General features: G+C 34.9%; 6 protein-coding genes across 6 annotated transcripts; 3 read left to right on the forward strand and 3 right to left on the reverse strand.

Moving 5' to 3' along the window:
* The first annotated feature begins 7752 nt into the window (after positions 1–7752).
* Positions 7753–9612, forward strand: LOC131641709 (uncharacterized). The gene has a single exon (XM_058912008.1). It carries the CDS (start codon positions 7753–7755, stop codon positions 9610–9612), a length of 1860 nt encoding a protein of 619 aa, XP_058767991.1.
* Positions 9613–18142: 8530 nt separating this feature from the next.
* On the reverse strand, positions 18143–19539 carry LOC131641701 (protein LPA2-like). Its single transcript, XM_058912000.1, has 2 exons — positions 19124–19539; positions 18143–18762 (listed from the first exon to the last, which is right to left on the reverse strand). Exons 1-2 carry the CDS (start codon positions 19473–19475, stop codon positions 18617–18619), a joined length of 498 nt encoding a protein of 165 aa, XP_058767983.1. The 5' UTR covers positions 19476–19539; the 3' UTR covers positions 18143–18616.
* Positions 19540–51135: 31596 nt separating this feature from the next.
* LOC131641702 (probable serine/threonine protein kinase IRE) lies at positions 51136–62253 on the forward strand. The gene is made up of 17 exons (XM_058912001.1): positions 51136–51835; positions 52016–52086; positions 52227–52400; positions 52885–54216; positions 54563–54735; positions 54941–55190; positions 55464–55556; positions 55652–55792; positions 55881–55973; positions 56151–56352; positions 56517–56602; positions 56702–56790; positions 57524–57575; positions 57668–57724; positions 57813–57968; positions 61623–61712; positions 61928–62253. The coding sequence occupies exons 1-17, from the start codon at positions 51400–51402 to the stop codon at positions 62012–62014; spliced, it is 3582 nt and encodes a 1193-aa protein (XP_058767984.1). The 5' UTR covers positions 51136–51399; the 3' UTR covers positions 62015–62253.
* Positions 62254–83682: 21429 nt separating this feature from the next.
* LOC131641707 (signal recognition particle 14 kDa protein-like) lies at positions 83683–86704 on the reverse strand. The gene is made up of 4 exons (XM_058912006.1): positions 86567–86704; positions 86219–86312; positions 86005–86114; positions 83683–84142 (listed from the first exon to the last, which is right to left on the reverse strand). The coding sequence occupies exons 1-4, from the start codon at positions 86567–86569 to the stop codon at positions 83987–83989; spliced, it is 363 nt and encodes a 120-aa protein (XP_058767989.1). The 5' UTR covers positions 86570–86704; the 3' UTR covers positions 83683–83986.
* An 11842-nt stretch (positions 86705–98546) lies between these two features.
* On the forward strand, positions 98547–103998 carry LOC131641705 (UMP-CMP kinase-like). Its single transcript, XM_058912004.1, has 9 exons — positions 98547–98839; positions 98915–98980; positions 100413–100467; positions 101823–101940; positions 102020–102176; positions 102485–102565; positions 102646–102753; positions 103320–103384; positions 103544–103998. The coding sequence occupies exons 1-9, from the start codon at positions 98783–98785 to the stop codon at positions 103554–103556; spliced, it is 720 nt and encodes a 239-aa protein (XP_058767987.1). The 5' UTR covers positions 98547–98782; the 3' UTR covers positions 103557–103998.
* A 1070-nt stretch (positions 103999–105068) lies between these two features.
* On the reverse strand, positions 105069–105948 carry LOC131641706 (pectinesterase inhibitor 4-like). The gene has a single exon (XM_058912005.1). The coding sequence runs from the start codon at positions 105934–105936 to the stop codon at positions 105325–105327; it is 612 nt and encodes a 203-aa protein (XP_058767988.1). The 5' UTR covers positions 105937–105948; the 3' UTR covers positions 105069–105324.
* Between the last annotated feature and the right edge of the window lie 38231 nt (positions 105949–144179).

Raw genomic sequence — 144179 nt, forward strand, 5'->3', positions numbered from 1 at the left:
GGATTTCGAGAGTAAAAATGATAAAGCGAAATGTAAATTCGACTGGAAACTAAATGATGATAAAATAATGTAAAGCAACTTGTGTTTATATAAAAATAAATTAACTTCGAATAAAATAAACAAGATGTTCTTGCACATACATTTGTTCAACAAAGACTCGTTTCTCTAACGCTGGTACTTTGAGTATTTTTAGTGAATTTATGTATATATGTTTGAACACACCAAATCTAAACATTAAAACTCCTATTTATACTAGTTCGACCATAACGGTCTCTACATAGATTACTGCCACGTTCAATATTTCAAACGTTGCTTCACTTCAGATACTTCCACGCGTTCGCCAAGCAGAGCTGTTCCATTTGAATTTTAAATCTTCCCGCTCAAAGCTTCGACTCTGCCAACGCTACTGTCGAAGAGAACTTGTGAAGATTACAGAATCTCTTCAGTCATAACCTTCGATAGAAACAAATCTTCTCCTTCAAGGAAAAGATTCAAAATAGCTTCACAAAAGCCATTTCTTCTTCATAACACAAGACTTCAAAGCATTATGATCCTTTGGTCGAAATCTCCAGCTAACAAATTTCCCCCAATAAATGTCTATTTCGAATCCATGCAGAGATAGGCATTTTTTTGTAATTATTAGATTTCGAACAAAAACTTTTCATAGACCTAAAGGTCTAATAACTGTCAGTCAATCACGACTTGATTTCCCAAAAACATCTCATCAAGACGTGTGTGCAGTTATTGTCATCATAACCTCCCACTCCCGAGGAAAATGAACAGCAGTTTTACAACTTCCTTCCGAAACTGCTGGCACGTGACCCATTACTCCTGCCAGGTGTACCCTATTACCTCATGGATTAACCCTATAAAAGCCAATTACCACCTTTCTTTCTTCCTTTTTACGCAAATCTTTGTCTTCAACCTTTTTTTCCAACTTCAAACTCTCCGAAATTTCTCTCTTCCGAAAAACCCTTTTTCCACAACTCAAAGATTTACAATGTCTTCTGATAATCAACAGAAGAAACCTAAGAAGGTCAAAGATGCCGGATCTTCAAAGAGTTCCTCTCCTTATGATACTCCAACAAGCAAGATCATCACAGTTGAGAATCGGGGGTACATTACAGCCCCAAAGCTTATTAAAGAACAAAAAGCCATTTTTGCTTCCTAGGTAATGATCATATCTCTTCTTTAGTAGTTCGACTAAATTGCTCTTCAACTTGGGGTCCAGTTTGGTGCTGCTGTACGTAACTCTCTTTGTTGTTCCATCTCCGAGATCAACCTCTTCGAGTGGGTCCTACGCTAACATCTTTGCACTGACGATGTTGGATCTTTCTCAAATCCCAAAGGCTCTTCATCGTAGATAGCGTATAGCCTCTGGTTTAACATATCTCCAGGTACATGTTCGTCAGGGGGTTCTGGTATGACGTTTGCCCCCTGCCCTGCATTATTTAACAATATTTTTGGCTTCGACCTCCATGTGAATCATCTCGGCTTCGAGAGCTGCTTTCCATTTGTTCTCGGCCATATAGGCCGAAATCTTTTCGAAGAACGAGGACTCCTCAGGCATAATCAGGGTCTTCGCCCCAGCCCGAAGGTCGTATTCCTGCTGATTCTCCCTCTTCTGGGTCTCCCATTATCTCACGATCCCATGAAAACCATTGGGATGGAGAGTTAAGAAATATAAAGCATTTTTGTTTGGGGAGTAAGCATCCCCAGCTGGGTGACATGGGCCTATATTTTCCAGATTTCTATCGAAGTTCGCCTTGTCCACTAGATTCACTTTGCTCATGAAGTAGCTTTAATCAGCTTCTATATTCTCCACCATGCCATCTTCTCTCCAAATGGACACCCTCTGGTGCATGGTCGAAGGCATTGCTCCAATTCCATGGATCCATTCTCTTCCAAGAAGCAAGTTGTAGTTGGCCTTCGCCGGTATCACCATAAACATGGTTAGTCTAGTGATGGAACCAACAGTTAAGTCTACCTGAATGACCCCACGAGTCTTTCCAATCTTCCCCTCGTAGTTCGACAAGACCATATTGTGGGGCTTTACATCTGTATCGAACATGCCCAGCTTTTTCAGCATAAACTAGGGCATGAAGTTCACAGCAGCCCCTCTATCTACCAGTACTTTATTTACTCCAACTTGTTCGACTTTAACCCTTATGTAGAGAGGTTTGAGATGGCTCTGCATCCCTTAATGTGGTCGCTCGAATTGGGCATTTTGTTATTCGAAAGCACCATTACTAAGCACATAATAACACACAGGCTTGTGCTTTGCCATCTCTGTTGCGTCAGCCTCGTCGTCATCTTCAATTTATGTCTCCTGGTTATATTCATATGGTAAAATGGACACCACATTGCAATTCATTTTCAAAGATGAGACTCCGTCAGAATCGAAGTCGTCTGTTAGCATATCTTCTTCTTTTGTTTGTTTCTTCTGGACTTTTTGATTTTCTTTCTTATCTTCAGAAGGAATTAACTTCCTTCCCACAGGAGGTTTTGTTGAGTGTGTTATGCTTGGAAGAGCTTTAGTGTTGCTGGATTCTCCAACTTCAATTGAAGCTGTCTCTCTTTCTGCTTTCCTTAATCTCTGGTGTCTCCTTCATTGGGATCTCGACATAGGGTTCTTACCTTTGTAATTTCCCAATCTGACAGTCTCCCTTTCTGATGCTTGGAATTGCCTCCTATAAGCCCAAGATTTCCTCCCTCCATCGTCGAAACTCTTCCATTTACCCTTCTTCGACCCCGCCTGAGTCCACTTGTCCTCTTGGATTTCTGCTGGCAGTTAGGTGACTCTCCTCGCCTTTGGATGGGGGCTATCTTGTTTTCTTGGGACCCCTCTTTTGTCGAATATGTACATGTATAGATTGCCCCTGTGTGCATCCCAACTCTGATTCGATGGAACTCTTTCAAAAGCCTCTGACAGCTTTATATGGTAAACTGCCCCGCATCTGGGACACATCAAGCATTCAGTTTCATCCTTGTGGCAGCGTACAAGAAAACCCAGCAGACTTTCTCCTGGTTTGGGATATGCCCCCATCAATTGAATCTCTTTTCTCTAGTTTCTCTTAGTCTTAGTGAGTTGCCACCTTTCGTAGTCTTCTGCTACCCTTCAATTTACCTGTATGCTTGTCATTCCCTAAAATTTGCCCATCATATTTCAAATAATTTGACTCAAGTACTGAGGAATAAGCTCACTTACCAACAACCCCCACAACTAGGGTTTTGCTTCTCTCAAGGTAAAATCAGGTTCTGAATACCTCAAGTGGGTTTCTTGGCTTCTCATATTCCTCAAAGAATCCTCATGCCAAGTTTCAAGCTTTGATTCATAAGATTTGTTCAGTCAACAGTCGACCGGTTTGACCTAAAAGCCAACTATGGTCAAATCACAGTCAAAACTCCTGATTTTTGGTCAACATCAACATTTTGAAGTAACATCCATCATTTGATCAAGTATTGATCATGATTCATCAAGGAAAGCTTCAAAATCATCAAAAGTCAAAGTTTCTAAATTAGGGTTTTTGACCTAAAAGTCAACTAAATTTTGACCAGCCATAACTTTCACATGGAACATCAAAAATTTCCCAACCAAAGCTCATTTTGAAGGAAATTGAATTCTCTACCACTCTGTCTCTCTAAAGCTAAGGCCAAAAATGATTAATTTGAGAGATATGATCCAAAATATTACAGGTCCTTCTGGAAGCTCGCAAAAAGTAGGTTTTTGTCAGGAGCCATATCTTCAAGATAAAATCCTCAAATGCAAAAAAGGTTCCATAGTGGATTGAAGAGGACATCTTGGGCTTTCTAAAAAGTCCTATATCACCTCCATATGATAAATATGGAATGAGTTATGGCTTGCACAAGTTGGGCAAGTTGGTCTAGGACTAGTTTAGTCTTAGAGGTTTCTAGATCAATAAACGTTATATCTCGTGGAGATCCCTGAACGGTTTATTATCTAGTGTTAGTCACAAGCAGTTGATTTATGCAAGGTTGTTAGTCACAAGCAGTTGGTTTGTGCAAGGTTGTTAGTCACAAGCAGTTGGTTTATGCAAGGTTGTTAGTCACACGCAGTTGGTTTGTGCAAGGATGTTAGTCACCAGCAGTTGGCTTGTGCATTTATAATCAAGTTTGATTATAGTGGATTAAGTCCTCAAAGGAGGGAGGCAAAATCACCTTGGCGGGTGGACTGTAGTAGTTGAGTTATAACGAATCAGGATAAAAATACTGTATCGTTTTGTGTGTTGTTGTAAATGAAAAAGGAAACCACTTATTCAAACCCCCTCCTTTCTAAGTGTTTTCATCACCTTAAAATTCCTCTCATTTATGTTTTACACTTTCATATCTTTTAATCGTACTTGTTTCTCTATCTTCGTCTACATACAGACTCTCTCCTCTCGTCTCTCTTTCCCTCTCCCTAACCCTAACCGCCGCAGCTCTTTTCTCTACCCTACACGCGACCATTACCACCTCCGATTGAAAAATCAATCCCATATTCGTTCTCCCCATCTCAATACCTTCCTAATGAACCAAATCGATTTTGTTTCGGCAAACATTGTCGCCGACCACCACTTCTCATTCTCTGACCGTCATAGCTCGAAATGAAAAAAGAAAACATTTTTCTTTCTCTTCTCCCCATGCTCTCTTTAGAGAACCAAACATCTTTCATTTAGGAGAATATGTTTGCAAAGTGAAAGGTATCTTCTTTGATTTACTAATTTTTGTTGATTTACCGCTTTTTTCCTAGTTTGCAAAGTGAATGGGTTATGTTATCATGTTCTGATGAACTTTGAAGTGTTTGACTTATTAGTTCTAGCAGATATAATGACTATAAGGGTGAGTTATTTGGGAATTATTACTAAGCAAAAAAGTTTAGCAAAACGTCCTATATGTGTATGTGATAAATATTTAGGTTTCTACTAATGTATGTGATTTATCAAACTAGGGTAGAGTCCTCGGAATGACAAGACATGGAATTCAGAAGATGGGCAGAAGTGCATTGCTGCTCGCACCATTCGAGAGTTCAACGAACTATCTTTTTGAAACTGCCTTACGTGGGAAGGGTGACCCAATTGATGGAGTGAGTGATTGCATAATAATGGGTAAACCAATTTATATAGGCACAAGAAAGATCGAGGTCGAATAAAGGTTAGAATAAAATACAATCTATGTTTTTATGGTTGAACCATTTGTTTAACATGCATCATACACCAATAGCCTTTTACCTTTGTTCTTTGCTTATTATGTTTTTATTACATCATACTTAAGTTAACCCCTCTCTTTCATAGGCTGGACATGAAGGATTGCATTGAATGCTTTGAGTTTGAGGTTGTTAAATTTACTCTTAGATCTGACTTTATTATTAACATTTGCAGTGGTATTATATTTAGCCACCTATGTCGTATTCAGTTTTTTGACAAAAAAGAACTTGATCATTATTTTTCACCTTTAGTACATAAATTATGAATAAGTCAACTATGGATAGAGGTTGTGTTGCCGAAACAAATTAAGAATGACACAAAACATGTGCTTTTAATGTATATTTCACTTGAGTTCCTAAACATATGTTTTGTATATTTTTTTCTATTGATTTTAGGATGAATTTTCTCTTCTACATAGTAAAAAGTGGTTCTTATTTGAGTTATTTTTGTTTTTACATGTTAACAAGGTGATGATGGGTGTGATATTGTTGGTATTTGAGGGTAGTAGTGATAGTTTAGAATGTAGTTGGATAGTGTGAAGAGTTTGGGTTGATAGTTGAAAGATAGTAGCAAGTAGTGTGTGAGCTAGTATTGGAGCATGGTAACACATAAGTAATCAATTTATTGTAGGAGGAGAGTAATAGTCGAATGAAGCCTCCAATTATATTGATATTGAACCTTAAAGGCTTAAAGGCTTAAATACAATTACACATATGCTTGTCTATTTATAGGTGCTTGAGGATGTTTCTAGAATAGAACTATCTAGGCTTTTGTGGTCTTTTCTACATTACATTGACATAGAACTTTCTAGACTATAAGTAAATCTAAGAATTATTGACACAATCTAGAAACATGTAGCAACTTTAGACTATTCTAGTTTTCTCTAAACATTGTCATATATTTTTCCTAGAATATTCTAGAAATGTGCATCAATTTCAACACTCCCCCTTGATGCATATTTCGGTAACTTCAAGTGTAGTCCATAGTTGTCCAAATGAGAATTTGTGAAACTATCTCCTCCTCCATTGATACTCTTGTGTAATATATTCTATTTTGAAAAGCATTATCTTCACCGTGATTCAATTTTGTCACACTACTTGTCACAATGATTGTTATTAAACTATATCTCATCATTTTCACTCCTTAGTTGTGTTTGTGATATTCCTTTTTTGTCTTGTTAAAGACTTCTAACAAGGACCGCTTTTGTTGTCTAGTTGCGTGTGAATCTCCTTGTCATCACTCTTGCTTCTTAGTTACTATGAGTCTCCTTGTCGTTCTTGTAAAAGAATTTTGACAGGGACTCATTCTTGCTCTAGTAGTTGCATTTGTCTTCTTAGGCTTGTACTCAAGTTGAGCCTCAGAGGCCACAGGTCTCAATTTTTTTATCGCCTGGACTTGTGCTCTATCTGAACTCGAGCCTTATTTGCCATTGGTTTACTACATTAGTTGAACTTGAAATTGAGAGGGTCAGAATGTTAGGTTACCTGAACTCCTCTCTCTTTCATTTTTAGTTTTGGGTTTTAACTCAAACAGAGTCGGGCCGTGTAGCTACCTGTACTCCTTTGTGTTTGAGTCAAAGACCTCATTTTCTAGTTTTAACAGAACGGTTGGTGACAAGAAGAAATAGTTTGCTACGCCCTATGAATGATCGAACGTAGCTCTAATACCACTGTTAGAGGTTGATTAGTTGATAAAAGATAGTTTTAGAGAGTTGTTTAGAAAGAAGGCTATGTCATTGATTTCTTGGATGATTGTTTACAATGTAGCAATTGCCTATTTATAGGCTTCAAGTCACCAACCTCTCAATGGTGGTGAATGTTTCTACATTACATTAGTTCTTTCTAGAGTTTTCATGATATGTTATTATCATGATAAATCTAGATTCTTCTATATTTGCCATACACTTATATATCTAGATTGTTCTACCATATTCATACAACTTATAGTTCTAGGATGTTCTATATTTTCATACATATTATATTTAAGAATACTCTAGAAATTTGTAGCAACTTCAATAGATATAATTGCTGCACCATCAGGCTGAAGAGATGGCAGAGAGTGCCGAAGACCCTCTGTTAACTCCCCAATTACTATCACCACCAGCAACACAGTGGGAGCTAATAACAATGAGAAGCCCAAAGCAGATTTACTCAATGGGCCCAGTAATAAGAGAATGACCAAGAGACCCAAGCACCTTAAGGATTACGTGTAACAGAATCACAGCTGGAGAATAAGAGCATCACAATGCAAGGTTCTAGAAGATATACAGCTCACCAAATACAGCTCATCAAATATACCCGTTTCCTTAAAATTCTGTTAGGATCTTTTGTTAGAATATTTGCAAATCCCTGTAATCTAGGAGATCCCTTAGATTGATTATGCTGAATATTGTGAGATTGTAAGGAACTGCTATAAATAGCCTAACAATTGATGAATAAAATAAGAAATCTTTTCCTTGTTCATTGCTCTTGTAAGGAGGTCCCTTGTCCTATAACTCAAGGAGAATTAAACACCTAACATTTGGTGCTTCCATTGATCCTCCCTCACCATGGCAGCTCGTCCCACAAACGCCGAACGACTTGACGATCTTTCTGAAAAAGTAGATCTCATTCTCGCTCAACTCGCCACCCTCCACACACAACCACCCACACCACCACCCTTACCACCACCACCACCACGCCCTCATATCAAACTTGAAGTTCCCTATTTCAATGGCACCGACGCCATGGGATGGATCTTCAAAATAAATCAGTTCTTCGACTACCACCGTACACCGGAGGAGGAACGACTTACTGTCGCTTCGTTCTACATGAAAGGTCCAGCTCTGAGCTGTTATCAGTGGATGTACCGTAACAACCTCATCACCACATGGTTCGATCTTTTGCAGGCCCTCGAAACACGTTTTGCACCCAGCTATTATGATGACCCCAGCCAAGCCCTCTTTAAACTCACTCAACGCGGCTCCCTCAACCAATATCTCACCGATTTTGAACGTCATGCCAACCGTATCATTGGCTTGCCTCAACCTTTCCTCCTCAGCTGCTTTATCTCCGGCTTGTCACCAGAAATACGCCGCGAAGTTCAAGCACTCCAACCTGCATCACTGTCCCAAGCAACTGCCCTGGCCAAGATCCAAGAAGACAAAATCGACGAACGCCGTCGCGGATTCAAAAAGCCTGCGCCTCCTACATCCCCAACAATTACCAACACCCACACACCACAATCCCAAAACAACACCCCCCGCCTTCAATTCCGTAAGCTTTCACCGGAGGAAATGTCTTCACGCAGAGAAAAAGGCCTCTGCTATAACTGTGAAGAAACCTTTATCCCTGGCCATAAATGTAAAGGCCGTTTCTTTCTTCTTGTCTCCGATGACCCAGATCCGGACCCAAACTCTCAAGAACCCCCACCCATTTTCCAACCTGAGACAGACACCGCTATTGAATCCGATCATTTAGACGGACAAATCAGCTTCCATGCCCTCTCCGGTTCAGCCGCAACCGACACCATACGCATCATCAGACAAATTGCCAACCATCCTGTTACAGTGCTTATAGATGGAGGTAGCACACATAATTTCATCCAGAGTCGCATGGCACAATTTTTAAATCTAAAATCCACTCCGGTGACCACTCTTAAAGTCATGATGGGCAACGGTCACCTACTAGAATGTCAGAGCCTATGCAGTGACGTGGCCTTGACCCTACAATCACACCCATTTACCGTAGATTTTTACTCTTTACCACTTAGTGGAGCAGATATAGTACTTGGAGCCCCATGGCTTAAATCCCTAGGCCCAGTACTAATGGACTATTCTTCCCTCACCCTCTCTTTTACTTACCACAACCAACCCATTACCCTCAAAGCTGACGCCCCAAAAGGCCCAACACCCATTTCAGCCCAACAACTTAAAAGGTGCGTCCAAACCCACTCTGCCTCTGAACTTTTCCATATCCAAATGATTCAATCAAATCCCCTAACGGTTCCATCAGAAATTCCACCCATTCAGAACATTATTCTCAAATACGCCTCCATCTTCAACCCTAATCCAGAACTCCCTCCTCCACGAAACTCAGACCATCGTATACCACTCCTTCCCTCATCTTCCCCAGTTTCAGTCAGACCATACAGATACCCTTTCTCACAAAAGAATGAAATTGAACAACAAGTCAAAGAGATGCTCCAACAAGAACTTATACGTCCTAGTCGAAGCCCTTTTTCTTCACCAGTTTTACTTGTTAAAAAAAAGGACGGAACATGGAGATTCTGCGTCGACTATAGAGCACTTAACGCAATCACTGTCCGAGATCGTTTTCCCATGCCCACCATCGATGAATTGCTGGACAAACTTGGTGGTGCCTCTTGGTTCTCCAAACTCGATCTACGCCAAGGATTTCACCAAATCTGAATGAATGAAGATGATATCGGCAAAAACGCTTTCCGAACCCACCAAGGTCACTATGAATACCGTGTTATGCCCTTTGGGCTCTGCAACGCTCCATCAACCTTTCAGTCAGCAATGAACGACCTGCTACAACCTTTCCTCCGCCGTCTCGTCGCAGTTTTCTTTGACGACATTCTCGTATACAGCCTATCAATATCCCTTCACCAACAACACCTTGAACAAGTTTTCTCAACGCTCCTTGAAGGAAAATTTTTCCTCAAACATTCCAAATGCTCCTTTGCTCAGCGCCAATTGGTTTATCTTGGCCATATCATATCCGAAACCGGCGTCCAACCAGAACCATCCAAAATTCAAGCCATGCTCGACTGGCCACCACCCTCTTCCATCAAAGCCCTTAGAGGATTCCTTGGTTTAACAGGTTTCTATAGGAAATTTGTCAAGGGATATGCATCCATTGCCGCTCCTCTCACTGCTCTCTTACGCAAGGATGCATCCGTATGGTCACCCGAAGCCCAAGCCTCATTCGACAAACTCAAAATAGCCATGACACAAACACCCACCCTAGCCTTGCCCGATTTTTCCATTCCCTTTGATATTGAAACTGACGCCTCAGGCACTGCCACGGGAGCAGTCCTAATGCAGAACTCCCACCCTATTGCATTCTTCAGCCAACCCTTTTTCAAGAAACTGCAACAATCTTCCACTTATGTTCGAGAACTTCACGCTATTACATCCGCGGTTAAGAAATGGCGACAATATTTGTTGGGACACCACTTCACTATCTTCACTGACCATAAAAGCCTCAAGGACCTCCTTTATCAGGTCATTCAAACCCCAAAACAGCATACATACCTTTCCAAACTCCTCGGCTACGATTACTCAATTCAATACAAAACAGGGAAAAGTAACGTAGTCGCCGATGCTCTTTCACGTTCTCCAGAAGGCCCAGGTACGCATCTTTCTTTCTCTATCCCTCATTTTCTCTTTCTCGACCACCTCCGCCAATCTCTACAAAATAGCCAGACATTCCACAAATTATTTCACCAAATTCAGAACAACCCTTCATCTTTTCCCAACTATAAAATTCACCAAGGCCTTATACTCTACAAAAACCGCATTTGGATAGATCACCAAAGTCCTTTCTGTACACAGTTATTAGAGGAATTTCACTCTACACCTTTAGGGGGTCACATGGGTATCACCAAAACCTTGTCTCGACTCAAATCTAACTTCTTTTGGAAAGGACTTCGAAACAGTGTCCAAGATTTTGTCAACAAATGCACCATATGCCAACAAACCAAACACATCACAAAAAAACCAGCAGGACTTCTTCAGCCCCTTTCCATTCCCACAGCTATATGGGAAGATTTATCCCTTGACTTCATCACTGGCTTACCAAATTCGCACGGTTTTTCTGTCATTTTGGTAGCTGTGGATAGGTTCTCCAAGGGTGTTCATTTAGGCGCACAACCTGCTCAATTCACAGCCTTCAAAGTAGCGTCACTTTTCATGGACATGGTTTGTAAACACCATGGATTTCCTCGCAGCCTGGTTTCTGATCGTGACCCGATCTTCGTAAGTCGCTTTTGGCGCGAATTGTTTAAGCTTTGTGGCACAACACTCAGAATGAGCACCGCTTACCACCCCGAAACAGATGGCCAAACAGAGGTTTTCAACAGAGTCCTAGAACAATACCTGCGATCATTTGTCCATAAACATCCTCACCAATGGTACACCTACTTGACACTGGCTGAATGGTCCTATAATACTTCAGTACACTCTTCAACAGGTTACAACCCTTTGAAGTTACATTTGGAAAACCTCCCCCAAACGTTCCATATTACTTACTGGGCTCCTCATCCATTGAAGCAGTTGATTCGCTCCTAACCTCACGCCAGCAATTCATTACCAAACTCCAACAAATTCTGTCTAAAGCTCAAACCCGTATGAAGGATTTTGCAGACACCAAACGTCGCGACGTCTCATTCGCAGTAGACTCATAGGTCTATGTTAAACTACGACCATATCGACAGAAATCTGCCAATACATCTTCATATACCAAATTGTCCCAACGGTACTTTGGTCCCTTCAAAATTCTAGAACGTATTGGTCCGGTAGCTTATCGATTGGACCTACCACCTACATCCAAAATCCACCCCGTATTTCACTGCTCCCTCCTAAAACCTCACCACGGCCCTCCTACTGTCACCGATCCATTCCTTCCCCTTTCTTCTATTAACAACCACCCACTCATTACACCACTGTCCATTTTGGATTCCAAGTGGGACGAATCAACTGACCCCCCTACACGTATGGTACTCGTATAGTGGTTAGACCTCAATCCAGAAGATACAAGCTGGGAATCATGGCCCTACATTGCCTCAACTTATCACCTTGAGGACAAGGTGTCTTTCCCTGCACCCGGCGATGTTAACTCCCCAATTACTATCACCACCAGCAACACAGTGGGAGCTAATAACAATGAGAAGCCCAAAGCAGATTTACTCAATGGGCCCAGTAATAAGAGAATGACCAAGAGACCCAAGCACCTTAAGGATTACGTGTAACAGAATCACAACTGGAGAATAAGAGCATCACAATGCAAGGTTCTAGAAGATATACAGCTCATCAAATATATCCGTTTCCTTAAAATTCTGTTAGGATCTTTTGTTAGAATATTTGCAAATTCCTGTAATCTAGGAGAGCCCTTAGATTGATTATGCTGAATATTGTGAGATTGTAAGGAACTGCTATAAATAGCCTAACAATTGATGAATAAAATAAGAAATCTTTTCCCTGTTCATTGCTCTTGTAAGGAGGTCCCTTGTCCTATAACTTAAGGAGAATTAAACACCTAACACCCTCTAATCACACTCAAGCCTAATATAAAAAAAATAGCAGGGTCACAAAAGGTTAGAGGTCATTTCTCACTATTCAGACTTGGAAAAAAGGTTAACCACGCAAAATGGTGATATGAGGTCACAAACATTTCGGTTTATCCATTCATAACAAACTTCATCAGTCATGAATTTACCAATTAGAAATGTTCAAATTGATTAAGTTTGGAACTGAACGGATAGGGAGAAGGAAAGTGATTGTCCCCTGCTTTATGTTCTTCAATTAAAATATATTAACATGCATGTTTTATGCTCTCCCTAATGATTGAGTGTTTTCATTGATTTTAATTGGTTCTTACATTAGTATATGGTTCTTACATATATTTATTCAATGCTTTGGACAGAGTAATATTTATTTATTAGTTCTTACAAATATTTTTTTTATATTCAACTTGAGTGTGAGAATTTATTGTTGAACAATTGACTCATTCAGAATCTATTCATATTTTCAATCATCTCACCACCGATTAAATTAGACCACAAAGCATAATCATGTGTTCATATTTTTATTTGTGTTGATACATTGCATCTTAATTTCAACTCACCCTTGACACAACAACCAACATAACTTTTTGAACTGAATGTCTCATGGAATCATTCATTGGTTTCTTATGAGAGTTATGTGATATTTAGTGGGGGAGAAGTATCACTATGATATGATCTTTATAAACAAATGTTATCACCAATGACATATTAGATCATAGCATTAACTGCATCATTATCATTTTTATTAAGTGTCATTGGATAGATCTGCAAGATTTCCTCTAAATATTTTATTTTGTTTTATGTGTATGTGAAATCAATATATAATTCATGATTCCCAATGTGTGTGTAAACTCAGGCTTATTTTTATCTAAATTTTAACTTTATCTTTGTTCTTTTCCTATTTGTCTCTCCTTTTTTTAGGTTCATGATTTTTTGTCTTTTTTTGTAACTAGTTGTCTCCATTGTTAGATGTTAATCTTGGGAACTTAATGTTTTATATTGTCCTTAAATGAAACTATCATAGTAGAGCATGTACTGGATAAGTTATGAGAATTATAGATTTGTTTTTATAAAATTAGAACATATTCCTTTTGAAGAGTATTTCTTATTTGAGAAAATTGTACTTCATTAGTTTGTATATCTTTTGATAGTAGTGGTGTCAGTTTTTTTTACGAAATTAGTTGATTTATTATCTATCAAATCACTTTTTCCCTACATACTAAATATGAAGGGTTTTATCATATGTAGTTGTGTTGATATGATCCATCATGCAGTTTCATTTCCTTAAATATTATACTCTTTTCAGTAAAGATGTTTGTTTTCATAATTTTAAGTTACAACTTTAGTCTTATCTTATGCAGGAAGTGAAAGCTCTGGAGAACATGTCAGAATGACTCATTGAGTTTTAGGTTTAGAAACTTGGATAAGTCGATTCAACGTTAACTCGCGGCGGCTGGTTGGGAATTTAGATAAGTTTGTTTCAATGATTGGGAAGGCATATCTTGAAATAAATACTATGTTTTTTATAATATGTTCTAAACCTTATTTAGCTATAGGTGAGAAGTATGATGTGGGAGTGGTTTGCAGTTGCTCTTAGTTTGTTTTGCTTCTGATAGATTCAGGTGTTTTGGATTGTTTCCTTGTGGTTTAGTTTTTCTTCTAGATAACATGTTGTAAATAGCATGCTTAGCACAATTGACAAGGTTTGTAGAGTATAAAGCATTGTCAATCCCCCCATTTTCAATATTTGTATTTGGGGTTTCATATGTTGACTGCATTTGAGTCTGTTTGTAGGTTCAATCCTTCAAATTTATACCATTAGTATACCAATTTGCTTCTAGAATGGGTAGCACAAATGATGGTCAAGGACCTTTTAATTTGCATGTTATGGTTTCCCTACACTTTAAATGTTTTCCATATTTTGTTTCCCTTATGTGATGTATCATAAACATGTACCACGCAGTTTGTTTTGGTTTTTCTTGTGAAGAAAATGACTATCGATCATCCATACTATACAATACTTCAAGTATGTGCCAATTATCTAACATCAAGAAAATATTTTAAATACCTTTATTTACTAATATATTTTTTCCACAACTAAAATTACCAACTATCCTAAAACGTAAAACAAATTTTATTTTTTGGATCATATAATGATTTTCTAATTTAAAATTATATTTTCACTTTTTTTTAATTTTATATATATATATATATATATATATATATATATATATATATATATATATATATATATATATATATATATATATATATATATATATATATATATATATATATATATATATATATATATATATATTTGTGCTATTTTTAAAAAAAAATAGTAATATATTAATGTCATATTTGGCTTAACAAACTTGACTAAATATAGTGGTAGTTGGTATTGAAAATAATTTTAAAAAATGGTGTTTAATTATATTGTTGTCATAACAAATTTCATGATTCATCATTTTTTTAATATTAAACTTACATAAATTAAAATTTCTTTTTATTATCATAATCGTTTTATACATTCATCTTTGATCAATATGCTTATTTGTAGTTATTAGACACGTTGGGTTTATCATGTTGGTAATTTGCTACATATTTATTTTTAAATATTTTTAATTATTAGTAATTTTATAATAACAATTATATATAAGCAACAATCAAACCTTATTGAATGGTCTAAGATATGAATGAACGTACTCGTGCGGACGCACGGATCTTCTACTAGTTCACAATAAAATCACACTCTTAAATAAAGGCAGTTAATTACAACGCCAATTTCAACACGGTTCTCACAAGAGCCTTTTAGTCTTGTAACACTATTATAATTTTTGTGAAAAAGTTAATTCAGAAATAACAAAAGTAGAAGAAAGATAGAGATTTGTATTTAAAGTTTTTGGTGCAAAAAGAAATGAGGAGAACCCTATATTATATAGAAAACATTTAGGTTAAAAAAGAAAATGATATATGGGTCAATTCATTGATGTAATCAATTAACCCTTGCTAGTAATTGCTTAAAACACCTTCAAAACCAATAATCTTAATTCAGAAAAGAAAATCCTAAAACGATTGATTAAGAAATCTTTCACCTTGATCGGATCGATTGAACTTAGTCCTTAATTGATTACGCAAATTATAAACTTCCTTAATTGATTAGAAAACACTTTTTAATCAATTTCATACAAGTCTTTATAGGTTTTCAAAAGGTTTTACAAAATTATATAGGATTTGAAAAAGATTTTTTGTGTGTGTGATTGTCTCAGTACTTCAAGACTTACTCTTGACCTTTTAGAATTTAACTTATCACTCTAAGACGTTGAACGCAGGACGAAGCGAGCTTTCACACATTCTCTCTCTTTCAGACTTCAAGATCGTAAACTTGATTCATTAACTTGATTAGCACTTCAATCGGATTCTTTAATTGTCAAAGTGTACTTGAGATATCTTCTTGATCACACTCAATCATCAAAAACTTTACTTGATATTTGATATCAACTCCTCTGTCACAAAAACTCTCAACATCTAAAAGTCATTTGACTTATGAAATTGTAATCTTTAAAGTTTCTTCACTCTTTATCATCATCAAAACCTAATGACAATTATATTAACAAGCACATACTTCCACAATGGAGACTTACATTTCTTGAGCTTTCTGAAACCTATATAATTTGTATTCTTAAGAATCCATAATTTGAAGAAATAGTTGATATTTTGGTGACTGCATAAGTATGAGTTTCATTCACGCTCGGAGAACATAAAGATGGAGTACTATGTGATATTGTTCCTTCCAAAACAAGAGATTTGTTATTATGATTTCAATGACAACAACAACAACAACAACGTGATCAAAGCATGATCATTTCATCAATTGATACTTATTATTATTTGAAAACCGTCAAAATTGCTTTTATTTAAGAAAAAAGGATAATATCAAATTCTATAAATAGAATGTAAGGACAAAATAAGTAATGAAAAAATTTATTAATTAAAAAAATAAAGAGGAGTGATTAAAAAAGTATAAATGATAAGGAAGTGCGAATAAAAGATAAATAGAGAAAAGAAAGTCACGAAGAAGTAAAAATGAAGAAAAATTGTGAGAGAAAGAAAATGCAAACGCAAAAGAAAACAAAGAAAGAAAAGAAGAAAAAGTACATTAAAGAAAAGTAGAAAAGAAGAAAAATAATAATAATTTTGGTTGAAATAAATTATTTTCGTGAGTGATGTTATGTTTGTCTTCTTTTGGCCAGGGGCAGAGCTAAGGTCCAGCTAGTCCGGGCAGGCGCCCGGGCTCAACCCCTATTTTCTTTATACTCTCCCCAATTTAATAGTCGATTTTTAGACAAACTTAGGGGCAAAATTAGGGACAAAATTAGTAAAAATAGGGTGTGAAAATTAAAACAGATAAATAATCAATGGCGTAAAGTTTTTGCCTAGGCTACCTAAAATTTCTGGGTCCGCCACTGCTTTTGGCCATATATGGAATTTTAGATATTTCATTGATGTGATCTTAAAGAATTATCTATAATTTTTCTTTTAGACTCATAGGCAAAATATGATTATTTCGTATGAGAAAATAAATTGGAAATGGATGAGGTGTTGTATAAGGCAAATTATTACATAATTCTTAGGACCCAAAGTGTTTCACCGTTAAATCATACACAGGAATCCGAATTGAGGAGGATTATAATGGGCAACAAAATTCTTCAAAAGAATTTAACATTGTTGTATGTCTAGAGTTGAGTTTGAACTCAAGACCTCTGATTAAACTGAAAAAGATATGTTACCATCTTCCAATTGTTGATGGATAAATCATTTTGGGTGATTTATTTTAAAGTAGGTTCTACTAATTTATTAGAAATATGCTTAAATTTAATTTAATTTATTAATTCAAATCAAAAAATAATATTAAGTATTATTTACTTATTTTTAATTATTAGACTATTGAGTTCATTGTTCCAAGAACTTAAAAATTGTAATTTGCTTATACATAGATAGATTTGGATTGATTAAAAAAAAGTAAAGTTTATTCTTTTGGTTCTTTGAACCTTATTTTATCTTATCAATTTGTAGTGGCGCTAAACTCCGACATTTCAATCAAAACCTCTATAACCCTGTGTGATATCTTCTTCAGGATTTATATGTTAGATATTCATTCTGATTGTGGCGTTTTTACAAATTAATTCTCGCAACTCCTAATTTTGTCCCAAAGGCTCCGAGATTCTCCTCAAGTTCCGTCATCAACAACCATGTCTGGCCTTTTGAACCACCAGAAGAGTGCATCATCGCCTTGATCTCAAGATTTTGTAGTAATTGACAGCGCCTCATATTTTGGATATCTTTGGGCGAAGAAACAAGAAAGCATTCAAAGCATTCGGAAACGATATGGATGAGCAATCAAGTAGAAAGGCTCCTCGAAGGCGCTAAACCACCTTCTGCAAATTGATCACACCACGCCATTGATTCTCTACGTTGAGTCAAGAAAGGATGTTGATGAGGCAATCTCTAGTCAACAATTGTTTGGTTGTTTCAGCTCCTACACAGAGGCTATTACATAATGTTATTGTTGGAATTGTTTAGTTGGTTAGCTTAGTCAATTAAAAAGTTAGAAATTATGTTTACTACAATTGACTCTACAAATAGAATCATTCATTCTATAATTCACACATTATCAACTACAAAGTTATCTTTAGAGTCCTGTGCTCTCTATCTCTCAGATGAATATTATTTGAAACCATGAAATCATCACACAAACATGTAGTTTACACAGTAATCATTGCAAGATATTTTAAGAGCAAAGGATTAAATAAGAGTTCAGTACATAATATAATAAAAAGAAGTTCCATACCTAAAAACGAAGTGATCAAATTAATTATAAAAAAAATGAATCCCTTTCAAAAACCTCAACTACTTGGCCATATGATGCATTCGGAGAAGTTGCTTAGGACCCAACAGAAATTGTTCACAGTGAGAGTCTTCCAGAGTTCACACATCATTTCTGTTACCTTTGTCATCTTCGACTCTAATAAATTGAAGCCATAATAGGATTACAATCATCGTCACGCATAGTACTTATGCCGACATCAAAAGTTTCTAACACTACTACTACACTAAACGCGCTATTTCCGCTCCGTGAGTTTCTCATTCTGCTTATATTTAACCACTCCAAATGCTATTGCTCCAGCAACAAACAAGAAAACTGTAGGAGTGAAGGATGGATAAAGATACTTGACAAAGATCTTGTCCCACTCTTCAGGAAAGATGCCTGCAATAACACATCAAAATATCAGCCACAATATCGATGTAAGAAGACACTAAGCCTTTGGTTATGAGCTTGAGCCTAGCACAAATTACTGATTAGGATACAATTGCTTGAAGTAAATACCCAAAATTGGTCTGGAAGAAAATGCAGAGTTGTCTGAGAAATGAAAATATTAATTTGGTCCTCAAAAGTTTTAAATTTGTCAAAATAATCATCCTGAAATATTAACTCATTTGAATTTAAAATTTTATTTTGAAATATAAGGATCGTTAGCAGAGCTAGAGCTATTGGCAGTTTGTGTTGGGCCAATAGCTCTGCTAACAATCTTAGGCTTTCAATTTAAGAGAGAGAAAAAAAAACGAACCTGAAGCTGCAAGAGCAAGACCCTCAACAAGAATAACAGAACCAAACCCAAGCCATGCAAGAATAAAAGCATTCTCATAAGCCCCCTGTTCCTCTTCCTGTTGAACCGGTTCTTGTTCCTTCACCAACGCTGGTTTTTCAACTGGATTACGACGAATTATCGAAGCTCTTTCTCTTTTTCCCTTCTGCTTCCTTTTAGTGTTCACTTTAGACGAGCCAAAACCCACCCCGGAGTTTTTGGGAACTGAATCGGACGGTTCAGATGGCTTTTCAGATCTGATTATGAGGATTGGAGAGAACGAGTGATGTGTTTTGGTGGTGAAGTAAGTTGAGAATTGTGTTTGAAGCGCCATTTTTGTTGTTGTTGGAGTTTGGAGCTCGGTTTCACCACATAGTTTCTTTTTCTATGATGATGATAATGATATCCATTTAGAATCTTTTCTTTTGTATTTAGATGATTTTTTTTTTTAATTTAGGTTTGGTTTTAAAAAATGGTTTTTTATTTATGTTTGGTTTAATTCTTTAATATTTGGCTAATTGTTATTTTTTATTTTAAAAATTAAGTGAATATAAATTTATTTATTTATTTTTCTTATGCGATTTTTTTTATACGGAGTAAAAATAATACACATTATAGGCTATTATCCTTTTCAATTTGGGCATTGAGACATTAAGGATAATCTTCGATCCAAACCGGCCGCCTTAGTGTCCAGTTTGTCTAACAAGGATGGTCGTCTTAGTGTCCAGCTTGTCTAACAAGGATGTGAACCGTCACATTTTTCTCTCTTCCCTTGTGAGAAATTCTATCCCACAAAAAATCTTTCATCTTCTTCCTAATCTCCTTCATAATTTTGCCAATTTTTGTTCGGTGGTCTTCATTGTTGTTAGCTAAAGTAGTTATTCCTTCATTGTCTGTTTTGAAATTCACCTCCATAAAACAATAATCTATGGCCAAATCTACTCCTTTGCGTAGCACCGTCGCTTCCGATGTCATGGAGTTATCATCGCCTTTCATCCATATGGTCCTAGCCACCATAGTTTCACCATCTTTATTCCTAAAAAGAATCCTTAATCCTTGGATTCCTTTGTTAACAAGCGAAGCATCAACGTAGCACTTTATCCGATCTTTTTTCGGAGGCTTCCATCATTGGGTGTTGGTTATATCGTGGGTTGTTGTTGTTCATGTTTGTGTTATTTTCTTTCAATTTATTCATTTGATTACGTTTATCATAGATTTGATGCACATTTAGTAGGTTTCATATCCCAATTTTTGACCCTAAGATCCCATTTCATTTGTATTGTGTTTACCAGTGATTTCTGACAAACAGCCGCTAGTCTTCCAAACAATATATCTTTGGTAACTCACAGGATCGACTAGATTGACCCTAGGACATGTGTCTCGAATGCTAGAATTCTTATAATCTGACTCATTGTTTTGATCTTATATTTAAATGATTAAGTTTTTTGTATGATGATGAAGGATTTTACAATGACAAGGATTCGACAATGAATCAGAAAATAAAGTATAAAGACTTTGACAAAATCTATAAATTTCCTGTGAAAGTAAAGGATTTCGAGAGTAAAAATGATAAAGCGAAATGTAAATTCGACTGGAAACTAAATGATGATAAAATAATGTAAAGCAACTTGTGTTTATATAAAAATAAATTAACTTCGAATAAAATAAACAAGATGTTCTTGCACATACATTTGTTCAACAAAGACTCGTTTCTCTAACGCTGGTACTTTGAGTATTTTTAGTGAATTTATGTATATCTGTTTGAACACACCAAATCTAAACATTAAAACTCCTATTTATACTAGTTCGACCATAACGGTCTCTACATAGATTACTGCCACGTTCAATATTTCAAACGTTGCTTCGCTTCAGATACTTCCACGCGTTCGCCAAGCAGAGCTGTTCCATTTGAATTTTAAATCTTCCCGCTCAAAGCTTCGACTCTGCCAACGCTACTGTCGAAGAGAACTTGTGAAGATTACAGAATCTCTTCAGTCATAACCTTCGATAGAAACAAATCTTCTCCTTCAAGGAAAAGATTCAGAATAGCTTCACAAAAGCCATTTCTTCTTCATAACACAAGACTTCAAAGCATTATGATCCTTTGGTCGAAATCTCCAGCTAACAAATTTCCCTCAATAAATGTCTATTTCGAATCCATGCAGAGATAGGCATTTTTTTGTAATTATTAGATTTCGAACAAAAACTTTTCATAGACCCAAAGGTCTAATAACTGTCAGTCAATCACGACTTGATTTCCCAAAAACATCTCATCAAGACGTGCGTGCAGTTATTGTCATCATAACCTCCCACTCCCAAGGAAAATGAACAGCAGTTTTACAACTTCCTTCCGAAATTGCTGGCACGTGACCCATTACTCCTGCCAGGTGTACCCTATTACCTCATGGATTAACCCTATAAAAGCCAATTACCACCTTTCTTTCTTCCTTTTTACGCAAATCTTTGTCTTCAACCTTTTTTTCCAACTTCAAACTCTCCGAAATTTCTCTCTTCCGAAAAACCCTTTTCCACAACTCAAAGATTTACAATGTCTTCTGATAATCAACAGAAGAAACCTAAGAAGGTCTAAGATGCCGGATCTTCAAAGAGTTCCTCTCCTTATGATACTCCAACAAGCAAGATCATCACAGTTGAGAATCGGGGGTACATTACAGCCCCAAAGCTTATTAAAGAACAAAAATCCATTTTTGCTTCCTAGGTAATGATCATATCTCTTCTTTAGTAGTTCGACTAAATTGCTCTTCAACTTGGGGTCCAGTTTGGTGCTGCTGTACGTAATTATCTTTGTTGTTCCATCTCCGAGATCAACCTCTTCGAGTGGGTCCTACGCTAACATCTTTGCATTGACGATGCTGGATCTTTCTCAAATCCCAAAGGCTCTTCATCGTAGATAGCGTATAGCCTCTGGTTTAACATATCTCCAGGTACATGTTCGTCAGGGGGTTCTGGTATGACGTTTGCCCCCTGCCCTGCATTATTTAACAATATTTTTGGCTTCGACCGCCATGTGAATCATCTCGGCTTCGAGAGCTGCTTTCCATTTGTTCTCGGCCATATAGGCCGAAATCTTTTCGAAGAACGAGGACTCCTCAGGCATAATCAGGGTCTTCGCCCCAGCCCGAAGGTCGTATTCCTGCTGATTCTCCCTCTTCTGGGTCTCCCATTATCTCACGATCCCATGAAAACCATTGGGATGGAGAGTTAAGAAATATAAAGCATTTTTGTTTGGGGAGTAAGCATCCCCAGCTGGGTGACATGGGCCTATATTTTCCAGATTTCTATCGAAGTTCGCCTTGTCCACTAGATTCACTTTGCTCATGAAGTAGCTTTAATCAGCTTCTATATTCTCCACCATGCCATCTTCTCTCCAAATGGACACCCTCTGGTGCATGGTCGAAGGCATTGCTCCAATTCCATGGATCCATTCTCTTCCAAGAAGCAAGTTGTAGTTGGCCTTCGCCGGTATCACCATAAACATGGTTAGTCTAGTGATGGAACCAACAGTTAAGTCTACCTGAATGACCCCACGAGTCTTTCCAATCTTCCCCTCGTAGTTCGACAAGACCATATTGTGGGGCTTTACATCTGTATCGAACATGCCCAGCTTTTTCAGCATAAACTAGGGCATGAAGTTCACAGCAGCCCCTCTATCTACCAGTACTTTATTTACTCCAACTTGTTCGACTTTAACCCTTATGTAGAGAGGTTTGAGATGGCTCTGCATCCCTTGATGTGGTCGCTCGAATTGGGCATTTTGTTATTCGATAGCACCATTACTAAGCACATAATAACACACAGGCTTGTGCTTTGCCATCTCTGTTGCGTCAGCCTCGTCGTCATCTTCAATTTATGTCTCCTGGTTATATTCATATGGTAAAACGGACACCACATTGCAATTCATTTTCAAAGATGAGACTCCGTCAGAATCGAAGTCGTCTGTTAGCATATCTTCTTCTTTTGTTTGTTCCTTCTGGACTTTTTGATTTTCTTTCTTATCTTTAGAAGGAATTAACTTCCTTCCCACAGGAGGTTTTGTTGAGTGTGTTATGCTTGGAAGAGCTTTAGTGTTGCTGGATTCTCCAACTTCAATTGAAGCTGTCTCTCTTTCTGCTTTCCTTAATCTCTGGTGTCTCCTTAATTGGGATCTCGACATAGGGTTCTTACCTTTGTAATTTCCCAATTTGACAGTCTCCCTTTCTGATGCTTGGAATTGCCTCCTATAAGCCCAAGATGTCCTCCCTCCATCGTCGAAACTCTTCCATTTACCCTTCTTCGACCCCGCCTGAGTCCACTTGTCCTCTTGGATTTCTGCTGGCAGTTAGGTGACTCTCCTCGCCTTTGGATGGGGGCTATCTTGTTTTCTTGGGACCCCTCTTTTGTCGAATATGTACATGTATAGATTGCCCCTGTGTGCATCCCAACTCTGATTCGATGGAACTCTTTCAAAAGCCTCCAACAGCTTTATATGGTAAACTGCCCCGCATCTGGGACACATCAAGCATTCAGTTTCATCCTTGTGGCAGCGTACAAGAAAACCCAGCAGACTTTCTCCTAGTTTGGGATATGCCCCCATCAATTGAATCTCTTTTCTCTAGTTTCTTTTAGTCTTAGTGAGTTGCCACCTTTCGTAGTCTTCTGCTACCCTTCAATTTACCTGTATGCTTGTCATTCCCTAAAATTTGCCCATCATATTTCAAATAATTTGACTCAAGTACTGAGGAATAAGCTCACTTACCAACAACCCCCACAACTAGGGTTTTGCTTCTCTCAAGGTAAAATCAGGTTCTGAATACCTCAAGTGGGTTTCTTGGCTTCTCATATTCCTCAAAGAATCCTCATGCCAAGTTTCAAGCTTTGATTCATAAGATTTGTTCAGTCAACAGTCGACCGGTTTGACCTAAAAGCCAACTATGGTCAAATCACAGTCAAAACTCCTGATTTTTGGTCAACATCAACATTTTGAAGTTTGTAATAACAAGCATACACTCACAAATGAGTTTTTGATTCATGGCAAACATCACAAGCAACCAAATACAAAAGCATAAATGAATGACTCAAGACAATGGAAGATTATGAAGCTCAAATCACTCAGAAAATGGTATTGCATCTGTTAGGTCGACCAAGCAAAGCCCTAGGTCGACTCAAAACCAGAGCAAACTCAGCAAAACTGACAAGGTCACTGTTAGGTCGACCTACCCACACTCCCAGGTCGACCTAAACTGAAGGGATTTACACATGTCACTGTTAGGTCGACCTACCCACACTCCTAGGTCGACCTAAACTGAAGAAAAGTCACAAAAATGCATTTCAACTGACTTTAGGTCGACCTAAACCTTCAACAGGTCGACCTAACTGGAAACAACTGACTTTAGGTCGACCTAAACCTTCAACAGGTCAACCTAACTGACTTTAGGTCGACCTAAACCTTCAGCAGGTCAACCTAACAGATTTTAGGCCAACCTAACAGGTCAACCTAACTGGGACAATTTCAACTCTGCTTCTGTTAGGTCGACCTAAGCACTAAAGTAGGTCAACCTATTTGCTGAAAACTTCCCAAATTATGTGTTTTCTCTGCTCCAACATACCAGCAACTATATATATCATTCCATGTTAATTATTCACAACACAAAAGACTGAAAGATACACAAAGGCTTCTCATCTTCGTTCTTCGTCATCTCCAACACAATTACACATAATCATTCTTGCGTTGAGGGTTAGTGATCGAGTTCGATAACGTCCATGGAACGGAATTGAAGATTCCTAGTGGGTGAAGATTTGTGGGGTTTTTTGGTGAATAAAATCTGCGGGTTTTGTCCTCCAAGATAGGTGTTTCTTGGGGGTTTTTATCAAGAGGTTTCATAGAGGATCCATCTGAGTGTGAAGATTGAAGAACAAGGGTTCAAGGCAATTCAAGACACTGCAGAAAAGGGATCGAGTGAAGCTCTTGGATAAACTTGATCTGACTCAAGATTAAGGGGGAAGAAGATTCAAAGGATCGACATAATTGGTTTATGGTTTATCGCTTTGTTATTTTCTTTGTATATACTACTTTCAACATTAATGAAAGATTTCCCAATTTCAGTTTGGAATTGGGGGCAGACGTAGTCGTAGCGAGGACGATCGACGAACTGCCTAAACAAATATCGTGTTCTTGTCGCTTTTACCTTTTCATTTATGTTCTGTTCATGTTTGGTTATAATAGCAAATTGATCAACAATTCGAGTGTTAAGATTGTGAATTAAGAACTTATATAAACATCACAATCCATCACACATTGAATCACCATCAATTTGATCATTATCACCAAGTGTTTGTGTTTTTGCTTATCTCACTATTGCTGCATTGCAAACGTCGTTCATCATATAAGAAGTTAATTGATTTTCAATAGAGCGACGTATTGATTCTATAGTGTATTCTCTTATCGTTTATCTCAAGCTGGTTAGTGGTTTTAACACATATACAATCGTTTCAATAGTGGTTCGGAATAGACGCGAGTCGATTCAGAATCACTTCCGCTTAAAGTTCAATTAATTCCGCAAAACTGTGTAAGATCTATTCACCCCCCCCCCCCCTCTAGATCCTAAGGCCAGCGTCTAACAAGTGGCATCAAGAGCTCTGGTTTATTCCGTGCTACGTGAAACACTTATTGGAAAGATGGCTTCCGGACCTAAAGGGGCTCACAATAGAGCTCCAGTTTTCAACGGTGAAAACTATGGCTATTGGAAGGATTGTATGTGTGTCCACATCAATGCAATTGATAGGAACATCTGGACAGCTATTGTCAATGGTCCCTTTCAGATCACCATGACAAATGCAGCTGGTGCAGTTGTTCCAAAACCAGAAAATACTTGGGATGCTGAAGATGAAAAGAGATATGCATACGATTGGAAAGCGAGAAACATTCTAATCTCAGCTCTAGGAGTTGATGAATACTATCGCGTTTCCCATTGTAGATCCGCTAAAGCTATGTGGGACACATTGCAAGTTGCCCACGAGGGAACGGATGATGTCAAACTAGCTAGGATCAATACGTTAACTCAAGAGTTCGAACTCTTCCACATGGAAGATGGTGAATCCATCGAAAACATGCAGAAGAGATTCGTTCACCTGAAAAATCGGTTAAATTCTCTTGATAGACCTGTTTCCAATGCAGTTGCTACTAACAAAATCTTAAGATGCTTGAACAGGGAATGGCAACCCAAGGTTACATTAATAAAGGAAGCAAATGATCTAAACACCTTAGACATTACCACTCTCTTTGGTAAACTAGAGGAACATGAACAACACCTTAAATGCCTTGACATGCATGAGAAAAGGGCAAAGAAAGAGAAGAACATGGAGAAAGAGGTAGAGAAGAAGTCAATAGCTCTAAAAGCTTCAAGCTCCAAGACCTCAAGACAAGAGCTAGAGGATAGTGATACTAGTGATGAGGAAGACTCCGATGATGAGGAAATGAGACTGTTTGTGCGAAGATACAACAAGTACATAAAGAAAAATAGAGCAAAACTCTCCGGAAAAAGCTTGATTAATCATAGGAAGCAATTAGACAAGTCCAAACAAGATGATAACAATAAAAGAAAATCCAAAGGCCCTTGTTTCAATTGCGGCAAAGATGGTCATTACAAACCGGATTGTCCATATCTCAAAAAGGAGAAAGACAAGAATCAAAGCAAAAGTCACAACAAGTCTAGAAGAGCCTACATAGCATGGGAAAGTGATTCCTCAAGTGAAGACTCATCAAGCGATGAAGAAGATTCGGCAAACCTATGTCTTACGGCTCATCAACACAAGAAAAAGAAATGTGTAAGTCATCTTAAACCTGAACTTGTAGATAAGGTATCTCATGCTCAATTAAAATTAGCCTTTGAAGAACTACATAGAGATGCAATTGAAGCTTTCAAACTTTTGGCCTCAAATAAGAAATTTTTTTCGTATCTTGAATCAAAAGTTGAGAAGACCGAAAAGGACATGGAAGCTTTGAAACAATCTATGCTAGATATTCAAAAGGATAAAATTGAGGAAGATCCTACATCATGGTTTGGTTGTGAGACATGTCATATTTGGCAAAAAGAAGTAAGAGATCTAAAGGCCAAATTAGATAAGGCTCTACAACCAAAAGTGACTTTTGCGGTTGATCCAAATAAGTTCAAAAGATCGTATACTCCTTTATATAGTAAATACACTTTTGTACCAAAAGTATCAACTAGCAAAATAGCATACTCTCATCATATTACTTGTCACTATTGTTGCAAAAAGGGACATACCATTGAAAAATGCAAATTTAGGAGGATTTTAGTTCCTAAAGGAGTATTTCAATGGTTGCCTAAGTGCAACAATTTCTGTACTCACCACCTAGGACCCAATGAAGATTGGGGACCTTCCATTCTAAATTAATTTTGCAGGAAAAGTGTCTTGACATCGCCGAAAGGTGGTGGTCCCTTGATAGCTGATGCTCAAGACACATAAAGGGAGACATATCACTTTTGGTATGTCATCTATGAAGACAACAATTGAAGAACTTCCTAAGGCCTGGACAAATGTAAAAGATCATCCAATCGACAACGTAATAAGGGACATCTCAAAGGGCGTGACAACACGCTCCAAGATAAGTAACTTTTGTCATCATTTCGCTTTTGTTTCACAAGTTGAGCCGAAAAACGCTAAGGATGCATTACTTGATGAGCATTGGCTAATGGCCATGCAAGAAGAATTAAACCAATTTAAACGGAATGATGTTTGGGACTTAGTCCCTCATCCGGGAGATCATCAAGTAATAGGCACTAGATGGGTTTTTCGTAACAAACTTGATGAAAACGGCGTTATTACTAGAAACAAAGCTAGATTAGTTGCCCAAGGTTATAATCAAGAGGAAGGTATTGATTATGAAGAGACATACGCTCCTGTAGCACGTCTCGAAGCTATTCGTCTCTTACTTGCTTATGCTTGTTCTAAAGACTTCAAACTATTCCAAATGGATGTTAAAAGTGCCTTTCTAAATGGCTATATAAATGAAGAAGTCTATGTTGCTCAGCCACCCGGCTTTGAGAATTACATGTATCCAACTCATGTCTATAAGCTGAAACGTGCTCTATACGGTCTTAAACAAGCCCCTCGGGCTTGGTACGAACGTTTGAGCAAATTTCTCCTTAGTCAAGGGTACTCTAGGGGTAAAGTTGACACTACTCTCTTTATTAAAAGAAAAGATAAAGATATTCTCTTAGTCCAAATTTATGTAGATGATATTATATTTGGGTCGACTAATGCAAAACTTGTCAAAGAATTTTCGAAGCTTATGCAGAGTGAATTTGAGATGAGTCTCATGGAGCTGCTCAAAAGATTTGGAATGAGTGAAGCGAAGGAGATTGACACACCTATGGCAACAAATACTAACCTAGACAAAGATGAGAAAGATATCAATCTTGTCCAAAGGAATCTCACTTAAAAGTTGTCAAAAGAATTTTGCGACATCTACGTGGAACTCCTACATATGGCCTATGGTATCCGAAGGGAAATGAGTGTTATTTGGTAGGATTCTCCGACTCAGATTTTGCTGGCTGCAAATCCGATAGAAAGAGCACCAGTGGAACATGTCATCTATTCTCAAATCCATTGATAAGTTGGCATAGCAAGAAACAAGTATCAGTTGCATTATCTACTGCTGAGGCAGAATATGTAGCTGCCGGAAGCTGCTGTGCGCAGATATTATGGCTCAAGCAACAACTTCTTGACTTTGGTATTAAGCTTGATCGTATACCTATCATGTGCGACAACACAAGTGCCATAAACTTGAAGAGCAAGAAGCAACTAGCTGACATCTTCACCAAACCTCTTGCAACGGAGCAGTTCTTCAACATTCATAGGGAATTAGGGATATTAGATATCTCTAATTTTGAGCTAAATGCGTTTGTTTTCTTAATTTTATTCCTTTACTTTATATATATTGATTATGCTCAAGCTAACATCTCTCTTAGTATGAAGGTAGTTCATCATCAAATCAAGCATCATTCCACATTGACTAGAGGAATATACTTCATTCTACGAAATGATGACGAGATACCTACAATTGAGAAAGTGGTAACATGTTTGTTGTTCACTTCCAAAAATATCATTGATGCTATAATATGCTATCAATTAACATGTTTATAGTGACTTCTTATATGCTTCTCCACCTATCTCATTTACATGTATATGTTGTTCATCATTACTCATAACATATCATGTTTGGACATAAAAATAGTAGAATAAGCATACATCTAACATGTTTGGGCAAACGTTAGCGAGCATTGCATTAGTTCATTTCATTGCATTGCATCTCATTTCTGTCATGTTATTATGTCTTTTATTACTTGAACTTAAGCTTGGTTTGTACCTTTAAATATGTTTGGATATTATGCTCTATTTCTTTACTATTGTGTTATGTAAGACATTGTTTTGTTTAGATTATTTTGTTATTCTCTTCTACTATTCTCCTGGTTTCTTTCTTTTTGATGTTGACAAAGGGGGAGATGAGTTGAGAGTACGGGGGAGCTTAGTACGGGGGAGCTTAGTACGGGGGAGCTTACGCATACAAGACCGTGTGAGCTTTCATCATTTAATCAAATGTTTGCCATCATCAAAAAGGGGGAGTTTGTAATAACAAGCATACACTCACAAATGAGTTTTTGATTCATGGCAAACATCACAAGCAACCAAATACAAAAGCATAAATGAATGACTCAAGACAATGGAAGATTATGAAGCTCAAATCACTCAGAAAATGGTATTGCATCTGTTAGGTCGACCAAGCAAAGCCCTAGGTCGACTCAAAACCAGAGCAAACTCAGCAAAACTGACAAGGTCACTGTTAGGTCGACCTACCCACACTCCCAGGTCGACCTAAACTGAAGGGATTTACACATGTCACTGTTAGGTCGACCTACCCACACTCCTAGGTCGACCTAAACTGAAGAAAAGTCACAAAAATGCATTTCAACTGACTTTAGGTCGACCTAAACCTTCAACAGGTCGACCTAACTAGAAACAACTGACTTTAGGTCGACCTAAACCTTCAACAGGTCAACCTAACTGACTTTAGGTCGACCTAAACCTTCAGCAGGTCAACCTAACAGATTTTAGGCCAACCTAACAGGTCAACCTAACTGGGACAATTTCAACTCTGCTTCTGTTAGGTCGACCTAAGCACTAAAGTAGGTCAACCTATTTGCTGAAAACTTCCCAAATTATGTGTTTTCTCTGCTCCAACATACCAGCAACTATATATATCATTCCATGTTAATTATTCACAACACAAAAGACTGAAAGATACACAAAGGCTTCTCATCTTCGTTCTTCGTCATCTCCAACACAATTACACATAATCATTCTTGCGTTGAGGGTTAGTGATCGAGTTCGATAACGTCCATGGAACGGAATTGAAGATTCCTAGTGGGTGAAGATTTGTGGGGTTTTTTGGTGAATAAAATCTGCGGGTTTTGTCCTCCAAGATAGGTGTTTCTTGGGGGTTTTTATCAAGAGGTTTCATAGAGGATCCATCTGAGTTTGAAGATTGAAGAACAAGGGTTCAAGGCAATTCAAGACACTGCAGAAAAGGGATCGAGTGAAGCTCTTGGATAACCTTGATCTGACTCAAGATTAAGGGGGAAGAAGATTCAAAGGATCGACATAATTGGTTTATGGTTTATCGCTTTGTTATTTTCTTTGTATATACTACTTTCAACATTAATGAAAGATTTCCCAATTTCAGTTTGGAATTGGGGGCAGACGTAGTCGTAGCGAGGACGATCGACGAACTGCCTAAACAAATATCGTGTTCTTGTCGCTTTTACCTTTTCATTTACGTTCTGTTCATGTTTGGTTATAATATCAAATTGATCAACGATTCGAGTGTTAAGATTGTGAATTAAGAACTTATATAAACATCACAATCCATCACACATTGAATCACCATCAATTTGATCATTATCACCAAGTGTTTGTGTTTTTGCTTATCTCACTATTGCTGCATTGCAAACGTCGTTCATCATATAAGAAGTTAATTGATTTTCAATAGAGCGACGTATTGATTCTATAGTGTATTCTCTTATCGTTTATCTCAAGCTGGTTAGTGGTTTTAACACATATACAATCGTTTCAATAGTGGTTCGGAATAGACGCGAGTCGATTCAGAATCACTTCCGCTTAAAGTTCAATTAATTCCGCAAAACTGTGTAAGATCTATTCACCCCCCCTCTAGATCCTAAGGCCAGCGTCTAACAGAAGTAAAATCCATCATTTGATCAAGTATTGATCATGATTCATCAAGGAAAGCTTCAAAATCATCAAAAGTCAAAGTTTCTAAATTAGGGTTTTTGACTTAAAAGTCAACTAAATTTTGACCAGCCATAACTTTCACATGGAACATCAGAAATTTCCCAACCAAAGCTCATTTTGAAGGAAATTGAATTCTCTACAACTCTGTCTCTCTAAAGCTAAGGCCAAAAATGATTAATTTGAGAGATATGATCCAAAATATTACAGGTCCTTCTAGAAGCTTGCAAAAAGTAGGTTTTTGTCAGGAGCCATATCTTCAAGATAAAATCCTCAAATGCAAAAAAGGTTCCAAAGTGGATTGAAGAGGACATCTTGGGCTTTCTAAAAAGTCCTATATCACCTCCATATGATAAATATGGAATGAGTTATGGCTTGCACAAGTTGGGTAATTTTGAGGAAATGCATAAAATACAAAGTGGCCAATATTGGATTTTTGAATTAATGGGCCTAATATTTTCATCTCAAACATGATCCTAAGCCTAATAGGGACCTCTAAGGCCATCCTCATATTTTTGTGCTTTTTATTCATATTTATTTAGATTTTATTCAAATAAAAGCTAAATAAATTAAGTAAAATGCTAAAATAAATGGATCAATTCTCATGGCTTGGTTACTAATCATATGGAGGCCCAAGAATCACCTAGGAGACCAATGAATTTCGTTGGTGCATGGTTTGGATTTATAATTTTATTTATTTTTGATTTTATGCAAATTAAATCAAGATAAAATAAAATAAATGTCAAAACTGGTGCATGATTTGATTTTTCAATCAAAGATCATTCTTGGAGCTCAAGTCAATCATACAAATTTGATTGGAAAAAGATTGAATAAAAATAGAAATATTTACACACAATTTTCAATCAAATTTTTTTCATATTTCCAAATCACCAATCTCATGATTTCTTTCCCAAGTAATTGACCTAATTTCTTCTCTTATATATAGCTAACACACTCAGCCTCAAAGGACACGAAAAATAGAGGAAAAATACAAGGGTTCATGTTGCCAAAAACATTAGAAAGCTAGGGCGAGGGAGATTTTTCGTGGCAGCCATTATTGAATAATCCCAAGCGTGGAATCATCTTCCTAAAGGATCCAGGGGTCCATTCTAATCATTGGTGAAGCTCAGGTGGCTCCAGAACGTCCTTTCACGGACACGCCATTCGTAAGATTTTCTTTGATCTTAAGATTTCTATCCATGCCATTTAAATTGTTTCTATGCATACATACATGTTTATCACATTGTTTAGAGCGGTTTTAACCCTTAATCCGTGAGTTTTAACGCATGAATCAATACATGCCATAGTTAGGGCAAGAAGATCATGTTGTTTCGTTTTCCTATCTAGAGTGCTTATTCTTGGAAACTAATTGTGCCATTGAGTTCAAAACACCTTAATTAGGTGATCTGAGCAAGTTTGCTTTGTGTATGGATCGGATTCGCAAGTTTCAAAAGTGGCAGCCATGGCCACGACGTCCCTAGCAAAATTCACAGGAAAAAGCATGGATATTTCCACAACAAATTCCACAGGTAAGGAGGAAGAAAATGATGAGGTGGACGGCTGACTTTGTCGACCACGCGTGGAGTGGTGCTACTGGTTGGTCAACGAAACCACTCCCTCTCTCTCCAGTGATTGGCTCATCCAGGATCATGTGAGCCCAGGTTTGAGTATTTTTTGACTTTTCATTTAATTCACTTAGTTTTATATTTATTTCATTTTGAATAATCCATTAACAGCTAAAAGATACAGCTCACTTGGCCAGTAAAGCACGCCTGCCACCCTTAAAACCTGGGTTCGATCACCAGGCCATCCAATATCAGATCTAACGCCCCTGGAGAAGTAGTCCACCATACACCCTCAAGGAAGAGCCTCGCTGGATCGCACGCATCACTCTTTATTTGGTTTTTCCTTCTTTTCTTTTGCTGTTTGTTTTATGTTTTTTTTGCTTATTTAGTCTTCTTTTTTTATTTAGTTACTAATTAATAAATTAGGTTAATAATTAAATAGGTTAATAATTAATTAGGTCAAATAATTAGAATTAGGAAATTCTACTTTTTATATATTTTTTTCTTAACTTACTTAATTAATTTAGTTTAGATTAATTAGTGTATTAATTTAATTTAACTTCTTTAATTTTTAATTTTTTTGCCTAAGGTTTTTTTTACCCTTTAATTTTTGCCTTGTCATCCTAATACCTCGATTGCTATCAAACATTGAATTTCTTCATTACCGCAAATTTCTCTTCTCATCCCATACTCCATTGATTGTCGAATGTCCTCTATTTAATTTTTCCCTCTTATTTTCTGCTTTTATTTAATTTGCCTTTATTTAACTTTTTGCGTTTTATTCAATTATTTAATTTTCTGTCATTTAAAATTCTAGAAGGTGTATAGGTTGCCCAATCATTTTAAATGTAATAGTAATTAGGATTTACTTTTCTGCCTTTACTTTCCGCACCTTATAACTATAACTGTGGTTTATATTTTCTGCTGATATTTTAACTGCGTGGTTATTAACAATAGGGAGTGACAACAATTTAATAAATTTAGTTTGCCTAATACAAGATAAATATATGAATATAATCACGTGATTGTTGCACCCACACACCTTTAATGGTAACCCTTCTTATGTTGCCTTCGATATAAAATAGTCAAGTCCCTCGGATACGAGGATGCCTTAGCAATGTTGCCCTCAGTTCATTATCATCATCAAAGATCATAAGTCCCTTCGATGTTGCCTTCGGTTTATATGATCTTGTCCCTCGAGGTTGCCTGCGATAAAATGATGATTGTCCCTTCGAATGCTAAGGTATCCTCATTGGTTGCCTAAAAATACTATTATATCCTTCCCTAAAGACTACATGCCCTCTTTATGGTAGGGACAGTCTTATGGTGAACGATAATCCTCGATGACCCTTTTCAAATCCAATGAAAGGACTACCTGCCCTTTTTATGGTATGGATAGCTCTTTCAAACAAAAGTCTTAAAGAACAGAAAAATTTAAACTTAGGGTAGGTGCTCTTAAATGCTTGCTCAATTCAAATTCAAATCAAAAATACTTTTCCCACTCCTTTTCAAATTACTTTCAAAAAGGCTACGCTTATTTTACAAGCTAAAGTCCTTATTCAAATCCTTTTCCTGTTCACACACTACACTTTAAACATTTTGAAAACAAAAGTGAGCTAAGCAATTAAGAGCCCATGGATAACCATGGATACAAAGGGTTCTTACACCTTCCCTTTGTATACCCTACCCCCCGAACTCAAAGTCTTTTTTTAAAAGGTCTTTTCCTGTTCTTTTATCCTTTCCAATTGGATAAAATAAAAGTCGGTGGCGACTCTTGGTATCCGCACATTTTTAAAAATCAGTTCTCCCACCGTGTTACAATGCTGCATCTTGGACACAACAGCATATCATAACTTCGCGTGTGACATCTCCAAAGGTACTCCTTCAGAGTCTCATCAGCTTTGGGATAGTGAGACTGCATTCCTTTTTCTTTTTTCAAACAGCTTTCAACTTCCTCCATTTCTGTGGTCGAATGGCCTAGATTGACCATGTTGACGTCTAAGTTGGCGCCCTCAGCAATTGACATCTCTTCGAATCTCTTTCTTAGGCCTTCGATAGCCATAGTTGCCTTCCCAACAAGATCTTCAGTAGTCCTTGGTTCGACACTGGTAACCTATTTACCTTCGACAAAAATTCCAAAGGTAACATCTTCGTTTAGGCTATAAGTAGCCTGCTTTCTAGTTATGACATATCCTTCATTTCCTGTGATCTCCTCCGCTTCAACTTCGACCACGTCAACCATATTAATTTCAACAGGCTCATCATAATTCGTATCAGCAATGTTAAGGGGATCAACATCCACTTTCATCTGGTTTCTTCCCTTGTTTGTGAACTTCAAACGGCCCTCCTTGATTGCATTCTGAATGTGATCCCTGAAAAGAAAACATTGTGAGGTTCGGTGGCCCAAAAAATTATGGTATTTACAGTAGCCTCTTTTCTTCCATTGTTCTAACGAAAGAACTTTAGTATTAGGAGGCACCACCATTTGTCCATCTTTTACAAGTAAATCAAATATTTCGTCACACTTAGTTACGTCGAATGTGTATGTCTTCTTAGGAAACTTATCATTCTTTTCAGTTTCGGCAGGATTTTTGTCGTTCGATGGTGTAAGCATTTTACAGGAATAAGGGGCTACTTATTTTAATTAATCCAAATCTACTTCGAAATCCTCAAAACCATATTGGTCCTCGAAGATTTCATGTTCCCCTTTGTTGGCTTCGACATAGGCAACTCTTTATTTTTTATAATTTTTATTCGCCCTAGCCTTCTCAGCTTTTAAACGTTCAACTTGCCAAACTCTGTCGGCCAATTTGGCCATGTCTCGCAAATTATGAGTGTCTAATTTTTTCCTAATGGAGTAATCTAAACCTCTAGCGGCCATTTCGACTAGTTCGTGTTCAGGCACCACTGTGAAGCACCTAGACATTAACAAATGGAACCTGTTCAAATAGTCGTCTATAGGTTCAGTAAATTTCCTTTTAATACTGGCCAATTCCTTAAGACTTATCTTGGCTTGGCCCATATAGAATTGCTCATAGAATAATCTCTCTAAATGAGACAAAGTATCTATAGAACTTGGTGGCAGAGTTGTAAACCATGTGAAAGCATTCTTGGTTAATGAACTGGGGAAATATTTCATACTTAGGTCCTCATTGTTCGCCAAATCTCCAGCCTCAATCATGTACCTGGCTATGTGTTCCGTAGTGAATTCACTAGTATCTCCTGAGAATTTGGTGAATTTAGGGACTTTGCAACCCCTTGGTAGTTCAGTCTGTAAGACATAATCTGACAAAGGGGAGGTATAATTTGGCCTTCGAAGTCTGGTGTTCAAACCCTTCTGGGCCATGATCCTTTCTATCATAGTGGTCAAATTAGTCTCCATCTGGTTGTTTTGCCGAACCCTATGGATTACTTCATATGCATCTCGGTTTCTATTAACCATCATGACTCTCCTAGGTTATTCATCAGGAACTTCCTATCGAGTGGTGGCAATTCCCTGGGCTTGTTGTTCTATTCCCGCCCCTAAGATTCTTTCGTCAGGCCCTTGTCTAGGTGGTCAACTTTGGTTTATAGTTGGTTCTTCCTCCTGGGTTATAGCCTGGTTTGTCCTAAGTCGAGCAGAAGTTTGAGGGGCTCCTAGAAATCTACTATACGTCCCATTTGTGCAGATAGTTGTTGGTATGTTTGGGCATTGTCTTGGTTAGTCCTATTAACATTTTGTATTAAGGCAGAGAAAATAGTATTCAATTCTCTGGAAAGCACTTCTACCATATCATGGTTACTAGCATCCATTTGTTGTCAAAAGGCTACCTGACTATTTGTGGCTAATGAGGGAATGAAACCTGGATTTTGGATACTCTGTCCTAAGTTGTTCATCCTAGATCCTGAATTATGTATTGGCGAAAAATTGGACATATTGGGATGAGTGTATGTGGACATAGTATTGTGTAATCCAGACCTAAAAGATGTTGGCATCCCATATGGTTGTTCTCTCCAAGCTCTCTGTTGTTCGAATCCAAATGGCCCGGGTTTCGAAACATTCTAGACGTTTTGGCTTCCTAGATGTGTCAAAATAATGCCATTTTGGGTATTCGATGGACCTCCGGCTATACTAGTAAATGGAGGAACTGCGTCGAACTATTAATAGGCATAAAACCTGTGATAGCAAAGGTCGAATTATTAGTGGTCATGGGTCCAGTGGACGCTTGAGTGGCCTGGGAAGTTGGGATCGAATTTGCTGCATTTGTCGAAGTTGCGGTGACTGTTCTCGTTCCTTATGGAGGATTTTGATCCCCCGCATTGCTGGCATTATTAACCATCTTTTTGTTATATTTTCTTTTGGGTATTGGTTAATTATTGGTGGTTATCTTTCCACTTCTAAGGTTCATACAACAATGGTAAAGACAAACTCGCGCCCTTAACAACCAGATAATCCTAAATCGAAAGATTATAAACCGAAAGTAATACGAATGCACTCTTTGACAGTGTCCCACTGGGCATGCCAATTTGTTTACTAGTGATTTCTGACAAACAACCGCTAGTCTTCCAAATAATATATCTTTGGTAACTCACAGGATCGACTAGATTGATTCTAGGACATGTGTCTCGAATGCTAGAATTCTTATAATCTGACTCATTATTTTGATCTTATATTTAAATGATTAAGTTTTCAGTATGATGATGAAGGACTTTACAATGACTAGGATTCGACAATGAACCAGAAAATAAAGTATAAAGTCTTTGACAAAATCTATAAATTTCCTATGAAAGTAAAGGATTTCGAGAGTAAAAAATGATAAAGCGAAATGTAAATTCGACTGGAAACTAAATGATGATAAAATAATGTAAAGAAACTTGTGTTTATATAAAGACAATAAATTGACTTCGAATAAAATAAACAAGGTGTTCTTGCACATACATTTGTTCAACAAAGACTCGTTTCTCTAACGCTGGTGCTTTGAGTATTTTTAGTGATTTTTTGTATATCTGTTTGAACACACCAAATATAAACATTAAAACTCCTATTTATACTAGTTTGACCCTAACGGTCTCTACATAGATTACTGCCACGTTTAATATTTCAAACGTTGCTTCGCTTCAGATACTTCCACGCGTTCGCCAAGCAGAGCTGTTCCATTTGAATTTTAAATCTTCCCGCTCAAAGCTTCGACTCTGCCAACGCTTCTGTCGAAGAGCACTTGTGATGATTACAGAATCTCTTCAGTCGCAACCTTCGATAGAAACAAATCTTCTCCTTCAAGGAAAAGATTCAGAATAGCTTCACAAAAGTCATTTCTTCTTCATAACACAACACTTCAAAGCATTATGATCCTTTGGTCAAAATCTCCAGCTAACATATTGAATCTAAAACAATTTGATCATCATCATCATTCATCACATCTAAATATCATCATGCATCATCACTAACCTCAAGATACAAGAGATATGTGTTTGTTTGTTTACTTCTTTCATAAGATAGGTATGATGGATCAAGGAGCTAAAGTAATCAGGATTTTGTGACTCTCAAGGTGACTCAAGCTTCTCATATGATCAAGTGATTCCCCTCATTAATACTCAAGTCTAAGTGTGCCTCAATTTAAGATCATTAAATTTCAAATTCATTTGATGCACCAAATTAGGGTTTTGACCTAATTAGTTGAAATGTTGACTTTTGGTCAAAGCATGATATAAAGATTTGGAACATGATTCAAAGTTCTCATATGCTTCCATAAAAGTCCACCCCTATGATTCAATTGGCCAAAGAAGCTTGGTTCATTGATCTTGAGAATTAGGACTCATTTGATACAAAAGTCAACTGCTCAAGACTCGAGTTTGACCTTTGAGACTTTTGGTCAAATATGAACTTCTCAAGTCAAATTCGATGAAAACATGTTTAATCCTTGAATTTGATCAATTGTAATCAAGAAATTTGAGGTTACCTGCAAAAGGACAATGATGAAAAAGGTGAAAATTTCACTAAGTCCACAAATTTCATGTTCAAGTAGCCAACTTTGCAAGCTTATAACTTTTTCCTCAAGTCATCATTTTTCATGCCCAGGGTCTCTACTAAAAAATGATGCCTCATAATTCAATATTGTAAAAATAATTGATCAGAAACATCATAAGGATTGGAAGTTATGGATTGATCAAAATGATATTTCAATGTTGTAAAAGTTTCAACATTTAGAAAATTTCTAAGCGTCAAAACAGCTTATTTTTTCCAAAGTTAATGGACAATTATATTCATGATCCAAGTTGAATTTTTTCAAGTGACAAACATGAAAGTTGAAGTACGTGATCTCATATTTCTAAAAAGTCCAAGAGCATGAATTTATCCTACTTGAGCTAGGAGAATCGAATTAAAGAAGATGGCACCATGAAGTTGTTCTTGAGGTCCATTTTCATGTTTCAACCAAGTTGCAAATCTACAAGATCCCTTGATTACATGCCACATTGGTTCTAAATCTTGACTTAATCAGTGATTTACATAAATCCAAAGAGCATTATCCTATTGGTTTTATCATTATTAAAAGTTTCCCTCCATATTTGCAGTAAAGGCATCACTTCCATTTTGGAAAAGTCCACTTTAAACATGAACATTGCTTTAAGCTTTGTACAAGGAGATTATGGCCTGATTACACTCCACCTCAAGGATATCCTGGCATCAAGGAATACGACATTCCATACAGGGGATCTGCAGTTCCAAAACAAGGTATGATAGACCTGAAAGTTGTAGCCATCGTTGACCCTGAACTTCCTGATGGAGGCAAAGGGATAGATGTTACCACTGCGCCCGTACTCAACGTCGGTGTAGATGCACTTGTTAATAGAGGCAAAGTTTCAACCTCCGAAACTACTGTATCTGTGGAAGTTAGTGTTCCTTGTAGTACTACATCCACGTTAGGATTCGACATCCTTAAAGTTTCTTGTGGTATACTATATTGTTTTCCACTTCTAAGTTTCATATACTTACGCAACTACATCAGCACAGTCCCACCGGGTGTGCCATTTTGTTTACTGTGGAAATTGGTAAACAACCGCTAGTCCTCCCAGAGCCTACAAACTAAGTGTTACTTGCAGAATCGACTAGTTGATCCTAAGGCACGTGCTAATGTAACTAAGGTTAGTGTCATACCCCAAAATTTGCCCATCACATTTTTATACCCAAGCTCAATTGAATGTCAGAAGCTCAAGACTCGACTGACTGTACACTCTCCTAAACAATAGCCTTCCAACTAGGGTTTGGATCTTCTCAAGGTAAAATCAGTTTCTGATACCTCAAGTGGATCCCATGGTCTCTCATATGCTTAGAGAATCCTCACATCAAGTTTCAAGCCCCGATTCACAAGGTTGCTCGGCTAAAAGCTCAGAAAGACAACAGTCGACTAGTTTGATCTAAAAGTCAACTGTGGTTAAAGTATAGTCAAAATTTCTGATTTTTGGTCAACATCAACATTTTAAATGTTAGATTCATCATTTGATCAAGGGTTGATCATGATTCATCAAGAAAAGGTCAAAAATTCACAAAAGTACAAAGTTGCTAAAGTAGGGTTTCTAGGTAAAAGTCAATCGAACTTTGACCAGCCATAACTCTCTCATACTTTCTCAGAAGTTCATCAACCAAAGCTCATTCTAAAGGAAATTTGATTCTCTACAACTTTGATGTTGGGCCCAAGGTCAAGAAATGCTTCCGCATAAGAGATATGAGCCAAAACATTATAGGTCCTTCTAAAAGCTCGCAAAAAGCTATTTTTGCCAGGAGCCATATCATCAAGATAAAATCTTCAAATGAGAAATATGTTCCAAATTGGCTTGTAAAGGACATCTTGGGCTTTCCAAAAAGTACTAGAACATGTTCATATGATGAAAATTGAATGAGTTATGGCTTGCAGAAGTTGGGCGATTTTGAGAAAATGCACAAAATGCAAAATGAAGAAGTTTGGATTTTTGAACCTTTGGGCCTAACTTTTGGATTTCAAACATGTCCATGGGCCTTATAATTACCTTTTAATTAATTATTTTATTTTTATAATATTTATCTTGTTTATTTGAATTTTTAATGCATTTAAATATGAAAAATCATTATAAATATGAAGAATTAATTTTTAAAACCAAAGATTTGATTTCCAATCATCCAAAAGGCCAAATATATGATCATATTTCGTGAAAGGTAAGATTGGAGGGATTTTGGACAAAAATAGTATGATTTCATATAAATTTCCATCAAATCTTTTTAAATTTTATTCTCTCCAATTAACTTGATTTTCAAGAGATCTCTTGCCCTAATTCTGAGCCTTATAAATACCTAATGCCATGCAAATAAGGGGAGGACGAAAATTGATTTTAAAAATAGGGTTTCAAGTTCCAAATTTTCAAAGAAAGGAGGAAATCTCGTAGTCTTTCCCTCTGCCGTTTTCACTTGATTCTGAGGTTCGATTCATCCCTTTGAGAGTTCCAGAAGTTCATCCAGGTCCATAGCCAAGCAAAAACGCATCCAGAAGCACTCGTTTGAGGTATATCATTGGTGAGATCTTCTTGAAATTCAAACCTTTGTTTTACAACATATGAATGATTCATAAACACATATTATTGTTCATGTTGATATTTGGCACGTTTTAGAACGTTCGGTCGTGAGTTTAGATGCAGATTCTGATTGGTGCCATTGTTAGGGCACATCGGTTTGAAAGTTCGGATCCCGTTGATATAGAGACTTTCAGGCCAAACTAATGTCACTAATGGATTCGCTGGCCTTGAATTAGGGGGTAGGGTCTCTTTGGCGCTTTTATTTTCGTTATTTTGCAGGTTAGCAAAACACACCATCGAAGAAGATGGTGGTTTCCGCCGCTCTGGGCGGCGCTGACTGGTCCTCAGATGGCGTGGCATGTAACACCCCAAATTCTACCCGAAAAATATAATAAAATCAGAGTATAAATTTCAAACAAGTCCATTTGAGGCATCACATATTCGTCATCTCAAAAACATTTACGACTTACTTGCCTTCATATAGATACATAGCACAGGAATTTAAAACAATAATCAAATCATTACTAAAAATCACTTTATTCAAATTCAATAATTAACTCGCAGCGGAATTATCAAACTTCATAAATATTCAAATCAAGTCGTAGCATCTTTGCACGGTAACTTTAAGTTACAATTTAAATCAAAACTAAATAAAATTCAGCAATTAAAACAATAATAAAAACGATCGTTTTATCCCCCCGAGTGCTACGTATCAGAGCGACAACCGACTCAACTCACAGCAGCTAAAGACTTCGTAAAATCACTTCAAACTTCCACCGCTATCTTGAGTACCTGTCAATTTCCCATGGTAGGGAAACATCATTCAGAAAGGGTGAGATATCTACCAATATAAACAAACGCATGATAAACAATATATTAGAATTTAATCATACGAAATTATCACGTTACAGCTTTCAGACTACATTTATAATAACAATTAACCTGAACAGTTATATTAACAAAAATCAATAACAACAACATATTAATAGTTATAAAAACTATTTCTCATCTTCCAGACAATACCTGTCACAACACATCATTAGTATAACAATTTATAATTACAACTCCATATTATCACAATTTAACAACAACTCAAGTCACATCACGTCACAATTAAATCACACTCATGCCACATACAATGAGACTCTACAACTGCACATGCATGTGGTACCCAGGGCTTCAGCCCCCATCGCCAATTGCCAGTTAAACAGAGGCATCAAGGCATAAGCCTTCGTCACTAATTTGCCAATCCAGGCCGTCGCCAAAAATGCATATGTATATGAATGCAACAAACACACACAACAAACAACATCATCGTCACAAGGCATAAGCCTATATCGTCGCTATACTAATAAATAGAGGTATACATCGTCACTGAAACATCCTTCAACTTCGCATAAAACAACAACAATTATCACCACAACAATAACTAATTTCATCGAATCAACACGACAGAATCACAACAAATAATCAGGAATAATTTCCTACGAATTTAACCCCCACATATCATTCATCATGAGTCCGGTTATAGAGTTAGAACCCCACCCCTTACCTTGTATTCGGAGTCCGTTCTACAATTCTACCGATCGAAGCCATCTAGCCTTAGCTCCCAACCATTGCCTCTTTTAATCAGAATCAAAAGCTGAAAATTTTCCCAAATATGCAGCTACAGTGCGATGATCATATCTCACAACTCAGACCTTATTTTGAAGATCCCAACGGTCAAAAGTTAGCTATAGGTGTTGCGGACCTACCCACAAAATTTGGCGACGATCCAACGGTTAACGAATCGGGGATCTTCGATTTAGTGAGATTGCTGCAAGAAAAACGGGAATGAATTTCTCTCCTATTTTCTCTCTTCTCTACAACTTCCCATGATCAATTCCCCAAGACTTTTTCTCTTCTAATTAGCCTAATCCTTATCTTAACTTAATTTCATTAAACCTATTGGGCCTAACATTCACACCCCACCTTTTACTACCACCATCACTTAATTAAGTCCATATAATAAATCTAGTATTTCTTCAATACTATTTCTACAACTTAATCAATTAATTAATCAACTAATTAATCATAAAACCCATGTCAACAATTCTCAACACTCCACAAATTCAATAATTAAATTCGAAATAATTTGAAAGTATTTAATTAAATAATTAATTAAATACCGGGTGTTACAACTCTCCCCCACTTAGAATATTTTCGTCCTCGAAAATTTATCCGATACACCCATCTTCAACTTCACTTCCACGTCCAACCATCCAACATAACAAACCATTAACACATCTTAAATCGATTACACATATGTCGATCATTCCGGTACTTCTTCAACATAACCGTTACTAACTTGTAAACTATTCCAACGCTATTCGAAAGTGCGAACATCGACGCCATGCCGCGACACTCTTTATGGTATCTCCAAAACTTCTCAAATGGGAAACTTAATTCTTAAAATTTCTTCTAAACAAACCCTTTAATTACTCCTTCAATTAACTCAACTCTGACACTAACGTCCAGCGCGACACCAACGCACAAGTCTGGTCCCAAGGACAAGCGTAACCGCAAACTTCATCTCTTTTCAACATCATCTTGTTACAAATAATTCTATTAAAGCTGATGGAACCATTTTTAAAATAAATTTCATCTCGTTAGCTTTCCAACGCTTCAAACGGGACTCAAATCGGATGTCCAGAACTCAAGTTATGAATTTTTGAAGTTTCACAAAACATTCAGCAATTTCCTGCGTTTTGCTTACGGAATTTCCACTCCAAAACTCATTTTTCTTCAACTTAAACATATTCCAAACAACTCTTAACATATCTCCTCACTCCCAAACTTTTTATAACTCGAGAGACACATTCTTTTGCCGAAATTCAGTTTCCGAAACACCAAGACAACAATCCTCTTTGCGAACTTGCAACTGAACCACATCCGAGAAGCAAAGCTTCTCCTCCACTTCGCTCAAACTAATTCCTGCAACAACCAGAAAGCAACAAGTACCGACAGTGTTTCACACACTTGTCGCGTATAGAGGAATAAACAACATTAGACAACTTGGCCGGACGGACCGACCTGCTCTGATACCACTAATGTAACACCCCAAATTCTACCCGAAAAATATAATAAAATCAGAGTATAAATTTCAAACAAGTCCATTTGAGGCATCACATATTCGTCATCTCAAAAACATTTACGACTTACTTGCCTTCATATAGATACATAGCACAGGAATTTAAAACAATAATCAAATCATTACTAAAAATCACTTTATTCAAATTCAATAATTAACTCGCAGCGGAATTATCAAACTTCATAAATATTCAAATCAAGTCGTAGCATCTTGCACGGTAACTTTAAGTTACAATTTAAATCAAAACTAAATAAAATTCAGCAATTAAAACAATAATAAAAACGATCGTTTTATCCCCCCGAGTGCTACGTATCAGAGCGACAACCGACTCAACTCACAGCAGCTAAAGACTTCGTAAAATCACTTCAAACTTCCACCGCTATCTTGAGTACCTGTCAATTTCCCATGGTAGGGAAACATCATTCAGAAAGGGTGAGATATCTACCAATATAAACAAACGCATGATAAACAATATATTAGAATTTAATCATACGAAATTATCACGTTACAGCTTTCAGACTACATTTATAATAACAATTAACCTGAACAGTTATATTAACAAAAATCAATAACAACAACATATTAATAGTTATAAAAACTATTTCTCATCTTCCAGACAATACCTGTCACAACACATCATTAGTATAACAATTTATAATTACAACTCCATATTATCACAATTTAACAACAACTCAAGTCACATCACGTCACAATTAAATCACACTCATGCCACATACAATGAGACTCTACAACTGCACATGCATGTGGTACCCAGGGCTTCAGCCCCCATCGCCAATTGCCAGTTAAACAGAGGCATCAAGGCATAAGCCTTCGTCACTAATTTGCCAATCCAGGCCGTCGCCAAAAATGCATATGTATATGAATGCAACAAACACACACAACAAACAACATCATCGTCACAAGGCATAAGCCTATATCGTCGCTATACTAATAAATAGAGATATACATCGTCACTGAAACATCCTTCAACTTCGCATAAAACAACAACAATTATCACCACAACAATAACTAATTTCATCGAATCAACACGACAGAATCACAACAAATAATCAGGAATAATTTCCTACGAATTTAACCCCCACATATCATTCATCATGAGTCCGGTTATAGAGTTAGAACCCCACCCCTTACCTTGTATTCGGAGTCCGTTCTACAATTCTACCGATCGAAGCCATCTAGCCTTAGCTCCCAACCATTGCCTCTTTTAATCAGAATCAAAAGCTGAAAATTTTCCCAAATATGCAGCTACAGTGCGATGATCATATCTCACAACTCAGACCTTATTTTGAAGATCCCAACGGTCAAAAGTTAGCTATAGGTGTTGCGAACCTACCCACAAAATTTGGCGACGATCCAACGGTTAACGAATCGGGGATCTTCGATTTAGTGAGATTGCTGCAAGAAAAACGGGAATGAATTTCTCTCCTATTTTCTCTCTTCTCTACAACTTCCCATGACCAATTCCCCAAGACTTTTTCTCTTCTAATTAGCCTAATCCTTATCTTAACTTAATTTCATTAAACCTATTGGGCCTAACATTCACACCCCACCTTTTACTACCACCATCACTTAATTAAGTCCATATAATAAATCTAGTATTTCTTCAATACTATTTCTACAACTTAATCAATTAATTAATCAACTAATTAATCATAAAACCCATGTCAACAATTCTCAACACTCCACAAATTCAATAATTAAATTCGAAATAATTTGAAAGTATTTAATTAAATAATTAATTAAATACCGGGTGTTACATGGCACAAGGAAGGCATGTGGTTGGTCCATTTGAAATCCAAGGGATTTGTGAAACGCGTGCGCAGGAACCTGATTGGCTGGTCCATGAATTCAGACACTCTCTCCTCTTCCTATTGGTCTATGCCATTATCACGGGTCCCACGTTTCAATTATTTTGACTTTTCCACTCACCAATAATTTATTGTATATGTTTTATCCAATGCGTGTAATTAAGGAATAACATTTACAGCGCAATTGGCAAGGGACGGAGGCTACGAGGCGAAGATTCCTGGGTTCGATTCCCAGGTCCTGCAATATTATTTTTTTCAGTGTTTGATTTCAGATCCCATGCATATAACGCGCGCATCTACGCCATAGACCCTCACCCATCAGCCATGTGATCGTTATCACACCAGATCCAACGCATGAAAGCTGCAGGCACATCATAGGGACCTCCAGGCTCACCACACAAGATCATAGCAGCTAAGTTTTTTTTTTTTTTAATTTTTATTTATGAAACCTTTTATATATTTATTTTCTTTTCTCCATTTGTTTTTTTACTATTTTAAAAATTAGTTTTTTTAACATGCTATTTATTAATATTTTTCACCATTATCTTCTTTTAAATCGAAAACCTGATAATTGTTTTTCTATATATATTAAAATTCGAATACACTTTTAATTAATTAATAATTAGGATTAACCTTATGTTGTTTTAATCATTTGTTATGTTTAGTCAAACTTTCGATCTCATTAACCTTTTAGGGTTTGCTCAACCCCATTTGTTTGCCTTTTGGGGATAATATAGGGTTTGTACCATAGTTAAAGAATGTTAAATGCACTAACGCTTCTCTTCTTCATGTCAATTCTTTTTAGGGTTAATCAGAAATCCCCTGCCTACGCGTCCCACCAATCGAAAGCTAAGTTTTTTTAATTCTTTCTTTTTATTTAAATATTATTTTAATTCTAATTTTTCCCTTTTGCCCAAAATAGGGTTTACTTCATCTGTTAATGAATTTCTCCTACACTCACCCCCATTATTTTCTGTTAATTCTCAGATGATCAGAGTCAATCCAGGGTTCGAGGAAGATCAAGGCTGAAGATGTGCAAATTAATTTTATGTTTAATTTTTTCCCCCATCCCCGCATGTGTTTATTGTAATAGCGTAGGGTTTTAATTCTGCCTTTATTTTTCTGCTGTGGTTAGTAATCCTAGGGAGTGCAAGCTTCGTTAAATTAATTAGATCACTAACAATACAAGATAAATATAATCGAATTGAATCACGTGATTGTTGCACCCACGCACCTTTAGGGTAATTCCTCTTGTTGCCTTATATTGTTGCCTGTTGCCTGTTGCCTCTAAATATACTAAATAGTCAAAGTCCCTCGATTCCGAGGATACCTAAAGCAATGTTGCCTGTTGCCTTCAAAGTTATTGAAACTCCCTCGAAGTTGCCTCATACAGAATAATTGTCCCAATTGCTAAGGTATCCTCGCATGATGCCTTAAATGACTATTATATCCTTCCCTTAGACTACCTGCCCTCTTTATGGCAAGGGACAGTCTTGTGGCGAACGATAAACCTCGATGACCCTTAACATCCAATTGAAAGACTTCCTGCCCTCTCATGGTATGGATAGATCCTTTCGCCCGAAAAGCTAAAAGAACGATTTTTCAAACTTAGGGTAGTTGCTACTAATTGCTTGCTCTAAAGATCAAATTACTTTTCACACCTCTCTTTTCAAATACTTTCAAAACAAGGCTACGCTTATTTACAAGCTAAAGTCCTTAAACGAAGTTTTTCTATTCACACACGACACTTCAAACTTTTCAAACAAGCAAGTGAGCTAAGCAATTAAGAGCCCATGGATAACCATGGATACAAAGGGTGCCTTACACCTTCCCTTTGTATAACTTATCCCCCGAACTCAAAATCTTTTCAAAAGGTCTTTTTCTGTTCTTTTAGCCTTTCCAATTGGATAAAATAAAAGTCGGTGGCGACTCTTGCTATCCGCAACATTTTCAAATAAAGTCAGTTCACCGTATTACAGTTAGACTTGTTCAATTCGACATAATATTTGACTCTAAGAGAAACGACTTCCTGCAAATAGTTTGAACAAGTAAGGTTTTCCATAAAAAGGTGTTAATGTTATCAACTAAGGGTGACTCGTGACCGACAAAATACTATAACATTCAGAAAAGATACATAACGAATGTGCCTATGGTGAATTCTATTATCGTAACAGAACCATTGTCGACAACGTAGACAATGACATAAAAAGATAGTTCAAATGTAAATGAAATTAAAACAAAGTGTTCAAAAGGAATAATTAAAAATAGGGGAATTGCATTGAAGTAAAATGGTGATTCACGTACATTAGCACTCTTGAAAACTCTTTGTTTCCTCGCGTTGGGAATGTGAAGTTTTTTACAAGTGATTTTAGTACATGTGAACACCCGGAGCCCTTTGTTGGGTCTCCTATTTATAATGACATAAAACAATAGTCTACGAGCTAGAGTAACTGCAAGATAACCGTCTACAGGCTAAATGACCGGCTACACGATTTAAACAACTGCTCCCCACATTTTTGGCGCTCGTTCTGGGAGCTACTCTTTTGCTAACCTCTGGCATTTGAATTTGAAATTTATCCCGCTCAAGTCTTCTCTTCGAAGCTACCCTTTAGCGTATAATGAAACCAAAACTTTCCTAAGTCTCAACTTTTAATATGGTCGACAGAGGAGTTTGACCAATTTTGTAGATTGCGTCGACTTTTCCTTTTTTTCCAGCTTATCACTTCTTGGGCTTTTCTCCATCTTCGACCCAGCTTCTCTTACAAATAAGGCCCAATCCTTTAATCTATAGGGCTCTTCTATTAACTACACCATCACCATACCTCTAATAATTTTCTGCAGTAACAGCGTGTCAACCTCCAGAGGTAGCATGGCGTTCACTCTATAACCAATGGAAAACAAGGTTTCTTTAGTGGTGGAATGAGGAGTGATGTGGTATGAACATAATATCTCGGGGATTAGTTCCTTCCATAAGCCATTGACACCGTCAAACTTCTTCTTGAGTCCCTTCATAATTACTTTGTTTACTGACTCGGCTTGACTGTTGGCTTGAAGGTGTACAACGGACACAAATTTTGTTTGTACTCCCAAGTCTTTTCAAAAGTCGATGACCATACTACTGAAAAATTAAGTCTTATTGTCGAAGAAAATGGCTCCACAAAGTCCATATCTGCACATTATATTTTGCCAATAGAAACGACGCACTCTCCCCGCCATGATTTTGGAGACAATTCTCTGAACCAGTTAAGACAAATACATCAGTATATCTTGTGTTCCACTATTTTGTTTGTACGTGTTTAGACTTTTCTAAAATACTTTCAAGTTATATTAGATTACTTTTTTTTCTATCTATTTGTGATTATAAATCATACAAATAATATACTATTTCATTACAGATTGTATAAATTAAAAGGAAAAAAATGTATTTTACTTTTATTTATAGACAAGAGCCATTCAAGCTCAAAAAGCTTCTACAACATATAGGTTGAGGATTGCCTAAATCTCCAAACAAAGACATGACACAAAAAAAATATATTTTAAGTTGTCTTTCATGCCTCCAATGAATTTAGAAGACTTTTCGATTGGAAACTAATTTGAAGTTTTTATCTTATCATTAAAATGTTCACATTTCTTTCATATTATTGTTGCCAACGTCACTACTAGTGTTCACATTATATTGTAAATGTCATAGTTACTTATAATTTTCACATTATTGCATAGAGATGTTGGAAGATGTAAAGAGCACCATTAGGTGATTTTAGCACTTAAGGATTATGATAGGATAAGATCAACTTCAGCTTAGTGATACTATGAACTACTTTGATCCTTTTTATATAATACTTCATAATTTGATACTAAGATTGATGTTTTTTTAATTTCGAGATTTTGCTGGTGAAGATTATAAGTGAAAGAAAAGAAATTAATGTTGTCTATTCACCACCATTTACTGTGGATTAATCTTGCAATTTTGTAGACAATACTTCAAATACATAAAATTCTCATCTTACAACCGCATGGCAATCATACACATTTCATGCCTCTTCATCAATATAATACACAAGAAATAAAATGTAATACTATACTTAGTTTTGCTCAAGGTTTTAGTTTCTCCGACTTTCAACTCTTTTTCTTTCTTTAACTTTTTCTCCATTTCACTTTTAATTTATTTTCCCTCACATCTTTTTTGTTTCAAATAAATATTATCTTCTTTGTTTTATTCCATTTTTTAGCTAATATGTACTCTACATTTCCTTCTCAAAAGATAGAGGATGATTTCCCCCTCTATTTACCGCATCACTAGTGACAAAACTTAAATATTATCTATAGACATCATCACCTCAAACAACTAGAACCTGAGTCATAAAACATGGTTAGCAAGGTTCACTCCATATATTAAATTCCAACTTTCAAAAATCAAAACAATCATTTACTCTCATGCTAAAGTATATAATTTTATATAAAATATATTTATTTACTTATATAACTATTTTGATCGTAGGGACATTGAAACTTTGGAAAGCACCAAAAGACTTGGTAAAATTCACAAGAAAAAATCGATTGGATCCATGCTAATTCATAATTCACCCAAGAGTTTAGACTCATTCACACGCGCAGACACGTACTCTAACTTATATAACAGTAATAATAATGAAATAAATATTGAATAACCAACTTGTTTCGCGGGAAGCTCGTCCCTTCCCAAACAGAAAATCAAATCCCGCTTTTCTGTCTCCATTTTCTTGCCTCCGCCACCCGAAAAACTCTCTCTCTATCTCTTTCTCTCTCTTTCTTTCATTTTTTTCTCGATTCAAATCTTCTCTCTCTTCCTTCCACTCTCAATCACCCACACAATGCTATGAAGAATCCCAACCTCATCATCGATCCATGTCGTCGAACCCTCCGCCGCCAGAAAATGATCCACCTCCCGCGACACCGTCTCCGGTATCCTCTAGAGCCAACAAGCTTCAAAAAACCCCTCACATTCTGAGCCGACGCACGGCGGCTTCATCCATCGATGAAGTCGCCGATGAAGTCACGGATTTCGCCGAATTCGAAGACGAAGAGAATAAAATACTCGAAGAAGAATGCGTTGTTCCTCAACGTCATTTCGAACGCGGCGAATCATCATCGTCTTCTTCTTCTTCCTCCATTTTGCTCGCGTCTTCTTTAGGTCTCAATAGCATCCGAACGCGATTATCGCCTCTTCGTCATTCTTCGTCTGCCGGTGCTCCTGCCTTCGCCATAAAAGAAGCGGCTATTCCGGTCAGTATCAACAATGTCGTCAAATCTAGATCCAAATCTTCACATCCGAGAGACCTAGGTATACACATTTCACTAGCTATAGATTCTCTAATAATATGAATTATGAACCGAAACTTGATTTTATTGTTGAATTGAATCAATCTCGCATGCATATTTTATTTTATTTTTATTTATTTTGAAATAAGTTTAATTTTTGGAGTGAATTGGTTATGAATTTTTCAATGTTGTTCTTCGTTAGGGGAAAAAGTTCATTGGAATCAATCCAAATCGTTGAAAGCTCATCATTCACATCTTCTCCCTGTGCCGGAGGTGATATATTATATTTTTATATATAATTTTATGGAATTTCTGTGTGGGTGCGTGATTTTAGTTTAGTAATTTTGTGTGTGTTAAATAGTTGGATAAATGTAGGTAGATCAGGTTCATGGCGTGTTTTTTTTTTTGTTCAGGCCAATCATGCAGCTTTCGCGGAAATACAATCCCCACGTTTTCAGGAAATCCTTAGACTTACAAGTCGCAGGCATAAGAGAAACCCTGATATTAAAAGCTTTTCCCATGAACTCAACTCCAAAGGAGTTAGGCCTTATCCAACCTGGAAACACCGTGCCTCTTGGCACGTCGAGGTACTCTTTTAGTTTTAAATTTCTTTTAGTTTCAGTTTAGGTTTTAAATAACGGTTGCAGTGTCGTATGGTACAGGTGTTGCGACACTGATTACGGTCTTCGCAGTGTAAATTAACCACAATTTAATCTTTATCTTAAAAACTGTGAATAACGGTTTTGCCGTATCGGCACTTTCCATACCGTTTTGTCGCAGCAACTTTCATGCTAACTGACCAATTTTTAAAACCATAAGCCCTATTTGGATTAACTATTCAATTAAATGCTTATAGCAGTGTTTCCTTATAAAACTATAAACTGTTTTCCCAAGTTATCTTGGAGAGTTTACAAAAATCAGCTTAAAACATCTTATAAACATGTCATAAACTCTACCAAACTGTCTCATAAGTGTTTATGCGAGGAGATATGCTCAAACAAGAAAATTCTTACAGACCATAAATTTGTCAAACCCGCTTTTTTGGTTTTACATTGAAATGAAATGTTGCAGGAAGTCATGGTGGAGATTAGAACTAAGTTTGAAAAACTAAAGGAAGAAGTTGATTCTGATTTGGGTGGTTTTGCTGGTGATTTGGTGGGTACTCTTGAAAAAATATCTGGATCTCCTTGTGAATGGAAAGAGGGGCTGGAAGATTTATTGGTTGTTGCTCGAGAATGTGCAACGATGACAGCTGCTGAGTTTTGGATCAAATGTGAAACTATTGTTCAAAAACTAGATGATAAACGCCAAGAAATACCAGTGGGGATCCTTAAACAAGCTCACACACGCCTGCTATTTATTCTCTCTAGGTGCACTCGTCTTGTGCAATTCCAGAAGGAAAGTGATCAAAAAGAACAAGATCACGTTCTTAGTCTTCACCAACTCAGTGATCTTGGAGTATATTCAGAGCAAATTTTGAAGGCTGCAGAGAATTGCAGCGTACCACCTAGTGGACATGAGATGGCTGAGAAGCAGTTACCAAAGTCACATGGAAAAGAACAAGACAAATTGTTAACAAAACAAAATCAAGCTGATGAACATGCAAGTGCTGCGACTGACAGCGTGGAAGTTACTACAGCTAAAAGTGTTGAGTCAACTGCCAGTAGCTATAAAATGGCTTCTTGGAGAAAACTTCCATCAGCTGCTGAGAAAAAACGCGTATGTTCAGATACACTAGTGAAAGATGAACACGCCGAAACCTTGGATACTTCATCATGTCAACCTGAACATTCACAAACGTCATCTAGAACGCGAAAGGACTCTTGGGGATTCTGGGGAGATCAGCAAAATCTACCATATGATTATTCAATGATCATCTGCAGGATTTGTGAGGTTGAAATACCAATTGTAAGTGTGGAGGAGCACTCTCGAATATGCACAATTGCTGATAAATGTGATTTGAAAGGCTTAACTGTAAATGAACGGCTGGAGAGAGTTTCAGAAACTATTGAAAGGTTACTTGAATCTTGGACACCAAAAAGCACACCTAAAAGCACTGATACTCATGGAGAAAGCTTTGAGTTTGCGAGAGTGTCAACATCGAGTTTACATGAGGAGTTCAATGAGTTGTCTCTAGAAAGAAATAACTTGTCTAGTAGATGCTCTGAAGACATGGTTGACCCTGCTCCTGAACCTGATATTAGTTTTGTTGCAGATGATCTAAACCTTTCACCTGAAATAACATGTGATACTCAAATATGCTCAAAACCTGATCATAGCGCCAAGGTATCTTCACCTGGAAGCTTGACACCGCGATCACCATTGATTACACCAAGAACAAGTCAGATAGAAATGTTACTAGGCGGAAGAAGGCATATATCAGAACTTGAGAGTTATGACCAGGTATACACTACCTTCTATTTATCCTTCATTATAAATGACTACATGCAGAAAAATATTACACTAAATGAAAGTATATTATCAAATTGTATACAGTATAACCCATGATATTCATCTGTCATTGTTTTCAGATTAATTTTTCTGAATATGAGAAATGCTATAGATACATTCTTTTGAATACACACTTGAACCCATTCTTTGTAATTGGTCTATTTTAAAAAAAATCGTTAGTTTTCTCCTAAAATCACCACCTTTTTAAAAAAAAAAAATGAATGCAGTGGGTTCATAAAATGAGTGCTAGCATTCCTTCCGGAATATTTTTATTGATAATTAGAATGTCAAATGACAGATAAACAAGCTAGTTGAAATTGCTCGTGCTGTTGCAAATGTGAACACCTGTGACTACAGTTCTTTGGAGTATATGCTTGAACGTGTGGAAGACCTGAAATACGCAATTCAAGACAGAAAAGAAGATGCACTTATTGTGGAGACTTTTGGTCGACGAATAGAGAAACTTTTGCTGTGAGCATTTGTCAATTTTTCGTCTGGTTTCAGGACAACCATATATTTTGGTGATTTTTAAAGTATTTATATGATTTTCCAGCATTTCTGTAGAACCACTATTTTCAGTATAAGCTGAAAAATGTGTCGTTCCTAATTTATTTTTCCCTTATGCTATCATAATAATGCTGAAAATCATACCTTGAAATATGCTACACCTTCATAGGGAGAAATATGCTACCCTTTGTGGGCAAATAGAAGATGAAAAGGTAGACTCATCAAATAGCATGGCTGATGAAGAGAGTTCTGTAGAAGATGATACAGTCCGCAGCCTTCGTGCAAGCCCGATTAATCCTTGTTCTAAGGACAGAACCTCTATTGAAGACTTTGAAATAATAAAACCAATAAGCAGGGGTGCGTTTGGACGAGTTTTTCTTGCCAGAAAAAGAGCAACTGGTGATTTATTTGCTATTAAGGTAGACTTCCTTAAACTGAAATGAGTCAAACGATTACCTTGCACAAAAAAAGTTGAGATAAATTGATTCTACGAACTATGTTATTAAACAGTGCTTACAAAATGGATATGTCCATTCATGAAGTTTTAAAACAATATTCTCCGGTCTGATATGACTATTGTTCAGTCTAGCATTGTCAGTTGGTTATGGCTGGCTATAAAGCCTATAGAAACCATTTGAAATTCTGAGTAATAATTAGAAAAAAGTTTAAACTATTCTTTGATCTTTTTGTAGGTTCTAAAAAAGGCAGATATGATTCGTAAAAATTCAGTTCAAGATATTTTGGCTGAGCGAGACATCCTTATATCTATTCGAAATCCTTTTGTGGTAAGTAGGCCATACCATGTCTTTCATTACTTAATTTGCGAAGTTGAGATACACATTGTTAACATATCTAATTTTCGGGTAATTGTGATGAACAGGTCCGTTTTTTCTATTCTTTCACATGTAGAGAAAATCTTTATTTAGTTATGGAGTATTTAAATGGTGGGGATCTCTATTCTATGTTGAGAAACCTAGGTTGCTTAGATGAAGATATGGCTCGTGTATATATTGCAGAAGTTGTAAGCACATTGGCTTTTGTAATTCGTTGGTTAAAAATTATCTTTACTTTTTTGTCTTATTTTTATCTTGTTCTTGGTCGCTCCACAGGTTCTTGCGTTGGAGTATTTGCATACCCAACATATAATTCACAGAGACTTGAAGCCAGATAACTTATTGATTGGTCAAGATGGTCACATTAAGGTCAAAATCATGGATTTAATTATTTAATATACCTCTTTCCTTGTTACTTTTTTATATCAACAACAAAATTATCTTTTTTAAATGACAATATTCATAGTGGAGTAGCCTAGATTACTAACATTAGGTATGTACAGTTCCTAATTCAACTCAAAAATGTTTAATCCTTTTTCATTACAGTTAACGGACTTTGGACTCTCAAAAGTTGGTCTCATCAACAGCACCGACGATTTATCAGCACCCACATCTTTCGCTAGTGGCTTTTTAGGCGATGATAAACCAAAATCTCGACATGTTTCAAAAAGGGAAGAACGTCAACAACAATCAGTGGTCGGCACTCCAGATTATTTGGCACCCGAAATACTTCTGGGCATGGGACATGGTTTGCAGTTTCCTGCTTTTATTAAATAGTGCATGTTATCATAGACTAGTGCTTTTAGTTAGCCGATTCATTTTTAAATGAATAAATAACTAGTTTATTTAATTTTTTTCTTTCAAATTCATTTTATTTTAAATATATTCTTATATATGCTTGCACTCATGTAGGTGCAACGGCAGATTGGTGGTCGGTAGGTGTCATACTTTATGAGCTTCTTGTGGGTGTTCCACCTTTTAATGCAGAACATCCACAGGTAGGTGACTTCTTGGATCTAAAAGCGGTTACTGAATTTTTGTTTTGTTGGATCCATGCGAAATAATTTTTATTTAGGTTCATTGTTTTTTGCTTGCAGCAAATTTTTGATAACATAATTAACAGAGACATACAATGGCCGAAGTATCCCGAGGAGATAAGCTATGAAGCATATGATTTGATGAATAAGTAAGCATTATCAAAGTTGATATGTATTTTATAGATCTTTAAAAGAGCTTATACAATTTAACTGCAAAAGTAAATAAATGCTGAAAAACAATTAATCTACACAACATTTAATATGCTCTATATATCTTTTACCTGTAAAATAAGTCATTGTATAGAAGAAAAAAAAGAGGAGAAACTACTAAGAAAGACTTTAGAAATTAATGAATTGCATAGATATATGATATATGGCAAAACATTATGACTTCATTTTATCCATTTAGCTGATCTGACCCTATTTAGCGGTACAAGGTTTGATTGTTGTTATAGTATATAAGAGAAAAAAGAAACACAAGAATGTATATGAGGAAAATAGATAGTTGTGCGTGGGAGCTTGCATACACACTCACCAGCTTTGCATAACAATAGGCATGTGGATAGGATGGAATGGAAGTATAAGACTGTGTGAGAAGTCAAATTGACGATTTTCAGTAATTTATCCACAGAAATCTTACACACAATAAAGATGTGGTTAGCAGTGGCTTACATAACAAACACTATTGTCAGAACAATTTGAGAGAACACGCTGTTATTAAATAGTATAAGCAGCTTCTACAAGTATTGTGTATTCCTATGATACCTCTAAATGGATATTACATGAGTTATGTCATTTGTTGGTAAAAATAGTCCTCCTTTAACGATATACATTAAGATTTCTGTGATGTTGGTTATGGCTGATAATAAAGTTCTCTTTCAGATTATTAATCGAAAACCCAGTACAAAGGTTAGGTACAACAGGAGCTTCAGAAGTGAGTTATTTACTTCTTTTGAAAATGGAATACTCAGAAAATTATGGTATTATCTTTACACAAAAGGAAACAATACAATATTTTTTTGGCAGGTTAAAAGCCATGCTTTCTTCAAGGACATTAATTGGGATACGCTAGCCAGGCAGAAGGTAATCATTTTAAATTTCATTTGAGCTTGATATGTTTGTGCCATATGTCTTGATTTCTCACGCTCGGGATGCACCCAAATCTTTACAGGCTATGTTCATACCATCGACTGAAGCTCTTGATACAAGTTATTTTATGAGCCGCTACATTTGGAATCCAGAGGATGAACACTGTGCTGGAGGTAGTGATTTTGATGACATTACTGAATCTTACACCAGTGGTTCAGGAAGCGATTCATATGAAGATGTAAGAATACTTTTGAACTTTAGTACTTAAATGTGGTACTACTTTTTGAATTTGTGATAATGTGTAGAATATTATTGATAATAGCTAGTACTTGATACAAAAGACTCAATACTAATCACTATTTATAGGGATACGTAGTCAATTCTAAATCAAGAACAAATCATGATAATAATAACTAATATCTAATCTGATACTAAGCTATATTCTAAGATACTCTAAATTAATATAAACAATATTATAAGATATATTTAATATTCTAACACTCTCCTTCAAGTTGAAGCTTACTAAGCTTTCAACTTGATACAAATTAACCCTAAAAATACGAGATCAAACCAAACAAACTAATATCATAACCAATGTAGAGAGAAAATAATAAGAAGAACCATCGTAGAGAGGAACAAAAACCAAAGAGGGATGGGGTTGTTCGCTGGTGATGGAGACAAATCCGGAGATGACGTCAGAAGTGAAGCCGGAGTGATAAACCAACAGAAGGAGCATCCAGTGAGAGACCAAACCAATGGAGAGAAAGAGAGGCAACAAAGGGTATATATGACCAATATTAAAACCAACGGTGAGAGAATCAACCGAAACCATATAAAGTGGTAGACGACATGCCAAGAACAATTTGTTGATTCAACAAGATGATTTTTTTTTCTTCAATAGAACCTATCATTAACAAAAGACAACACAACACACATTCTCAAACTTTTGGGAATTCAATAAGAGAAGCGATTGGTAGTTCAAGAAGGATTGAATTTGTGATTATGTGTAAAAGATGAGAGAAAAATATTATTGATAATAGCTATTGACTTAATACAAAAGACTCGGTCTTAATCCCTATTTATAGAGATACATAGAGTCAATCATAAATCAAGGACAAATCGTCATAATAATAACTAAGATCTAATCTAATACTAAGAGATACTCTAAGATGTTAGTAGTTTTGCTTTTGAATTGTTTTGGGCCTTGTCCATTATATTGGTTATTTGTCTCTATAAGGCCTTCTATCATTGTGATGAATAAGAGAATACCATTTTATACCAACAAGTGGTATTAGAAAGCCTGTGACCCGGGACCCAAAACTAAAAATCGTTGTTTTCAGTTACAACTGTAGAAACTGTTTGCTCAGTTGAAGTCGTTGAACACCATTCTTGAACCTTCTTCCTCCGATCTTCTCCTTCAGCTACTATGAAGCTAGAGCCTGTGTAGTGAGATATATATGGTTCAATTAAGCTTGAATCTGTTAGAGGAAACATGTACTTTATCACCTTTACAGATGATTTTAGTAGGAAAATATGGATTTATTTTTTGAAAGAAAAGTCTAGTGCCTTTGATGTTTTCAAAAGATTTAAAGCATTGGTTAAAAGAGAATCTAGTTGATTGATTAAATGTCTCAGAACCTGATAGGGGACATGAATTTACATTCATGTAGTTTACAAGGCATCAAAAGACAACTAACTGCATCATATACTCCACAACAAAATGGAGTATTTGAGGAAAAATAGAACACTTATGAATATGGTCAGAAGCATGTTGCCCTGCAGAAATGTACCAAAACATTTCTGGCCTGATAGAGTGAAATGGGCCACTTATGTCATGAGTACAAGTCCTACTCTTTTAATGAAAAACTTGACTCCTAAAGAAGCTTGGAGTGGATCAAAACCAACAGCATCACTTTAGAGTTTTTGACTGTCTAGCTCATGTGTATGTCTCTGATGCACATAGAAAGAAACTTGATGGCAAAAGTATTAAGTGTGTTACCCTTGGTGTTAGTGAAGAATCCAAGACATATAAACTGTATTATCCTGTTGAAAGGAAGGTTATCATTATGGACATTATGTTTCATGAATCAAAAAGTTGGAATTGCAACAAGAAGGAACATGCACGACGAGAAGAACCTGATAGCAATACTGATGATGAAAGTGATATTGTCCCACCAGAGATGTCTTGTGTGATTGAATATAATGATTTAGCAGAAAATATTATGAATGAATAAAGTCCAGAAGAAATGAGTAATCAAGGTGATTCTAGTGATGGTGGTGATTTTGATGAGTTATCTTACTGATTATGTTATTGGTACATAAACTGAGAAAGAAGATCAATTGCACAATCTTGTTGTCTTCAGTATAAGTGAAGATCCTAGCACTTATAAAGAAGCTCTCAAATCAGAAATTTTGAGAAAAGCTATGGACCTTGAGATATAGACCGAATAAAGAAATGGCACTTGGGAGCTCACTACCGTTGCACGCTTGAAGACCATTGGAGTTAAATGGATCTATAATACAAAATATAATTAAAGAGGAGAAGTTGATAAGCACAAGGTCATATTAGTGGCAAAAGGGGTACTCGCAAAAATATGGTATTGACTACAATGAAGTGCTTGCACCTCTTGCTAGATAGGATACATAAGAACTATTCTGTCAAGATTTGGAATGGAAGGGTGCAACAAAGTATGCAGTCCAATTGTTTCGGGATGCAAACTAATGAAAGATGAAAATGGAAAGACTTCAGATGCTACTTCTTACAAACAAATGTTATGGTGCTTAATGTATTTATGAGCTACAAAACCTGATCTTGCATTCTCAGTATGCTTGATGGCTAGGTACATGGAATGACCCACTGATATCAACGTTGCAGCAATTAAAAGGATCTTGAGATACTTGAAAGGTCCCTTGAGCCTTGGTATTTTGTATAAGAGTGAAGAGGCCTCAAATGCAAGGTTGGACAAACTCCGATTATGCTGGTGATAATGATGATAGAAAGAGCACATCAAAGTATGTCTTCATGCTTGGCTCTGGTGCAATCTCAAGGTCATTTAAGAAGCAACCCATAGTCACTTTACCCACCACATAGGTAGAATTTGTAGTTGCAACATCTTCAGCCTGTTAAGGAATTTGGTTGAGAAATATTCTAAGTCATTTGAAGGTAAATTAGAAGAATGGTTCAGTTCTTCTTTGTGGCAATAATTCCTCCATCAAGCTATCAAAGAATCCTATTATGCATGGAAAATGCAAACATATTGATTTTAGATTTCTCTTTCTTAGATATCTCACTATGGATAAAATAATTGAGCTTAAGCGTTGTAGCACTATAAATCAACTAGGTTATATACTTACTTAGCCATTGAAGCTTGACTGCTTTTGCAGATTAAGGGAGGCTTAGGGATGAATGGTTTGCCTATTTTAAATTAATCTTTTGTTATAGAGTTCAATGTAAGGGAAGTTTTGTAAGTAATTTTGCTTTTGAATTATTTTGGGCCATATTAGTCTTTTGGACCTTGTCCCTTGTATTGGTCATTTGCCTTTATAACTTAAAAGGCCTGGTGTCTTTGATGAATAAGAGAATACCATTTTGTATCAACATAAGATACTCTAAATTGATATAAAAGATATTATAAGATAGGTGTTTAATTTTAAGTAGACGATTATGTGTTTCACTTTGTATGAAGAAACTCCAAACCTATATTTTGCAAGTGGAAGATTATTCGTGAAAGAATTAGTTTGCTTTTAAGCCACATGCGACAATTTTGTTCTTATCAATTTTATTTTTTTCTTTGAATTTGAATTTCTAATTTAGTTTTCAAAGATTTCATTTGATGTTATTTTTCTGTAAGTTCTCTCTTAATGATTTTCTTACTATATATTGGCTAAGCAGGAAGATGAATGTGGTAGTTTAGCGGGGTTCGCTCATTCAGATTCAAACCATCCTGTGTCGCAGTATTCATTTAGTAACTTCTCATTTAAGGTAATATTTATCATTCTTGATGTCATCTTGTCTAAATATAAGTTAGATATATTAGGTCAACATTATATTATTTTGAGATATCAAAATTTGTTGTTATTTATTATTGTAGGAAATGTCTCTTGTATCCTTTTCATTACAATTTTTTTGTTGGTTACTTGCCGTTGCCCTTAATTTGTTTGTACTTTTTCATTTGAAATGTTATTTTTTTATTACAGAATTTGTCTCAACTAGTTACTATCAATTATGATGTGGTGTACAAGAACAAAGAATCGCCCGATGACTCCAATCCATCTGGTTCCTGATATATCTAAAGAAGTTTGTAAATTTCTTCAAACAAGAATTTTTAAATAGGGGGATTTTCGATAGAAAACATTGTGGACATATTTTGTACTAACGCTACATTCATATGATTACTAATGTTAATATCATTTTAGTATTAATATAAGTTGCCTCGATTAAAAAATGGATGTTGTTTTTTTGTTTTGAATAGAAATCTTCATATGTTTATCTTAGAAAATAGAGATTTACCCAAATTCTACTGATTGCAATGGGACTACTATTTTACCATGTTTTGTATTGAATATCATGTTATAGAGAGATAATGGTATATTGATACATTATATTTTTTTGTCATTTGTTAAAAATAGTATATAACTCGCGCGTAGACCTATAATATATTATTGTTATTGTATATAATATTTTAAACTTCAAAATTTTGTTAATATACATTTATTATAATGACTATAAAATCTAGAAAAAATATATATTAAATGATGATATAAATCAATGTCACACATTTATATACACATGATTATGAATATAATAATAAAAATAATTATTTAATTGATTTAATTGTTAATTAAAATTTGTATTAAGACAGGAAGTGACTTAATAAATATAAATAAATGATAGGAGTCACATAATAAATAAAAAGTTGAAAATTTTAAATCAATGACATTTTTAAATTATTAACTTTTGAAATTGTAATTTAAAAATATTTAAAAATTATTCTTTTATTTAAAAATATTTTTGATATTATATTTATACATATTGTATTTACTCTAATTTTGTAATCTTTCACTATTCTCTAAACTATTAGTTTTTTATATTTTTCATAAATTTTAAATTATTCATTAATTTTATTCATTGAATTTATTTCATTATTATTACTATAAAATATTTTAAAAAGATATTTTTTATTATTATTAATTTTAAAGTAATGAGGGTTCAGTTCTAGAGTTTTACAATAATGTAATGATATCAACTTAAAAATACTAATATTTAAGTTTATAAAATAAATTAATTAATAATTGAAAAAATAGACCTAAAACACGTAATTTTTTTTGTTTTTTTGTTAAAATATAAGGTTTATATATTGTAAGACCTTTTTTTAAATGAAATATTATATAATACTCTTAAAATTATAGAATAATAGTGCTCTATAATTATTCTTTGCATCTTTAAACAATTTTAAAGGCCAGTAATCAAATTAAAAATTCTAATATTTAAATTTATAAATCAATAATGTTGTAGAATTATATTATGCAAAAAAAAAAAGTGATACATAATCAATAAATATAAATGTTAAATTGTCTTATTTAATATATAATTAAATATATAAATGTTAAATAATATCACGTGATTGGTTGAAGGTACACTACCCATCTTTTTTGAAAATTTTAGTAGTTATATTTATATATTTATTCAATCAATGACATTTTTAAATTATTAACTTTTGAAATTGTAATTTAAAAATATTTAAAAATTATTCTTTAATTTAAAAATATTTTTGATATTATATTTATATATATTGTATTTACTCTAATTTTGTAATCTTTCACTATTCTCTAAACTATTAGTATTTTTAATCCATAAAATTAAAATATTAATTTATTAATAAAAAAAGAAAAGTTAGAAGGATTAAAAATAATAATAATAATAATCTAATTGGTAAGGTAATATATGTATTATAGCTCTATAAATATGGCTATCTAAATGATTGCAAAAGTTGTATATTTTAATATTTATTCGATTTAGGGTTAGAGTTGTGTCTAAAATTATCATCATGACAACCTTAAATTAATATATTAATTAGATTGGAGCAAGGTAGAACATGTTATTCTAGATATATTTATAATTAAATAATTATGTATCATAAACATGGATCTAATAACCGAACGTGATACTAGTATTTTATTATTTTAAAAGTTGAATGAACAGGATATTAGTATTTTATTATTTTAGAAGTTGAATTAGATTTTTACCGTAATAGTATTTTATCTTTTTAGAAGTACTAAAGGCGTAATAGTATTTTATCTTTTTAGAAGTACTAAAGGCTAAAAGTTTTTTAAAGATTTTAATAAATTAAATGTATATGAAAGGAGGTTATCTCAAAAACACTTCTTAAACTTTGGTAACTTCAAAGAGATATTTTGACAGCCTAAATATACAAATACATTATCAAACTAAAAAACTAATATGAAAAAAGAGATCGGCTTTGTGAATACAAATATACACAGCGAGATATAATGTGTGTTTCAATAATAAAAAGTTTAAAAATTGAAAAAAAGGCATTATAATCGTATAATAATGGGGTGGGTGTTGATTTCTATATTTATAATTGCCTTAAAAAACCTCATCTTCGTATCTCTAATCTCTTCTGGTACACGTAATAAAGGAAAATAATCGACAGAGATACCAAATAGACAACGCAAAAATGTTATTAGAAAATGAAATAAGGAAAGGAAGAAATAACCCTATTGCCTCCTTCTAATTGCTTCCTTCCCCTACCGTCTTTTATTGCCTTTTTCTTGCATATGTTTTCATTGCTTTTGCATATCGACTCAATGGTAAAGGTAGTTGAAACTGCATAGGAGGAGATGTTGCATGTGTACCTTTGTGTAAGAAGATATGGGGAAAAAAAGCAGGTTAATAAGAGAAATGAGAGATTCGTATGATACTGAAAAGGAAGTTACTCATTTCACTTTTGTACACTCTCTCAAGTTCTGTGTGGAAATTTTAGACTATTTTTTTCCTCTATAAATAAATTAAAATTCAATTTTAAGTCTTTAAAAAAAATTTATGCATTCAATTTTAATGCTGTTATTTTTTAAATTTTTAAAAACTGTTTAACTACTTTTTAATTTTTAAATTTTTTAATATTTTTTTATACATGTTTAAAATATTGTAATGATAAGAATTAAATATAAATTTTCAAATAAAAGATAATGATAAAAGTAATGAAAATTTTAACTTAGAAATCAAATTTTGAGTTCTTTTTCTTCAAGGAATTTTTTAAAACGTTATAAACATGAATGCAAAATAATCATTCAAAAATACACATTAGTTTAACCGTAAAAATAAAATTACGTGCATAATAATTTTGTAGGGACCAAAACATGTCATTTGCTTTTATATGGACCAAAAACAAAATTTATTATTTTATAGGGACCAAAAATATATTTAACCTAAAATTTTAAAATATCCCCTATTTTTGGAGAAGTATCTCCAAACGCACCAAATTTCCATTTTAACATGTATCTTCGAAGGACTTTGTAGGGTGTGACCAGAGATACATCTCCGAATATACTTTTTTTTTTAATTCAAAAAACTATTTCAGAGATGCATCTCCGAACTAGGTGAGCATATTAAAGTTCGCGTCAGACTCTCCCTATTTTTCTTCTTTATTTTTCAAAAACTCAAAACTATCTCTTCTCTCTACCTCTCTCTACCCATTTCCAGTTCCTACTCAAGGTTAAGTTTTGAAGCAACATTTACTTGTATCTTGTCATTTCCAACTCCATCTAACTACTGCATTCAACATCAGATCACTTTACACCCTCATCATTTGAGTAAGTTTCTCATTTTGTTTTTTTAAATTATTTTTTATTAATGTATTAGCTCAAGTAGGTTAGTTTTAATGCATTAGATAGCATCAACATTTGAAATAGAATATGTGTAGACTTTGTTTATATGATGGATGAGTTTGGATTATACTTGGATGGCTATAGCAGTTGCAAAAAAAATTCGGCCATTGAAGCTAAACGAAGCTTTTTTTCGAAGATGTATCTTTAAAGTGTTCTGTTTTAGGTTTTCAGAGTTACATCTACGAACTCTTTCCTTCCTTATATACTAATCTCGTTTGTTTATTTTTTTCAAGGGGTATGGCTGAAAACAACGAAAGGTTAAGACTCGGGCGACCCACCTTAACCGTGTTTGCTCGTTGCGAGAGGGCTCGTCAGTATGAACAAGCTAGAGTCGTCCCCCTTCTGCCTCATGATAGGGAGGCATAGACCTCTAGAAGTTAACTATCACGGGGTCGGGATCCCAGAGTCGTGTGCACCATGATGAGGATGCCCCAATCGCAGCGCAGGTCCTAGTTGCTAAGGATGTCCCATCGCAGACCTTTTATTTTGTAATCAAATTCAACTCGACTAAGATTGTTATATTTTATTTTCAACAGGAACGTGAATGTCTGAAATTTGTGAACCATGCAAGAAAGATTCACAATCTTTATCATCCTGAGGAAGAGTGGTTCCAAAATGCACTCCAAAACTTCGTGCTTGCAGGTCTTTGTGCTTCCAGGTACACCACCATCAGCCATGGCATGCAGGCTACATTTGTTAAGAGATGACATAACGAAACGTCAACTTTCCACCTCCCCGTTGGTGAGATGACTATTACAATAGATGATGTAGTTTGGCGGCTACTACACCTTTCCATCAGAGGAAGGTTGCTTGATCATTCTAAGATCAGCAGGGCCGATGTAGTGGATATGATGGTGGCTTGTTTGGGAGCTAACCCTGTGGAAGCATTTGAGCAGCGTATAAGTACCAGGAGTGCACATGCCATGTTTGCTTGGTTGGTGGATTTGTATGGCAACAACTTGGAGATAGTCGAAAACCTGGACGCCGATGATCTTTGGGTTGCCTACCACAGGAAATGCGCCCTGAGGTGTTTCTTCATGTTCTTAGTTGGCATGTTCATGTTTGTGGACAAAAGTGCAAACTACGTGGATGTGGCTTACCTCAAATAGTTCTTCAACTTGGAGTCCATTCACGAGTGGAATTGGAGTGTCGTGATTGGTTTACCTGTACTCCAATCTGAGTGAAGGTTGTAAATGATGACAAAGCAAATGACAGGCTCATGCACCCCGCTTACGGTAATTTCCAAATCCCACTATTAAGTTACAAATAACTTTTTTTCACGCTTGTTACTAATTTTATTTATTATTCGTTTCCAGGGATGGATCTTTGCCCACTATCACCATATTCATGGGTTTATACGTGACCCGTTATATATTGATGATTATCCATTTGCTTGTCGATTTATCTCTAGCAAAGGGAATAATGCTATCTTGTCGTTCCGTGTGTATATTGACCGAACTCAGACTGATGACGTCGTCTAGATGCCATACAATACTCATCGGGAAAGAGTTACATTCGACCATATTTCCTTATACTCTAGATGGTTGGCATGTGGGACTAATATCATGTGTAGGTATCTGCCCAAACGGTGCATGCGGCAGTTTGGGTACGTGTATATAATTATGAGGCCCCCCTCTAGGTTGTTCCTATCAATATTTTTCGCAGAGAGCTGGATGACATCCTAGCGAATTTTAAGAATTGTCTGGTACCGGTGGAGTATCAGAGTCGTGAAGCCACATCTCAGTGGAGTTATGTTGAGGGTTAATGACTTGGTTCTATAACGTGTCACACCCTTACTTGACAAAAGACGCTCCTGGACGTCCACCTAGGTCTGCTCATGAGGAGATCCTGGAGAATGAGCAGGCCAGGGGTGATCATGTCATTGATGTCTTGCCGATTTGTCAGAATATTATGCAGATGACATGTAAGGGCATTGAGTATGGACTGTTTGAGAGAGGTGGCAATGAAGCGGTTGCCTTAGCACGTTCCATTCTTATCGAGGCACAGAATGCCTAAGGTTACCGTAGACAGTGGAGGAGTTGGGGTGTTAGGATTAGGCATACTCAGTAGACTATGCTTTTGATTATATTTTGTTTAATTTTCATCGACTTGGAGAATAATTGTTGTACTATTATATTCGATTTCAATAATATTTGGGTTTAATAACGCATTACCCAGTTTTATAATATTCCTTTTTATTAATACCTGAAATAAATAACAACAATTTTAATCGAATTAGAATTAGTTTGGATTGAAAATACAATAAACTTAGTAAACTAGTTCTGGAAAAAACACACGGACAATAATTCGGAGATGCATCTCTGAATTAACTCCACACATAGTTTGGAGATGTATCTACGAATTTACCTTAAGATGAATTTGGAGATGTATTTTTGAACCAAATTTAGACAAAAAAATATTTTGTGTATTCGAAAATGTATCTCTGAATTCACCTAAGAACATTTTGAGATTTTTAGATATGTCTCTCATTGTATAAGGGTGCAATAAAAAAATTGCCTACTCAAAATATCAAACTCATGTGTTGTGTTTGAGGGAAATGGATTTGGTGCGATAGAGAACAATATTGTTTTAATCTTAACCATTAAATTAACTTATAAGATAACATAGTCGTTTGACAAAGTTATAAGTGTTATATGAAATAATTATAAAATATAAAATTGATAATATGCTTAATTGATTAAATAAATATAATATAAAATTTATTTGAGGCATAAAAGTCAATAAACTTAATTTTAATTTCAAATTTTTTCTCAATCCCAATTATCCTTTAAGTTCCACTAAACAATTGTCAAAATTACAGTATTCCTGCTAGAACATTACTCTTCGAGTTATATATATATATATATATATATATATATATATAGAGAGAGAGAGAGAGTGTGTTTTTCGTTCAGGAATCAAAAATGAATGTAGTTGATTAATTAATGATTTTTAAACGGTGGTGTAGATCTCCGTCACAGCTGCGCGGGGTGGACCTACATGATTAGCACTTCATCGCCCAAATAAGTTCAAGATTCAAGATGAGTGTATTAAAAAGCGAATATGAGATCATGTATCTTGGATCAAGTGGAGTGGATTTAAAGTGAATTAAACCTTACTCATTTGGCCTCCGAGCGACCTAGAGAAATTGTCCCTAAAGCTTTTTCGGACACTAAAGGAATCATTAATCAACTACATTCATTTCTGGTTCCTGAACGAAAAACACACTCTCTCTCTAGAGAGAGAGAGAGAGTGTGTGTGTGTGTGTTTTTCGTTCAGGAACCATAAATGAATGTAGTTGATTAATTAATGATTTTTAAACGGTGGTGTAGATCTGCGTCACAGCTGCGCGGGGTGAACCTACATGATTAGCACTTCATCTCCCAAAAAGTTCAAGATTCAAGATGAGTGTATTAAAAAGCGAATATGAGATCATGTATCTTGGATCAAGTGGAGTGGATTTAAAGTGAATTAAACCTTACTCATTTGGCCTCCGAGCGACCTAGAGAAATTGTCCCTAAAGCTTTTTCGGACACTAAAGGAATCAGGGAAATTTGTAAGTTTTGAGAGTGTGTAATCTAGGGGAGGGTGAATTATACTTGCTGAATTTTTCTGGCTTTTATGCAAGTTCCTTTTCTTTTTTACGTTTCCAGAAACAAGTTAAGTGTCGCAACTTGATTAGAATAAAGTTATGTAGAAAATTAAAGTGCAACAAAGTAAATGACACAAAGATGTATACTAGCTCCCCTTTTCAACCAAGGATACATCTAGTCCCCTCACAGCCTGTGAGAGATTTTCACTATTGTTAGATCTTTGTACAAACCTCATGCCAAAACTTCTCCTACAATCTTCTAACAACAACAAAGAAGCATATCACTTCTTTGATTTCCAAGAACATCAACAACTATGGAGGACTTTGAATCAAACCAATTCAAATGACCTTTTTACAACAATCACCAATAATTTGATGATCACCAAAATATAGATTTAACACTTGAGTTTGTATCTCTTTTGACTTTCTTGAATTACAAGATATATGAAAGTTTTGGCTCTACTCTTTCTCTTTGATCACAATACAAACATATACACTTAAGTGCTCATAAATGATAATGAAACTTGCTTAAATGATGTGAAAGTTTATGCACAAAGTTTCATTTTGAAATAATATGAACACTTAGAAAATTATTTGAGTTGATGTGAAAAATAATAATGAAAGAGTTGAATTTTAAATCTTAAATTTGATTTCTATTTATATGACACAAGCACCCTTTGTTTCATCATGGCAATTCCATAATAAATCGATTAATTCGGACATGAAAATTCTTAAAATATTTTTTAAATAAAAATTGACATTCTCAAGAATCAAACCCATAACCCTTGAGTATTTTAACACATCTACTCAACCACTAGGATAAATCTTTGCTTGTGTTGAGTTTGAAAGATGCAAATAATTTATGTAATGGTTTGAAATGAATGAATGATTTTTGAGAACTTAAGATATGTATATGAATTGAATTGCATATACCTTTGTTTATGATCCATAATCATAGATATCCAAATCTTTATATAAACTTGAAACTTGAATCATTCTTTTTCTTCTTTGATTTTTCTTCTTATGAAATCTTTTTGTCTTCATCAAAACCAAGCTATGATTGATGATGAACATCTTTTTCACAAAAGCCTTAAGTGATGTTGGTCAACCTTTAGATTGTTGTCTCATGTGAGCTTAGAACTGAAACTCCTGTAATTAGTTTGAAAAAGTAGTGGGAAACATGTGCAATAAAGATAGTCTCATCATTTAAACGTTTCAAATCCTTCTTCTGACATGTGCAACGACGTTACTAGTTAGGACATGGAGAGGCTTATAGGTGTTAGAACAAGATTTGTTCTGATCAATATTCTTAGTTTTGATGATAACAAGGATATGAATTTTGTGTGAGATAATGTGGTACTCTAATACATTGCAATTTCCCTTTCAGGAAATATATATAGAGTATGCACAAATCAGCGCTCAGAAGCTTTGTCTCAGAAGGTTCAGCATGCAACATCAGAACATGGTCTGGCAAGACATCAGAAGATGGTCAAGGCAGAATCAGAACATGGGTCTATGAAAGCATCAGAAGAACTTGAGATCAGAAGCAGAAGCACTGAAGTTCTCATGGTATCACGCTCAGAAGCACTTCAAGGTCAGAAGACAAGAAGATGCTATGCACCAAGCTGTTTGACTCTGATGATATTCAAATATTATATTCACAAACATTAGATCAGAAGAAAGTACAAGTGGCAGGCTATGCTGACTGACAAAAGGAACGTTGGAAGCTATTAAAGGCAACGTCAGTAGACACAGCGTGAACAAGGCTCGAGGTAGTTGACAAAAGCGTGAAACATTAAATGCAATGCTGTACGGAATACCCAAAGCATTAAATGCGCCCAACGGTCATCTTCTCAAACGCCTATAAATATGAAGTTCTGATGAGAAGCAAGGTTACCAATTCTGAACGAAATTATTCTGAAAGACTTGCTGAAACGCTGTTCAAATTCAAAGCTCAGAAACTTCATCTTCATCAAAGCTCACTACATTGCTGCTGTAATAAATTAGTGAGATTAAGCTTAAACTTTAAGAGAAATATCACTGTTGTGATTATAGCTTTTCAGAAGCATTTGTAATACTCTTAGAATTGATTACATTAATTTGTAAGTAACTAGAGTGATCAAGTGTTGATCAGAATACTCTAGGAAGTCTTAGCTTGTGTCTAAGCAGTTGTATTTAGAGTGATCACGTGGTGGTCAGGATACTCTAAGAAAGTCTTAGCTTGTGTCTAAGCATTTGTTCCTGGAGTGATCAGGTTATGATCAGGATACTCTAGAAGACTTAGTCGCGGACTAAGTGGAAAACCATTGTAATCTGTTGTGATTAGTGGATTAAATCCTCAGGTGAGGTAAATCACTCCGTGGGGGTGGACTGGAGTAGTTTAGTTAACAACGAACCAGGATAAAAATAACTGCGCATATTGTTTTTATCGTTCAAGTTTTTAGACTACACTTATTCAAACCCCCTTTCTAAGTGTTTTTCTATCCTTCAATTGGCATCAGAGCGCCGGTTCTAAGGTGCAAGCACTTAACCGTGTTTAGAAAAGATTCAGGAAGAGAAAAACGCTTCAGTAAAAGATGGCTGGTGAATCTCAATCAAATCCAACTGCATCTACATCTGGCTCTGCTGAGCAATACAATGGTAACAATGGTTATACTAGACCACCAATATTCGATGGTGAAAACTTTGAATATTGGAAAGATAAACTGGAAAGTTACTTTCTTGGTCTGGATGCTGATCTATGGGATCTTCTGTTGGATGGTTACAAACATCCTGTTAAAGCTACTGGTGTAAGGCTCACGAGAAGCGAAATGAATGATGATCAAAAGAAAGATTTCAAGAATCATCACAAATGCAGGACTGTTTTGCTGAATGCTATCTCTCATGCTGAGTATGAGAAGATATCTAACAGGGAATCGGCCCATGACATATATGAGTCCTTGAAGATGACTCATGAAGGAAATGCTCAAGTCAAGGAGACCAAAGCTCTTGCACTAATCCAGAAGTATGAAGCCTTCAAGATGGAGGATGATGAAGACATTGAAAAGATGTTTTCAAGATTTCAAACTCTGACTGCTGGATTGAGAGTTCTCGACAAAGGCTACACCAAGGCTAATCATGTAAAGAAGATCATCAGAAGTTTGCCCAGAAGATGGGGCCCAATGGTGACTGCATTCAAGATTGCGAAGAATCTGAATGAGGTTTCTTTGGAAGAGCTGATCAGTGCCCTGAGGAGTCATGAGATTAAACTTGACGCTAATGAACCTAAGAAGAAAGGTAAGTCTATTGCTTTAAAATCTAATGTTAAAAAATGCACCAACGATTTTCAGGCTAGAGAAGAAGATCCTGAAGAATCAGAATCTGAAGAAGAAGATGAACTGTCCATGATCTCCAGAAGGGTAAACCAACTCTGGAAGAGCAAGCAAAGGAAGTTCAGAGGCTTCAGAAGTTCAAAGAGATTTGAACGAGGAGAATCTTCTGGTGACAGAAGATCTGACAAAAAGAAGGTTGTCTGCTATGAGTGCAATGAGCCTGGACATTACAAGAATGAGTGTCCGAAACTTCAGAAGGAGAATCCCAATAAGAAGTTTCATAAGAAGAAAGGTCTTATGGCAACATGGGATGATTCTGAATCAGAATCAGGATCAGACTCTGAAGGAGAGCAGGCAAACTTTGCGCTGATGGCGACAGAAGATGATGGATCAGAATCTACATCAGAATCAGATTCTGAAGAGGTATTTTCTGAACTATCTAGAGAAGAGTTAGTTTCCAGTCTAACAGAGCTTCTTGAATTAAAAGCTCATCTTAGTATCAAATACAAAAAGCTGAAAAAGCAATTTGAATTTGAAACTAAGAAGCTTGAGTTGGAAAATTCTGAATTAAAAGAAAAAGTTTTAAAATTATCCAATAATGTTGGATCTCCTTCTGATTCAGAAAAATCCACTCCCAGTTTGAATCATATTCTGAAAGAATATGATTTAAGTTTCAGGAAGTTCTTATCTAGAAGTATTGGCAGAAGTCAGCTAGCTTCTATGATATATGCTGTGTCTGGGAACAAGAGAGTTGGCATTGGTTATGAGGGTGAAATCCCATACAAGCTTGAATCTGTGGATGATATGAAAATATCATACAAGCCTCTGTATAACCAATTTAAATTTGGCCACTCCCATGATATTAAGCACACATCACATGCACAAAGTTTTCACATAACACACACCAAGAAGCATGTGACACAACCTAAGAAATATCATGGAACTCAGAATAAGAAGTATCATACTGTTCCTCCTGCTAAATATTTTGCTAAACCCAAGTTCAATCAGAACTTGAGGAGAACTAACAAGAAAGGACCCAAGAAATTGTGGGTACCTAAGGAGAAGATAATTTCTGTTGCAGATATCCTTGGCGGCAAAGAGGACAGAAAGCAAAATGTCATGGTACCTGGACTCTGGGTGCTCGCGACACATGACGGGAAGAAGGTCTACATTCCAAGACCTGGTGCTTAAACCAGGTGGAGAAGTCAAGTTTGGAGGAGATCAGAAGGGCAAAATCATTGGCTCTGGAACCATAAGTCTTGGTAACTCTCCTTCCATAACTAATGTACTTCTTGTTGAAGGATTAACGCATAACTTATTGTCCATAAGTTAATTAAGTGACAATGGTTATGATATAATCTTCAATCAAAAGTCTTGCAAGGCTGTAAGTCAGAAGGATGGCTCAATCCTATTTACAGGCAAGAGAAAGAACAACATTTATAAGATTGATCTTTCTGATCTTGAGAAGCGGAAGGTGACTTGTCTTATGTCTGTTTCTGAAGAGCAATGGGTCTGGCACAGAAGATTAGGACATGCTAGTTTGAGAAAGATTTCTCAGATTAACAAACTAAATCTGGTCAGGGGACTCCCAAATCTGAAATACAAATCAGATGCTCTTTGTGAAGCATGTCAGAAGGGCAAGTTCTCCAGACCTGCATTCAAGTCTAAGAATGTTGTTTCTACCTCAAGGCCGTTAGAACTCTTGCACATTGATCTGTTTGGCCCAGTCAAAACAGCATCTGTCAGAGGGAAGAAATATGGATTAGTCATCGTTGATGATTATAGCCGCTGGACTTGGGTAAATTTCTTGAAACACAAGGATGAGTCTCATTCAGTGTTCTTTGAATTCTGCACTCAGATCCAATCTGAGAAGGAGTGCAAGATCATAAAGGTCAGAAGTGATCATGGTGGTGAATTTGAGAACAAATTCTTTGAGGAGTTCTTCAAAGAAAATGGTATTGCCCATGATTTCTCTTGTCCTAGAACTCCACAGCAAAATGGAGTTGTAGAGCGAAAGAATAGGACTCTACAAGAAATGGCCAGAACCATGATCAATGAAACCAATATGGCTAAGCATTTTTGGGCAGAAGCAATTAACACTGCATGCTATATTCAGAATAGAATCTCTATCAGACCTATTCTAAATAAGACTCCTTATGAATTGTGGAAGAACAGAAAGCCCAACATTTCATATTTCCATCCTTTTGGATGTGTATGTTTTATTCTGAATACTAAAGATGATCTTGGTAAGTTTGATTCCAAAGCACAAAAATGTTTCCTTCTTGGATATTCTGAACGCTCTAAAGGCTACAGAGTATACAATACTGAAACATTGATTGTAGAAGAATCAATCAATATCAGGTTTGATGATAAGCTTGGTCTTGAAAAACCAAAGCAGTTTGAGAATTTTGCAGATTTTGATATTGATATATCAGAAGTTGAAGAATCAAGAAGCAAAGCTGCAGAAGCTGGCAGTCTCAGAAGCAATGGATCAGAAGATCAAGTTGCTGCATCTTTAGAGAATCTTAGGATTTCTGAAGAACCAACTATCAGAAGATCACCTAGACTTGCCTCAGCTCATTCAGAAGATGTAATCCTTGGAAAGAAAGATGATCCCATCAGAACAAGGGCATTCCTTAAGAACAATGCAGAATGTCAATTAGGTCTTGTTTCTTTGATCGAGCCAACTTCTGTTGATCAAGCTCTAGAAGATCCAGACTGGATAATTGCCATGCAACAAGAACTAAATCAGTTTACAAGGAATGATGTATGGGACTTGGTTCCTAGACCAAAAGGATTTAACATCATCGGTACTAAGTGGGTTTTCAGAAACAAGCTAAGTGAGAAAGGTGAAGTGGTAAGAAACAAAGCCAGACTGGTTGCTCAGGGTTATAGTCAGCAAGAAGGGATTGATTATACATAAACCTTTGCACCAGTGGCCAGGTTAGAATCTATTCGTCTATTAATTTCTTTTGCCACTCAACACAACATCACTCTTTATCAGATGGATGTCAAGAGTGCCTTCTTAAATGGTTATATAGATGAAGAAGTTTATGTTCACCAACCTCCTAGTTTTGAAGACTCCATGTCTCCAAATCATGTTTTCAAATTAAAGAAATCATTATACGGATTGAAACAAGCTCCCAGAGCTTGGTATGAACGTTTGAGTTCTTTCCTTCTGGAAAATGATTTCACTAGAGGAAAAGTGGACACTACTCTCTTTTGTAAAACATTTAAAAAGGATATTTTAATTTGTCAAATATATGTTGATGATATTATCTTTGGAACATCTAATGCTACACTTGGAAAGGATTTTGCTGAGTCTATGCAGGCTGATTTTGAAATGAGCATGATGGGAGAACTCAAGTATTTCCTTGGGATTCAAATCAACCAAACTTCCGATGGAACCTATGTTCATCAAACGAAGTATGTGAAAGAACTTCTGAAGAAGTTTAATCTTTCTGAAAGCAAAGAAGCCAAAACTCCTATGCATCCAACATGTGTACTGGGTAAGGATGAGGTAAGTAAGAAGGTAGATCAGAAGTTGTACAGAGGTATGATTGGATCTCTTCTATATCTAACTGCTTCTAGACCTGACATTCTCTTTAGTGTTTGTTTGTGTGCTCGATTCCAATCAAATCCAAGAGAATCTCATTTAACAGCGGTTAAGAGAATTCTAAGGTATCTGAAAGGTACTACTAATGTTGGTTTAGTTTACAGAAGATCTAAAGATTACAACTTAGTAGGATTCTGTGATGCTGACTATGCTGGAGATAGAATAGAAAGAAAGAGCACTTCTGGAAGTTGTCAATTTCTTGGAAGTCATCTGATCTCATGGTACAGCAAGAAGCAAGCTACTATTGCCCTCTCAACAACAGAAGCAGAATATGTTGCTGCTGCTGGTTGTAGCACACAAATGCTCTGGATGAGAAGTCAGCTGGAAGATTATCAGATATATGAGAGTAACATTCCTATTTTCTGTGATAATACTTCTGCTATATGTTTATCTAAGAATCCTATTTTACATTCAAAAGCTAAACATATTGAGATTAAACATCATTTCATAAGGGACTATGTACAGAAGGGTGTTATATCTTTAAACTTTGTGGATACAGACCATCAATGGGCTGATATCTTTACAAAACCCCTTGCTGAAGATAGGTTTAAGTTCATTCTGAAGAATATCAGTATGGATTTATGCCCAGAATGAGAAGATGAGAAGATCTTATGTATGAGTATCTTCTGAAATGAAATTGGATTTTTTTTAAGAAGTTCTGATTGAAATCAATTAGAAATTGTGATTCAGTTATTACTAACGTTTCATTGTCTAAGTTGATTCAGAATCTCTTTAAAAGCAAAACAGCTGTAACTGGCTATCCAGATGGTAAACACGTGTTCACTATTTCTGGACAAGCGTGCGTGCAGTTGAGGGGACGTCTACTTAGGTAACTGTGCAAATCTCGTCTTTTGTCATTATTATCTCTCCTCACGTCACGTAACATTAAATGCTATCCATCATTTACTCTTTTTCAGTTTTCTTTTTATACTTTTCAAACGTTTCTTTTCCCTCTTATATTTCTCTCACTTTGCATTCAGTTTCTTTTTCGTTCTCTCTCTTTGCATTCATATCATAAACCCTAGCAGTTTTCAATATCTACAACTTCATCATGAATCCATCGTCAAGCTCTGGAAATCAAGAAACTGATCGAAAACAAAAGAGAAAGGCAACTGATGAACCAGAAATCAAACCAAAAAGAGTTAAAACCTACTATGACCCTCTCAAGGTGAATCCCTTTGAAGCCATGATGTCTGGTAATTATTCTAGACGTCTGTATCAACCCCTTGATAGTATCCCTGAATCACCACCCTCTTCACATTCTTCCACCACCTCTTCCTCCTCATTCATCCTTTCGGAACCACCTTCTTCACCATCTGATATCTCCTCTCCTTCAACCCATCCCTCAGATATTTCTTCATCTCTCTCACACCCTTTTCCCACCAGAACACCTAACCCCTACAGTGTTGTTTTTCCCGACTCCAGGTTCACTGTCAACCCTCCAACCCCTACCACTCAATCATTTCTGGAGCTTTTACATTCTGATGTAAATAGCTGGTTGGAGATTCTGGGTGCTGCTCACCTTAACCATCTGGATGAGTATGCTACATGCAACCTTTGGGATACCTTTCGTCAGGATTTTCTGGTTAGGGCTACAGACATTCAGAGAAGGATCATGTCTGAAGCACCTGGTGTTCGTGGTCTTCGGTTGGAAGTTGGTGAAAGCAGCTATCACCATCTCATCAGGAACAGAAGAGTTCTTGAAGAGAGGATACCTGCAGATGAGTTGGAAGAAGAAAATCCCTGCAGAGACATCGTGGTGTGGAGACCATGGTATCCTGTGCTGACTGGAGACTTTCAGTGGCTGTTTAACTGGTTCAGAATGAACCCTTCTGAAAAAGCACCTCACATGGTCTTTCCAGTAGTGGTTTATCCTGCTGAAGTTGCTGGTCTTACTCCTCCAACAAACCTAGCAGCTATTCTTCAAGCGTTGGAAGTTGGAACTTCTGAGCTGCCTGAACCAGAATATGCTGAGGCTACTTCTGAGTCAGACTCAGATGTGGAGATGGAAGATGCACAAGCTGAAGACCTTCCAGAAGATCGCCCTACTGAGATTGCTGTCCCTTTTGGCAGAAATTCTGGTGCATCTTCTTCTGGTGAAACCTCAGCTCTGATGGAGACCTTTGAAGCTCTTCATCAGAATCAAGCTTTGTTGGCTTCTCGTTTGGACGCGCAAGAAGCACCCAATGCTGAGTTTCGCTCTTTCATGGCAAGGCAAGCTACAAGCACTGACGGGATTCATGATGTTCTGGCGCGGATTTTGCGTAGGCTAGGGTCTTAGTCCTTTGGTCTTTGTAGTTTTCTTTCCTTGTTGCATCTGTTTTCCTGCATTCCTCTTTTGTAATCCTTCTTGTTGAAATCAATGAAAAGTTATTTATGTTTCTTTCCTTTTGTCTCTTGCTTTACATCTGAATCTTTTATGTTTTTTGATGTTATGACAAAAAGGGGGAGAAAATATATGATAAATGATCTGATTAATATTATCAGTTACCGAGTAAAAAGGCTCCACATTTACTAACAGAACTTGCAAAGTTCTATGTTTTTAAGTTGTGTTGTTGCAGGAATCAAAGATTCAAGATCAACATAAGAAGCAACAAAATGAATCAAGCTCTTGGATTCTTGAAGCAAGCTGAGTGCTAGGAAGCTTCAGAATCAGAAGCAAGAAGGAAGAATGATCAGAAATAGCTCTTGGATTCTTGAAGCAAGCTGAGTGCTAGGAAGCTTCAGAATCAGAAGCAAGAAGGAAGAATGATCAGAAATTCTGATAATAGAATATGATCCAAATCATTGTCTATTTGCTCTGATACATTGTCTATTGGATCTAATATATTCTATATGGCTTATATGGCTCTGATACATATTTTGTGTTCTGATACACATTTTATGTTCTAACTCATTCATGCTGACTTTTGTCGTTTAGTTTTGTTCTGTAACATTTCAGGATGTAGAGATGCTCTGATGATGCTCTGGTACATTCAACAATGTTCTGATACAATCTAGCATGAAGTGATGTAAGAAGAAATTCAAAGCTCTGAAGCTATCCGAGGGAAGCAGAAATCAGAAGCTGTGAATGTTCTAAAGATCCAGAAAACTCAAGTTCTGAAGTTGTCCTAAATGGAAGCATGAATCAGAAGCTGTGAATGTTCTGAAGATCAAAGAAATTCAAGTTCTGAAGCTGTCCTAAATGGAAGCAGGAATCAGAAGCTGTGAATGTTCTGAAGATCAAAGAAATTCAAGTTCTGAAGCTGTCCTAAATGGAAGCAGGAATCAGAAGCTGTGAGTGTTCTAGGGATCTAAAGAAATTCAAGTTCTGAAGCTGTCCAATGGAAGCAGAAGTCAGAAGCTATGAATTATCAGAAGACAGAAGCTTATGTGATCGTCTCTACCGAAATAATCAGGGAAGTCTTTTATTATTAAAGTTCTTCGAGTATTTATTTCAGGGGGAGATTATTCATCTCAGGGGGAGATTGTTAATCTCAGGGGGAGACATATTCACATGCTTATGCTATAGCTGTGTAATTTGTCTTTAGCCGTCTGCTCTTTCTGATCGCAAATTCATATCATTTATATATGTTTTTGTCATCATCAAAAAGGGGGAGATTGTTAGAACAAGATTTGTTCTGATCAATATTCTTAGTTTTGATGATAACAAGGATATGAATTTTGTGTGAGATAATGTGGTACTCTAATACATTGCAATTTCCCTTTTAGGAAATTGATAAGTGCTTTATTCATGCTAAAATGACTTATAATAACATAGCACTTATCTTGCTTATTTGACATATTTCTCACATAAAAACCCTCAACTATTGGATAAAGTATCATTGTGCAAAATTACTTGGTTTAGTTTGCATTTGTGCAGGTTATAGTATTGAAGCAAAAACCAGAAAACAGGACTTTCGCTGCAGCGAACTATATTTCGCTGTAGCGAACTCCAGGCACTCAAAGGCAAAAATCCAGAAACAGTGCATTCGCTGCAGCGAAAGGTAGCGAATGGTAGCGAAGGCCCGATTCGCTGCAGCGAACCATATTTCGCTGTAGCGAATGAAGTCAGAATCAAACTTCCCAGTTTCGCTAGCAGCAAGCAGTAGCGAGGTACATTCGCTGCAGCGAACCATATTTCGCTGTAGCGAACTTTGGTGGTTTCTAGAAGATTTGAATTTCTTAAAGCTGAAGAAAACATTCGCTGTAGCGAAATATCCTTCGCGTAGCGAACTCTGGCGGTTCAACAAAAGACTTAACAATGAAGCAAGGCATTCGCTGCAGCGAACTTCTGTTCGCGTAGCGAACTCAGGCGGCCAGAACAGCTATAAAAGGAGCAGAAACCAGTTCAGAAGGGATATTCACTTTTGTACCTTGTAATACTGATATAATAGAAGTAAGAATAGAGGTTTTTAGGGAGAGGGAGCTGGATATACATCGAGAGTCGAGAAATCGTCATTGATGTTATTCCAACTCAATTCTTCCATTGTTCATCAAGCTACCATGAGTAGCTAAATCCCTCTCTTGTTGGGATTGGTCGTAGTTCACCGAAACAGTATGTATTTTCTTTAATCATGGCGTTATATATAATTTATGTTTGAATCATTATCGTTGTTATCTTCGTTTTACTGTTTATTTCATGGATTGAATTGATATTGACAAATACGATTCTAATCTCGATCCAAGATAACAACTATTAAACTCTAAATGCTAGACATAGATTTAGGTTTAATATTCACTTCAAGTATTGAAACTTAATGCTACCGTATCGTTTAATAGGCTGAGAAATCGTCGATTAAACCATAAGGTAGAAATCTCAACAAACGTTTAGACATGAACTTTGTTGTGAGCAATACGTGATGATATTGAAACAAGCATACATTATGTATAACTGATCTAAGATTTACATATTGAATCGGTGGATGAAAACCAATTCCCAACAAGTCTTTTCCTCTGAAACTTATCTTTCGTTATTTACGCATTTTTACTTTCCGTAACTTTCAACCAAACAAACTTGAAACCTTATGCTTAGAACTATAGAAATTGTTGAACGGTTTTGATATCGCTCCAATCCCTGTGGATACGATAATATAAAATACTTACATTTGAATTGTACTTTCTACAACGTCAGAAATATATATAGAGTATGCACAAATCAGCGCTCAGAAGCTTTGTCTCAGAAGGTTCAACATGCAACATCAGAACATGGTCTGGCAAGACATCAGAAGATGGTCAAGGCAGAATCAGAACATGGGTCTATGAAAGCATCAGAAGAACTTGAGATCAGAAGCAGAAGCACTGAAGTTCTCATGGTATCACGCTCAGAAGCACTTCAAGGTCAGAAGACAAGAAGATGCTATGCACCAAGCTGTTTGACTCTGATGATATTCAAATATTATATTCACAAACATCAGATCAGAAGAAAGTACAAGTGGCAGGCTACGCTGACTGTCAAAAGGAACGTTGGAAGCTATTAAAGGCAACGTCAGTAGACACAGCGTGAACAAGGCTCGAGGTAGTTGACAAAAGCGTGAAACATTAAATGCAATGCTGTACGGAATACGCAAAGCATTAAATGCGCCCAACGGTCATCTTCTCAAACGCCTATAAATATGAAGTTCTGATGAGAAGCAAGGTTACCAATTCTGAACGAAATTATTCTGAAAGACTTGCTGAAACGCTGTTCAAATTCAAAGCTCAGAAACTTCATCTTCATCAAAGCTCACTACATTGCTGCTGTAATAAATTAGTGAGATTAAGCTTAAACTTTAAGAGAAATATCACTGTTGTGATTATAGCTTTTCAGAAGCATTTGTAATACTCTTAGAATTGATTACATTAATTTGTAAGTAACTAGAGTGATCAAGTGTTGATCAGAATACTCTAGGAAGTCTTAGCTTCTGTCTAAGCAGTTGTATTTAGAGTGATCACGTGGTGGTCAGGATACTCTAAGAAAGTCTTAGCTTGTGTCTAAGCATTTGTTCCTGGAGTGATCAGGTTGTGATCAGGATACTCTAGAAGACTTAGTCGCGGACTAAGTGGAAAACCATTGTAATCTGTTGCGATTAGTGGATTAAATCCTCAGGTGAGGTAAATCACTCCGTGGGGGTGGACTGGAGTAGTTTAGTTAACAACGAACCAGGATAAAAATAACTGTGCATATTGTTTTTATCGTTCAAGTTTTTAGACTACACTTATTCAAACCCCCACTTTCTAAGTGTTTTTCTATCATTCAATAGGTGCACTTAAGTGCGCTCAAATTTGCATATTTTCCCAAGAAAAAATATAGTCGTTGATCTCCTAACCTCTTCCCGTATCTGATATGGATCATTTCTATGCCTCCGCCTATAAGTAGGAGGAGTTGAGATTTTTATAAACCTTATGCATGTGTCATCACACTAATTGAGACTCCCTTTGGATACAATCATAATCTTTTTCTTCTCTAACAATTTCCATAAAATTTCTCTAAGCACACTATCATACGTCTTTTCTAAATAAATGGAAATTGAGTGTAAGTCTTGTTGATCCATTTGATACATATTCACTACATGTCATAGTAGATAGTCGCTTTTATGCCTGATCTCTCAGACATAAAACCAAATTGATTATCAGTAACTTAAGTCTATTTTCTTAGTCTTTGTTCAATTACTTTCTTTCCATTGATTATCAGTAACTTAAGTCCATTTTCTTAGTCTTTGTTCAATTACTTTCTTTCCATTACTTCATGGTATGACTCATAATTTTAATCTCTATAATTTGCACAATTTTATGTCTCATTTGTTCTTATAAATTGGATTTCAAGTGTTTCTTCTCTATTCATCTGACATTTGCTTTGATCACATTAATTCGCTAAATAATTTAATAAATTACTCAATACCTCTATCTCCAAGACTTTTCCGCACTTCAGTATGTACGTTATTTGGTCCAACCATGTTGTTATTATTCATCATTTTCAATGTTTCTTTTACCTCGTGTTTTTGTATCTGTCAATAGTAGTTATAGTTTCGACCATCTTCTCTAAGCTTGTTAGAGTCCCATAAAATTTCATATCATTCATGAAATAAAATTATAGAAATACTTCTTCCATATCTTTTTTCTAAACCAAAATTTTACCTTTATTTTTGATACACTTCGTTTAATCCAAGTCCCTTATCTATCTTTTTCTATTAATAAATCTATACATAAACTTTTCTTACCTCTCAGCTAAAAGTTTCGCACATAATCTCAGAAGTGCTGTAAATATTATGCAGGTTGCATGAAAGAGACCAATGAGCTTCCCATCCATTTTCAAAGTAAGAAAAATGTGATAATTCCAGGACGATCCATTTTCAAAGTAAGAAAAATGTGATAATCCCAGGACGACAAGACTACTGTCAGATGATTGAATCCTACTCTACTGCGCTCTTCGTCATTGGCATCAAAGAATCAACCGAATTTATCTAATTAGGAAAATTATATGTGCCAAAAGTTGCTAACATAGGATAATAACTGCAAATCTGTGTACTCTGCACAAAATCCTAAAGACACGTGATTCAACAAGATATTTGGGATCAGAAGATGAACTCAATGAGTTTAACCAAGCAAATTATCAATTGGGGAAAAGAATTTATCCTAAAGATTCAATTTATAACCTCCGAAGGAACTGAAGGAAAATTTTCACAAATTGCCAATTCAATAACAGTTTTACATTACTTGCTTTGAAATGCGAGAATCTTTTAAGTATCCTTGTTGCCTTTTCCCCTCCATTCGGTTCCTCCCCCGCAACTCAAAAAAGTATGTGGAGCCGACCAATCCTTCAGTTGGAAACTAAGTTTGTGCAGAATACCAAACAGCAGAAGCAGATCAGTTCAGGATTTCTTAGGCCTCTTAGAAGTTCCTTCTCTTTTATCAATCTCTGCAGACTTCTTCTTGTCCTTCCTTTCTCTCTTCTTCAGAGCAGTCATATGGGCCTTTAATATAGTTGCATAAGAAGCTTGAAAGCGTTGATGATCCTTTGGTCCAACCTTTCAAATGAGAATACGGTAAAAATAAACATTAGAAATGGAAAAAACACTTATGTTATAAACACTTAATTAAGGACCTTACCTGTTTAAAAGTACTTTAAATGAATATAGTAAAAAAAAAAAAAAGAAGAGTGAAGGTGGTTGCATTAACCGAGTAAATTGGAAGCCATTTCAGAGTCAAAGATTAACAGAAAGACTTTATTCTATAATTCACATTTTTTAATTTTTTTCTTCTCCAACTCTCTCCCTTCATTTTTATACATAAATGCCATTTCCATTAACACTACCATTCACATTTCCTAATAACCACAAACACTCCCATTTTGTCGCTCAGAAACCTACCTCTTCCACTCAAACAGCTATTTTCTACCTTTTGTTAATTAGCTAGACAAAAACACAAAGTCACACACACTGACCAACACAATTATAGATGCCCAAAACCAAGTAAGGTGTCAAACTAGACAACAAACTTCAATCAATTGATCAAGCCTAATTTCATAAACTCAAATAACATTTACAAAAGCAGAGCCAATGTTTGCTTTGCATAAACCATTTACACTATACATACATAACACCTATGATCATTATTCAACAAACAGAAAAATGAGAGAGTCAAGAGACAATCCTTTCAATTGCCCATCACTTTCATGCCTTGATATAAAATTAGTTTGAGATAATATTCTTGATAGTGTATGAAAAATAATACTCAGTCACTTATATTTTGAAAAGCAACTTTTTAATGCTCGATCACATGCTACATATGTTTATAAGCCTCACCAACATTGAAAATCAGACAAGGGGGGAAGGAAATTCATTCAAGTGAAGAATTACCAGTATAGCTCAAACCAAAAGATGTAGCAGTTAAAAAATTGGTAGATACTAGGAGGACAACACATTTCACAGCATGAACAAACTGCAATGTTTTCCACACAAGCAGGATGTATTACTATAATATATGAATTATTATAATATTGTTATGAATTCTAACATGTACAAATATAAGTACTAATAAAATTAGTACCTAAATCAAGATTGGTTGGAGATGTTTGGCATATTTAAAGTACAATATTTATGTTATAACTTAAAAGCAGTTTTGTAAATCCCTATGAAAGTTGTTTTGGGGAATTGAAGTTCATAATAAAATGTGTCTTAGAACTAGTTTAATACTTCAATATCAAATATTGTTTAGTAAATCTATGTTAATCTATGTTAATCTATGTTAGACTTCAGAATTAGTATAAAGATAGGAAGAAGAGAAATACATACACTTTTATTTCTTTACATTTAAGCTCGTTTTGCCGTGAATAATGATCCAATAAGAACTGAATTTTCAGGTTTGAGTAATTAACAAACATACAAGATCTTGAAACCACAACCAGTAACCTACTTATCGTATTTTTAGAGTTTGGAAAACACGCTCAAGAACAATTATATCAGACAAGGTAACATTAACACTAGTATATTCGCTAATTAACATGCAATCAATCTTTTTTTCTCTTTCATTTATTCATCTGTAGTGAAAAATCAGTCTATTATCAAGGGCTTTTAACCATCACAAACAACAAAGAGAAAAAATCACATTTTAGAATGAGACAAATACAACATGAAACCTGAAATTTAGATAAATCCCCATTCAGATGTAATATATATTATGAAACTGAAACAAGTGAGTTAAAACAAACAATGAACATTGATGATAGGTAAAAAATATGCATAACTTAAGACACGCAATAGAAAAGCAAACAAACGAGCACACATTAGTCTCTGCTTTTCCACTGGTTTCGACAGCAAAACTTCATCTAACAGCAAAGTTCTAATCAAAAGCATAGCTGAAAATAACAAAAAATATCATCGATACATACCGAAGTAGAAATCGTCTTTTTCCCATCAGTGGCACGTATAAGACATCTATACTCAATTGGTTCACCAGCAGTAGCCAATTTATTCTTCTGAACTTTAGATTTCAACGATGCTGCAAAAAAAAAAAGACACAACAACAGAAACAAGTAATTTTCAGAACCTACAAAACCCAAAACCCTAACTGAATCTAACAAACAGAACAAAATCAATACATACATCGTTTGAGAGTAACCCAAACAGAACCCTTTTCAGTGCTCCGCTCGAACATGCTGGTGAGTTCATTGAGAAACGGATCTAATTGTAGCAAAACCTAATACAGAATCGCAATTAGAATTAGAATTAATACATTAACCGATTGAAATAATACTATACTAATACTGATAAATTATGGATCAAAATAATGCGATGATTTTTCCAGTTGAATCGTCGATCGAAATTCGAAAAGTTATTAGATAATCGAAATAAGAATGTGGATCTCTTGATTTGAAGGTGGATTGTTCTTGATCTAAACCCTAAATTGAAAATACGAAGAGGAAAAAAGAGAATGCAGAAAAGTAAGGTTACCATTGTTGAGATGAGAGAGAGGTTTTTGGTGCTGAAAACGCAGTCGTATCGTATGAGAGAGAACTATAGCAGAAAATGAAATTAAGAGTGAGCACGGAAATTATATCAAAGTGTAGTTACTTATTTTTACGAATTTAATTGAAATAGTGCACCGAGAGAGAGTAAAATAGTTTTAAATTATCATTTAATGAAAATTTATTATTTATTTATATCACATAATTTATTTAAAAATAATAATATGATTTAACATGATTGTGATTGCTTCACATTGTAAAATAAAATAATAGATTTTTTATAAAATAAAGATGGACACTTTATATCTTGAATTTAGTTGAGTACCGGTGCCCCGATCCAATCAAATAATATTATTCTGTCAATTGTTATGTCACCCTTTAAATTATTTTATTTTAAAAATAAATTAAAATTTTTAATTAATTTATTCTATAAGTATCCATATCGAATTATATCTAAAAATTTAGGTTAAAATATTATTTGTAAATGATTGTAATGTATTCCATATAAAATAGTTTATACATAACAATTAATCTTTGTTTTTATTTTTTTATTAATGGGATAAAGCTTGATTACATTACCAATATTAGTAGTGTTCATAAGGTTTCCCAATAAAATAATTATACGTGGAATTTTTTTAATTTCTCTTTATTTAATGTATATTTTGTTAATAAGGAATGAGGTGAATTTTGATATTTGATTAACTTTTATTTTTTAAAACGTTTATGTTAACATTGAATAATATTTAAGTTCGGGGACGTTTTAAATAATTTGAAGATTAGGTTGTAATTTTTTAAAAATGAATCTAGTAAGACCAAAAAAGGCACTGTGAGAAAAAGACCAAAATAATATCTCATTATTTTAGTTAATGTTGTATGACTATCTACTATCTAACATATATTAAAAGATTGACCAAACTACCTAAATTATCCTTTCCTCAAAATAAATTTACACTATAAAATGGACATTTTGGTAACTAACAAAATAACTCTTCACCTTTTTACCTTTTGCACCAAGTGTTCCACTCTCATTGGTCCACCAACTTCTACAACATAATACACATTTTCTCTCTCCTTATAAAGTACAATTTCAATTGAAAATATAATATAGTTGCATATTTATGATTATTATTTATTTATAATTGAATCATTCATTTTAAATTTACATATTTTTAAATATATTTTATACAATATTAAATAAATTTACATTATATTAGATTGTAGTTTACGGGTCACTATCAACATAATACGTATTTTATTTATTTTTTCAAATGTTAAAATTCTTTTTATTCTTTTTCTGTCTGATGGATCAATTTTTTTCTTTGCTTAATTATTTAATAATTAAGCAATTCATTTTAAATTTATTTGTATAATGTATTTTTTTAATTTTAAAAAATATAACACACTACCTCATTCTCTTTCTCTTTATAAAGTGCAATTCCAATTGAAAAATAATATAGTTGCATATTTATTATTTATTCATTTATAATTGAATCGTTCATTTTAAATTTACATGTTTTTAAATATATATATATATATATATATATATATATATATATATATATATATATATATATATATATATATATATATATATATATATGATACAATATTAAATAAATTTACATGATATTATGTTGTAGTTTACGGGTCACTATCAACATAATACATATTTTATTTATTTTTTCAAATGTTAAAATTCTTTTTATTCTCTTTCCGTCTCATGGATCAATTTTTCTTTGTATAATTATTTAATAATTAAGTAATTCATTTTAGATTTATTTGTATAATTTATTTTTTTTAATTTAATTAGCATGATGAAAAATGTATTTATCTTACGGGTCACTAACAAGACAATATTTATTTTAGTTAATCAATCATTATTTTAATTCAAGAGACAAAATCTTTATTTTTTAAATATTAATTTTTTCTCCATCTCACACTACAAGATTTTTTTTTTTTTGCGACATATAGGTTGCGACATAATTTTTTAAAAATCTGAAACATTTTACGACGGTTGTAGGCCTATTTGCCCTTAAAAGAAAATTGCGACAGTTCAACAACGGTCACCCCCAAATATATTTATGATTATTATTTGAAGATTCTAAATTACTACATAATTATTTTTTAGTTATTTATACAATATCATAATTAAATTATCTATCCTCAAAATATATGATGTTGAATTTCTAATGGTTAATTTATATATACAATTTGGTCAAACTTTTTATTTCATATTTTTTTTCATATTATTCAAAAAATACTACACCATAAATAATGCACCCGTGCGACAGCACGGGTCTCTGACTAGTTCTCACTATGAAAAATATGATCACGCTTATCACATATCTAAATGGTAATATCTCATTAGACATTATTAAAACTTTATACTATTTATTGATATGTCACAATGATTTTAGATTATTATCAATTAAATCGTGTGTTTCATTTTCTTACTTTGAAGTGCATTTGATGTGTCAATTAATGGGAGAAATTTCTCAAAGGACACTGCAAAGATTGATGAGCTCTTTAAAGTTAAGGAAGCTAGGACTGTAAATGTGTCGCCACCTCAACCCCCAACAAGGAAGGTATTTTACAATTCTGACCATATTTAGATTTTGTTGGTCGATTTAAGTATATATGCTTTTAATAACATAGAATTTATGTATGGTTGTTTTTATACACATATATGATGAGATCATATAGTGTAACATTATAACTCTTTTATTATTTTCTTTGTTTTTATTGTGTAAAAAGCGAAGTGTTACCAGTTAACTTTTCATACAGTTGTACACTATGATGTTTTTTCTGCATACATTTGTTGTCATTCTCATTTTTCAAGCTTGATCAAACAATAGTATTTCACATGACCACGAATCTACAACTATGATTTTTCAATACATTTTCTTTGTCTAGCAGTTTTCTAACAAGGATGAATATCTAATGACAATACAATTAATAGAATTTTAGATGTGTTTTTCAGCATGGTATAAATTTTGTGTGAAGCTTTTATTACAAATAGTGTTTGTTTATTTCCGTTGTTTGGTTATAATCTTGTTCATTTTCATTATCATGTTTGTGTCAAACTAAACCTCTCTCGTATGATTTCCTCAAAATGAAATTTGAGTTGTGGTTTCAGCATAATCAGATTTCGTTGTGGTCAATTTTGATCATATTTCGTTGTAGATGATCAATTTCTATGAGAAGAGTCTCTGATACAGTCCATCTTCTTAACTTAGTTGTGTTTGGTCTTAAGATATAACTAAGTATACATATTGTGATTTGATTACTTGGTTTTCATACAATATTTTGTTTTTTAAGTGGGAATATTTGTTTATATGTGGTATGTTACTTTGACCAAATGATGTGGACATGTACTTCAAAAGTCTGGAACCATTAACTCAAATTTTACCTCTTCTCCACCGCCTTCTAAAAAGACAACTGGGACAACATGCACGCCATGCCGGACACAAAAAGTCCCATACTGATATAAACATGTCTTTGCCTGATAGCTAAGTTGATGATCAACTTGGAAATTGTCTGTACTGACGAAGTTTCTCACCGAAAATTTTTATTTTATGTTACAATGTTTTCTATCATCTTAGATTTGGTTTAACCATGTTTGATATATGTTACTATATGGCGATGTTGACAGTGTTGTTAGACTATGTATTACGCCATTAATTAGTTGCTATTTGGTTCAACTATTTAAGGATATAAGGTATTATATCCTAAATTTATTGTGAATGGACTAAATTTCTACCACAATGTTATAATATGATTGTTACTGCAGTTTTGGCTAATTTATACAAAGAAAAATACATCCAAAAAGCCCTGACCAAAGTTACTGGTAGGTATGCTATTATTACATGATTACTAAGTGTTGTTTTGAAGGTTCTTATGCCAGCAAATATATTAGAATAATATTGTTACTCCTTTGATGATTCTTGTGCCAATACGAACAATCAATATATTGATTCAGTACACAAATAACAACGTATGTTGTTTTATTTTCTATCTTTACTAGTAAAGGACCCGTGTGTTTGCACGGGTCGCGCAAAATCGATATAAATAAATAAATATTATATAGTTATGGTTAAGAAATATATATATATAAAAAAATATATACGAATGAAGAGAAAAAAGGTTTCAATGATAATTTTCATATAAATATTAATTTAATTTATCAAATTGTAATAATTGACAGGATATACATAGAAACTATTTTGAAAAATATATGAGTATATGATATAGTACACTTCACACATACACATGTATAAAATTGATTATCTACCCGTGTGTTAGTATGGATCGCGCAATATCGATATTAGTAGTAAATAGATATAGTATAATGAAGGTTAAGAAATGTATATAAAAGATATGCAAATTAAGTAGTGTCGACCCATCGGAAATGTATTTTTAGTTGAAAAATATAGGAAATAATTAAGTAGTCATCTACCCGTGTGTTCGTACGGGTCGTACAATATCGTTATAAATAGTAAATAAATATAATATAGTGATGTTTAAAAATGTATATAAAATATAAAAACAATAACAAATTTGTCAAGTTGTAATAGTCGTCACGGTATATATAGAAATTATGTTGAAAAATATATGAGTACATGATGTATTACACGACACACATATATAAAATCGATTGATTATCTATCCGTGTGTTCGCATGGATCGCGCAATATCGTTAAAAATAGTAAATAAATATAGTATAATGATGGTTAAGAAATGTATATAAAAGATATACAAATTAAGTAGTGTCGATCCGCCGAAAATGTATCTTTTAGTAGAAAAATAAATAAAATAATTAAGTAGTCATCTACTCGTGCGTTCACATGGGTCACACAATATCGTTATAAATAGTAAAGTTTAAAAATGTATATAAAATATTAAAAGAAGGGTCATGCTAACATGTGCCCTAAGGGCACATGTTAAGGATACTATAAATAGAAAAAGTTAAATGTAATTAAATTTAATAAAGTCGTATTTAAAGTTTCGATACATTAAATGCACGCGTTTCAAAAAAAAATTCTATAAATATCTCATTAACATGTGCCCTTGGGGCACATGTTAGCTTTTCCCTTAAAAGAATAACAAATTTATGTTTTCATAAAAAAATTAAATTGTGTATTCATCAGTCATAATTGTTTCATGTTTTTTTTTTATAAAAACAAATATTTGTATCATTTTTTAGTATAAATGTTAACATTTTATCCTAAAAAAACTAATATTTTTTCAAATTAATTTTATTTTTTATTGTATCATGTCATAATATCATATATCATTTTTCATTAAGCATATGATATTTGCTTATCTAGAAAAATATAAGAGAAATCATATTTAATAGATTGAATTAGTTATTATAGAAGTGGCCAAAAAAATTCGTTCTATGTCTAAAACAAATTTGAAAAATCAAAATAAAATTGAATTAATTAATGTTTTAAATGTATTCCGTAAAATTAATGTTTTAAATGTATCCAATTAAAACATTTTTTCAATTAATTCTAATTACAAAAAAAAATATTTAACCTACAATCACGTTTCCAAAAATTCATTTTTGATAACTTTCCATTAAAAAAAATCTAATACACCCATTTTCAATTAATTCTCATTACCAAAAAAATATTGAACCTACACTCACATTTTCAAAAATTTGTTTTAATTGATTTATAATAAATAATAATAATAATTAGGTTTTTAATAACTATTTCAAACATGAATGACGAGCATATTGAAAAAATAAGGCGTTCAAGGAAAGAAATGACGAGGTAGTCCAAAAGATATTGCGCGACGTAGATATCTACTTCGTAGTATAAATATTGTGATTAAACGAACAAAATATAAGATACGATTGTAGTAAAAAGATTTAAATTGTAAATGACAAACAACATTATTGAATCAACATTCAGGTTAATGTAATAAAATAAATGTGGTAAAAAGTCAGAAATATAAATTTTGAGAACTCTTGATCATTGCATTGCAGGTGTGAGAAGATATTATTGAAATTTCATACAGCTGCATCCATTAAAAGCATCTCCATATGTTAAATTCCTTTACTATTTATTACACTCCATGCATCAATGATTCCAATTGCCTTTCTTTGGTGTCGTTAATGTTCTTGATGCAGTCACATTTTCAACTCATTGTCACTGCAACAAAAATAAATTTATCAAACAAAAATCGTTTATTATCAAATAACTAACATCAAGAAACATGAAAATGCAGAGACTTTTAATGTTAAGTGAATAAGATGAACTTTTTTAAATAATTTCTGAATAACTATATAAGATCCCATTTAGCAAACACAGTGACCAAAAAACCTAAAGGTAGAAACATGTAATGTATACAAAAGACGAAGAAGGAATCCAATTTTTTGGCAAAATGCAGAAGATGAAGACGGAACAAACAAAAAATCAAAACATCAATAAGAACATAGAGATGGAAGGAACCTATTTTGCAGATAATGGTGGAAGAGATATCGAAGGAATCTGTTTTTGGAGAGGAGGGTGGAAGATGGAACGAAAGAAAATTGAATGAGAACACACGTGAATATAGATGGTTGCTTAAATAAATGGAATAATCTGGTTTCAATGAAAGAATAGAAGAGGAATGACAAAGGTCTGACTTATTTTTCCAATGCTTTAATTGTTTCAATTGAGAAAACACGTTGGAAGTAGAATAGGGTTTATTTCAATTTATTTGTTTCAATTGAGAAAATCAAAAGTAGAATGAGAAACATTTTGCAAGTTTACAAAGAATTTTCAAAACAAAAATATAGCTAAACGTTAGTTCATGATTGGTTTTGCAGTCAAAATTAATTGTAGGTTTAATAAATGGTAAGAATTAATTAGCAGTTTGTAATGACAATTAGGAATATGGAAAATCTAGAAACAATGGATATTGGGCGTAAATATTAACTATAATAATTATTAGGGTTAAAAATAATTAGTTAGATAAAATTACGTTTAGGGGTATGTAAAATGCTTGTTAAACTAATTTAGTGATTCATTTTAGGTGATTTTGGTAGTATATTAATTTATTATATTAAAAATAGATGTCGTTTTAGTTTTTTTACATTAATATTTGAGTGTATATTGTTTTGTAATAAAATATTATTCTCTAAATTTTTTACCTAGATAATCACTAACAAAATTCGACAACGAAAACTAGAGTTTATTTTAATTTTAATTTTTACATTAATTATATTGCATGAATTCATAATGTCATATAATTATTGACAATAAATACAAAAGCTTCTTGTTAGATCTTTAGGACGTGTTCGTCGGGTCTCTCCCCGGGGATTCTCCTTATTCTTTTTAGGCGTCAGGGACATTTGGTTCTGGCGAGGAGAGTTGCGCTCGCGCTACTTGGTTGTTGGAACCTCTATATTTCTTCGGTTCGAACAACATTCTCTGGGTCGTGGGGAAGGACTCCGAGAATGCCTTTGGCGTCTCTATAGGGGAGACCTTGTCTGCGTGTTTCTTCCAACGCCTCGATCCTTTTGATTTGCTGAAGGATTAAGGAGTTAGTCTTGTTCAAGGCTTCAACCAGAATCTCCAGGACGAGGTCGGCGTTGGCCGGCAAAAGGATCTGTGAAGGTTCCATTGCGCTTTCTTGGGGTTTCTTGAACCTGTTGGGCTCATCGTTCTGGTCGCCAAGATCATGCATATTGCATAGAGTTACACTTGAGTAACACGTGTCGGTGTTAATTGTGTTTTGTGTGATTTTGAAATATGATTGGCGTGGATTAATTATGTGATAAGTGATGCATAATGTGGATTTTGTGTGATAATTGCATACTTGATGGTATTTCATTAGTGGATTGCAATTGTTGAATTAGTAATTATATATAATTACTTGAAGGATGAGATTTGGTTGTTTAATGATGAAACATGTTAACTTTGATGTATAGTTATGAATGCATGTTTTTATGAAGAGTGGTGAATTTTGAAATGTATGCTTGTTATGTTTCATTTCCCATTATTATATTTTCTATGATAATTTGAATTCTCACCCTTCTGTTTGAATGTTGCCCTTTGTTGGTAACGCGCAGGTTCAGACGAGTAGTTGCTTGTTTGTGGCTTAGCCGAAGAGCTCCGAGTTTTGTTATTTGATTAGGTAAGGAGTCATATGCTCTGGTCATGTAACACTTGGGGGGATTTCGTTGACTTATGCTTTTGTTTTGAACATTGCTATCTTTATGTTTTGTTGAATATTTTGGATGTATGTGTTAACATTCAGATATGTTGTTTTAAAGGCCTTATATGCCTAGATTTATGAATTTAAGTAACATGGATGTTAATGTTACTTTGAATTGGTAGATGGATGTGGTATGAGACATATTCATTGAATTTTATATGATAGCAATTCTTTTGTTTTCCGCAAGCGTTTATGCATAATGTATGAAAGCATGAGATTTATATTGTGTTACAATATGATCGTTGCATATTATGGATGTTGTATGTATGTTAATTTGGGATTTTCATTTTGTGGAAATCAACATGACGCGCCCTTTTTCCTTATGCATGATTACTCTGTGTGATTGTATCTTATATTTGGGGTTAGAAAAGGGGTGTTACACATCTCGCCATATCCAATATGGTTATATTTCTTCTTTTTACTATTCCATTATGTTGAGGCGTGTCAGAAGTAGTTACCACATGATCAATACCATGTTCTGCACATAATTCTTCAAATATCTTGGATGTGTATTTTCCATCTCCATCTATTCGCTAAACCTTGATCTTCTTTTCACTCTGGTTTTTGACAAGCATTTTGAATCTCTTAAATATTTCAAATACTTCATCCTTTCGATTGATCACACATATCCAAAGTTTTTGGCTATACTCATCAACGAATGAAACAAAATACTTATTTCCACTAATGGTATGATCCACAAAGGGGCCACATACATTCGAACGTACAACTTCGAGTATGTAGAAGGATCTCATTGACATAGTCGAAACAATAGACTTTCTAAATTACTTACCTACTAAGTAACCTTCATAGACTTTATCCGGCATCGCAAGACTTGGTATGCCTGTTACCATATCTTGAGTGAGCAGTTGATTGAGTGACCTAAAGTTCAGATGGCCAAATCTGAAATGCCACAACCAACTATTCTTGTGGTCAACAACTATTTCCATTCATTGTACCTTAGTCAAATTGATCATGGCTTTAAATGACCTATTCTTAGACATAGGAGATTTCAAGACCAGATTACTATGAGTGTCAAACAATTCCAAGGCTCAATCTTTCATGACCACTGAGAAATTTTTTTTGACTAATTGTCCAAGACTTAGCAAATTGCACTTCATTCCATTTCCAGGTACATAGAGTACATCTTTGATCATAGCTTTTGCTCCATTTCTCCTTTGAATAACTATGTTGCCAATATCTTCAGCTTCCAACGAGCTATCATCTGTAAGTTTGACCTTGCTCTTATTCGACTCGTCAAAATCAGCCAACCAAACTTTTCTACCAGTCATGTGATTCGAGTAGCCTGTGTCGAGGAACTAGATTTGGGAGTCGACATGGTCATCTATAACTGTAGCCATAACCACCATATATTCATAATTATATGAATCTTGGAGTGCAAGGTTTGCTCCTTCCTCCCTGCCTTTTATCACATATTTTTTCTCTTCTTTGTCTTTCTGATAGGAGTTTCCTTCTCCTCTTTTCAAGGATTTAGAAGCCCTATCATCAATCTTATGCTTTTAAGGATTCGACCAAGACTTCTGTTTCTATGTCTTGTCTCCTTTGCCTTTGAACTTGTTGGAACCACCATGCTTCTTCCATGTATGGGCCTGCACAGCTTGTATCGAATCTTGAACCCTTTTCCTCTCGATAATCTGTAACTCATGTGCCTCCAATAAACCAACTAAATCTTCCAGTTTCATGGTTTCAAGATTGTTGGATTCTTGAATAGTTGGGATACCGTGATCAAAGTAAGAGGTTAACGTACACATTACCTTCTCAACTGTCATCTTGTCAGCATGGGTTTCACCAAAGCCTTTCATGAGATGTACAAGATTATGCACCTTCAGGACATAGTCTGCAATCTTTTCTTCTTCTCCCATCTGTAGTAATTTATATTGCCTTCATAACGTCTGCAACTTGACAGTTTTAACCTTCTCACCTCCTTCATAATAGTTGACAAGAACATCTCATGCATCCTTTACCAATTCAGCCTGAAAAATGCGATCAACATTCGCCGCATCTACCGCAGACTGGGTATAATACGTAGCCTTGCAATATTTCTTCTTCGCATCCTTGTGTCAGACTCTCTAAGCATCAGTTGCATTGTCAACAAGCTTAGGGACGCCATTGTTGACTACTTCAGAGGTTTCGTGAAATCGAACAAAGACTTCATTTGCTTGCTCCATCAGTTCCAATTTTTATCATCAAGGATTGAAAAAGAATTTGAAATGCCGCAGGTTCCATTTATCTCTACAACGATTGATTAACTATCCACAATCTTGGAAACACGATCAGCGACACATGATTCTTGAAAACCCGATCAAGAACCTAACCAGAGTTTTGGATACCAATTTGTTAATGTGTGAGACACCTTTAGTGAGAAGAGAAAAAAGAGAATAAAGAAATAAGGATATATAATATTGAATGATAAAAAATGAATGACATGATATCTATTTATATACAACTAACTAACTTGTATACTAAAAAACAAACCCTAACCCTAATTAACTTTGGGCTTAGGCTACACAACTTGTATTTTATCACAATAATATAATAACATCATGATTGCCAAGGACTTCTTGCATAACCTCTTGCAAAAGAAAAACAAATTGAGTGAGATCTATATTTAAACCAACCAAAATCATTACCTAACCAACCAAATACAATTTGGAGAATCTCCTGATTTTTACTATTGGTATTCAAAGAGTGAGAGCTTCTGAGAGATTTTGAAAGAGCTAAAAAGATAATAAATTGAACTAAGGCATCAAAAATGCCTTTAATAGAATACACACCAAGGTTGATCCACATGATAAAACATGTTAAAAAACAAAAAATACACCCCTACCACAAATATAACGAATCCCACCTATAGCAACAAAATCAAAACAAAAAAAACCTAAATGAGCTACATTGTAGAAGACCAACCAACAAATATACAAAACACTACTATTATGCAGAAGTGCAACGCCGCCGAACCCAAACTAAGCGACACCTGAATCAGAACTGCAAACAACTTAAGATCAAATAATACCAAAAAAAAAAATCCTAAATTGTTGACGCAACAACACCGAATCAGTCAAGACGAACTATCAAACTGACAGAAAACGACGATTATCTAAAGCAAAGTGAATGTAGTTGTGTGTGATGGTGAAATGAATAGATACATAAAGAAGGAAAAATAACATTGAAAGAATAGTGGAAAAGTTAAAAACATGTAACAATATATTGAGATATGTGATTATTTAGCACATTTGTCATTTACCTATGAGTCCTTGGTCATGTGTAAAAATTAGAAACAAAGAAGGGCAGTATATTGATAATAGTATCATTTTATAGTAATAAATACATAGTTGATGATAAAATTGATAAAAACAAATTAGGGTGTTTATAAATTATAGAATTAAATATAATTTTGTTCCTATAAATATTTCAAGTTTTGACTTTTAGTTTATATAAAAAAAAATATTTTTATTCCTTATATAATTAGTTTTGCATGACATTTTAGTCCTTTACAAGAATTAAAACTAAGTGAATAGTAAGGACAAAAATATGATTTTTTTATAAAAATTAAAATTTAAAATTAATAATTTTGTAGGATAAAAATATATTTAACCTTAAATTATTTAATTATATGTATCTAATTGTAATGGATAGTTGGTACATTAGTTAATTACAATTAAATCTTTATGATAGTGAAAATAAATGGATTGATAAGGACAAATCAGGATCTTTATATGTATCTAATTGAAATGGCTAGAAATGGGTAGATACTTATGAAAGAAAAACTCAACAACTGAGGTGTCGATTTTCTCATATTGGTATGCATGTGCAGTTACTCGTTCCTTCGCACACGCTCACACTGCGTAATCACGCACGCTACATGTTTGACGGATCTCCTCTACTCTCCTCTCCTCTCACCGCAACGTAACCGCACCGAAACAAACCGAAATCGATTCCCAAGCACCCCTCACCGGCAACGATTGAAGAACCAAAAATGTTGAGACGCGCAACCGCTACTCTCAAATCCACTCTTTCTCTTCACATCACGAAGGTAACAAACTAACATTCTCGTTCTCTTTCACTTCATCGATTTTGTATTCTCACTTTGAGTTCTTCCTCGTTCCAGGAAGGTTCTAAACACAACGTTTATCATTTCCATAGATTTACCTCAGGATCGCCTTTGCATTTTCAGGTACGAGAAATTTATAATTTAGAGATTATTTTGTTGTAGACGAGATTTGGTGTTTGGTTATTGTTTAGAGAATCGCTTTGTTTAGAAAATCATCTATTGAAAGTGATTTTGTTAAAAAGTTATTGAGCGGAGTTTCAATTTTAAATACTCACTTTTCAACTTTTCAACTTTTTGTTTAATTAGCATTTAACAAACTTGTAATCGGTTGTTATATTCGTCGCTATTTAGACTAAAAAAACTAATATGATACGTATTGTGATTAGATGCATCTAATATTGACTTCCAAGTTAGATGAAAGACAAATGACTAGTATTAATTAAGCTTATGTTTGGAAAAAAAATAATAAATGCATCTAGTAGTTTGAAAACTACCTATATTTGAGGACTGTATTTTTTTTTTAGAACTCTTATAATTAGGGTGGAGGACTGGAGGGAGTAATTTTGAGTTTTTTGTGTTCTGATTCTCATTTTTTAAAAAACAGTAATAAATGAATGGAAAACTCTTAGGTTATGTTTGGATATCGTAAAATGAATGGAGCGGAGTGGAATGAAGATTTGGTTCCATCGTTTGGAAATTTTAAGTTAGAACAAGCCAAATTCTTCATTCAGCCCAAATCGGAGGGGGAGAAATATGGTGGTAAGTGATGAAATGGAAAGGAATCCATACCACTCCCTTCCATTCTGCTCCTCTCCATCAGATTTTAAATGTTTCAAACAATGGAATACCACCCCATTTCATACTGCTCCGCTCCATCCGATTCCATTAATCCAAAGTCCAAACTAAGATTTAAAAATGGTTATGTTTTCAAAAAGTGGCTTTCCTAATAAAAACTTTGTAACATGACAGACTTGAAATCTGTCTGATAGTCCTTGAAGTTAGTATAAATCAGTCTCATTGGTCTTTAGCATATTTTCTATATATAATAGCAAAGACACAGGTTTTCATATACTTTAGGGACTACTTATTCTTCTTACATACTTTAGAGACATAGTAGGAGAGTTAGTGATACTTGAAAGACTAAATTGAGATTTTATAGTTTGTTATACTTGAGATCTTGTGGTGGATGCTATTTCTCCTCAACTGCATTTTTGTATCACTATCAGTGTGCTAAAATCAGTTGCTTGTATGAATTCTTTTAATTAATATTAATTCTTCCATCCTACTTGGTTAGATAAACATTTTGCTTTAATATCATCATCCACTCTTTGGTTTTTGTTAAAATATACTCACAAGTTTGTGGATATATTCAAATTTTAAAATTGGCACTTTCGCTGAAATCAAATAACTTCTTGATCACTTTTCATTGCTTTTAATTTCGCTTCTTGCAGTTTGTGACTGTTTATATAGCCGAAGAGGTTTCTGGTTCTGAATAATACTGTCTCGAGTATGATACTTCAATGATCTCCTTGTTTCTTTGTTCCCTTTGATGCAGGAAAAGGAGACGGTTTGTCCCAGACATGTAGATACGGTTATAGCTTTTGTTTTAGGTAAACATTAATGCATTTATTGTTGATAAGTTGCAGTCAAACCAAAGGTAGCATTTTGTAATTAAAGTGGAAATAAGAAATGAAAATACACAACACTTTGTCAATCTAAATAAGTGTTGTCAAATTTCCGCCACAGCGGATTTTGTGTCAATCCGCATAGGCCCCAGCACCTATTATATCCATGATAGTACGCAATGCCATATTTAGATGGTGGATTTTTGGCTGACATCCATAATCCACCATTGATAACACTGATCTAGATAGACCCTTATTTTGTGAATGCCTTAGATTGTGAGTTTCATCTTTCATGCTGTTCTCTTCCTGCATATCCTATGTTTCTATGTTTGCCATTAACATTATTTATGGATGTAATGTCTTCATATTTAACATAAGAATTGGTTGGTACACTGCTGAGGTTGGTAAGACCCTTTTCTTGTAACTTCAAAGATTGACTACAACAAGATATATAAGCTATAAGCTAATGCATGTTGATTGTTGATAATGTCTGGAATTGAATGCCACTATCTTTTTCTGTAACAAAGAATATCACTATCTTTAAACTCAAGAATATTGGGAAGTATAATCAAGGGTGATTAAGGCTTGAGCTGAGACTAAGATGTTTATATATTAGTCAATTATATGTCTACCACTTTGGAAAACTTGTTGATTCTCCCGGGTAAGTGGAGGTTGATAGATCTCTAAGGGTGTATGCAAGGAGAAACAAGAGGTAGTCATGGTCTAGTAGGGCCAGACTATTTAACTATTTATTCATTTCTGTAGGACAGTTATGTATTTGATGTGGTTGTTATCTGAGTGGTTATGGCAGTTATAGGTACAGACATGTAGAGCAGTTATGTAGCTGTTTATGTAGTATTTGAACTACAAAACTCCTTGTTAAGAATATATCCCGTGTCCTGGCATCTTGGTATTTTATTATAATATGTACTACAATTCTGGTTTATACTAGAACAATTAGTAGCCATATTTATCTATTTTCTGTGTTTGTACTCGAGTCTAATAGAAATTGTGTACAAAGAATTAAAAAGTTATTTGCAATGGTTCAAACTAATCACTTGAATTGATTGTTCTTTTGTTCCCATGTTCTAGCTGGATACTACTACACAAATGAGCATGGCTGAAATCTAACAATAAAATGGCTAAGCTTAACCTATCTTGAATCTTGAAATAAAACCGACTAAATTGAATTAAGGACTACTAACTCTTGTTACATGGGAAATTTTTATTTTATCTTAGAAATAGGGTGCTGCAAGTTATTAATGATTCTATTTACTATTGTTTTTATTTGCCCTTAAATAAGTGATATTTGTTAATCAAACATTGTTCTTATGCTCTAGGGGGGCCTGGTAGTGGAAAAGGTACACAATGTGAAAAAATTGTTGAAACCTTCGGATTTAAGCATTTGAGTGCTGGTGATCTTTTGAGGAAGGAGATGGTTTCTGATAGTGAGTATGGGTAATTTTCTCATATTCTAATTTTATATTTGCTTCCTTGGTACATATTTATGATTTTAACAATTAAAACATCAAAACAGCTCTATGATTTTGGATACAATTAGAGAAGGAAAAATTGTTCCATCAGCAGTGACTGTAAAATTGATTCTAAGAGAGCTCGCATCTGGTGACAATCATAAGTTTCTTATTGATGGTTTCCCGAGAAGTGAGGAAAACCGCATGGCTTTTGAAAGAATTGTAAGTTTGAATTTTTAACTTTTATTGATCCCTATTAGTGCAAACCTGAAGGGCATTTTTTCAATAAAAAAACTGTCACTTAAATTTGAGTTGAAGGAAGTAATGTTCATTTCCTTCGCGCCCCCTTCTTTCTAATGTCAATGAGTTGATATAGTATTTGGTTTATTTTTGTGTCAGCACCGACTTTTCTATGCATTGAATTAACTACAAAATTGTGACATCCTCTTTAAACCTTTGCAAATGCTCTTTTTGTCCTTACTAGAACAAATAATTTCGTGTATTCTACCAAAACACTTTTCCTTATGCAGACTGGCTCAGAACCAAATTTTGTTCTTTTCTTTGACTGCCCTGAAAAAGAGATGGTGAAACGGGTGCTGAGCCGTAATCAGGTTATTATCAAGTTCTTCATGATGTATTTCACCAAATGATTATAAACTTCTCTTTGATATATGCTGCTCATTTTATGCAGGGTCGAATTGATGACAATATAGAGACAATGAAGAAACGACTTAAAATATTTGAAGCATTAAATCTTCCCGTGGTTGATTACTATGCAAAGAAAGGGAAACTTCATAAGGTAATTAATTGTCTAGTTCAATTTTCATTTGAATTTAGTCGAACCGGCATTATTGAGACAATTAAACGACCTTCACTTTCACAGAAAAGCTACTTTCTCTACTTTTTGGTTATAGATATTTATTACTTGCCTCTAAGGCGTACGTTACTGTGCTGTTTCAATATTTTGTTTACTTTCTTCCAGTTGGGAAAATTCACAAGCTAGTCTTTTGTGGGTTTCACTTAAATTATGATCGAACTTGGGATTTAGCTGTATGTTGTGCTTTCTATAAAGATATGATTAGGGGTGGACACCGGTTTGTCAGTCTGCAAATCGTCCACACAAAGAAATCTGAAGATTACAAACCAATTTCCAATTCTATCTGTTGTCTCATCTGGTGACCTGACACCTGTTTGAATCTGACTGCCAAATCATTCTTTTGATTTTATCAGATTCTGGTTAGGTGTTAAATTGTGATAATTATGCGGTGGGTTTTTTATATAAGAAAATTAGCTTCTAGTCAGAGTTTTACATTTCTTTTTGGTTAAAGAGTTATACATAATTATATGACAAGCTAATCTTTGCAGATCAATGCAGTGGGAACAGAGGATGAAGTATTTGAGCAAGTTCGGCGAGTTTTTGAGCAAGTGAGGTACACATTCAATCATTAATGAGTAATTAGTTTTACCTGCACTCGCAAGGTGCACAAATATTTACTTGAAAACTTGTAATTCTGAACTATATGTCCACATTTGCTTCCATCTGTTTATGTGGATTTAAAAGCTTTAATAACTTGCATCATTCTATGCAGCACGGTTACTTGAAAGCTGTGTGATTGGGTTGCGAGAGCATTCTGACATTTGACATTTGGCGAAGTTTGAATTTTACGGGGACTCTATATTTCTTAGTTAACTACAAAATCCATTGCTCTGGAATTGGGCAGGTCTCCAAAACTCAAAGTGACTGGTTGGATTGATTCGAGGTTCAAGTTTTTTAACGCTGTCGAATCTTATCCCTTGACAGGAATAATAGTAGGTGAATGTAAATGTTTGATACTGTTGAGTAATACCAACAGTGTGTTGGTTCAAGAGAAAGGATTTGGATTCTTCTGAATTTGTAACTTCGAATTTAATTTTTATTTGTGTTAGAAATAATATTAGGAGGGATTTTGACAAGAGTTGGATGCTTACCTGTAAGAAAGGGCCCTAGATTTGGTTCTTAGACATTATAAAATAACTTAAATACTCATTTTAGTTAGTTAAGAGATTATCATTTTCTTTTAAAGGAAATTCTTCTCATGTTATTGACCTTTTAAATTCAATTCCTACCCATCAAAATTATAAAATTCTGACATTTTCTGTCAGTGTTGAAATCAAGGAACAATTTTTTGGTCAAATATTAATACAAGCTTCAACGCAACATCAAACGCAAATCTGAATCTGTTGATGAACTAATACCACGTTGTAAATAGATTCTTCCAGCAACATGAATAGATGGTGAACACGTCTATTCAAAATATGACTTGTATTCAAAACATATATATATTTTTAAAGACTTAAAGGTTAGTGCTATGTAGTCAACACCTTTATTTATTTTAAATATAAGAATAAATCTATATTTTAATATTTTTCATTACTTAAAATAAAAAATACACAGAATTATGAGACAAACAGATAACAAATTGCGACCCTATCCATTTTTAAATATGTTTCATGGCATTCAACTAATATTAACTGATTTTTTTTAAAGAATTCAATGAAAGCCTTTTACAACTTAAAGAAAATACTGTGGTATTAAAAATTAATATAATTTTTATGAATTTTGATTTTTTGGTCTCTCTTGTTAAAATTGTCATTAAAAACATTGATAATTCAGTCGTTAATTAGTAAACTGTCACTAAAAACCGTTGTTAATTCGGTCATTAAATTGTTAATTCGGTCATTAAATTATAAAAACTGAAATTAAAATTCTTAACTTTAGATAAACAATTTTTTAACGGAATTTTTTAGAAAGACAAAAAGTAAAAATATCTAATTTTAAAAAAACTTTAAACATATTTAAGCTTTTATTATTTCAAGTATTGTCTCAGAGACAACGGAAAAAAAGAAAAAAACTATAAACAATGTGATTTTAAATCTGTGATATAATCTTTTAAGATATGACATAGGAAGGCAATAACTTAAACTAAAAAATGATTATTAATTCAATTCTTACATCCTTAAAAAATATAATTAAGAAGGTAATGATGAAAATATTGCATATAAAGATATCGAGTCTCAAAATAAGAATAAATGGTAATTCTTTTATAGTATACATATGAATCACGATAAAAACCACAAATTAACACAAGAAACAACCATCACAACATAAGTTTATAAACTCCCAAAAAAATATAATTACACATCTAATTGTAGTATATATAGAAACATATATCATTTAATACAATAATTTTCTTGACTGAATGATTAATATAGTTTCAAATTGAGATCTATAATAGTATATGCAATCACAATATAACATTGTATTTTCACATATTCTACCGCAATATAAAGATTCACATTATAAATGCAACCATGATTTAAAACCATGAATTTAATAGTCAAGTCTATTTACAAAAGCAAGAGCATTACTAGTCAATGAAGCAAGATTCCCAACACTTGTTTTAATCCTCTTTTGCACCGAAGATCTCACTTCCATTTCATCAAACTCATCCGTACATGTCCCCGCATTTGTTATAGCCGAACTCATCCATGTCTTTATAGTATCCCATTGAAACCTCTCATCACTAGTTCTAGTACCATTCAAATGCACAAGCCCGTCCGCCGATTGCTCGAGCGAATCCACCGTGTCATCAACGTTTTCGCTGCAATCGGCGACAACCAATGTCTCGGCATGTGTTAGTTTCTTGGAACTTAGGTTTTTCAATGTCAGGGATGCACTTCTTGCCGATTTTAGTGCGAGGTAGATAGCAATTTTGGTGATGGTTAATGTATTTGTTTTGATTTTTGACGTGTATGGGGAAAGTGACTTGTAGCAAACCTTAGGGTATGTGGTTGAGTTGCATTGGTTCTTTAAGAACTTTTTGTAGGTTGTTGATGTGGAATTTGTGGTGGTGTTGTATGTAGATGTTGTGGATTGAATTAGAGTTGAGATGAAGAGAAGGGTGAAAGTTATTTTGATGAGATCATGCAATTGGAATGCCATTTTTTTTGTTGCTTTCTATGTTCAATAGAAATGCATATAAGGGGGTTTTATATATGGTAAGTTTGGCAAATTTGATAACTTTATGATAAATTGATTTTGTTTACAAGCAAGTCTAAACCGTACAAGAAGGGATTGCATGTGGCACATGTTGATTTCGTAGTATTGTCAAAATACACGTAATTATATGAATCTAGATCGCGTGGAAATAATATAAGATCAAATAGTTAAGAGAAAAATAAGGGATGCACATGATCTCATAATTGACTTGGAATTAATTGAACTAGAACAATTTAATTGGTAGTTTGTGATTTGCAGGGAGTGTAAGGTATGTTGAGATTTGCAGGGTATGTTGAGATTTGTACATTTGTTAAAATAACTTGTCATATTAAACAAGTTCAAGTTTACTTGGTAGAGGTACAAGTAAATCAGATTGTAGAAGCATAAGTGTAAACATGTGTGATATATTATAGATAAAATAAAAATAAATATAGGTTGCGAAAAGAAAAAAAATATAGAAAGATTTTTTTTTTTCGAATTTTCATTAAAAACATATTAGCATGAGCAATACACTTAAAATAGTTAGAGTTTATTAATAATGGGCCATGAAACTCTTATGGAATTAACAACTAATAATTGATAACCTCATCCTATGTGTTAGAAAAATACTCTTTGAAAAACTGAAAATGTCATTCAAATTTTTGAGATGCATTTTCGAACGTATCATATGTATCGCTCAAACGCAGCCAAATTGAATAACACTCAAATGTCATTCAAAATTTGTTACGGAGATGCATTTGCGTAAGAACTCAATATGCATCATATACATTCCCCAACAAAACGCCTTATGTTGAGAAGAATTGATCCGGAGATTTCATCTCCATAATAACACCAGAAAAATTTCGGAGATGCATCTCTGTAACCATACTAGATAGTAATTGTCTGCATTTGATTTAGAGACGCTCTGATGAATTTGACGATACATGACTTTTTTTATATAATTTAAATGACACACTTTCAAAAATAATATCTAAATGACATATATAAGTTAATAAATTCATATGATTCAATAAAGTCAAATCCAAAGTACAAAATATAGCATAAACTAGTGCCAAAATAATACAAAAATTATAAATGACGGACTGGAGCCCCCTATTCATACATTGCCTCATGTACTGCAATGCCTCTCGTGCCTCTCTCATCATGGTATCTATAACGTTCCTCACTGTAGATCCATCTGGAAATAGTCCGCTATCTATACCCGCCATCTAGGCAGCTCAATAGTGTGATCAACCAAAGCCTACTCCTCCTCTAGTATTTCTTGATGAGATGACCTAGGTGGATCTTTCGGGACCTCATGTACCATATAAGGATGTGACACCCTGAAGAATCACCAGATGTAGCCTTGTACAACACTCTAGTCACTAGGAGTTGGGGTAGTCCGTGCCTCATACGATACCATATGAAAAAGACAATCATGAAACATGGTATCCATATCTCGACATTTCATAGCTAGAAGATCATACTATGAAGGGTCTCTGAGAATAAGTTTCTTGTAGTTGAACTGCCTCATGACACGCTCAAGCAAATGAAAATACGTCAAACGTGAATCGCAAACCAATCAATCAAAGTAGAAGGCAGTGTCGTCCAATGGACACGTCTCACGGTGATCGACATACACGTTGAATCGTGTATCCTCTGCTACAATGGAGTTAAGATATACTCTATGCGGATGTGTTGCCTGGTTCCCTCAGAATGGGGGAAATTCCATAACATGTGGCATATCCTTAGTGTAGGTCGAAAGATATGACCATCCAGATATGTGTGGAAAATGTGAGAGAATCCAAGTCTCGAAATGGTAAGTTTAAATAATTAGTAAAAGATGTAAAAATCGACGTATATTTCAAGTGTTACAAAAATGACACAAAGTGATGCAAAAATATTGTCAAAAGTGTGATGCTTCCCGTAACCTTTTTTTTCTTCTATATACAACCTTTGCCTAACTTAAAATGCATGTATATCAAACAAGCGCCCCTCCAATTGTACTCATGGACCCGCTCCAAGTCATCGAAGTATTGCATGTATACCACATCGACATATGTGACACTCTTGTCCACGAAGATGGATGTGCCAACCATATACAATATGTATGCTCTAATAACGCATACTCTATGGTGCACAACCTGCTCAACATCACCAGTAGTCTACTCTACATTAAGCATCTACATTTTATACACCTACTCCAGGTATCGAAACCTAACATGTGTCCCTCGGATGGCTTTTGTAACACCCCTTTTATACCCCAGATAAATAAGCATATAATCAGAGAATAAGCATGCATATAATTCAAAAGGGCGTCACATCGACGTTTTCAAAAACTAAAAACTTTTAAAAAACCGACAGCATTTATCCATAATATACAATACACCTGGTCATTTCAAAATAACACCTAAACATTTAATTTCAATTCATACAGAATATGCATTCACAGCGAAAAATACTAAATACTCATGTATTTCATAAAATGATTTCTGTCCCATACCAGGATCATATCTCAATAAGCATCTCAACATAAAATAAACCATAATCAAAATAGTTAGCTTAAAAGCCTCTCAAACAACAAGTAGTCAAATAACAAGTTCTTAAGTCATAACATAATACATAACCAATTAGAAACATGAGTTCAACACGTCTAGTCTACCCAGTGTTACATGACCATAGCATCGACTCACTACCTAATCTCCAACAAAACACGGGAGAAAACTCCGGCTAGATCGCGCACGAGCTACTAAACTCCAGAACCTGCATGTCGCCAAACGAGGGCAACATTAAAATAGAAGGGTGAGAATACGAATCATTATGAAGAAAGTATGATAAGATACAATGGTTAAGATCAACAATTAGACGAATTCATTACTCCTTGCCTAATCATGTAACTTAATATGAATCAATATATTCACATATATTAAGCATTCAACAAGTATAAAGAGTATACTATTCTAATCCAATACTATATTTCCAATTATGCACATACCATAAGTATCACATATTCACACATTTAACCAAATATGTATCCAAACATCACTCATTTCAATTATCAAACTCATACACATATCACAATTACATCAATTCACATATTCAATTACCACATAACTCTAATGTGACTCAATGCAAGATATGTGCCGCTATGCATGTGGTACCGCAATGTGAACCTAACGCTTCACCGCTTTCCGATTCAATATCTAGAATCCAAGCCACGCTTCCGATCCGGACAAGATCAAAGCCACCACATATGTTTCCAATTAAGGATCAACGTATTCTACGTCTATTTCCATTCAAGGATCACCGTCTATTACCATGTGAACCCATAGTTTCACCGCTTCCACAATAAAGCTGACTATGCCATGAATGAATGTACAATTACCAAACAACTATGCAATTAAGTTTATCTCATCAATCTTAACTTACCGCATACCCATAATAATTCAACTCTATGAATTATATATCAAATTGTATACAACATTCACAACACATTGATATCAATCCACATAATAGAAACAATATTCAATTATGATTCACAAAATACAATTAACACTAGTAAATCGTACTATCTCATGTTAATTCATATTGCCAACAAAATATAAGAATATACTTCCAAACCAAGTATCAATTCATTAGTATTTGGCCAAAAATACAATTACGGTTAAATTCTCAAGATACCGTACTTTATCGACAAAACCAAATAATTGATCTAATTCCAAATTTATTCCAATCAATTAAACTTATTGAAATTAATTCAACTATTAAATAACTCAACCAATTAATAATTACACTACATTAGTTCCAATTTACTAATTCATTTTCTATTCCAAAACCAATATTTAATATAAAAGATATTTAAATCCACACTATTTCGGTCGGTTCGTAAATATCACATTTTCAACAAAATAACACCACCATGTTAATCTACTAATTAGACTTAGCTACCACGTAAATTTTCATTAAATTCCGGACAACTAATTATACCCTTTAATTCAGTTATTCGGTCAAACGGGACTGTTTCTATTATTTCAATTTATGTATATCATCTCATAATTATGCTTCCTAACACTTTGAATGGGAACCCAAACGGAATTACGGTTTAAAAGATATGAATTGTTAAAGTTTCAACAAAAAAACAAACACCGACATCATACACTGACAACTCTAAACATGTCAGAATTACACAAACAATTAAAAATATGACTCTTAATAACTCAAAACAACTCTGCCAAATTTGTTAACAACTCTAACGACTCTTTTGACAACTCTATCAGAATTAAAAATAATTTAGCTTAGCAAATATTATCAAATATCCTACTTTTATTTTATAATAATACTTGTATATAATTAGTTACACTTATAATTATAAACAAATAAAACAAGGATTATATAAAATTTCTACACTGTACATTTTACTACACCAGCAAGTAGTCATAAATTGATCTTAAATGTTGCTCAGTATCTATTTAAATTTTTAAAGTATAAAATAACAGTAGAGATGTCTCTCTTATCACATGCATATTCTACACAAATTAATATGGATATCATTGCCAAATAAATTAATCCACTATTAAATAAACTAGTAATTTTACATAAGCATATAATTAAGTGATAGCATGACTTGTTTCTATTATCGCAAGCATACTTTTTCAATCAAGCAGTATCTATTCAAAACATTTACAGAATAATACTAATACGGTTATAATGTCAGGATATGAAGCACTCGGAACAAGCATAAAATATATCACACAAAGTTTCTCAAGAACATATAAACACTATCAATGGTGAAAAATTAAAAGAAAACCTAACAATCACAAAATCATGAGAATTTAGGGATTTCAATCTAAACATGTTTCTACCCATTGACCCAATCATATTAACCCATAATAATAAGGATTCTCCCCCTTACCTTGAATCAATCTCCTTCTATCTTCTAGTTTCTCCCCAATTCCTCTTCTCTTCTCCTCTTTCTCCTCTAGCCTCCTTTTTCTTCTTTTTTCCCCAAATGAGTTATAACCTCTAAAACCCTATTTTTCTTAGTATCTCTATTTTTAATGGGCTTAACCCACAATCAATTTCATATTTTATTTTTACTACTTAGGCCCAATTAGTTATATCTCTCTAATAATTTAATTAACTCATTAAACTCAATAAACACAATTATACACAAAATTAATTAATATATATCAATTAACACATCAAATTAATTAAATAAATAATTATCACACCAAATTAATTAATATAATCAATTATTATACTATCTAACAATCAATTAATTAATTAATACACCAAATAAAGTCAAAATAAATAGTAAAATAAATACTGATAAAATCTTCTAATAACTCAATGTCTCATATTTCCGGTCAAATCTTAATTACTCGGAAAATTCCCAAAACGCTAAATATTAACTCATTAATATTTCTAATACTAAAAATATTAAAATTTTCGATTAAATATCGATCCGCTATCCCGAACTAATACCGACTAAATCCTCCCAAAAAGCGAAAATTTCAATAACATCACAAATGACTAAATTAAGAAAATAATTATTAAAAACACTAAATAATATAATTAATAAAAATATTAATAAAAATCGGGATGTTACAGCTTCTAACCCCATCATGGCATCCTCAGGGTCAGCTCCTAAAGAGTCTACCAGCATCACCAATGCCTCATCTTTGTTGATCCTGTTGTGATTTAAGAATTTCCCCCTGATCAGAAGATGCAATAGGCATGAGACATCATCCGGTGTGATAGACATATCACCATGTGGAAGATAAAATAATGACGTATCCGAGTACCATCTCTCTACAAACTCAGATAACAGATCATGGTTAAGAGTAGGATAACCGGTCCTGCTCAAATCTCTTAACTTGGATGCCTGCGACACATCCATAAACCATGACTCATTAGGCACCTCCAGACTCGCAATCTTTCGACCATGCTTTATGAATTTTAATGCATCTCAATCTTGAAAGAAAATAAAAACCATCACCAGACTTGTCTTTTCAAATTAAAATGAAGAAAATGTATTTTTCATGGTTTACCTCTCTGTCCCAAACATGTCTGGTTATATGGCTCGGGTATAGAGGTAATAATGATAAGTCGGATAAGCCTCCTTCAAACCCTTGTGGGGCCTCGTGTGCTAGGAGATCTAGTGCCTCATGCGGGGAGTTGGATGCCTCCTGTGCTTTTGTAGGTGAGACCTGTCTCCTACGGGGTAACATAACCGGTGATGCATGAGCCTTAGATGTAGACCCCCTAGTGTATTGAATGGTTTTGAGTGAATGTGAGTTGAGAGGTTTTGGGAGATGAGAGTTGGAGAGTGTTATGAGAAGTGAGGAAAGATAATGGATTTTGGCGCCCTTTTGACATAATACCACCCTGAGATGCATCTCTGTAAGTAGGAAGTGTTCAATCTAGACGTTGAAAGTTTACGGAGATGCATCTTTTCAATTTTTTTTAATATAGCCTAAGGCCTGACTCTCACCACTGAATATGAAATGTTGTGTTTTTGGTGCGTCTGAAGATGTATCTAAAAAATTTAGGGGTATTTTTGGTTTTTCCATAGGATGTGGTAGAAATCCATAGGGTGACTTTAATAACCCCCAAATATTTAACTAGAGAGAAATACTAAATGCATACCTTAACATTCATAAAATTCTTTCACTCAAAATGATTTTTTTCCTTCTCTAATGAGTTTATTGGGTTTCATAAATGTCTTCCTAACTACACTCTTGGGCCAATGAGAATATTGTCCCGAATGTTTAATTTAAACTAGGCACTTGACATGGTTTGAATGGAGGACTAAAATTTGTTTAAGTTAGGGATTCGGTCCACACTAAATTTTAGTTTGATCTTTGATTCAATTTACATCGGCTAAGGTTTCAATTTATATGCATTATGTTCTAAAACATCATTAAACAACAATACCTTCGCGCCGGTCTCATATGAGTTGAAAACAGACGTTGTTGTTGCAGTCGTAGATGATGTTCCACCAAACAAAGTTGATGTTGTCGAAGCAGATGAAGTTCCTCCAAACGGTGTTGTGTAAGACGCAAATCCAAACGGAGTCGAAGAAGTCGAGGACGATGATGGTGCCCCAAACAGCGTTGAAGAAGTCGAAGAAGCCGAGGTAGATGCTCCAAATGGTGGAGAATCCGACGGTGCTCCAAATGGGTTCGAAGAAGATGCTCCAAACTGTGTTGAGTTAGCCGATGAAGATCCGAACGCAGAAGAAGTCGCGGTGATACAAGACGATTCAAATTTGAAAGCAGAAAATCCGACCATGTTCGGATTTTGAGTTTGTTCTGATTGTTGTTTTAGCTTTGTTTCAAAGAGAACTTTGAGAAACTTAGCTTTTTGTTTTTTTCGCGAAACAAAAAGCTTTTGAGAATTTTTGTGAGATGATTTCTTAAAACTTAGATGAGAAGCTCGCCAATACTTCTTAAAATCTCTTCTAGTACTAGAACGGTTTTGACATTTATGACTCATTGTGGAGGGGGTGATTGTTGGATGCAGTTGTATGTAACAATGGTTGTAGTAATATGAATAATGAGATGTTGAATATGATGAATATGGGTTAGGATTAGGTGGATGTGGTGAATACCCATGATTTGGATACAAACTTGGTGATGTTGTTGGAACATATGGATTTGTGTAATAGGGTGAGAAAATTTCCCATGGAAAGGATGGAAATGAAGGTGTGGTAGGAGTTGTGAAAGAGGGGTTTGTGGGATAGGTATGAAGAATTCTCCATTGATGAGATGAAGGTGTAAGATAAGGGTAATTCATTGGAGGATTTGAGTACATGATGAAAGCACCAATTGATAGGAAGCTAATCCTACCAAGACTGTCAATTTAGGGTTCAACAATAAAAAGGGAAAGACATTAAGATAAACTTAGAAAATAAAGATAAAAAGATAAACTTTGATTTCTTTGATTGATTCCAATTGTCTCTATGAGACTACATTATATAACATTCTTAATGGATAATAATAACATAAAAGCCCAAACACTACTAAAAGCCCAATAACCATACTAATAATATTAGTTCTATTATTACCCTTCTAACAATAACATTACTACTAATATAAATCATATAATACCCTTCTATCAGGGGATTGGTTCGATTTGCATTAGTATTAGATTAATAATTGGGATGGTCAAAAGGAGTGTGGAATCCATGTGGTCTTGGTGGGGCTCAAAAGTTGAGGTTTTTTTATAAAAAAGAGGTAGTATTTAATGGTAGAGATTTGTTGGGATTGCCAATGATAACTTGTGAAAGGATATGGGCTGCTAGTGGGAAACATGTGGCATGTAAGGAATCTTGTGGGAAGTTTGGAGGTAAAATGATGGACGTTTGAGATTGAGGGTTATAAGGGAAGAACATGATCTAAAGGTTGGTGGGTGGTACACGTAGAAACGTGTACTGGAGGGAAAACAGTGGGCTTGCGTGTGAGACAAAATCTATGAGTGTAGGTTTTACAATTTTTCTAGTAACAAGAGTGAGGTCATGCTACCCCATAATTTTTTTTGAAGTGGAGGGGGGGGGGGGGGTTGGGAGCTATATTTTTATGTGGCTGAGGGTTATTTTGTGTGGATGACCAGTATTTATTTTTAAAAGAATCGTTCAAAATGAACAACCCAAATTTATAGGTGATGAGCGCGAACGTATGGTGGAGTGTCGTGAGACTAGTATTGTAGCATGTGGTAGGTGTGCGAGGAAGCATGACATATTATTTTGTTATTTTTTTATCCCACGTGCTTTTTAATAAGTGTGTCAAATGTATTTATTTTTTACTTAGAGTATAATTTAGGATTCAAGGGTCACAAATTCAGTGAGTGGCTCAATGTTGCCATGGGAAAAAATCTCTTTTGGTCGGCGGGATAAGCCAGTGTAAAATCCCTCAGTTCACTTGTATCAAAGGTTTGTGGGAATAATTGTAAAATCTCAAGTATTTAGTGGAACTCTCAAGGAGATTTCTTGGGGACACAACTAGGCCAACATTTGGCTGAACTTGTATAAATATTGATGGAATCTTTCTAACCTTATCCCTTTAAATTCCATCATTTACATTACTGGCCTTATTTCTTTATGTTGTTTTTATCTATGATTTTGTTAATACTAACACAAATGGTTTTTTAAGTAAGAAAACATTTAAATTAAGGCAAAATATCTTTTTGGTTCCTTAACTTACCTCGAGGTCCATTTTGATTCCTTAACTTTTACATGTGTACCATATGACGTGGCATATGTCCATCATCAGGTCATAAAAAATCCAAGCAAAAATATAAAATTATTGGCTAAGCTAAGATTTAAACCAAGAAATTTATATTTTTTAGAGGAGATGGACAACCACTGGGCCAATTCACCACTATTGAACTAATTTACAAATTACAACAACATATCTTTACAGTGAAACTAAAAGTACACTACTGTTCATGATTTTTTAATCCACTTTTTGTTCTTGGATTTTCATTCTTATTTTGTAATTACTATATGGTATTGTTTTTTCATACAATTGCAGTTATTCTTGTGCTTCTTCATGGAGTTGTTCAACTTGGTTCTTTCTTTCCTTTTAAGTCTCTTTTTTTTTTTTAATTTTTACAAAATTTCTTGTTCTGTAAGTTCAGTTTGAAAATGTGTAGATCAGTTTTCTATAAAGGTAGTTCTAGTTCGGAAAAAATCACAAACTATTTTATTTAATTTTCCTTCTTGAATTGAACTATGACCTGAGTGATGTCCTTATGTGATTCCCAAATGACAATTTGAGTCAGTTGGTCTAGATTTGATTTTTTTTGTTTTTCCATTTGATTAGTATTAATCTCATGAATGTCATCCCTTTATTCCTCAACTAAACAATCAATGTTAATGATAGAGATGAAGCTACAAAGTTTCTTTCCGAAGTTAATGTCAATGTTAATCTGCACAAAAACTAACTTGTTTGATTTACATACATTATCATGGTGACTGAATTTAGGTGTGGTAAACTTGAATCAATATATTGGAGCAAAATGATGGAATAAAGCCTATCTAAATCCCTGAATTTAGGTGAGGTAAACTTGAATCGATACATTACAATGTTTGTAGCTCCTTTCTACCAATATAAACTACATTTGTTAATGAAACTTCAGTTTTCCGCACATTAAACAAAATAATATTAAGGTTTCATAGACTTTGATAGTAATAAGAAGCCATAGTGGAAGCAATAAGATTTTAAATGTATATTTTTACATTGATGGGTGGTTTATTTGGTAGGACATGGATATGATGGTCGTGTGGTATTGAGGGTGGGAGGTCATGGAGACCATAGAAAAAGCTTAGGTAGTTATTAATATGGGTAGTAATTTATGGTTGAAGAGTGATAACTAGGTTCTTAAGGAAGGGACATGGGTCTCAAGGGGAGGTTTTTATATAGTATATGTTTTGAAAAGTCATAAGGTGTAAGGATGCAAAGAAATTTATGTGTATATATTGACTTGGTGAAAGGCTGTATGAGTGAGATGGAATTTAGGACCACCCTTCAAAGTTATAGTAGTTTCATTGTGGGAAAATGTTATGGATAGAATTGAAAATATGCATGTATTGGTCTTTAATGGATAACAAGTAAAATGGTAGGGTGAAAGGACAATCTTGTGAGGTAGTTTGAACATTGTTACAAATACATTGATATGGAAGATCCCAAGATATTGAAGGCATGCCGCCCGATCATATTGATGAGGAAGGGGAGTCTATCACGAGGTACCCCACTTTGATCATCTTCACGCTCTCCTCCTGCTCGAACATGATTTTTAGGGTGATATAGCGCTTTACCTGCACCTGTTCGCAATAAAAACTAACTAGTGAACCTTGGAAAACTCTAAGATCTTTTGGATCTAGATGGATCCTTTCAAAGGCACCCCAATAGAGAATGTTGTAATACGGTGAACTGACTTTTTATATTGGAATGTTGCGGTAAGCAAGAGTCGCCACCGACTTTTATTTTATCCAAATTTAATCAGAAAGGCTAAAAAAACAGGAAAAACCTTTTAAATAAAATAGGGTTCGGGGGGTAATTATGCAAAGGGAAGGTGTAAGGCACCCTTTGCATCCATGGTTTTCCATGGGCTCTTAATTGCTTTGCTCTTTAGTTTTGAAGTCAAAAGTTTCAGAAAATGTAGAAAAAAAGAGAAATAAGGACTTTAGCTCGTAAATGAGCGTAGCCTTATTGAAGATTTATGAGAAAGAATATGAAAAAGTCTTTTTAGAGCAAGGCAAAGCAATTAAGGGCAAATTACCTTATAATTTGAAAAGAAGTTCTTTTAGCCTTTCGGGGTGAAAGGGTCTATCCTTACCATAAGAGGGCAGGAAGCCTTTCATTTGGAGGTTGAAGGGTCGTTGAGAGTTCGTTCGCCATAAGACTATCCCATGCCAAAGGGAGGCAGGTAGTCTAAGGGAAGAACCAGAATAGCCTTTTCGTAGGCAACCAGAAGATACCTCAGCCTTTTCGTAGGCAACTTCCGAGGGTCGAAATCATGTGTATCGAAGGCAGCATCATTAGGGACCATGATCTTTAATCGAGGCAACATGGCTGAGGTATCCTCGTATTCAAGGGACTGGCTATTCTGCAACAACACAAGGCAACAAGGCAACAGGCAACAGGCAACAGAAAGGTTACCCCAAAAGCGTGCGTGGGTACGTGCAACAATCACGTGATCAGTATTCAGATATTTATCTTATAGTTAAGTGATTCTAATTGAATTAACAAGTTGCACTCCCTAGGGTTACTAACCATAACAATTAATATTGATAGTCAAAGCAATAAAGGGAAAGGGGACAATGAAACCAACAGAGGGAAGGGGATTGAAACCAGCGGATAAACAATTAAGTCTAACATAAGTAATAATTAGGGTTTAGGGTTACCGACTATGCGAAGCTTTGGTATTTGGCAAACCCTGAAAAAGTGGAAAAATGGCAAACAGAAATAGGGTGAGTGCATTATCGGTTCGGAGGCAAACAAGGCTAACCCTAAAAAATAAAAATAAAAAGATAAAGAAAATAAAATAAATAAATAAAAAAGGCACTTAGCTTTGAATTTGATCTGATATGGTTGGCGGTCGGAAGAAACCTCGGGGTTAACCCTGAAAAATGGCAAAGCAAAGGCAAAAAGTCAATGTAGGCAAGACAAACCCCTGATTTAAAGGGAAACAAAATAGACTTTTAAAACAATAATTAAATATAATACTTAGCTTCGGATTCTGAAGGCGCATGGTCGGAAAGCGTTTGAAAAGTAACCCTGAAAAGGTACAGAAAAACAGATATTTCAGTGTATGGAATGATCCTCGTAAACCCTGATTAGGGTACGAATTAAATAAGAAAATACGAACGATTTAATTAATTATTGGTCTTGCGACCTAATTAATTAAATCGGGCAGAGAAAATAAAATCGAGCATGCAAGTATTTTTTAGGAATTTTTTAGAATAAAAATAAGATATATATGAATTTTTGAAAATATAAGCAAATAAATATGATAATAAGAAAATAAATAAAATAAAAGAAATATGTAATTATAAATAAATAAGAATAATATATAAATAATAATTTGAATGACATATATATTACAAATTTTAATAAATGATATAAACATTAAAAGGAAATAAATAAAATAACTAACTTATTATTATTAACTATATAAAAAAAAAGTTTTGAAAATAAAACATATAACATTTTATTATGATAGAAAAAGAAATTTAAAAAAAAAAAACAAGATACATATATATATATATATATATATATATATATATATATATATATATATATATATTATAAATGAAATAAAATAGAGTATGTAATTAAAAATAAAAATAAATTGCAAAAACATAGCTTTGATCGTATTTGGCGCTCGTATGCAGATCATGATGCACCTGCATGCTCATACACGTTGGATCTGTAGCTTGATGAGATGGACGGTGGAGATGCTGAGGACACATGGTACTTGCGTAGGTCTTAACGCGCGTGATCCATAAGTTTCTTTCCAAGAAACACACGCCTTTTTCCATTTTGAACAAGCCAATGGAGCGGAGACACGTCATCGTCTCCTACCTCCAGATTTCTGCAAACCCCTTTTATAGCGCTTTTTTCATGGAAGGTTGTAAAAGGTTACCTGCAAAAAATAGCGAACAAGCCCAAACGTATACAAAAATATTTCGCGAGGGCACCATTGCATTCGTATGACCCTCACGATTCTGATTATGGCCTTGATTGGATCAAAAGGACAGCTTACCAAAAAGCCCTAATTTGAAGCAAAACCCTAACAATGGCATATCGTTCCAAACAGCATAATAACACGTATAAATTTCCAGAATCGATCATTACACAATACCAAACACAAATATATGAATTAAAATCACTAATAATGCATGAATAATGCTAATCGAATGAGTTTAAAGTAATGCAAACCGTGGCTTAATAGAGGTGAATCTGGGCTCGTTGATCAAGGGTGAAGACCTGGATAGCTTCTAAACACCTTCAGAAACGTGATTGAATCCTCAAAACGTCTTGAATTGAGCTGCAAATCCAAAAACGATTTTGATTTTTCCTTGCACTTTTATGAGCTCGATTAGGGTTCTCTCTTGCAGATTTTTCGTCCCCTAATGCCCTGCTATGCTTCTGTTTATATAGAGCAACACATTAGGGTACCAAAGCTAGTTTAAATCTTTGTGAATCAATCTTTGGAGATTTGATTTGGAGCTTGAATGGAATATTTCTAAATATGGCCAATTTCAATTTTTTTCACACTTTTAGCCTATGCACGAATTTGGAATGAATATTGGGATATTTTGATGATTAATGATGATTGAAATTGGAGAGAAAACAAATCTTTTCAATTTTCCTTCCAATATTAATTGAATATATGATTTAAATGAATTAAAAATTCAAATAAAAATCAAATATTCATCATATTTTCGTGGCCTTAAGATTAGAACTTCTAGATGACTTGCTTTGCAAGATTGGATCTTAAACTCATGGCCCTCTTTGCAAAAATATTCCAAATCTTTCACATTTTTCCCTCTAAAATAGTCCAACTTTGACAAGGCCTATCTCTCTCAATTTTTGAGGTATGGAAGTGTTCTAGGACTTTTTAGAAACCTTAGAGAGCCCTTTAACCAGTGTCTTTGGTCTCATATCAAAATGATTTTCCATGCTCCTTATATATCCTTTTGAAAAAAATGACTTTTTGTTGACTTTTGAAAAGGACCTATAATGTTTTGGTCCATATCTCTCAAATGAAACATTTTTAGACTTGGCATGTTAGGGACAAAATTGTAGAGAATCAAATTTCCTTCAAAATAAGCTTTGGATGGAAAATTTCTGATGTTCCATGTGAGAGTTATGGCTGGTCAAAGTTCAGTTGACTTTCTCCTATACAAACCCTAATTTAGAAACTTTTCGATTTGTTGATTTTTGATCTTTCCTTGATGAACCATGATCAATTCTTGATCAAATGGTGAATGATACTTCAATATGAGGATCTTGACAAAAAATCAGGAGTTTTGACTTTACTTTGACCACAGTTGACTTTTAGGTTAATGTAGTCGACTGTTGACTTTCTGAACAATTGAGTGACCAATCCTTTGAATTGAAACTTGATGCTTGTCATAGAGATAGTGTGAGATATATTGAGCCATATAGGATGCCTTGGAGCCATTGATTCACTGATTTTCCTTTGAATGATCCAAACCCTAGTTTCAGGGCCTTGTATAGGAGAATGTGTCTTGGAGCTTTATGTACTGATTTGACTTTGTATAAGAGAAATAGTATGGGCAAATTTTGGGGTATGACAAATGTACACAAAACTCCTTTGGTCGATTAACAAACACTTGATTTCTCAATCGTCACACCTTACGCTTATGACCAAAGGATCATTGTTATCAAGATGTATTCCAATGGCATCCTTCCATGATAAGGCGATCTCAGCCTCCAGGATTTATTTCACGCTCAGATCAGGGCTGGTGAGAAAATCTTTTATGCTCATGACTTGACGAACATATCTCATACGAGCGGACCTAATTTCTCTGCCCCTAGCATACCCTCACACTATAGTTTTAAGAGTATTACACACAAGCCCTTATCTTAATCTCCTCCGCTTGAATCCTCTCGCTTCTTGGATCTCGGGATCTCACCGTTGAGATCTAGAGCGTCTTGGTGGCTAGTGAGAGACTCCCTGAACGTACTGTTCAGGTGAACTTCTTGGACCAGTTGGTAGCAGCCCTCTGTGGGGTGGCTCTTGACATTATGATATTTTCACTACTTGTTGGACTCATGCCCCATGATGCCTAACTTGGGGGATGATAGAGGAGGAATATCATGGGTATGGAGGACCTCGTGGCATATCTGTTCACGACAAGTTTTCAAGAGCATGAATTTATTTCTAGGTTTTACTTTTTGCTTGAAAGTTTCTTTATCCTTGACATGTGAGATGTAATGGCTTCTGCATTGCTTCTCTAACGAATCTAGATTATCGAATTCACGTTCCTTAATGTCTAGCCATTTTATTAGTGTTGCTCTCCTCGCCCTTTATGTAATATTCGACGTGGATGACTACTTCTACCATGGAAACAAATGATTTTTGGGCAAGAAATTCGTTAAAATGCTCGGTCCTTAATCCGTTCTAGAAGGCTCACACAAACATTTCCTAGTTGATATGGATGACCTTAATAGTCACCTCACTAAAGATTCCGAAGGACCCTAGCAAACATTGAAAATGATGGTGGTTGACATCTTCTTCTATTTTTTTTTGAGAAGTAGTGGACCAACATCTTTACCAGGTTTTGATAGCTAGTGATTGGTAATTGCAACATGTTTATATACCACCTCAGTGTGGCATCCATGAAGATGTTGGAGAGGAGTTTACACTTCAAAGATTATGAGACTCAAATGATCACTATATGCATGTTAGTGGAAGAGGTATGCTCATGGGGATTGCTTCTTCGATCAAATAATATGAGTGAGGGCGACTTGAAGCTTTTTGTTACGACCTCAGATCTCATCAGAGAGAGGTTAAGGATCCAAAATCTATGTCTCCTTAATGGAATCTGTCTCTTATTGGCACTGCTAGATGTTAACAATATTATCCTCCAAAGTATTGTTGTGGCGATGCAAATCGTTCATAGTAGTGCCCATCTCTACTATGGCCTCATGGTCACCACCAGAGCTATAGGTGACTGACTTTGTTGCTTGCATGTTCATTATATTGGAGAGAATAAAGAGGTGGGTAGTGAGTCATTCGTTAATTACGAGGATGTCCTAGGTTAATTTTACTAGGTCCCCACGATGAGCGTCATTTGTACTTGGTAAAAAATGTACAATGAGAGATAACCCCTAACTTTTTAGGGCTGTCTGAGGGTTTTAGGGTGTTTTAGTGTAATAAGAGCTCGCCACATATGGTTGTGGATAGATCCTATGTATAATTTTGAGGGAATTTTTCTATCCCTTTCCCCTTATGTAAACTAGGTATATATAAGAGATTCTTTGGGTGTGGATCTGAGGCCTAGCAAAGCGGTTTCTCACTCTTTTGGTTAAGGATGAGAGAGTGGGAGATCAAGTCCTCCCTGCAATCGTGAAAGAGTAAGTTATTCTTCATTCTTTAACTTATTCCACGCGCGTCATGTATCTCATCCACTATATATGTGGGAAAATATATTTGATTAGAGCGACTAAGCTCAGGGTCAATGCAACAACCATCTTTGGGCACCTAAAGTAAGCATTCAATTTGGGCTACCTGGACCATATTGTTGGACGCTCGCCTAATTTTATCTTATGTCGTGTCCTTTAAAATATTCCTATAGGATCCAGTAGAATTATCTCAGTCCACCATTTTTCTGTAAATAAAAAAAAAGTATTTTTTTTCTTAAAAAGTATTTTTTTAATATTTGTAAAAAAAACATTTTGAGTAGCACAAAGCCCTACTTTAATTTTGGAGACTTTTTGTTTAAGAAACTTATTTATTTTGTGACTCATTTATTCTCAAAATTTTAAGTCCTTAAATTTTGAAACTTTTAATAATTTTTATTATAATTATTTCCTCGGTCCCAAATTAAGATAGTGTGATAAATGAAATAGAGAATATCAATTTTATTATATTATTTTTGTTAATTATTTATGTATTTTAATGATTATAAATGTTATGTGGGAGAATAGTATACTGAAAGTGATGTAAATAGTATTAATTGAAGAGTAGAATTGGAAAATGAAAATGAAAATTGCATTAAAAATAAAAACAAAACTTATTTTGGAGATATCACAAAATAAGAGCTACATATGCATTTAGATATCACATTACACTCATATAGACGAGACTCAAATTGGCAAATTTCATCACATGTTATTATGTAGTTCTGAGATTAGATAATTTAAGTCTTAAGAGTAATAGTGTAGGAGAAACAAAAGAATAGTAAATACCTACTTTTACCATCACCTAACATACACATCTTCATAGTTATGTATTCATATTGCTTTTCAACTTTCTCCCCCTACCACGTTCTCACGTTTGTCATCATTATCTTCTCCCTGATTTACACCAAAATTACATCTAATTATCAAAGTTCACCCACTAAGACACCTTGTGTATTGATTGTTAAGCTTTGAGTAAACGAAGACATTGTGAAAACCACAAGAGAGTTTTGAGAGAGAGAAAATTTGAACAAGCTTAATTTCAAAAAAGAAACTATTGAACAGAATAAGGAGAAGGGGGATGAAGACTATTTGTGGAAAGGTTGCGTGAGAAAAAAGTTACAAGAAATGTCCCACATCACATCGCTCACAGCAAACATACATGAGTTTCTAAAATTGTTTCAGATTGTGTCTAATAGGTCATTTTTAAATTAAATTTTGTATGTTATTCTGAACTTTTTATTTCTAGGGTGTATTTGTTTTATGAAATAATATTATTTGGAATCATATTTCTAAAAAATTTATTCCTAAAGATAATATTACTTTCTGCATATTTTATTTAATTTTAAAATTATAAAAAAAATAAAAAAAATTAATGTGAATACTAGTGAGAAGTTGTAGTTAATTAATTTTATTTTTATGGAAATGTTGGATTCCACCATTTATACATGAGAATAAATATGAGAAAAGTCATGTGTAAAATAATTCCTGGGAATAAAAAGTACTTCGGAACAATTTTAAAAAACTTAAAACAAATATAGGATTATTGTATTTCCCATATTATATTTCCGAAAATATATTTTCTATCTATGAAACAAACACATCCTACTACATTCCATTCTAACACGTTTGACTGGCTGGGTTACACTTATTTGAGACAATTTCAATCATACCCGTTAAATCAACATTTTGATTTCCTTTGTGGAGGTCAATGTTTTAGGCAGCTCCGGTCTTGGCCATGCAACCAGCACAACACCTTAATTTTCTTCATGGAGAGTGTGGACAATTTTGAAAAATTTATTAGCAAGTAGCATATTTTTGATATTTTGAATCAACAGAACGACATGTTTATAATACTTGTTTGAATGGATCTCCATGAAAAAGAGATTGAAAGATGGGACTATGTATCAAATCTAATAAAAACTTTACTCGGGTACCCCTTCAAGTAACCAAATAGCGGGACACAAAGTACCACTAAAAATGCGGTTGTATATTCAAAATCAAGTTAACACCATCGAAAGATGATTATAGATGAAAGATTGATGTAAAATGTGAATTTCATAACCATAGTTTATCTCATAGATTAGAAGGTCAATCATTTGTTGGTCGGCTAAATGCATATGAGCATCAACGTGTTGTTGATTTGACAAAGCGTCATGTTCCACCCACACACATATTGTTGTCCTTATAAGAGCGAGATCCGAAGAACGTCACTCGAAACACGCAAATATATAAACATAAGAGTAAGTTATAAAAAGAGACAAGAGGTTCTAGAGCAGAGATAAAACATTTGTTTAAGCTGATAGAGGATGCATACTATTTTAACTAAAGTAGAAGAAGAGATGATTCCGAAGTTGTGAGAGATATTTTTTAGGCCCACCCAGATTCAATCAAGTTGTTGTGTTGGTTATAGACAACACGTACAAGACAAACAAATATAGACAAACTTGTTAGAACAAGAAATGTTCTGATCAATATTCTTAGTTTTGATGATAACATTAAGTATGAATTTTTTATAAGACAATGTGGTACTCTAATCCTTTACGTTTTCCATTTCAAGAAAAGTATAAAAGAGTATGCACAAATCAGCATTCAGAAGCACTGACCCAGAAGTTCTGGATGGCTTCATCAGAACATGGTCTGGAAAGACATCAGAAGATGGTCCTACAAAATCAGAACATGAACTGAAAGCATCAGAAGATGGCAGTCAGAAGTACAAGCTCTGAAACTCTGATGGTATCACGCTCAAAGCACTTCAAAGTCTGAAGACAGAAGTTGCATCTGCACCAAAGCTAGAGACTCTGAAATTCAAACGTCTATTCAACACATTCTGAGTCCAGAAGAAAGTACAAGATGAAAAGGCTATAACGTCAAATCTCTGACTGACAAAAGGAACGTTAGAAGCTACCAAAGGCAAAGTCAGTAATAGCAGCAAAAGCATGGCTCGAGGTAGTTGACAAAAGTGTGAAACATTAAATGCAGTATTGTACTATTCATGCAAAGCATTAAATGCTCCCAACGGTCATTTCCTCTCAAGCGCCTATATATAGAAGTTCCATTCAGAAGCAGCGATATAACACTTGTGCAAACTAACAGAAACACTGTCAAACTGGAAATCAAAAAGAACTTCATCTTCAACCTCACAACTTTGTAATATCTTAGTGAATGTTAAGAATTAGAACTTAAGAGAAATATCACTTTGTGTGATTACAGCTTTATTAGAAGCAATCTAAACTCTTGTAAACATTTATTTTACATTGATTGTAAAAGGATTTCCTAAAGTGATCAAGTTGTGATCTGTAGACTCTAGAAGACTTAGAGGGTATCTAAGTGGAAAACCATTGTAATCAGTTGGATTAGTGGATTAAATCCTCAGTTGAGGTAAATCACCTTGTCAGGGGTGGACTGGAGTAGTTTAGTTAACAATGAACAAGGATAAAAATAATTGTGTTCTTTGTTTTTATCTACCATTTTGAGAAGTTACACTTATTCAATCCCTCCTTTCTAAGTGTTTTTCACTCCTTCAAACCTCTGTTTAAAAGAGTTGGCATTACGTCAACCGAGTTACATTTGTAGTTGCATTTTCCTATACGGAATATGAGCATAAAGAGAATTGTGGAACCTTGTTTTGCATGTTATTAATCAAGGAAGTTTCATTAAAGACGAACATGCTTTTGATGATGACAACTAGTCTTTGATAACAACAACTAAAGTCAAGCATAAAGCGGTTAAAGATGCAACCAGATCAATAAAGCTTGATTAGTTGGATTCTCTGAATATGGTACCTAAATGGAAAATAACTCAAGCCTCATCTTAAAGTAAAAGTCAAGCAAGGTTCTACAAGATTAAAGTATCTGACAAGACTTGAAGTATGTGAAAGCCTCCCTAAATGCATCTGAGTGAATATATATTGTAAAAGTATTAGGGCTTTCTTGCGAAGTATATGACTAATCACACATACACACACATATATAAGTTGTTAAACTTATTTTTATCAAGAAAATACTTTAAAAAAAATCCTTGAAGTCGCGCCAGATGATTTGGGAGCTGTCAGAAAAGCTATGGGATAATTTTTGTCTTTGCCAATTGGTTGGCAAACCCAATCGATTGGGTTAGTTCAAAAATGTGCCCTAAGCGATTAGGACAACATCTTAATGATAGACAACGAGTATATATATTTCTTGCCTTTTTTAACTTGCTAATTGATTAATTTTAGGCCTACCATTCAATTTGTGCAAGATGTCAATCGATTTATTTATCATTTATGGCCTAAAAAGTTTTCCTTTTTTGTATCAACCTATAGCCTATAAATAGAGGTCACTTCCCAGATATTTTTACATCCAGAAACGTAAGCTTTCATTCCTCACTCCTCAATCTCTTTCTAAAATATTTCTTTTTTCCTTACTCTCACTAAAGGTTTAGCCGTAGCGTTTTCAAGAAAGTCTTTTTGTAAGTGAGGCAGTTGTAATTCTGGAAGGGTAGTTTTGTAAATTAACCAAGGGATTTTGTTCTTACATTGGTTAAATAATTTATCCATTTAAGGATTATTTATTTGATTTCAAAGCTAAATCCATTAAAAGCTTGATTTTGGGGATTTAGTTATTAAGTCCACGGTTCGGTTCAAAGACTCAGCACGTCTAAAAATATTCATTCGGTTCAAGCCCAGCCTGGTGTTAAAATATTATTAAGGTTGGAGATTATCCCGGTGTTAAAATCTCTTAGGTTTTTGTTTTGGTATAAAACCACTTATTGGTTCGCGAGTTCAATCCAATGTGAAAAACTCTCTCGGGTTCAAGATCAGCCCACGTAAAATCTTGGTATGAAGCTTATGAAGGATAGAAAAACACTTAGAAAGGAGGGGGGGGGGGTTTGAATAAGTGTAGCTTAAAAACTCATAAGATAAAAACAATTTGCACAATGATTTTTATCCTGGTTCGTTGTTAACTAAACTACTCCAGTCTACCCCCTTGGAGTGATTTACCTCACCTGAGGATTTAATCCACCAATCAATCTTGATTACAATTGTTTTCCACTTAGATACCCTCTAAGTCCTCTAGAGTATTCTGATCACAACTTGATCACTCTAGGAAATCAATGCTTAGATACCCTCTAAGACTTCTAGAGAATCCGATCGCAACTTGATCTTCTCTAGTACCTTTACAAATGAATGTAAACAAATTCTTATAAGAGTATTACAATGCTTCTTAATAAGCTATATTCACAACGTTGATATTTCTCTTAAGTTCTAAGCTTAATCTCACTAATATATTACAACAGAAATGTAGTGAGGTTGAAGATGAAGTTTGAGAGCTTTTGAATTTGACAACGTTTCTGTATTTTGCGTGAAAGTATAGTATTCAGCTTCTCATCAGAACTTCTATTTATAGGCGTTTTGAGAAGATGACCGTTGGGAGCATTTAATGCGTTGTGTGATCCGTACATTATTGCATTTAATGTTTCACTCTTTTGTCAACTACCTCGAGCCTTGCTTTTCCTGCTTTAACTGACTTTGCCTTTAATAGCTTCTAACGTTCCTTTTGTCAGTCAGCGTAGCCTGCCATCTTGTACTTGCTTTTGATCTGATCTTTGTAGATACAACGTTTGAATTAATCAGAGTCAAACAGCTTGGTGCAGAGCATCTTCTTGTCTTCTGACTTTGAAGTGCTTCTAGCGTGATACCATAAGAACTTTAGTGCTTCTGCTTTTGATCTCAAGTTCTTCTGATGCTTCAATAGACCATGTTCTGATTCTGCTTGACCATATTCTGATGTCTTGCGAGAGCATGTTCTGATGTTGCATACTGAACCTTCTGAGTCAGTGCTTCTTGCGCTGAATTTGTGCATACTCTTTATATATTTCCTGAAATGGAAAATGCAAAGGATTAGAGTACCACATTGCCTTATACAAAATTCATATACATTGTTATCATTAAAACTAAGAATATTGATCAGAACAAATCTTGTTCTAACAATCTCCCCATTTTTGATGATGACAAAAACATATATAATTGATATGAATTTGCACTCAGAATATCAGATGACCAAAGACAATTACACAGTTATAGCATAAGCATATAAACATAGTGTGTGAATTTGTCTCCCCTGAGATTAACAATCTCCCCCTGAAATAAATACTGGAAGAATTTATAAATAGAAGACTTCCCTGAGTATTTTCCATTTCAGTCGAGACGTTCACATTTGCCTAGAACTTCATAACATTCAGAGCTTCTGCTTCTTGCTTCCATAGGACAGCTTCAGAGCTTTGAATTTCTTCTTGAATCATTGCATGCTTGATTGTATCAGAACATTCTTGAATGTACCATAGCATCATTAGAGCATCTCTACATCCTGAAATGTTTCAGAACAAACTAGACGACAAAAGTCAGAGCATGAATGAATCAGAACATTCTTTTAAGAAGGAACATGTATCAGAGCAAAAACTCTGGTAAGTTCGTAAACAGAATGTGTATCACAACATATAAGGGATAAGAATGTGTTAGAGCATATTCTGCCACGAGAATATCAGAACATTCTTCATTCTTGCTTCTGATCTTGAAGCTTCACAGCACTAAGCTTGCTTCAATTTCCAAGAACATGCTTCTTTCTTGAAAAGCATATTCTTCATGTATTTTCTTCTTATGCCAATCCTGCAAAGAATCTTAACAACATAGAACTTGCAAATATTGTTAGGAATGTTGAGACTTACTCCCAGCAACTGATAATATAAATCAAATCAATTATCACGTTTTTCTCCCCCTTTTTGTCATAACATCAAAAAGCATTTAAAAGATTCAGATGAAAAAAAACAATATGAGAGAAGATAATGTTTCATTGATTCATCAAAACATGTCAGAAGATACAAGCAGATGCAAGAAAACAGATGCAACAACAAAAGAAAACATCTAAGACCAAAAGACTACGACTAGCCTAGCTTAGAAGCTATCTTGGCCAGAAGGTTTTTAATCTCAGAAGTGCTTTCAGTCTGCTTCTTCATGAAGGATCTGAAATCCTCATGAGTTTCCTCATGCTTATCCAAACGAGAAGCAAGATCAGCTTGATTCTGTTGAAGAGCCTTCACAGTGTTCACTAGAACAGAAGGTCCAGCAGAAGAAGCTTCACAGCTATCGTTCAGAGGAATAGCATGCTCAACAGCAGCATCTAACATGAGAACATCATCTTGGTTTTCCTGAACAGGAAGTTTCTCAGCAGGATGATTCTCAACACTTTGTTTCTCAGCATCAGCTTCTGACATAGAAGCATCTTCAGCATATTCTGGAACATGTAAATCAGGATCTTCATTCTCAAGAGCCTGAAGAATCTCAGCCAGATTCCTTGGTGGTGTAGGAGCAGCAACTTCTGATGGGTATTCAACTTCAGGATATACCATATCTGGTGCTTTCTTTGAGGGATTCACCCTTAGCCAGTTGAACAATGACTGAAAGTCGCCAGTCAGAATGAGAAATTGAGGCTTCCATACAACCATTGTTATGCATGGTTCATCTTCCAGCTCATCTACAAACTTCTCCTTAAGAGATCTCCAATTTCTGATTGGATGATAGTACTTACCATCATTAAGCTCCAAGCAGAAACCAGAAGAACCAGATGCCTCAGCAACACATCTCTTCTGGATGTTCATAGCGTCAAATTGAAAATCCTTCCTAAAGATTCTCCATAATCCTCGAAAAGCAGCATGATCCAACTTGGAGTCATGAGCAGCTCTCAAAGTTTCCATCCTTGTTCTGAACTTAAGCATGAAAAGGTCAAAACAGACATCAATGGAAGGTTCAGGAGGGTTAAAGGTGAATCGATAATCAGGGTACAGAAGGCAGTAGGGTTTGGATATTCTTGAAGGTAAAGAATGGATTAGAGAAGGAGTAGAATGTGTGGTAAAAGTGGATGAAGATGAAATATCTGAAGGTGTTGGGGGAATGGCATTTAGTGGTTCAGGGTTCAGAATATGGGTAGAAGGAGGTGATTGGAAACTGTTTGGAATGGAGAAAGAGTTTTGGGGTTCAGAAGGAGGAGGCTTTTTCTGAGAGGAACATGCAGCAGCATCTGCACGAAAAGCTTTCTTGATGCGCTTCTCACGGTATTCATCAGATTATACTTTGAGAGGATCATAGAGAGGCTTCTACTTCTTAGCTGGCTTGGGTCCTGCTTCTGAGACCTTTCTCTTTAATCTCTTTTCTTTCTTCTTCTGTTCTTTCTTCTTCAACTCATCCAGAGATGGAAGAGTTCTTCCTCGAATCCATGCAGGATCAACAGAAGATTGAGCTATGACACAAGACTTCAAATAACGCTTAACAGATTTGTCAAGCTCTTCTTTGAACAATTGAGAAAAACTCTCAACAGGGATTCTTCTAGTCAGAATATCTGGAAATATTCTTGGAGTAGAAGTTACCTTCTCAATCAGAAGCATCCTTTTTAAATCAAAAACATTCAGAATGTGACCTTGAATGACAGTTAAGAACTTGGGCGTACCAACAGCTCTCAGAAGATCCAACAAGTCACTTTCTATCAGAATGTCTGAAATCATTATGGCAAGAGGAATGGTGTTCTTGAAATCTGGATACTTCTTGCGTTATTCATCTCTTGATTCTTCAATATTTGTCTTCAAATGTTGAAATAGAATGTTTGAGAGATTAACCTTAGTACCTTTTCCAATGCAGAAAAGTATATACTTCTGTCCTGATTTACATACGTAGAGGCAAGAGATCGCTTTCTATGATAAAGAGATCCCAGAATAATCTCAGCCCAAACTCTGTAGAAAGGCTTCAACGAAGTAGTTTGATGAGATGCAGATCCAGAAGAAGCAGACAATTCTTTATCAACTTTCTCCCAATCAACTCTACCAGGAAGAGCACCTGTGATTCCTTCAGAGTCATCAAGACTATAAAGCTTCCTTATCATCTTCTCAATCACAACAACATCATGCCCTAATACAAAGGAGATGATAGCAGTTGGAGTAACTGTTGCATGAGTCCCGAAATCCATCACCAAGAGAGGATAAACTGGTCCAGCCAATCTTTCAAAGTAGTTCGACCACCCTTGTGCCAGCATTGCAGCCTTTGTTTTGAAATCATGTTCACACAGATTTTGAAAATCTACCATTGTCTCGCAGAGAACTTCTAGTTCATTTGAAGGAATAGAACAAGTCTTCAAAGGAGCGTAGCCATATTTGTGTTGAACAAGATGTGCTGAAGACATTTTTTGTTGAGTACTTGAGGATGAAAGCATGAATTCTGAGATTCGGTTTAGAACTAGGGTTTATGCAAAAACGAGAGAGGGAGAGAGACAATGAATGAAGAGAGAGAATGTAAAGAGATGAATTGATATGAAGATGAGTTTATATAGAGACGGATTTGAAAAGAAATGCAATATGTGTTTGAATGAACATGATTACAGAAAAACATGGAATCAAATGCATTGAATGAGAAATGACGTTAGGAGAGATAATGTAATATTTGAAATGATTTGCACAGTTACCTAGGGCGGCGTCTCCTCAACTGCACGCGTTCTTGTCCAAAAAGAGTGAACATGTGTTCATCTTCTGGAAAACTGGTGACAGCTGTTTTGTTTTAAAAGAGATTCTGAATCAACTTAGATAATGAAACGTTAGTAATAACAGAATCAGAACTTCTAATTGATCAACATCAGAACTTCTTATAAGAAGATAAAACAAAACCATTTCAGAACTAATCCATACGTCAGAACTTCTCATCTTCTCATTCTGGGCATAAATCCATACTGATATTCTTCAGAATGAACTTAAACCTATCTTTAGCAAGGGGTTTTGTAAAGATATTGGCCCATTGATGGTTTGTATCAACAAAATTCAAATATAGAACCCCCTTCTGAACATAGTCCCTAATGAAATGATGTTTAATCTCAATATGTTTAGCTTTGGAATGTAAGATTGGATTCTTAGATAAACATATAGCAGAAGTATTATCACATAAGATAGGAATGTTACTCTCATATATCTGATAATCTTCTAGCTGACTCTTCATCCAGAGCATCTGTGTACTACATCCAGCAGCAGCAACATATTCTGCTTCTGTAGTAGAGAGGGCAATGGTAGCTTGCTTCTTACTGTACCAGGAGATCAGATGACTTCCAAGAAATTGGAAACTTCCAGAAGTACTCTTTCTTTCAATTCTATCTCCAGCGTAATCAGCATCACAGTATCCTACTAAGTTGTACTATTTAGATCTTCTGTAGACTAAACCAACATTAGTAGTACCTTTCAGATACCTCAGAATTCTCTTAACAGTTGTTAAGTGAGATTCTCTAGGATCTAATTGGAATCTTGCACACAGACAAACACTGAATAGAATATCAGGTTTAGAAGCTGTGAGATATAGAAGAGATCCAATCATACCTCTGTAGAGCTTCTGATCTACCTTCTTACTTACCTCATCCTTACCTAGGACACACGTTGGATGCATAGGAGTTTTGGCTTCTTTGCTTTCAGAAAGATTAAACTTCTTCAGAAGTTCTTTCACATACTTCGTTTGATGAACATATGTTCCATCAGAAGTTTGATTGATTTGAATCCCAAGAAAATACTTGAGTTCTCCCATCATGCTCATCTCGAACTCAGCCTGCATAGACTTAGCAAACTCCTTTCCAAGTGTAGCATTATAGGTTCCAAAGATAATATCATCAATATAAATTTGACAAATTAAAATATCTTTCTTAAAGGTTTTACAGAAGAGAGTAGTATCCACTTGTCCTCTAGTGAAACCATTGTTCAGAAGGAAAGAACTTAATCTTTCATACCAAGCTCTAGGAGCTTGCTTCAATCCATACAATGATTTCTTTAATTTGAAAACATGTTCTGGAGACTTAGAGTCTTCAAAACCAGGAGGTTGGTGGACATACACTTCCTCTTCTATATAACCATTTAAGAAGGCACTCTTAAAATCCATCTGATATAGAGTGATGTTATGTTGAGTGGCAAAATAAATCAATAAGCGAATAGATTCTAACCTAGCCACTGGTGCAAAGGTTTCTGTATAGTCAATCCCTTCTTGCTGACTATAGCCATGAGCAACCAGTCTGGCTTTGTTTCTTACAACTTCTCCTTTTTCGCTTAACTTTTTTCTGAAGACCCACTTGGTTCCAATGATGTTGAACCCTTTTGGTCTAGGAACAAGATCCCATACATCATTCTTTGTAAACTGATTTAGTTCTTCTTGCATGGCAATTATCCACTCTGTATCTTCTAGAGCTTGATCAATAGAAGTTGGCTCGATCAGAGAAACAAGACCTAATTGACCTTCTGCATTGTTCTTAAGGAATGATCTGGTTCTGATAGGATCTTCTTTCTTTCCCAGAATGACATCTTCTGAGTGAGCAGAGGTGAGTCTAGAAGATCTTCTGACAGTTGGTTCTTCAGAAATTCTGAGATTCTCTAAAGAAGCAGCAACTTGATCTTCTGATCCTTTGCTTCTAGGTTCTCCAGCTTCTGAGTCACAGACTTCAATATCTGCAAAATTCTCAAACTGATTTGGCTTTTCAAGACCAAGCTTATCATCAAATCTGATGTTAATTGATTCTTCAATAATCAATGTTTCAGTATTGTATACTTTGTAGCCTTTTGAGCGTTCAGAATATCCAAGGAAACACTTATGTGCCTTAGAATCAAACTTACTCTGATGATCCTTAGTGTTCAGAATATAACAAGTACATCCAAAAGGATGAAAATATGAAATGTTGGGCTTTCTGTTCTTCCACAATTCATAAGGAGTCTTATTAAGAATAGGTCTTATAGAGATTCTATTCTGAATATAACATGCAGTATTTATTGCTTCTGCCCAGAAGTGCTTAGCCATATTGGTCTCATTGATCATGGTTCTGGCCATTTCTTGTAGAGTCCTATTCTTTCGCTCTACAAATCCATTTTGCTGTGGAGTTCTAGGGCAAGAGAAATCATGGGCAATACCATTTTCTTTGAAGTACTCCTCAAAGAATCTGTTCTCAAATTCGCCACCATGATCACTTCTGACCTTTATGATTTTACACTCTTTCTCAGATTGAATCTGAGTGCAGAAGTCAAAGAACACTGAATGAGACTCATCCTTGTGTTTCAAGAACTTTACCCATGTCCAGCGGCTATAATCATCTACGATGACTAATCCATATTTCTTCCCTCTGACAGAAGCTGTTTCGACTGGGCCAAACAGATCAATGTGCAGAAGTTCTAGCGGCCTAGAGGAAGAAACAACATTCTTAGACTTGAATGTAGGTTTGGAGAACTTTCCCTTCTAACATGCTTCGCAAAGAGCATCTGATTTATATTTCATATTTGGGAGTCCTCTGACCAGATTTAGTTTGTTAATCTGAGAAATCTTTCTCAAACTAGCATGGCCTAATCTTCTGTGCCAGACCCATTGCTCTTAGCTAACAGACATAAGACAAGTTACCTTCTGATTCTTAAGATCTTGAAGATCAATCTTGTAAATGTTGTTCTTTCTCTTGCCTGTAAATAGGATTGAGCCATCCTTCTGACTTACAGCCTTGCAAGACTTTTGATTGAAGATTATGTCATAACCATTGTCACTTAATTGACTTATGGACAATAAGTTATGAGCTAATCCTTCTACAAGAAGTACATTTGATATGGAAGGAGAGTTACCAGTACTTATGGTTCCAGAGCCAATAATATTGCCCTTCTGATCTCATCCAAACTTTACTTCTCCAGCGGACTTAAGCACCAGGTCTTGGAACATAGACCTTTTTCCCGTCATGTGCTGCGAGCACCCAGAGTCCAGGTACCATGACATGCTTTGCTTTTTCTTCTTTGCTGCCAAGGATATCTGCAACAAAAATTATCTTCTCCTTAGGTACCCACAACTTCTTGGGTCCTTTTTTGTTAGTTCTCCTCAAGTTCTGATTGAACTTGGGTTTAGCATTATAATTAACAAGAGGTACAGCATGATATTCCTTAGGTTTAGCAACATGATATTTTCTAGGTTGTGTCACATGCTTTTTAGTGTGTGCAACATGAAAGCTTTTGGCATGTGAGGTGAGCCTAATATCATGGGAGTGGCCATACTTGAATTGATCATACAATGGCTTGTATGTGATTTTCATATCATCTACAGGTTCAAGTTTGTATGGGGTATCACCCTCATAGCCAATGCCAACTCTCTTGTTTCCAGAAACAACATATATCATAGAAGCAAGATGACTTCTACCAATACTTCTAGATAAGAATTTCCTGAAACTCAAGTCATATTCTTTAAGAATATGGTTCAAGCTTGGAATAGATTCTTCTGAACCAGAAGATGACTCAGCATCTTTGGATAGTTTTAAAACTTTCTCTTTAAGTTCAGAATTTTCTAATTCAAGATTCTTAGTTTCAGATACAAAGAGCTTTCTCAGCTTTTTGTACTTATACTAAGCTTAGTCTTGATTTCAAGAATTTTAGCTAGACCGGAAGCAAGCTCTTCTCTAGTTAGATCAGAAAATACCTCTTTAGAGTCAGATTCTGATTCTGATGTAGATTCTGCTTCATCATCCACAGTAGCCATCAGCGCAATGTTAGCTTGCTTGCCATAAGACCTTTCTTCTTATGAAACTTCTTTTTGGGCTTCTCCTTCTGAAGCTTTTGACACTCATTCTTGTAGTGACCTGGCTCATTGCACTCGAAACAAGTGACCTTCTTCTTGTCAGATCTTATGCTTCCAGAAGATTCTCCTCTTTCAGGCTTCTTTGAACTTCTGAAGTTCTTGAACTTCCTTTGTTTGCTCTTCCAGAGTTGGTTTACCCTTCTGGATATCATGGACAATTCATCTTCTTCTTCTTTTGATTCTGATTCTTCAGAATCCTCTTCTTCTGCCTAAAATGCGGTAGTACATTTTTTATAATTAGATTTTAACGCAATAGACTTACCTTTCTTCTGAGGTTCATTAACATCTAGCTCAATTTCATGACTCCTCAGAGCACTGATCAACTCTTCAAGAGAGACTTCATTCAGGTTCTTGGCAATTTTGAATGCAATCACCATAGGACCCCATCTTTTTGGCAAGCTTCTGATGATCTTCTTGACGTGATCAGCCTTTGTATACCCCTTGTCAAGAACTCTTAATCCAGCAGTTAGAGTTTGAAATCTCGAGAACATTGTTTCAATGTTTTCATCATCCTCCATCTTGAAGGTTTCATATTTCTGGATCAAGGCAAGAGCTTTGGTCTCCTTGACTTGGGTGTTTCCTTCATGAGTCATTTTCAATGATTCATATATGTCATAGGCAGTTTCTCTGTTTGATATCTTCTCATATTCAGCATGAGAAATAGCATTCAGTAGAATAGTCCTACACCTGTGATGATTTTTGAATTTCTTCTTTTGATCATCACTCATTTCTTGTCTTGTGAGCTTTACACCACTAGCTTTCACTGGATGTTTGAAACCATCCACCAGAAGATCCCATAAATCACCATCTAAACCAAGAAAGTAACTTTCGAGTCTATCTTTCCAATATTCAAAGTTTTCACCATCGAATACCGGTGGTCTAGTGTAGCCATTGTTTCCATTTCCGTTGTGTTGCTCAGCAGAGCCAGATGTAGATGTAGGTGGTGGAGTTTCAACCATCTTGACTTAGCGTTTTTCTCTTCCTGAATCTTTTCTAAACACGGTTAAGTGCTTGCACCTTAGAACCGGCGCTCTGATGCCAATTGAAGGATAGAAAAACACATAGAAAGGGGGGTTTGAATAAGTGTAGCTTAAAAACTCTTATGATAAAAATAATTTGCACAATGATTTTTATCTTGGTTCGTTGTTAACTAAACTACTCCAATCCACCCCCTTGGAGTAATTTACCTCACCTGAGGATTTAATCCACTAATCAATCTTGATTACAATGGTTTTCCACTTAGATACCCTCTAAGTCTAATAGAGTATTCTAATTACAACTTGATCACTCTAGGAAATCAATGCTTAGATACCCTCTAAGACTTCTAGAGAATCCGATCACAACTTGATCTTCCCTAGTACCTTTACAAATGAATGTAAATAAATTCTTACAAGAGTATTACAATGCTTCTTAATAAGCTATAATCACAACTGTGATATTTCTCTTAAGTTCTAAGCTTAATCTCACTAAGATATTACAACAGCAATGTAGTGAGGTTGAAGATGAAGTTTGAGAGCTTTTGAATTTGACAGTGTTTCTGTATTTTGCGTGAAAGTATAGTATTCAGCTTCTCATCAGAACTTCTATTTATAGGCGTTTTGAGAAGATGACCGTTGGGAGCATTTAATGCGTTGCATGATCCGTACAACATTGCATTTAATGTTTCACTCTTTTCTCAACTACCTCGAGTCTTGCTTTTCCTGCTTTAACTTACTTTGCCTTTAATAGCTTCTAACGTTCCTTTTTTCAGTCAGCATAGCCTGCCATCTTGTACTTGCTTCTGATCTGATCTTTGTAGATACAACGTTTGAATTAATCAGAGTCAAACAGCTTGGTGCAGAGCATCTTCTTGTCTTCTGACTTTGAAGTTCTTCTAGCGTGATACCATAAGAACTTCAGTGCTTCAGCATCTGATCTCAAGTTCTTCTGATGCTTCAATAGACCATGTTCTGATTCTGCTTGACCATCTTCTGATGTCTTGCGATAGCATGTTCTGATGTTGCATACTGAACCTTATGAGTTAATGCTTCTTGCGCTGAATTTGTGCATACTCTTTATATATTTCCTGAAATGGAAAATGCATAGGATTAGAGTACCACATTGTCTTATACAAAATTCATATACATTGTTATCATCAAAACTAAGAATATTGATCAGAACAAATCTTGTTCTTACAGCTTAAAGATCAACTGCTTCAAGTTTCTTGTGGAAAGAAGACTAACCGCTTTGATCCATCATTTGGAAGGAAGACTCGCCTCTTCTCTCCTTGTTTTCTATTTGGTTAAAAGTTAGTCACAAACTTCATTTTTCTTGTATAAGAGGGTTTGAGAGTTCACCCTACTAAAAGCTCTTAAGTTTATTGGATACTCTCAAGATCAAATCTTGGGGACATGTAAAATTCCTAGTGTCTTCTCTCTTCCCTTAAATTTTAATTTCCGCACTTTATTTTCTAAATTTTATTTTCCGCAACTTATTTTTAAAACTTTTTTAAAAGTGTTTTTAAACTCTAAAAATAATTCAAAAAGTTTTTCTAACTTAAGTTTATATGAAACATACAATTCATCCCTCTCTTGTGTGTAAAGTTTATATGAAATATACAATTCATCCCTCTCTTGTGTATAAAGTCACATGTCAAACAAGAACTTTCGTCAACCAAATGGGATATTTTTTTATAGGGACCCTTCATATCATGAGTATTTTGATCAAGCATCTCAATTTTTAAAGAGGTCGTGTACACAATTATCTTAATCTTCTCAAACTTATAAGAAGCAGTCTCAATTAAAGAAGCAACCAACTTCATAGAATCAATTCATTCATCAATTTCCTAATCATATTAATCCATATATTAAAGATATATCATCTAGAAGCAGATCAATGACATGAAAATATATCATACATCCAGTTCAACTTATATTAAGTACCATTGCAAACACGTATCTATATTGTTGCCTCATCAAATGGCACTCCCAAGAAATCAACAAGACAAACAAAATCTTCTTTAGTGATATCTAATAAAGGAGACCTGAACTCACCCATGATTGGAAGGTGAAGCAGACAAGAAACTTCGTCTAGTTTAATGTTCATCTCACCAAATGACATATGAAATGACGATATCTATGTATGCCATCTCTCTAAAAATTATGAAACCAAGTGTTGGTCTATCTTCGACAAATTAGTTCTCTGGAGTGAAGATAGACTAGAGTCACTTAACCAATTATCTATTGCATGTGGGAGATGTCGCGACGCGAAAAAATATCTGAGCGTATGAATGCTCAAAATGAAAATGAAGTTGCCACCGAAGTTTATTTTTAAAAGGGAAAACGTCGATAAAACCCTAAAAGAACTAAAATATGGTCATCCCAATCAAATTCACATTCGGACTCGATAATGCGCGGGGAATATATTAGCACCCCGCACATCCGTTGTACTCAACGGGAATCGTTTAATCAGCTTTGCAAATAAGAGTGTTAGGTTACATTATTTGATTTCTTCTAATTATTGCGGGATATTTATAGAATGAAATAAAGGGGAAACATAAGGTTTTTTATTAGGATGCTTGATGAGACGTTAAATCTCGCTCCTACGTATCCCTAGGTGCGATGGGGAGCTCAAAGCTACGTAGTTCTTAGTAGCAAATGTTTGTTCATTGGTTATTTTAGAGAATGATTTTTAGCTCGCATTTGAGGGGTTAAGCATTGTTGGGGTTAAGCATTTGAGGGGTTAAGCATTTTAGGTAGCAAATGTTTGCTTGCTGTTGTAACACCCTTCTAAAACCCCATGATTTTCAAGAATATTTTTAATAAATAAATAAACTTAAAACAAAATCAAGGATGTCACATCTTCATAAAACTTCATAAAACAATTAATCCTGCTCCGTAACAGGGTTATAAAACATTTAAACATAAATAGCATATTCAGTTCCATTAATCAAATTACTTCAAACTCTGCAGCGGAATAAATATCTCTTAGAAACTTCTTCATAAATTAATTATTACCATGAAAGGTAGTTAAAACATCGACACAATCATCATACTTCGGGTTTATAACTTCATGATTATAAAAGTAATGCAAAATCTTTAAAATAACAAAATGCTCAAGGTTCACAATCAATCGATCCCAATCCTGATGTTACATATCAGAGCAAGACCCACTAGTCTCAACGAAACTAAACAGAGCACTCCGAAGCTACCTCTTATGCTTCATGCACTAAACTTGATCACCTGTGCGTTACCCACGTGCAGGTAGCATTCAAACAGGCAGGGTGAGTAAATCACAATCATCATAAAAATCATGAGTAATAGATATAGTATTCATGGCATAGGAATAACAACAACATGGCATCAATTACGACATCTATAATACAACATCAATTCAACATTTCTTACCAAACATCACAAATCAAAACATCCAACAAACACATCAATTAATTCAAGTATTTAATATATCATAATCATTTTAAAAGACATAAGGAATAGATATAGCAGACATATCAAGGAAACAACAATCATATAACATCATTTAATACATTACATCATATAACAACAATTACCAGTTCTTCATGTCATAGCATCATCAATCCAAGAATAAATCAAATACATCACTTAGAATATACCAAACATCATCTTCCAAGAATCAATCAAAGACATCACTTATTCCAAGTATTATGCAATGCCACAAATAATGAAATGCAACTTCATAAGACTCGTGAATGTGGTACCAAAACATCACTGATGACTTAGTCATCATTCTTCTCCAAAGATCCCCACCAATAGGATCGATTCCCGCTTGAAACCGGAGCACCTCACAAGTTGCACTCAATCTACACTATGGGATTGAGGCCATCAATGGATCAAAACTTCCTAACATCACTGGATAAATATCCTTCAAACTTCACTGGACAAAAGTCCTACAAATGCTATGAATGCATGATGCGCAACACCACATAAAATACGACCACGGCTAGTCAAAACGCATCATCATTCATCATACTCATCATACATCATCACATACTTCATATTACACACATCATCATAACATCATCGATTCATCATACTCATCATACATCATCACATACTTCATATTACACACATCATCATAACATCATCGATTCATCATACTTCATCACTTACTTCATACATACATATATCATCACAATAACATCAAACATCATAGTACACAAGTCAAGTAACGATATGACACGGTTAATTCAACTTCTTAATAAAAGCATAAGTGCTAATTCATCACAAGGCATCATTATCTCATCATAATGGAAATACACATCATCATATCAATAACATCATTTCTTCATAAGGAAAACACAATTCAAGTTGCACTATGACATGGTTACGTCAAATCGTAACAAAGGGCATACTTCCTATATTAAAACCACATAGTTCATCACTTAATTATAATACAGGCACTAGGATACTACATTCTACGAATAATTTTATTCCACCATGGTATAGTTCAATGTTTTAGCTTTCCAACACTTCGGACAACGCATCAATCGGAGTCTGGAAACTCAAGTTATGGCCTTTACAAAAATCTGTCAAAAATTGGTCTACCTCGGGTCAGCTCCCGCCAACCCATGCGTCGACCGCTCGCTCAAAATCATAACTTCTCCCTATCTCAGGTCCGATCGCGCTTACCCATGCGTCGATCGCTCGCCTGCATTTGTGTCGACCGCTCTTCTATTTGTGTCGACGCATATTGTTCGTGTGTTGAATTTTCCTACATTTTTCAAACCAGTTCCTTTGCGATTTTTACACATATATTAAGCCCTAAAAACACCCTATAATCACCATATTTCATGATCCAAAAACATATTTATGCATTCTAACCTATGGGTATCATCTATTGCATATTAACACATCCAAATCATCAAAAGTTCATCATATCATCATCAAACCCTCATAACCTAAAATTTCCCGAAACCAACGCATACAATTATCAATCACTTAAACCATTCATGATAATCTAGATAAGCTCCCCATACCTTAGGTTGAAGCTTGTTATCAAATCCTCTTCTTGTTCTACGATTCCTCTTTGCCTCTTTATGCCCTAGCTCTTGCTTTGCCTCTGCCTCTTTTCCAATTCTTACAATTGCATGAATGAATCGTTCAAGTCCCAATTTTCCCTTTTGTCAATTCTAACCCTTGGACCCCTAATATGGCCTTTCCCATCTTACCCTCACTTATCCTTGCACAATTACTAATTTGCCCCCAAAATCTCTACACACTTTATATTATTTGATTTATTATTATTATTATTATTATTATTATCAAATAATATCTAATAGGGTTAATAGTAGTTCACCCCCTGTAATGTTAGCGAATTTCGCTTTTCCCCCCTCCATGCCTTTTGGCAACAGTTTTTTCAAAAAAACCGTTGCCAAAACCTGCTTTTGGCAACAGTAGGGGGGTAAACCAAAACACGCTCATATTACAGGGGGTAAACTACTATTAACCCTATCTAATATTATTATTATATCTGAATAATAATTCTTATTCTAACCATATTGAATCATCTAATTTTCTAATAAATCAAATAAAATAAATAATTACAACTAATTATATTTATTTAAATTAATTCTACAACTTCTAGTCAAAGGCACTACTCTCTATTCCAAGGATACATATCCTCCGATACCACAATCATCATATATCATAAATATTATTCTATTTTACTAATTAGGATAATATTAACTAATTATCTTAATTATTATATATCATCTAAAATAATCTATAATTTCCCAACACATCAACATCATCAAATAAATCACCAAAATCTCATATCACACCTCATCTTCATCAAGTCATCACAATTCCCCACAACATCACATGAATCATCAAAATATCATATAAGTCAAATACTTCACCATAAATCAGTAAAACATTGTCAATATCAAATGCTTCACAATAACTCACATAAACATCACATAACCATCATACTCATCAAAACATCATGAATCATCATAAGGACTCACATAAAAACACCAAAACATTGTATATATCGAATAATTCACAATGACTCATATATTCATGCTAAATTAATTAAATGAACAATTAATCTAGAATTTGGGGTGTTACAATTGTCGTGTTGAAATAGATAAAACATTGTTTGTTTATGAAAAGGTTTGTAGTTGCGCTATGGCAGAAAATAGGTTTGATTGGTTGAAGTTGCTTTTATGTGGAAAATGAATGCTTGGTTAGAACGAGGTGTACCCCCCACGTCGGATTACTTGGGGATCAAAAGGATATGCATCCAATTTTCCTTTTTAATCCATATTTGATTTATGAAAATTGTGTTTGCGGAAGACGAGTAAACGATTAGAACAAAGTGTATACTTTGTGTTTGATTACTCGGGAATCAAAAGGATGTACATCCAATTCTCCTTTTTTAATCCGAGTTTAATTATAAAGATTATTTAGTGGAAGACGAACAATCGGTTGGAACAAAGTGTACACTTTGCGTTCGATTACCCGGGGATCAAAAGGATGTACATTCAATTGTCCTTTTTAATCCGACTTTTATTGAGACAATTTTTAAAGATAAATTATGAAAAGCATTAATAAGTAAATGGAAGTGGAGGGTGTTGGCGAAAAAGTAAGCTTTTAGGGCATATCTTTTAAGAGCGAGGTATGGAAACATAGAGATGCAAATGTTGCGCAAAGTTGGTAAAAAAGGAACATGTAAGGAAAATACCTATTAGCAGGATGTGGTTAGTGTTGGGTGGTCTACTAACAGTGATGATGGAGGATTCTCTAGTAATATTAAATGCAACTCGGAAAAAGGAAACAATATTCCTTTTTGGTATGCAAATTGGTGCAGTAATCAAAACCTGAAATATAAATTCCATGACTAGTTCAGTATCAGTACTAATCAAGAGCACCCAATAGATCAAATGGGAGACT

This window comes from Vicia villosa, unplaced genomic scaffold (genome assembly GCF_029867415.1).
Source record: "Vicia villosa cultivar HV-30 ecotype Madison, WI unplaced genomic scaffold, Vvil1.0 ctg.003983F_1_1, whole genome shotgun sequence".
Lineage (NCBI taxonomy): Eukaryota > Viridiplantae > Streptophyta > Magnoliopsida > Fabales > Fabaceae > Vicia > Vicia villosa.

Coding starts and splice junctions, on each gene's coding strand:
- LOC131641705 (XM_058912004.1), top strand. CDS start 98,783: ATGTTGAGACGCGCAACCGCTACTCTCAAATCCACTCTTTCTCTTCAC. Junction 98,840..98,914: donor TTTCTCTTCACATCACGAAG/GTAACAAACTAA, acceptor TCCTCGTTCCAG/GAAGGTTCTAAACACAACGT. Junction 102,177..102,484: donor GCATGGCTTTTGAAAGAATT/GTAAGTTTGAAT, acceptor TTCCTTATGCAG/ACTGGCTCAGAACCAAATTT.
- LOC131641709 (XM_058912008.1), top strand. CDS start 7,753: ATGGCAGCTCGTCCCACAAACGCCGAACGACTTGACGATCTTTCTGAA.
- LOC131641707 (XM_058912006.1), bottom strand. Junction 86,115..86,218: donor TTGGGTTACTCTCAAACGAT/GTATGTATTGAT, acceptor TTTTTTTTGCAG/CATCGTTGAAATCTAAAGTT. Junction 84,143..86,004: donor AAAAGACGATTTCTACTTCG/GTATGTATCGAT, acceptor CTCATTTGAAAG/GTTGGACCAAAGGATCATCA.
- LOC131641702 (XM_058912001.1), top strand. CDS start 51,400: ATGTCGTCGAACCCTCCGCCGCCAGAAAATGATCCACCTCCCGCGACA. Junction 52,087..52,226: donor ATCTTCTCCCTGTGCCGGAG/GTGATATATTAT, acceptor TTTTTTGTTCAG/GCCAATCATGCAGCTTTCGC. Junction 56,353..56,516: donor ACTTCTGGGCATGGGACATG/GTTTGCAGTTTC, acceptor GCACTCATGTAG/GTGCAACGGCAGATTGGTGG.
- LOC131641706 (XM_058912005.1), bottom strand. CDS start 105,936: ATGGCATTCCAATTGCATGATCTCATCAAAATAACTTTCACCCTTCTC.
- LOC131641701 (XM_058912000.1), bottom strand. CDS start 19,475: ATGGCGCTTCAAACACAATTCTCAACTTACTTCACCACCAAAACACAT. Junction 18,763..19,123: donor TCTTGCTCTTGCAGCTTCAG/GTTCGTTTTTTT, acceptor GTGTTATTGCAG/GCATCTTTCCTGAAGAGTGG.